Source organism: Microcaecilia unicolor, chromosome 6, assembly GCF_901765095.1.
Source record: "Microcaecilia unicolor chromosome 6, aMicUni1.1, whole genome shotgun sequence".
Lineage (NCBI taxonomy): Eukaryota > Metazoa > Chordata > Amphibia > Gymnophiona > Siphonopidae > Microcaecilia > Microcaecilia unicolor.
In genome coordinates this window covers 326,237,085-326,381,263 of record NC_044036.1, presented here as the reverse complement: position 1 = coordinate 326,381,263, position 144,179 = coordinate 326,237,085, and the positions used below count along the sequence as shown (strand labels likewise).

General features: G+C 46.1%; 1 long non-coding RNA gene and 1 other non-coding gene across 2 annotated transcripts; both read right to left on the bottom strand.

Annotated features, from left to right (window-relative positions):
* Positions 1-39,474: 39,474 nt before the first annotated feature.
* LOC115472258 lies at positions 39,475-112,423 on the bottom strand. Its single transcript, XR_003942493.1, has 2 exons — positions 111,547-112,423; positions 39,475-39,652 (listed from the first exon to the last, which is right to left on the bottom strand). It is a non-coding gene; the product is annotated as an uncharacterized LOC115472258 (long non-coding RNA).
* Positions 112,424-126,717: 14,294 nt separating this feature from the next.
* On the bottom strand, positions 126,718-126,789 carry TRNAT-CGU. Its single transcript has one exon. It is a non-coding gene; the product is annotated as a tRNA-Thr (tRNA).
* Positions 126,790-144,179: the final 17,390 nt, after the last annotated feature.

Below are 144,179 nucleotides of genomic sequence, written 5' to 3'. Positions count from 1 at the left end.
TTTACAGAATAGCGCCTAGACGTCGTGCTAGCACTTTCACGGGTCAGTGTGAACTTATGTGTGTAAATACTAGTACATTAACGGGTGCATAAGGTGTATAACTAAGGGCACCCAGGTGCACAACTGCCCTTTATTATTTCATGTGCTTGTCTGACTTTAGATAAGACAGGTAAACAGTCAGAACAATTAAGGGTAAGGGAATAAAGAGGTGAGGATAAAAGGACAGGGCAAGTGAGTTAGGAGTCAAAAGCAGTGGTAAAGAGATGGGCTTTAAGTTTGGACTTGAAAACGGCCAAAGAGGGGGCTAGACGTACAGGCTCGGGAAGTCTATTCCAGGCTTGAGGTGCAGCAAGATAAAAGGAACAGAGTCTGGAATTAGCAGTAGAGGAGAAGGGGACAGAACGGAGTACCCGAGGGGGGGCGTAGGGAGAGACGAGAGGTACTGGGGAGCGGCAGAGTGAATGCACTTATAGGTCAGTAAGAGAAGCTTGAATTGAATGCGGAAACGGATAGGGAGCCAGTGAAGTGACTCAAGGAGGGGACCAATGTGAGCATAGCGACTTTGGCGGAAAATGAGTCGCGCAACAGAGTTTTGGACTGATTGAAGAGGAGAGAGATGGCTAAGAGGGAGGCCGGTGAGAAGCAGGTTACAATAATCAAGATGAGAGGTGATAAGAGTGTGGATAAGGGTTCTGGTAGAGTGCTCAGAGATGAAGGGACGCAACCAGTCCAAACTGGCCTCAAGTTTCCCAATTCATTGTATTCGTCATTTGTTTGACTACATTTCACAAAAAGACATAGAAACTGAGAGCTGGCCAGTGCATCACAATTATCTGCAATTAAAAGAAAAGAAGGAACTGAGAAGGTGGAGAGAAGAACGCAAAAAGAAAATCACATTGGACCAAATTTAGCAACAGTCCCAGGCTGCTTTTTGCACATTTTTTAGTTAACATAATTTGAAGCTAATCTTCATTCAATGGAGTTGTTGAAGGTTTTATCTCTTAAGGCCCGATGCTCAAAAGTAAACGAGGGCACTAGAGGGCATTAGCGCCAGACAAGCACACGCATTTACCTGCGCAGGAGGGGCGGACTGACCATTTGGGCAGCTGGGCAGTACCCGAGGGCCTAGAGGCTCTAGGCAGGGCTGCCGAGAGGGGGGGGCGGGGGAAATTCCCTGGGCCCGGAACTCCAAGGAGGGCCCGGCGCCAGGGTCTCTTGCCTGCTCCTGTTTCCAGGCTGCCAGGGCCGCAGTCCCCAGTCTCCACCTACCTACCATCAGCTCCCTTCTGCCTGCCACATCCGACCACCTTCATTTTAAAAAAAAAATCTCGAAATCGGCAGCACAGCGCCTTGTGTGTGAGAAGCGGCAGATCGCATCGCCTCGGGTGGGCCTTCCCTCACTGTGTCCCGCCCTCCTCTGATGTAACTTCCTATTTCTGCGAGGGCGGGACACAGTGAGGGAAGGCCCACCCGAGGCGATGCGATCTGCCGCTTCTCACACACAAGGTGCTGCGCTGCTGATTTCGAGAGTTTTTTGTTTTTTTTTTAAATGAAGGTGGTCGGATGTGGCAGACAGAAGGGAGCTAAGTGGAGACTGGGGACTGCGGTGCCGGCGGCCTGGGACCAGTAGAGATAGGCGACAGAAGTAGCGATTGGGGGGAGGTGGAGGCGGGGGTGGGGAGGCGGAGCGGCGGCGACGATACTTGAGGGGAGGCTAGGGGCGGCCTTGCCCCGGGCCCGGCTCAGTCTCTCAACGGCCCTGGCTCTAGGGGGCCCAGAGGCTCTGCCCAGATGCTCGGTGCATTACTGGTGATCCAGTGGCCTCAGCAGGGGAGAACATGTTCTTTCCTGTCCGGCCCGCTGGGCTGCCACTATTCCCCCCCCCCCCCCCCCCCCGCCTGGCACTACCATATTTTAAAAATAGCAGCTGAGACTGCCAAGATCCACGAGACTACTGTGGGAAGTCTTGGCCGCCATTTTGAAAACATGGTGGCGCCGGCAGGCAGGGGAATAGCGGCAGCCCAGCAGGCAGGAAAGAACATGCCCCCCCCCATAGAGTTCACCAGATTACGAGGACCCATCAGGTATGACTGGGGCAGCGGGGGTGTCGGCTGTGGCAGCAGGGGCAGTGTCGGGCAGCGGTTGGGTGGGGGGCCCAGACCACCCTCACTGCCCACAGGCTGAGACCACCCTCAGTCCACCCCTCCTGCGTATAATGTTCAGAGGTTTGGAGCATGGGAATAAAGGAGCGCACAGGCGATCAGCGCAATTACTACTACTACTACTTAACATTTCTAAAGCGCTACTAGGGTTACGCAGCGCTGTACAATTTAACATAAAAGGACAGTCCCTGCTCGAAGAACTTACAATCTAAAGGACAAGTGAGTAGTCAATTCGATAGGGGCAGTCAAATTGGGGCAGTCTGGATATCCTGAAGGTAAGAGTTAGGTGCCGAAGGCAGCATTGAAGAGGTGGGCTTTAAGCAGAGACTTGAAGATGGGCAGGGAGGGGGCTTGACGTAAGGGCTCAGGAAGGTTGTTCCAGGCATAGGGTGAGGCGAGGCAGAATGGGCGGAGCCTGGAGTTGGCAGTGGTGGAGAAGGGTACTGAGAGGAGGGATTTGTCCTGTGAACGGAGGTTTCGGGTGGGAACATAAGGGGAGATGAGGGTAGAGAGGTAGTGAGGGGCAGCAGACTGAGTACATTTGTAGGTAAGAAGGAGAAGCTTGAACTGAATGCGGTATCTGATTGGAAGCCAGTGAAGTGACCTGAGGAGAGGGGTGATATGAGTATATCGGTTCTGGCGGAATATAAGACGTGCAGCAGAGTTCTGAACAGATTGAAGGAGGGATAGATGGCTAAGTGGGAGGCCGGTGAGGAGTAAGTTGCAGTAGTCAAGGCGAGAGGTAATGAGAGCGTGGACGAGAGTTCGGGTGGTGTGTTCAGAGAGGAAAGGGCAAATTTTGCTGATGTTAAAGAGGAAGAAGCGACAGGTCTTGGCTATCTGCTGGATGTGTGCCGAGAAGGAGAGGGAGGAGTCGAAGATGACTCCGAGGTTGCGGGCAGATGAAACGGGGAGGATGAGGGTGTTATCAACAGATAGCGGGATGGGGGTGGAGGAAGATCCATGAGAGTGAACTCTGAAGGTGCTAATTAGTATGCTAATGTAGTTAAGCTCATGAAAATGAGTTCATTTTGTATTCCTCCCCAAAGCTCAGAAAAGAGCACCCAAAACAAAACTGCCTTACTGCTGTAAAACATAATACCAGGTCGGAGCAGGCGTTAGAGTGTTGGAAGAGAGGATTTCTCATAATTCTTTCTTCAAAATCTGCCAGTTTTAATTGAAAGCAGAAGGAAGCCCATGCTAGCCCTTAAGCGCTGGTCATGAGAAACAAATATGCGCAAATCACAGCAAACCCAAAAGTGAAAGCACACATGGCGCCTGTTTCTTGCGTTTATAAGCGTCCAAGTTGAAAAAAAAATTTAAACACTTATATTTTGGCCACAGAAAACACCAATGTATGCTTCACGTTTGGGTTTTGTCAAGCGCATGTGCACAGGAGTCGAGATTACAGCGAAACTCCTCTGCACGTGCACCGAGCACAATCCTCCGGCCGAACTCCTTAATGCTCAACGCTGTGAGCGTGCCTATATTTGCATCTCATTAGCCTTGAGCATTAAGGACTTGTTTTTCTGCACTGCTCCGGTGATATTTTTACAGTGCTGTTCAGAACAGGGCCAGAGTTTTGAGCATCTGGGCTTCAGATCCAGATTAGTGCTGGGCAGACTTATACGGTCTGTGCCAGGGCTGGTGGTTGGGAGGCGGGACTAGTGCTGGGCAGACTTATACGGTCTGTGCCGGGGCTGGTGGTTGGGCGGCGGGGATAGTGCTGGGCAGACTTATACGGTCTGTGCCAGAGCCGGTGGTGGGAGGCGGGACTAGTAGTTGGGAGGCGGGGATAGTGCTGGGCAGACTTATAGGGTCTGTGCCAGAGCTGGTGGTGGGAGGTGGGACTAGTAGTTGGGAGGCGGAGATAGTGCTGGGCAGACTTATATGGTCTGTGCCAGAGCTGGTGGTTGGGAGGCGGAGATAGTGCTGGCCAGACTTATACGGTCTGTGCCAGAGCTGGTGGTGGGAGGCGGGACTGGTAGTTGGGAGGCGAGGATAGTGCTGGGCAGACTTATAGAGTCTGTGCCAGAACTAGTGGTGGGAGGCGGGACTGGTAGTTGGGAGGCGGGGATAGTGCTGTGCAGACTTATAGGGTCTGTGCCAGAGCTGGTGGTTGGGAGGCGGGGTTGGTGGTTGGGAGGCGGGGATAGGGCTGGCCAGACTTATACGGTCTGTGCACTGAAGAGGACAGTACAAATAAAAAAGTTGCACATATGAATTTATCTTCTTGGGCAGACTGGATGGACCGTGCAGGTCTTTTTCTGCCGTCATCTACTATGTTTACTATAACACCAAAAAAAGGAACTTAGTCCTCCTCTCACGTTCCCAAATTATCAAAGCCACTACAACAGCCGGAGATAAACAGAAGCAAACATCAGCTCATCTTGGTAAACATCAGCTCATCTTTCCAGAAGGCTAAATTTAGGAAATGAGTTCCTCTAATTGTGCAGAAGTGCAACGCGAGAAACGAAACAAGAAAAGATGCTTCTCTGCTGGGCTGACAGGAGAAACGATGTTCCCTCCACTTTACAGTATGTCACCCGGGTTGACAGAGGAACAAACTGTTTTCTGTTAGTGGTACACGATGCACCATCAAGATCACATATGGTATCGTAGATCTTGACCTTGCTAAGAGAGACACGATAGAGAGATAAGAACTAAATCAGAAAAGGTTAGCAATCAGGACATCTAAATTTGTTTAAAAAGGTGCACTAATCTTTCAAATCAACCTTCAGTCGTTGTGGCCAGCTTGGCGGCTGAGAGGCAGTGTTGTACACTACTGTTCCAGAAGTCTCTGATTTGTTCACCATTTTGAGTGTTCAGCACCCTAGGTTAGCTGGAATTGGGGATACTGTGTAGAGCCCCTGGATTTGGGGGGAGAGGGGGTAAGGAAGAGGAAGTCGTGCTCATTATAAAGGATGACACCTGGTGGCTGGATTTGGAGCCCATGATGCACAGTTCCAGAGAGTGATTGTGAATCAAGTTGACCTCTACTACTACTGCATAAAATGTTTATAAAAAGGACAATTCTATAACTGAGCACCTAATTTAGGTGCCAAGGGTTGGATTCTATATATGGTGCCTGAAAAATCTGTGTGGAAAAAAAAATACGCCTAGCTGTATTCTGTAAAGTACGCCTAAATTGTATAGAATGTACCAAACGTTCTGCACGGTTTATAGAATATGACCAGCGACCATCCGCATGACTAAGTTTAGTCGTGGCCTGTTACACCAAGTAAAATGTGGTGTAAATGCAGACACTTAAATTACGCATAGATCGGATGTATTCTACAACAATGCACATAGATTTTAGAAACACCCGTGACACATCCATGGCCATGCCCCCTTTCCAACTATGTGACTTAGAATTTAGGCGCATCACGTTAGAGGATACGCTTCGACAGTTGTGTGCATAAATTATATTTGATGCCAATTAGTATCAGTAATTGCTTAAGTGGCAACGATCGGTGCCGATTGGCTTGTTACCTAATTAAGTTGCACACGCAAATCCAGAATACAACCAGATTTGCGTGCGCAATTTAAGTTGCACTATACCAGGGGCGTAGCCAGACTTCGGCAGGAGGGGGGTCCAGAGCACGAGGTGACGGGGCACATTTTAGCCCCCCCCCGGCGCCGCCGAAACCCCGCCCCGCCATTGCCGATTTTGCCCCCCCTGCCGCTGACCCTGTTGACCCCCCTCCTGCCGCCAACCCGCCATCGCCTACCTTTGCTAGTGGGGGACCCCAACCCCCACCAGCCAAGGTCCTCTTCTGCTTGCAAAAGGCTTCCTTCTGTTTCTGACATCCTGCATGGCTTTGTTGTATGTGCAGGATGTCAGAAACAGAAGGAAGCCTTTTGCGAGCAGAAGAGGACAAAGGCAGGCGACGGCGGGTTGGCAGTGGGGGGGGAGTCGGGCGGGTCGTCGGCAGGGGGGGTCGAGGGCCAAATCTACGGGGGCCCTGGCCCCCCCTGGCCCCACGTAGCTACGCCACTGCACTATACAGAATCCGGGAGCAAGTGCACGCGCATGTTAAAGAATAAAAGCACTTTTTTGAGCATCAGATGCGCCAATCTTGGCAGTTATATACATAAGTACTAGGTGCTATACTATAACATATGTGCCAAATGGGTACCTGCGAGGGAGCGTACACGTGGGTGGGCCACGGGCATATCAGTGGCACACATTGTATGGCGCATTGAGGCATGCCAACTTACACCAACTGCTCACCTGTCATAAGTGGGGGCACCTATATTTCATTATGCTAATGTGTAGAAATCCGGAATGCCATAGGGTTTTGAGCAGGGCTTTATTTCACTCTTGACTCTCTTCATTCCTTTACCAGTTTGGGAGTAAATTAATTTCACTCTCACTCAAAGAAAAGACTCCAGTCCATCGAGTTATACAAAATAACTGAACTTTACTGAAGATTCTGTACTTGAAACAAACAGTTTGTAATTGAACTTGATATCCGATAACAATAAATCCAGAAGCAAACTCAGGGATATGGTGTATCTTCTCCAAATGTAATTCATAATTTATTTATTTATTTGTTACATTTATCTCCCACATTTTCCCACCTATTTGCAGGCTCAATGTGGCTTACATAGTACCGTAAAGGCGTTACAGACTCCGGTGTAAACAAATACAAAGTGATGTTGTGGGAAGATAAAGTTCATGTGGCAGAGCCACACTAAGGAATCGTACAACGGAAGAGTTGTGTTATGTCCATTACGTTCTTTAGTTTTGTTGTGTATGTACGTATTTACATCTCCTCCTGTCCTTACCCATCCCTTCTGGGTGAAACAATCTGAGGCTGTGCCTGCAGCACTTTTGCAAAAAGCAGATCTTCACTTTGGATCAGACCTACCTGTTTGTCCACACTCCTTTAAAACAGGGGCGTGGCCAGACTTCCATGGGAGGGGGGTCCAAAGCCCGAGGGGAGGGGGCACATTTTAGCCCTCCCCCTGGTGCCGTCCCCCCCCCCCCCCACCGCCATTGCCGCCCCTCCCTCACGTCTTTTCCGACCCCCCTCCCGCCGCGAACCCTCCCCGGCCGCCGCCTACCTTCACTTTTGCTGGCGGGGGACCCCACTCCCCGCCAGCCGACGTCCTCTCCATCCTGCTCCTGCTCTTGTTGCATGAATTGCTGACGTCCTGCACGTTGTACGTGCAGGACGTCAGACTCAGAGAACAGAGTTCTGTTCTCTGAGTCTGACGTCGCACTTACAACGTGCAGGACGTCAGCAATGCATGCAATAGCAGGAGCAGGACGGAGAGGACGTCGACTGGTGGGGAGTGGGGTCCCCCGCCGGCAAAAGTGAAGGTAGGCGGCGGCGGGGGTGGGTTCGCCAGGAGGGGGGTCCAGGCTGGAATCTACGGGGGCCCAGGCCCCGTCAGGCCCCACGTAGCTATGCCACTGCTTTAAAAGGGTGTACGTCTCTGGACCTACTACCTTTTCTCCAAACAGGCTCTTTCCTGTTCCTGCTCCCAGGCTGGGATCTCCTATTCCCCGCCCCGTCGCACTCCTCCTCCTCATGGTTAAATGCTGGAATTTGCAGAAACCAACTCTTTGGTCAGCCTCAGTTTCTTGAACCCATCCAGGACTCTCTCCCTGTCCTCCAAGGGACCCAGTGGAGGTACGGGCAACCAAAGACCTTGTGAGCTCCCCTACAACAATATTTATTAACTCCTAACTCATCCTCTACTGTCGTTCAACAACCCGAAACATTTCCCTCTGCAATTTACCCAGGAACCCACCCCCTTGGGCTGGATCCTTTACCACCCACAACTTCAGAACCTTCTCGTCAAAAGCTCTGGAGACTTCTCTCATGATCTCTAGTAATCCCATTATAATGGGGGATTTCATTGGCATGCATTTTAGCTGTCATTCCAATATTCTATAAAGGAAAATATATTTTTACTCTTTGCTATAGACCACAGACTCTAGAAAACGAGGAGAACAAACTTAAAGCCTAAAAAGGTTTTTTTTAATCAAAGACTCGACACGGTGACGTGTTTCGTCCCAAGGCCTGCTTCAGGAGTCTTGAAATATTATGTTGATCATGAATGTCCAATATTATGCCTTATCAATCTTGTAACATAACATAACTTGGTTTTTTCAAGTTGTATGATTTGAAGACACATACGTCTTCCATTTCCTGCGTCGTTACTCTAAAGGTCTTTTTCAAGACCCATCTGTTATGTTACAAGATTCTGCCTGGCAGTGGCGTCGCAAGGGCAGCTGACACCCGGGGCGAGTCGCCGCTGCGCACCCCCCCCCCCCGGGTGCAGCACGGCGCACCCTCCCCCCACTGGAGCGCAACCCCCCCCCCCCGAGAACATACCTGGAAGGCGGTGAGGGGCGGGCGGGAGAGCCAATCCTGTTCTGGGGCAGAGAGAGCAAGGAACCAGCGAGGCGCCGACACCCCCCAGCGACATGCACCCGGGGCGGACCGCCCCACCTTCCTACGCCACTGCTGCCTGGTACTTGTGACCTGGATTGACCACTGTTGGAAGCAGGATACTGGGCTAGATGGACCACTGGTCTGACCCAGTATGGCTATTCCTATGTTCTTATGTTCTGACTAAGCGCCACCTGAACGAATAAAAGCTACAATGTGATGCACCGATTTTCCTACCCTTTAGTTTTCTGAAGCAGCTTTTTCTGAAATAAAAGAATAAATCTTGCTAGATTCAGAAGGTCACCCAGTATTAAAAATAATTTATTAATAGCTGCATTGTTTGACTAGTAGAAATTGGTGTCTTACTTTAATGGAGCTTTGGAAGTCGACAGCATGTTCACCTTCTGCAATCTTGTTCAATGTTGGGGGGTGTCGGGGGGGGGGGGGGGAGGGGAGACACTGTGCTCATTTCTGAATCATACAGGATGAAAAGGCACAAACAAAAGGCGTTTTATTCCCTTTACCTTTATTTTCCATACTGAATTTAAAAGCTGGGAAAATGTCTGAATGAGAAGACTCCTAAACTACATTCTGCCAGTTTTATTTTATTACATTTGTACCCCGTGCTTTCCCACTCATAGCATGGCAGGCTCAATGTGGCTTACATGGGGCAATGGAGGGTTAAGTGACTTGCCCAGAGTCACAAGGAGCTGCCTGTGCTTGAAGTGGGAATCGAACTCAGTTCCTCAGGACCAAAGTCCACCACCCTAACCACTAGGCCACTCCTCCACTGTTGCTACTATTTGAGATTCTACATGGAATGTTGCTATTCCACTAGCAACATTCCATGTAGAAGTCAGCCCTTGCAGATCACCAATGTGGCCGCACAGGCTTCTACATGGAATGTTGCTAGTGGAATAGCAACATTCCATGTAGAATCTCCAATAGTATCTATTTTATATTTGTTACATTTGTACCCTGCGCTTTCCCACTCATGGCAGGCTCAATGCGGCTTACATGGGGCAATGGAGGGTTAAGTGACTTGCCCAGTGTCACAAGGAGCTGCCTGTGCCTGAAGTGGGAATCCAACTCAGTTCCTCAGGACCAAGGCCCACCACCCTAACCACTAGGCCACTCCTCCACTCTTGTTAATTGCAGAACATATTATACCTGTGCATTTGAAACACAAGCTTTTTTTCAAGCTATAGGAAGAGCTTTAATTCAAAAAAGTGAATAAAAATAAGAGAAAAAGGAAACCGGCATGGTTTCCCCAAAGAGAGGCTGAAAAAGTAAGGGTAAAAAATGACAAAGGATCTCAAAGAACAAAAATGCAAGGAACATTATCTGGCAAAGCTAAAAGAGGCAGGGAAAGAAGTCAGGATGACGTAAAGGCACAGGAAAGAAACATTAGCTAAAGATGGAAAAGCAAAGTGATAGATTTTTTTTCAGGTGTGTCAGTGAAAGCAGAAAGACATAAGGTAGAACGGTAAGAATGAAAGTGGAAGCGGAAAAACGTGCAGAAGCATAAGGAAATAGGAGAAATGTTAAACAAATCCTTCGGTTTGGTGTTTATTTATTTATTTATTTATTTATTTGTTACATTTGTATTGGAGCTGTGGCCAAGTGGTTACATCATGGCTCTTGTAATGCAGAGGTGGCTGGTTCAAATCCCACTGTTAGTACTAAAAAAAACTATGAGCAAAAACTGTTTTAGAGAGTGGAGGAGTGGCCTAGTGGTTAGGGTGGTGGACTTTGGTCCTGGGGAACTGCCATGAGTGGGAAAGTGCAGGGTACAAATGTAACAAAAATAAAATAGATACTATTGGAGATTCTACATGGAATGTTGCTACTATTGGAGATTCTACATGGAATGTTGCTATTCCACTAGCAACATTCCATGTAGAAGGCTGCGCAGGCTTCTGTTTCTGTGAGTCTGACGTCCTGCAGGACGTCAGACTCACAGAAGCAGAAGCCTGCGCAGTCACATTGGTGATCTGCAAGGGCCGACTTCTACATGGAATGTTACTAGTGGAATAGCAACATTCCATGTAGAATCTCAAATAGTAGCAACAGTGGAGGAGTGGCCCAGTGGTTAGGGTGGTGGACTTTGGTCCTGGGGAACTGAGTTCGATTCCTGGCACAGGCAGCTCCTTGTGACTCTGGGCAAGTCACTTAACCCTCCATTGCCCCATGTAAGCCGCATTGAGCCTGCCATGAGTGGGAAAGTGCAGGGTACAAATGTAACAAAAATAAATAAATCCCACCTTTTCCCACTTATTAGTAGGCTCAAAGTGGCTTACATAGTTCTGGAGAGGTGGTTACAGACTCCGGTGTGAACAAATACAGTATAGGGGTACTATTACACTGACAAGTACAGTAAAGAAGTATCGGTAAATAGGTTGGGGTGATTCAGACAAAATGTTAGGGTGTGATCATGCGTCGGGGTTGAAAAGCGTCCGTTTCCTGATTAAAATGCCATATTTCATTATTCGGTGTTTATGTCAGATACTGTGGGGGTATGCCTTCTTGAACAGGTGAGTTTTTAGGTTTTTTCGCAATTCTAGATGATTATTCCGTAGATTTCAGGCGTTTTGGTAGAGAATTCCAGAGCTGTGTGCATATGTAAGAGAAACTTGACGCGTATGTTGATTTACACTTCAGGCTTTTACAACTTGGGAAGTGAAGAGTTAAGTACGTTCTGGCTGATTCAATTGTGTTTCTAATTGGTAAGTCGATTAGTTCAGACATATAGCTCGGAGCTAGACCATGCATTATTCTGTGAACAAAAGTACAAATCTTGAAAGCGATACGTTCCTTGATTGGTAGGGAGTGGAAAAGGAACATTGTCAGTTGGCAAATATACACATGGGACCAGGGCCACTGAGAGACACAGCCGGGCCTGGGGCAGGACTGCATGCAGGACCACCTGCCCCCCTCGGATGCCGCGCAGTGCCCCCCCCCCCCCCACATTTGGGCTGCCGTCCCCGCCTGCCTCCTTACCTTCCTGTGTCTGATTTCTCCTCCCTCAGTCTGTTGTCTCCTGCCCCTTTGTGCCGGGATCCTGGTTATCATGTTAATACAATCATCTGGATCCTGACACACAGAAGCAGGAGAGAGACAGACCCGGAAGCAGGCAGCAGTCAGGCAGGAAGAAGCTTACCGGCACTGGGCTTCCCCTTGGAGGCCAGACCCAGGACTTGGAGCTGGTTCTGTTCAATGACTTTGGAAGAGTTGGAAAAAATGGTTGGAGCTGCTTTCTTTGCTAGATTCTTTCCTGAAAGCATGTGGTCTTTCATATCTCCATATGCTTCAGGGGTATGATATGGGTATTAAGATATTGGATATGATCCTATTTCATATCAGAAGTCTGGTGAGTTCTCTTCATTCAGTACTCCACAGGTGTCATTCCTTTTCAACACGGGCTGTGGCATTTGAACTTTTTGATTGATATTCAGCACAGGTAGAATTTTGATTATCAGTGCTGAGTATCTTGGTTTTACACAGACTGCTAACGTTATCTGGATGAATAACAGTGATTTCAGGTGTCCTACGTTTTCTGGGTACTTATCTAGATAATGGAACTGAATATCGCTGGTCTCCGCATAATTCCTAGCTCTGCCCAGGCTGCGCTCTAGTAATTTTCAGTGGCATTACCTCACTGAAAACTACTGACTGGACCCAGCCAGTGTTATTTACCTGGGTAGCAGCACCTGTTACCCGACCAGGGGCTTGGAATATCAGGCCCATAATTTTAAAAGCTTATAAATAAATAATTTTCAAAAAGGAGGAAGGGTCCTGTGTCGGGGGAAGGTGGGATGTGCTGAAAGTCTCCGTGCAGGTGCTGAACCACCTTGTAACTTCAGCCAGAGAAGAGGTAGGGCCCTGGTGGCAGCAGGGGGGGGGGGGTAGGGAAGAGGAGAGAGATGCTGGACATAGGACTGGGGTAGAGGAGATGCGAAGCGGCTCTCCTGACATGCCGCCACCCTCCATATGTTGCCACCTTACGTAGACACCTATATTGTCTGCTCAGAAGCATAGCCAGGTTGAAGGCGAAGGGGGAGGGGAAAGCGGACCGTCGATGGTGCAGGCACGTGTTTTAAATGCGACGGATCGTGTTAAAAATAGGTGGTGGCACCAGCAGAAGTCCGTTTAGGGGAGCAGCTGCTCCCCTGGCGTCCTCTAACTACGTCCCTGTGTTTATTGGCAGGGCTGGGCAGTGGTTCAGAAAAATCAACTAAAGTCTGTACCAAAACCAGCACTGAAGGATCTAAATATGTATATTTTATTTATTTATTGCATTTGTACCCCACATTATCCCACCTTTTTGCAGGCTCAATGTGGCTTATAGAGTGTTGTTATGATGCAGTCATTACATGATCTTAAATACAGTCGACAATAAGCTGAAGGTAGGTGATTTAGATGCAAGGTGCTAGGTAAGGTATTGTGAGAGGTGTTTTTTGATGCACCTGAGTAGTTTGAGGAATGATTTATTAAGGATGTCTCTTGTAGGCTTTGTTGAAGAGATGTGTCTTCAAAGATTTGCGAAAGCTGGTAAGATTGTATATCCTAGAGAACAGAAGACAATAGACACATTTCAGCACCTGAAAGGAATTAATGCACAGAAGGAAATTTGTAGAACTTGAGATGAAAGTGCAAAACTTAAAGAGAGAATATTCAGAATGCAAGTTTTATGACAGAAAGGGTGGGAGATACCTGGAACGCCCTTCCAGAGGAGGTAGTGGAGAAAACAAAACCAGTGGCATAGTTCAAAAAAAGCATAGGATAAAGACGTAGCAAGGGATGGGACTGAAGCACAAAGGTGGACTAGATTGGAAGACGGGCAGAGATGGAGCTTGACTACCGGCTCAGGAAGTCTATTCCAGGCATATGGTGCAGCAAGATAAAAGGAACGGAGTCTGGAGTTGGCAGTGGAGGAGAAGGGGGCAGATAAGAGAGATTTAGCTGATGAATGGAGTTCTCAGGGAGGAATGTAGGGAGAGATAAGAGTGGAGAGGTACTGAGGAGCTGCAGAGTGAAGGCACTTGCAAGTCAACAAGAGGAGTTTGAACTGTATGCGGAAACGGATAGGGAGCCAATGAATTGACTTGAGGAGAAGGCTAATATGAGCATAGCGACACTAGTGGAATATAATCATGCAGCAAAATTTTGAACAGATTGAAGGGGAGAGAGATGGCTTAGTGCAGGGGTTCCCAAATTTTTTGGTTCGCGGCACCCTCCCCAGCTGTATGGGTCTCTGTGGCACCCCCGCCCCGCCACATAGATCTCCCTTTCCCTGCAGCTCCCTCCTCTCATACCAGCACACCTTTCCCAAATCCAGCATCGCTCTTACCTTCCTTCCTGCAGGCCCAGGATCTCCCCCCCCCCCACACCACAGAGGTCTCCCTTTCCCTTCACTCCCTCCTCTCATACCAGCACACCTTCCCCAAATCCAGCATCGCTCCTACCTTCCTTCCTGCAGGTCCAGGATCCCCCCCACCACATAGGTCTCCCTTTCCCTTTCCCTGCAGCTCCCTCCTCTCATACCAGCACATCTTCCCCAAATCCAGCATCACTCCTACCTTCCTTCCTGCAGGTCCAGGATCCCCCCCACCACATAGGTCTCCCTTTCCCTGCAGCTCCCTCCTCTCATACCAGCACACCTTCCCCAAATACAGCATCGCTCCTATCTTCCTTCCTGCAGGTCCAGGATCGCTGTCGCTTCCTTCGCCTTCCCACGCCACCGCTGCAGTGCTTGCAGCTTACATTTTTGGATGTCTGCGATTCACACAGGCACTCCGGTGCCTTTCCAGTCTGCTGCGTCCGGCCCTCTCTGATGCAACTTCCTGTTGCGAGGGCCGGAAGCAGCAGAGGGAAGTCCCCAACTATCAGAGCTGAGGAAGTCTATAAGGAAAGATCCCTCAGCGTCTCAACATATTATACTGTCAGACGAAGGGGAATTTTCTAGCAAATGCAACATTGTCTAGTCACAGTCCTTGCATTTTTCCCATTAATTACTCGGGTTTAACTGAGCTGTATCTTGGCACCATGTAGACACAAGGCATACAGTTAAATTGATCTAAAATGATAATAATAATGACATTGGTTAAGGCGATGGGGGGTCCTTATTCTCTGAAGGCTTTTCTCTCATTCTCTGACAGGGAAAAAATCTGGAAGAATCAGTTCTTAAGTATTTCTGTCATTTGGAATAGTTCTGGCATGATCCACTAGACCTTGCATTTGCCACTCATCTGTGCGAACAAGAGGCTTGGCGTTTCACTTGCTTATGTAGAATTTTTACACTCCCTCTACTAACAGTGACCAGACACCACAAGCCAAGCTAAACAGACTCTGCTGAAAAAGCCAAACATTTCAGTTTTGGTCAGCAGGATGGATGCTTCTTGCCCTGCTGGAGTTTTGTTTTGAATCAGGTCATCACAGAAGGATCAACACCCTCCACCTCTGGATTCTGAGCGACAGCCAGCTGTGGTTGCTTTTTCTGGACTCCTGGTGCAGACTGTCAAGAGGTATTATTCCTGCCCGCTGCAGCTACTGGCTTGAGATGCTAAAGGGAGATTTTATTTATTTATTTGTTACATTTGTATCCCACGTTTTCCCACCTATTTGTAGGCTCAATGTGGCTTACATAGTACCGGAGAGGCGTGTGCAGACAAATACAAGGTGATATTGTGGTAAGATAAAGTTCATATGGCACAGACACATTAGGGAATTGTACAACGCAGGGGCGTAGCCAGACAGCAGATTTTGGGTGGGCCTAGGCAAGAAGTAGGTGGGCACCAAACGTTCTCTCCCCCACCCCCACATCAAAAACATATCTCAGCTGGTGGGAAAATGCTTCTCTCCAGTCTCCACCTTGGTAGTCTGCAGCAGGCATGCGCTGAAAACTGAGCATGCGAAGGTGCCAGTATTGTGGAGAGCAGCATTTTCATTACCATGTGCTACTGTTGGATGGGCCTCAGCCCTAAGTGGTGGGCCCCGGCCCACCTGGGCCCACCTGTGGCTATGCCACTGGTACAACGGAAGAGTTGTGTTATGTCCGTTACGTACTTTAGTTTTGTTGTGTTGCAGAGATCTGGCATTTATGTTGGGTTGGAAGATAAAACACAGGGCCCAGAGCCTTGCTTTCAGAATGGATGGTTACCTGTAGAAAATGCCAAAGGTTTGCCTCACTGGGGATCTAGGCGATCTTTTTATTTCTGGTAACCCGGTTGAGCTGACAGCAATAAATCCGATGCGTTATGTAATCTGTCATCCTTCCCTGGCGATTTCAAGTTCGGAACTCGTACAAGTCTGAAATTCATTAAGTGCCGTAGCAGAGACGCCACAGGGTGTGAACGAATATTGTTTTGGGCATTTCTTTTCGTATTCTTGATAGGTACCCTTCATGTTTTCACTTGGTAAGTAGCTGACCTCACCGCTCCCCGCTCTTCTCCGGAAGCTATCAAGCATCACGTTGGCACCGCCACCGTGCAGAAAATATCAATCTTATCTTACCCTGTTTCCTGTGCTGCTGATTAAACATGACAGCTCTTGTACAATCTGCTGCTAATTGGTTCTGCCACTATCTCCCTGTCACAACTGGGAATTGGCACAGGAACCAATTAGCAGTGAATGCATCACAGAAGCCGTTTCGAAGAAGCCTATGCATGCAGACTCTTCTTTGTATGAAAGCAACAATACCGCAGGGGTTTGCTGCAGTAATATCCACCTGGTCCTTTCCATCATTCCGGCTTTGCCTTCTTGTGCGGTGCTGTTTTTAATGGTCATTCAGAAACTAGGGAGCTGAGCAAGACACCGATTACAGTGGTGAAAATTCTAGAACAGTGACCCCTGCTGCATCTGTTATGAATGTGCACAGAAAAGAGCAATTTTTTTTTTAATTGAGTTTTTCAAAAATACTGCAAACAAAAGAAAAAAAAAACAACTTATACTATATAAGACAATGTTATACATTAAGCTGAGATCAAACATTAGGCAATACAGTTAGACTGCTGATAAAAGAAAGTAAGCCACGAAGTCTTTTGAGGATCTGGAGGTGCTGGAGGATTACTTGGATCAGCAAGGTTTTTTACCTATGGATTTTTATTTTTTGTTACATTTGTACCCTGCGCTTTCCCACTCATGGCAGGCTCAATGTGGCTTACATGGGGCAATGGAGGGTTAAGTGACTTGCCCAGAGTCACCAGGAGCTGCCTGTGCCTGAAGTGGGAATCAAACTCAGTTCCTCAGGACCAAGGTCCACCACCCTAGCACTAGGCCACTCCTCCACTGTTGCTACTATTTGAGATTCTACATGGAATGTTGCTATTCCACTAGAAGTCGGCCGTTGCAGATCACCAATGTGGGCGCGCAGGCTTCTGCTTCTGTAAGTCTGACGTGCAGGACGTCAGACTCACAGAAACAGAAGCCTGCGCAGCCTTGTACATGGAATAGTGGAATAGCAACATTCCATGTAGAATCTCCAATAGTATCTATTTTATTTTTGTTACATTTGTACCCTGCGCTTTCCCACTCATGGCAGGCTCAATGCGGCTTACATGGGGCAATGGAGGGTTAAGTGACTTGCCCAGAGTCACAAGGAGCTGCCTGTGCCTGAAGTGGGAATCAAACTCAGTTCCTCAGTTCCCCAGGACCAAAGTCCACCACCCTAACCACTAGGCCACTCCTCCACTGTTAGGAGGCATACACCTGCCTCTTAGACTGTTCCCCGCTCTTTAGTCATTAATGTTATGTGGTTCTGATGTTAGTCTCACAGAAAAGAACAATTTGATTCGTTTTCATTTTTTTCACAATTTGTCAGGTGTTTTCCAGTTAGTTTCAGTTGTTAATTTTAGTAGGGAATTTTTAGTTGTGCTAAATTCATCTAGCATGCACTAACTTACAAATTAAAGTGCACTGTTAATTAGTGTGCATGAAATCAATTTAACGTAAGTACATAAGTATTGCCATACTGGGACAGACCGAAGGTCCATCAAGCCCAGCATCCTGTTTCCAACAATGGCCAATCCAGGTCACAAGTACCTGGCAAGATTCCAAAACAGTACAATACATTTTATGCTACTTATCCTAGAAATAAGCAGTGGATTTTCCCCAAGTCCATTTTAATAATGGTCTATGGATGTTTCCTTTAGGAAGCCATCCAAACCTTTTTTTTAAACCCCGCTATGCTAACTGTTTTACTTCATTCTCTGGCAATGAATTCCAGAGTTTAATTACACATTGAGTGAAGATATATTTTAATTTACTACTTTGTAGCTTCATTGAGTGCCCCCTAATCCTAGTATTTTTGGAAAGAGAAACAAGCCATTCATGTCTACGTGTTCCACTCCATTCATTATTTTATAGACCTCTATCATATCTCCCCTCAGCCACCTGTTCTCCAAGCTGAAGAGCCCTAGCCGCTTTAGCCTTTCCTCATAGGGAAGTCGTCCCATCCCCTTTATCATTTTCATCACCCTTCTCTGTACCTTTTCCAATTCTACTATATCTTTTTTGAGATGCGGCGACCAGAATTGAACTCAATATTCCAGGTGCGGTCGCACCATGGAGCGATACAAAGGCATTATAACATCCTCATTTTTGTTTTGCATTCCTTTCCTAATAATACCTAACATTGTTTGCTTTCTTAGCTGCCACCACACACTGAGGAGAGGGTTTCAACGTATCATCAACGATGACACCTAGATCCCTTTGTTGGTCAGTGAATCCTAATGTGAAACTTTGCATTACGTAGCTATAATTCGGGTTCCTCTTTCCCACATGCATCACTTTGCACTTGCTCATATTAGACATCATCTGCCATTTGGATGTCCAGTCTCCCAGTATCGTAAGGTCCTCTTGTAATTTTTCACAATCCTCTTGCGATTTAACAACTTTGAATAACTTTGTGTCATCAGCAAATGTAATTACCTCACTAGTTAGTCCCTTCTCTAGATCATTTATAAATATTGTTAAAAAGCATGGAGTAAAAATTTTAAGGTACACTACTGAACCCAATTTGCACTAACAGTCTCTATAAAACCTATGGGGGTACATTTGTATACAACGTTTTAGTGGGGTGCTAGGTTATTCTCATAAGTAATTTTAAAATAGTAAACAAAGGCGGTGCAGTTTACTACATATTTCCTGAGTAGAGACATGTGGTAGCCGTGTTAGTCCACTTTTAAAGGTAATCAATAGAAATAAAACAAAATAAAATATGGAAAAGAAAATAAGATGATACCTTTTTTTATTGGACATAACTTAATACATTTCTTGATTAGCTTTCGAAGGTTGCCCTTCTTCCTCAGATCGGAAATAAGCAAATGTTGGTAGATGACAGTATATATAAGTGAAACATCAAAGCATTTCAGTGACAGTCTAACAGGTGGATGGGTGAGAGACAGGAAGAGCGGGGTGGATGAGGGACAGGGAGATATGCATGGAGACAGGAGGGTGGCAAAGCAGTACAATTTTATGGTTTATATTGGGCTAGAAAACCCAGATCTTTGTTAAGTCCTGTCTGGTGGGTGTCAAAATAGTTAATCATTCTGACTTCAAAGGTCTTACGTTCCTCTATTGATTTATTTATTGCATTTGTATCCCACATTTTCCCACCTTTTTGCGGGCTCAGTGTGGCTTACAATATGATATGAATGATGGAAGTACAATTTGTTACAACTTGGTTATGGATTACATTGTGAAGAGCTATGCGAGACAATCAAAGTATTGTTGAAGAATATAACAATGTATCAAAGCCTTGAAACATTGGAAGGATACAGCGGGTAGCTAGAAGGGCATTATGTGTGGTATACATATTTCTGTGGGTAAAGGTATGAGTGAGGTTTGATTATGGGGGTGAGAGTTCAGAAATGGATGTATTGATGCATTAGTGAACAGTGAGTGTGGACTTTATGTGTTTTGGTTCTTTCCGTAAATTTTGTCAAAAAGATGGGTTTTCAATAATTTGCGGTAGGAGGTTTGCTCGTAGATCGTTCTCAGGTTGCGCGGCAGTGTGTTCCAGAACTGCGTGCTCGTGTGAGAAAAGGTTGATGCGTGTAAAGTTCCCTTTCAGGACTCTTACCATGAAATCACTGGTACGGTGTTCTGGTTTTGGAAATAAGCTAATACATATTTCCTGGAAAGCAGAAATGCCATAACTGCTAACAAGGAAACCAAGTGGAAGCACAATACCCACCACGTAGGCACAAACATTTCAAAATGATTGGGGGTGCCAAACGCAATACAAATTATCCTTCCCAGGATACAATACAGGGGGTGCTCAGCACCCACTTGCACCTACAGAGCAAGCTCCTGGGACACACTCTGCAAATGGCAGTATATGATTTTAGAACAGACTTTTATGATTTACCAACTTGAACCCAGTTATGGAAATGCAGAAACCTCAGAGATACCAGATGATTTTATCCTTTGCTCTTACGGTATTTGTTTCAGGATAGAAGAGGAGGATGTGGTCTGTGAACCAACCTCATGGTCGCAGCATAGATTCCTACTGGTAAAAAGCCTGCACAGTTTAGCTTGCCTTGAATATGATGTTGAGAATTCAGTCCAGGCCTGGTCTAGTGGCCTCACCGCAGGTTCCATTCCTAACTAAGCTCAGCCTCTGGTTCTCAGCATTCCCAACCAGGGCCCAGTGATGTGTTTCTTTACCTGTAACAGTTCCCTTCAGGCCGAGACCTTTGCCAGAACTTCAGGAACAGGCCCAAGGTGTTCCTAGCCAGGAGGAGTAGACACCGGATGTTCAGTAGAAGGAGAAAGCAGAAGTACCGGGCATGGAACCAAATTCAAATCAGCAGGCAGAGGCGAAGTCCTGGAACTGATGAGACTATGAGCAGGAAGAGAAGGTTTGTTACCTGGACACAAGCAGTGATCAAACAGCAAGAAGCTGCAAACAATGAGCTACTCGGGAGACTCACAGAAGATCTACATGAGGACAAGGTGAATAGGGGTTCCAGAGTTTATATTGGTTCAGGAAGCCAATCAGTAAAAAGATGCACGCTACAGGAACCAATCAGAGCAGGGGCATTCGTAGTGGACCAATCAGGGTGTGCTAGACCATCAGTCTGAGACTAATCACAGTGTAAAGGACAGGAAGAGACCTATGTAGATCCAGCTTCTGGGAGGTAAGTGCGTGACACAAGGGAAGTGATTCCCAGTCAGGGCACAACAGTGACACCTGCTGATTGACTCAGATTTAAAGCCAGAGGACTGTCATTATGCTGACTGTGCTAGGTGAGCAGAGGTTAAAATATGAGGAAAGACCCTCTTCCCCTACTGGGATAACTGCAAGTGAAGGCTCTAGCTGGCAAATCCAGACTGTCTGGAAACCTAAAGAAAGAGATGAAAATAGATAACCCATGCCCACATAAAACCTGATCGTGACTGAATAGATAGGGATGGGCTGGAGCGTAAATTTTAAGGGGCTTCCATTTTAGCTTCAGAACTTTTAGTACAAGAACAGTGCTGGGCAGACTTCAATGGTCTGTGCCCTGAGAATGGCAGGGACAAATCAAACTTGGGTATAAAGTATCACATACCATGTAAAATGAGTTTATCTTGTTGGGCAGACTGGATGGACCCTACAGATCTTTATCTGCAGTCATTTACTATGTAACTTTGTTACTCTTTGGGGTTCTACATGGAATGTTGCTACCAATTGGGATTCCAGAATCTTGTAACTCTTTAGGATTCCAGAATCTTCAGAGCTTTTAGTACAAGAACAGTGCTGGGCAGACTTCTACGGTCTGTGCCCTGAGAAAGGCAGGGACAAATCAAACTCGGGTATAAAGTATCACATACCATGTAAAATGAGTTTATCTTGTTGGGCAGACAGGATGGACCATACAGGCCTTTATCTGCCATCATTTACTGTGTTACTGTATGTTACTATCAGGCTTATTTTCGAAAGTGTTCGCCGGCCATCTTCCGACATAAATCAGGAGATGGCCGGCGATTTCGCAAAAGCGGCGAAATCAATATAATCAAAAGCGGCATTTTTTACACTATCACTGCTTTCCCATCGCTGCACCGGCGAAAGTTCAAGGGGGTGTGTTGGCGGCGAAGCGAAGGCGGGACATGGGCGGGCATGGGCATGGCTACCAGATGGCTGGCTTTTGCGGATAATGGAAAACAAAAAAGCGGCGTTCATCAGTATTTCGCCGGGTTTACTTGGTCCTTTAATTTTCACAACCAAGCCCCAATTGACCAGATGACCACCGGAGGGAATGGGGGATGACCTCCCCATACTCCCCTAGTGGCCACCAACCCCCTCCCACACTAAAAAAATTAAATAAAACACTTTTTTGAGAGCCTCTATGCCTGCCTCAAATGTCATACCCAGCTCCCTGACAGCAGTATGCAAGTCCCTGGAGCAGTTTTTAATGGGTGCAGTGCACTTCAGGCAGGCAGACCCAGGTCCATCCCCCTCTACCTGTTACACTTGTGGTGGTAAGTGTTGAGCCCTCCAAACCCCCCCAAAACCCACTGAACCCACATGTAGGTGCCCCCCTTCACCCATAAGGACTATGGTAATGGTGTAGAGTTGTGGGGAGTGGGTTTTGGGGGGATTTGGGGGGCTCAGCATCCAAGGTAAGGGAGCTATGCACCTGGGAGCTATTTGTATATTTTTAAAACATTTTTAGAAGTGCCTCCTAGGGTGCCTGGTTGGTGTCCTGGCATGTGAGGGGGACCAGTGCACTACAAATGCTGGCTCCTCCCATGACCAAATGCCTTGGATTTCGCCGGGTTTGAGATGGCCGGCATTTTTTTCCATTATCGCTGAAAAACAAAACCGGCAATCTCAAACCCGGCGAACTCTGGCATTTGGCTGGGCTAAACCGTATTATTGAAGAAAAAGATGGCCGGCCATCTTTTTCGAAAATACGGGTCCGGCCAGCTGTTGCGCCGCCGCCAAATAGATTGCTGGCGACATTCGATTATGCCCCTCAAAGTTACTCTTTGGGGTTCTACATGGAATGTTGCTACTAATTAGGATTCCGGAATCTTGTAACTCTTTAGGATTTCAGAATCCTCAGAACTTTTAGTGCAAGAACAGTGCTGGGCAGACTTCTACGGTCTGTGCCCTGAGAAAGGCAAGGACAAATCAAACTCAGGTATACATATAAAGTATCACATACCATGTAAAATGAGTTTATCTTGTTGGGCAGACTGGATGGACCGTACAGGTCTTTATCTGCCGTCATTTACTATGTTACTATGGTCCGTAGAGCTGGTTCTCAGTGCTATGTGCTGTAGTCTTTGGCCCAGCCGTCAGCCAGATGCTTTCTGCATGACACTAACAGTATGTCTATACTGTACTATGGAAAACATTCAGATTATATGAACTAAAAGAATCATTAAAAAAAAACCAATTGGTGTCTACTGGGATAATGAACTAAAATGGGATGAAATATATCAGTTCATTTTCTCTGTGAGCAAGACACAGATCCAACCAAGCCAAACCCTCAGTGATATCAGCTTAGCTAAACTTGTGGTTATCTTCCCTATAAATAGATAAAATGAGTTTTCACATGTCCCAGTGAGTAATTATGATCCTCACAGGGCTGAGTCACAGGCATTTCACGTTCCTGTCGCTCAATTACTTACGTGGTCTCAAAGGAAACTTTAATGCATCCAGTGAATCACAGGGGGATTGGGTCATGTTTAAAGTTATTCCTCTGGCATTTCCCTTCCATTGTGGCTTGTCTGTCAACACCGAAAATATGTGAACTCAAAAGCACATAGAGGAAATGGGGTGGTGATGCATCACACAGCCAATGGGAAAGCGCCTTTCAAATCACCTTCCATAAACAAACAACTCATAAATGATCCAGCTAATTTAGGGCAGTTGACTTCCTCATTTTGTTGTTGCTGGAAGTATTTTTAGGGATAAACTTAAATTAAAGCTTGAACTGCTAGAGGTGAAGATGGACTGTTGTTTTTTTTTTGAGAAGGGAAAAACCAACCACTGAAACTGGGGCTTCTAAGTCCAGAAAGAAGTGTAGATCAAGTTGGGGGGGGGGGGGGTAGGGGATAGGGGATCAGTGGAGTCCAGCCCTGTGAAACTTGCCATCGTTTCAGAATTCACGTGTATGCACTGACTGCCATTCATAACAGACATATTTATGGTGCTGCATTAACCGGAAACCTCATCATTTTTATGGCGTTAGCGACACACATAAAAAAAACAGTCATCGCATTACATTAGTCTTGCAAGAAGTCAGACTGAGATCTGACAAACTAGTTCTCAAGAGCTGCAACCCAGTTTGGTTTGCAGAATTTTCACAATGAATGCAAATAGAGATTTATTGCATGCAAAGAAGTCTCGTGCGTGATGATTGTGGCAATCCTGAAACCCTAACTGGGTTTCGGCCTTAGAGGACTAAATGTGCTCTCCCTGTTCTAGAGGATGGTACACTGGAGAGATAACAGTTGAAAAAGATCAATTATGTGACGATTCCCGTTCCAGTAGGGCATTATTTATCTGGAATGGTTGAGACTGAGGGGGTCTCTTACTAAAGCTTAGCCCGAGTTATCGTTTTATTCCTATGGGCCCTGCTGCAGATAACTCCGGCTAAGCTTTAGTAAAAGAGCCTCTGAGTTCATTCTGGATAACTCACCTTGAGCCACTACTGAAAAAGCGTGAGCTAAATCCAAATAAAAATAAATCATGAATTGTTCTGGCTAATGAAAGTTCCAAACCATGGGAGATTTTTCTGAATAACAGATCCCATGAAGCTAGGGTTACCATTTTTTGTCCCCGAAAAAGGAGGACACATGCCCGCCCCATCACACACCCAACCCCGCCCATTTCACGCCATCACTCCGCCCCCTGTTACACCCTTGCTCTGCCCCTGTCACATTTTCCCCTCCCCCCTGTCACATACCCCGTCGCCCCCCCTCCCCGTCACCCCCTCCCCTTACCGTACTACTGCCCTGGCGGTCTAGTGACCTCTTCCGCCTTCGGGGCAGGAAAAAGCCCCCTCTTTCCTGCCTGGAGCGCTGCCCTGCATGAATTCTTCCTGTTGGTGATCCTCGGCGCCGATTCAAAATGGCCGCCGAGAGTTGAAGTCTCACGAGGTCACTTCAACTCTCGGAGGCCATTTTGAATCGGCGCCGAGGATCACCAACAGGAAGGATGCATACAGGGCAGCCCTCCGGGCAGGAAAGAGGGGGCTCTTTCCTGCCCCAAAGGCAGAAGAGGTCACTAGACCACCAGGGCACTAGTAAGTAAGGGGAGGGGAGGCTAGCAATCTGCGCGTTTGTCCGGATTTCTGGACAAACGGGCAGGCTGGCGGGTGGGCCATGCTAACCAGCCTGCCCGTTTATCCAGAAATCCGGACAAACGGGCAGATTGGCAAAACCCGCCCGGTTGCCCGGACATACCCTCAAAAAGAGGACACGTCCGGGTAAATCCGGACATATGGTAACCCTATACGAAGCCATCCGATTTTCCAATAATAGAATTTATTTTTTCAGGAATTGGATCAGAGGCTGGGAACTGTGACTTATTCTGGGTAATGAGTGTTTTCCGGATGAACAGTGATTTAGCAGGGAGCTTTGCCATTCTGCAGGATAAAGCGTGCCTTCCACTCCTATCAAGAAATGCTGAAGTTTCAGGATACCCTGCGGCTTAACAACTGGTGGTCTGCATTGCTGGTTTCGATACTAGACTTGTTTGTCATAGCGTTCCTCATATCCTAAGGTCTGAAAAAGCTTTAGAAATATGTCGAACATTTCCTATAATCAGCACTTTTTTTATGGGCTGTGAAATGGATGAATGGCTGCTTTGACCCCGGACCGAACCTGTGAAGCTGGTTTGCAAGTCTGTGCATAACCAAATAAAAGGCAACATTTCAGGTATCCACATCAGAGTGACAACCGTCTTGAGTTGAAGGAACCATGAAGAAGGGCCTTAAAAACACCAATTAAAAAAATGAAAGGGCGGGGCATTTCTCATCTGCTCCTTTTCCCACTATGGGTTTCCTGAATAATGAAAGGATAATGTGTTGAAGCATTCTCAGCCCCAGACAAAGGACTCCATTCACTCAAAATCTCATTTGGCCTCTGGAACAGAAATAATGTGGGGGGGGGGGGGGGGGGGGGGGAACCTAAACAGTTGTGCTGCAAATGCAGATACTCATCAAGAGGGGGCCTGGCCTGACTGGCTCAGCGGCAGCGCTGTGTGCTGCTATGCAGAGAGGACTGGTGTTCAACACCTAGGCTAGGTGATCCCCAGCTCCCAGGATTGAGGACACCCCCAAGGAAGGAAGTCATAGCCACCCCAAGGTGGCAAAGACCTGGTAGCCAGCATCAGGGCATCCTGAGCTCCAAGAGAAGGCCCGTGGCTGAGAACTGGCACCAAAATGACTGGGCTGTGAGCTGGGTGAGAGTTATAAAACAGAGGGAAAAGTCCACTGGAAGGGAAATGGGACTTGATATGCTGCCTTTCAGAGGTTTTTGCAACTACATTCAAAGCAGTTTACATACATTCAGGTACTTATTTTGTACCAGGAGCAATGGAGGGTTAAGTGACTTGCCCAGAGTCACAAGGAGCTGCAGTGGGAATCGAACTCAGGCCAAGATGCACTAAAAAATCGTTAAGGCCCTTCCCTTACCGATTGCCTTAGCGAATCGATAAGGAACGGGCATGCATCAAGGAACAGAAATGCAAATGAGCTGCTCGTTGTAGCTCACTTGCATTCTCTATTCCATCGTTAAACAGTCGGCCAGTCGGCCGGTCGAGCATGTGCAGAGCAGCCAAGCGTTATGCTGGCTGCTCTGCGAATGCCAAGGACGTCCTTTATGGATGTCCTTCACTATATAAAAAAAACCGAGCTGTGCCTATGGACGTCCTTTATGTACGTCCTTCGCCCCCCCCCCCCCCCGAGATCACTGCCGGGGGAGAACGGTGGCGGCGGCGACCTCGGGGGGGGGGGGGGGGGCTGAGCTAAACACGCTGTGAGAGACTTCCAGGTCTCTCAGCTGAGTGAAGCACGTCCATAAAGGACGTCTCTGACGAGCACTTTTTTCCCCGATTTTGTTTTGTAACATTTATGGACATTTTTCAATCCCGCGCAGCCCCAACGACAGGTAAAGACCTCTCGTTAGATTTTCCAGCGTTAAGGCAATCGGAAAAGCTTAGTGCATCTCATTACAATGGGGTTTCTACACAATTTGCTCATCTGCATTCCATTTTCGTTAGCTGCTACCCTCGTGGGAAAATGACTCGGAGAAGTCTTTAGTGCACGCCAGGGTTTACTACTTGCTCGTTAATGGCTCGTTAAGTTTAGTGCATCTGGCCCTCAGTTCCCCAGGATCAAAGTTCACTGCACTAACCACTAGGCTACTCCTCCACTCTGCGCTTAGACTATGGCATGGAGGAATAGCATTGTGGTTAGAGCACCAGGCTGACAACCAGGCAGACCAGGGTTCAAATCCCCTGAGCCTGGTCAAGACACCCTAACCCTCCATTGCCTCAGGCACAATAAGCCTTCCATGGACAGGGAAATACCCACTGTAACTCATCTTGAGCTCCCCCTGAAAAAGGCATGCACTAAATCTAAGACAAACTGTATATGTTCCAGTTCAGATGAAAGCCCAAAGACACAGGAAGAAAGGTGCCAGTATACAGAAGAAGCCACCAGAAGTGTCCCATTAACAGTACCTGCTCTGAACACATGTCTTTTATTCAACCCCTTCAGTCCTCAGACCTGAATGTGTTTCCGCACACTCAAGGCTGCAGCACATCCTGGCTGTTGCACTCAGCAGCTGTTCAATTGCTCCTTAGGGAGTGGGTTTGGCACACTTAAAAGATTTTAATGTTCAGGACAAAACTGGAAAGCTAACTGTAGCAAACTCTTTTCTTTTGCTCTTTTAAGTAAAAGGTCCCTAAAATGTTCACTTCTATTTTTAAATACTGATTAAAGCTTGCCAGGCAAAAGCCAGTTTTAAAGGGCCAGGGATAGCAATGCCTTTTAAAAACTAACCTATATAACCTATGAAACCATCTCTCTTTTACCTTTTCAGAGCCTTGCTGAACCTGCATTCAGTGGCGTTCGTAGGGGGGCTGGCACCCGGGGCGGATCACCGATGCACCCCGCCCCCCGGGTGCAGCGCCCCCCCCCGATGCAGCGCGGACCCCCCCCGGTGAAAGGACCCCCCGCGAAGGAACCCCCCCGCCGGGTGCACGCCGCTGGGGGGGGGTGCCGTGCGTGCCTGTCCTCCGTTGTTCCATGCTTCTTCTCTGCCCCGGAACATGAAGTAACCTGTTCCGGGACAGAGAAGAAGCATGGAACAACGGAGGACAGGCGCGCGCGGCACCCGCCCCCCGGCGGCGTGCACCCAGGGTGGACCGCACCCACCGCTCCCCCTAGGAACGCCACTGCCTGCATTCACAATTTTATTACCTCCGTCTCCCCTACAGTTATTCAAGCACGTGGAGAGAAATTCTATATGGTGCCCCGCCTATTCTATATGAGCAAATTCAAAAATCAGGAAGAGGAGCCTCCACGAAAAATCAAAACAGCAAAAGTAAAGGCTGACAAATGTACAAACCAATAGGCAGTGGCGATCCTAGCCAGCGTGACACCCGGGGCGGATCGCCGATGCGCCCCCCCCCCCCCGGCAAAATTCCCCCCCCCCCCCGGTGAAATGACACCCCCCCGGGTGCACGCCGCTGGGGGGGGGGGGTGCCGCGGCGCGCGCCTGTCAGCTGAGTTTGCTAACTTCGCTGCAGCTCCCTCTGCCCCGGCCGGAACAGGAAGTAACCTGTTCTGGAGCAGAGGGAGCTGCAGCGAAGTTAGAGAACTCAGCTGACAGGCGCGCGCCGCGGCACCCCCCAGCGGCGTGCACCCGGGGCGGACCGCCCCCCCTTGGTAAGTCACTGCCAATAGGGAGATAATATCAAAGAGCAGTTTATTCAGAATATTCATACCAAGGACCCGACACGGTCCGTGTTTTGGCGCCAAAGCGCCTGCTTCAGGGGTCACAAACAACTTTCTCTGAAAAGAAGCTGATTGGCTTGGATAAATCCTTTTTCTGTGCACGTGGTTATATAACAGTTAAATCCACGGAGAGAACAAAAACAAAACGAAAAAAAACAGCAAACCGATCAGCAAACAACACCTTGTGTCCTTGATATGAATATTCTGAATCAGTGGCGTAGCCATGGGTGGGCCAGGGTGGGCCAGGGCCCATCCTATTTGGACTCAGGCCCACCCAAAATTTTGGCACTCTTGCTATGGCTGGCAGTGATCCTCAAACCCCACCAGCTGAAGATTTCCTCCTCTTCAGGAAGCCGGTGCTCTTTCAACCCGCAGCTGGCAGAACTTGCCTGGAGCTGACACCAACATCAGCCCCTCTGCACGTGCTTACTTTTTATGCATGCGCAGCCTGCTGGCCGTGGCATCAGCTCAAGGAAAGTGCTGCTGTTAGGAAAAGCGCTGACTGCCTGAGCAGGAGGAAATCTTCAGCTGGCGGGGTTTTTTAGATCCCTTCTTGCTCAGGTATTTAATATTTTGGGCTTGCAGGTGGAGGGAGAGACAAAGAGCAGAGAGCGGAGCAAATCAGAGCAGAGGGGGGCTAGGGACGGGGGAGCATGAATTCCGTGCCCACCCACCTTGGACTCAGGCCCACCCAAAATTGGCTGTCTGGCTACGCCCCTGTTCTGAATAAACTGCTCTTTGATATTATCTCCCTATTGGTTTGTACATTTGTCAGCCTCTATTCTATATGAGAACATAAGCACCTACTTTCCTGTTATAGGTTATATACATGCATATAATTTAGGCGTGAACAATTGCGTCAGCCATAGAGCTGGTGTAAATATATGTGTCAAGGTTCTGGTGACATGCATGCAACTTACAGAATTCTGCACATTATGCCAGAGGCGTAGCATGCCCTCTGAATTTGGGGGGGGGGGAAGGTGGATTGAGGGGGCAACATATTCTATCCACTACTATTACTACTACTACTACTACTACTTAACATTTCTAAAGTGCTACTAGGGTTACGCAGCGCTGTACAATTTAACATAGAGGGACAGTCCCTGCTCAAAGAGCTTACAATCCCCCCCCCAGTGTGTTAAAAATAATACCTTTGTAGGCGGGAAATACTGAAACCCCAGCAGCCAAAGAAATTACCTGCTGAGCCGCTCCCCTCCTCCTCATGCTGCTGCGCTAACCCGGAAGTCAGTGGAGTGTCTCCAGCCACCGACTCCGAGACTTCTTGTACACGTCCTTTATAGAATCGCACTTCGCTCCAATCTTTTTCCGGCACCCATTTCTGAGCGTGATTTATGGACTCTGGCTCTTAGTGTGTACTCATTTTATTTGCTAAGGGTTGCATTTACTGATGTGCATTACTGTGTTAACACACGCTATTGTTGTTAATGCACTTAGGGGCTCATTTTCAAAAGAGAAAAACACCTAAAAAGTAGCATAAAAAAAAGCATTTGGATGTTTTCCTGACAAAAGTGTCCAAATCAGTATTTTCAAAACCTGTTTTTAGACATTTTTCTATGCAGTTCATCTGCAGTGGAGGGGGGGGGGGCGTATTAAGGGCGGGATTTGGGCATTCTTAAGACTTGGACATTTTTCAGCCATAATGGAACAAAACAAAAACATCCAGGACTAAAACTAAGATGTTTTGAGCTACACCTGTTTTTAGAATGAATAAGCCACAAGAAAGTGCCCTAAATGTCCAGATGACCACTGGAAGAATAAAGGAATGATCCCCCCCCCTTACTCACCTAGTGCTCACTGACCCCTTCCCACGCTCCCAAAATGTAAAACAAACAGCCTCTATGACAGCCTCAGATGTTATAGCCAGTCCTATTAGAGCAGCAATCAGGTCCCTGGCAGGGCCACCGAGAGGGGGGGGGGGCCTGGGGGGACAAAAATTCCCTGGGCCTCCATGGGGGGGCCCGGCGCCGGGATCTCTCTCCTTCTCCAAGGGCCCGAAGGGAGGCGATCTGCCGCCTTCACACGGAGGTGAGGCGCTGCCGATTTGAATGCAGGGGGCTTGGTCACGGTGGCGGACGGAGGGGGGCTATCAACAGAGCCGAGGGTGGGCAGGTGAGACCGGGGACTGCAGTGCCGGCGACCTGGGAGGAGGAGAGGGAGGCGACAGTGATGGGATTGGGGGGGGGCAGTGGCGGTGGCCCCGGGGGCTGCCTTGTCTCGGGCCCTGCTCAGTCTCTCGGCGTCTCTGGAGTAGCCTAGTGGTCAGTGCAGTGCACTGTAGAGAAGGGGACCCAGGTCCATATCCCACTCTAACTGGTACACTTGTGGTGGAATGTGTCAGCCCTCCAAAATTTACCAAAAATGTACTCTACCCACATGTAGTGGCCTAGTGGTTAGAGCACCAGTCTTGACATCCAGAGGTGGCCAGTTCAAATCCCACTGCTGCTTCTTGTGTTCTTGGGCAAGTCACTTAACCCTCCATTGCCTCAGGTACAAAATTAAATTGTGAGCCCGACAGGGAAATACCCAGTGTACCTGAATGTAACTCACCTTGAACTACTACTGAAAATGTGTGAGCAAAATATAAACAAATATAGGTGATACCTGTAGCCATAAGGGCTATTGTAGTAGTGTACAGTAGATTTTTGTTGGGTTTTGGAGAGCTCACTATACAGCATAAGGAAGCAACGATGACATGTGTACTTGGGAGCATTTATGTGAAGTCCATTGCAGCGCCCCCTAGGGTTCCCCACTGCTCTGCTGGGATGTTTGTGTGGCCAGTCTACTAAGCATGCTGGCCCCTCCTACATCCCAATGGCTTGATTTTTTGCATTTTTCACTTGGACTTTTTTTTTTTTCGAAAAAGGACCAAAAAGATAAATGCACAGAGCACAAAGACATCTAGCAAATAGCTGTTTTTGAATGGAATGAAAATGATCATTTTCACTACTCGATTTTTGGATGTTTTGAGCAAAACATCCACAGTCGGATTTTGACATCGTATCGAAAATGCCCCTCTTAGGGGGCCTTTTTACTAAGTCGCGCTAAAAAGTGGCCGGTGCTTCCGTCAGCACGTGGATTTCCTGTGCGCTGTGGCCACTTGTAGTGCAGCTATAAAATGGCCACTGTTTTGTTTATGCCGCGAATGGCCACGCGCTAATTTCCCAATTAGCGCGTGGCCATTACCGTGAGAGCCCTTAGTAGGCACTAAGGACTCCCACACTAACCCCAGGCTCATCAGACAGCATGCGGCAATTTGTTTGCGCTACCTGATTAGCGCAGGGCACGCCTACTCTCCACCTCCATATGTAGTGGTAGTGCCTGCAGTAAACACGCATTAGTAAAAGGGCCCCTTCTTTAGTAAATAGATGCACTTGCAGAAAATTGAACCTGTGGGCAGAGCCGCAGCGAGGGGAGCTGACACCCGGGGCAGGTCGCCGCTGCGCACCCTCCTCCCGCTGGAGCGCACCCCCCCTGGAGCGCATACCTCCCCCACGAAGCGCATACCTGCGGCGAAGGACGGGCGGGAGGGCCGATCCGCCCCGACTGCACGTTGCTGGGGGGTGTCGGCTCCGCGCTGGTTCACTGCTCTCTCTGTAGGAAGTAACCTGTTCTGGGGCAGAGAGGGCAGTGCACCAGCGCGGAGCCAACACCCCCCAGCGGCGTGCACCCGGGGCGGACCGCCCCCCGCCCCCCCTTCCTACGCCACTGCTTGTGGGAACATAGTAGCATCTTTATTTATTTATTTATTTGTTACATTTGTATCCCACATTTTCCCGCCTATTTGCAGGCTCAATGTGGCTTACATAGAGGGGCATAATCCAACGGGGGCACCCATCTCTAAGGACAGCCCTGTAAAGCGGCGTCCCCAACCGTATTATCGAAACAAGATGGGCGGCCATCTTTCGTTTCGATAATATGGTCGGGAACGGCCAAACCTCAACATTTGGGCCGCCCTTAGAGATGGCCGCCATTGCTTTTCGACGATAATGGAAACTAAGGACGGCCATCTCAAAACCGGCCAAATCCAAGCCATTTGGTCGTGGGAGGAGCCAGCATTTGTAGTGCACTGGTCCACCTCACATGCCAGGACACCAACTGGGCACCACAGGGGGCATAAATTGCTCCCAGGTGCATAGCTCCCTTGCCTTGGGTGCTGAGCCCCGCAACCCCCCCCCCCCCCCCAAACCCACTACCCACAACTGTACACCACTACCATAGCCCTAAGGGGTGAAGGGGGGCACCTACATGTGGGTACAGTGGGTTTGTGGTGGGTTTTGAAGGTCTCCCATTTACCACCACAAGTGTAACAGGTGGGGGGGGGGGGTGGCCTGGGTCCGCCTGCCTGAAGTGCACTGCAGTACCCACTAAAAACTGCTCCAGGGACCTGCATAGTGCTGTGATGGAGCTGGGTATGACATTTGAGGCTGGCATAGAGGCTGGCAAAAAAATATTTAAAAAAATTTTTTTTGGGTGGGAGGGGGTTGGTGACCACTGGGGTAGTAAGGGGAGGTGATCCCCGATTCCCTCCGGTGGTCATCTGGTCAGTTCGGGCACCTTTTCAAGGCTTGGTCATGAACAAAAAGGGGCCAAGTAAAGCCGGCCAAATGCTCGTCAGGGACGCCCTTCTTTTTTCCATTATCGACCGAGGACGGCCATCTGTTAACCACACCCCTGTCCTGCCTTCGGTACACTGCCGACACGCCCCCTTGAACTTTGGCCATCCCTGCAACGGAAAGCAGTTGAGGCCAGCCAAAATCGGCTTTCAATTATGCCGATTTGGCCGGCCCTGAGAGAAGGCCGCCCATCTCCCGATTTGTGCTGGAAGATGGGCGCCCTTCTCTTTCGAAAATGACTGGATAATACCGTAAAGGCGTTTGCCAAGTCCGGTAGAGAAACAAATACATGGTAACGTTGTGGTCAATTAAGGTTCAGGCACAATGAGGATCGAAGAGAGAAGAGGTTATATGGTGTCCATTACGAGCTTTGGTTTTGTTGTGTTGCAGAGTGTAGGCATTTATGTTGGGTCGGTAGGGTATGCCTTTTTGAACAGGTTGGTTGTTAGTGATTTCCTGAAGTTTAGATGGTCGTAGGTTGTTTTCACAGCTTTTGGCAGTGAGTTCCAATTTAGTTAATCTAGCCCTAAGTGTGAACAATTTTTAAATTTCCGTTAACCATTGACCCCTTAATTCTATAAACTTGTGTGCTCAAATTTCGGACTAGCATGTAAACTTGCATGCGGAAGTTATAGGATAAGGTTAGTTGCGTGCATAACTTAATTCAATAATTGGCATGGACTTGGGAGGGGCATGAACGGGTCGGGGACATGTCAGGTAGTGAGGCACGCAGGCTATAGAATATTATCCTTTACGAGCCTTGTGTTTGATGTTTATTGCCTTGGATATCACAGCAGTTCGGTGAATCATAAATTGAACAAATAAAACAATAGTAAATAAATAAATAAGGGGCCCTTTTACTAAGCCGCAGCAAAAAGTGGTGTAGGTGCATGTTTTGGCTGAGCGCAGGGCCAGTTTTTACTGCGTCTGCAAAAAAGGGCTTTTTTAAAAAAGGGACGGGAAAAGGGCATGTGGTAAAGCTGAAACCAGTGTGCAACTAAAACTGGCCTGAGTCCTTAATGCTACTACTACTTATCATTTCTATAGCGCTACTAGACGTACGCAGCGCTGTACACTTGAACATGAAGAGACAGTCCCTGCTCGACAGAGCTTACAATCTAATTAGGACACACAAACAGGACAAATAAGAGATAAGGATAAAGAGTAGCAAGATTCCGGAATCACAAAGAGTAGCAAGATTCTGTGCGGAATCCTAAAGTGTAGCAACATTCTGGAACCCAAAGAATAGCAAGATTCCGGAATCCTAAAGACTACTACTACTACTACGTATCATTTCTATAGCGCTACTAGACGTACGCAGTGCTGTACACTTGAACACGAAGAGTCAGTCCCTGCTCGACAGAGCTTACAATCTAATTAGGACAGACAAACAGGACAAACAAGAGATAAGGGAATATTAAAGTGAGGATGATAAAATAAGGGTTCTGAACAAGTGAATAAGGGTTAGGAGTTAAAAGCAGCATCAAAAAGGTGGGTTTTTAGCTTAGATTTGAAGATGGAGCTTGACGTACCGGCTCAGGAAGTCTATTCCAGGCGTATGTTGCAGCAAGATAAAAGGAACGGAGTCTGGAGTTAGCAGTGGAGGAGAAGGGTGCAGATAAGAGAGATTTACCCAGTGAACAGAGTTCCCGGGGAGGAATGTAGGGAGAGATGAGAGTGGAGAGGTCCTGAGGAGCTGCAGAGTGAATGCACTTATAGGTCTAGTGGTAAGGGCTCACGAGCTACACGCAAGGTGACTGGTTGGCGCACACCAACTTCCGATTACCGCTGGAAAGGCCGCGCGTTGGAGGAAATCAATCAATAAATCATCCAGGCGTTATGGGCGTACAGCAAATCTGAAATTACTGCCAAGGGGAGTGCGGTAGCCTGGTGGTAATCTCATTTTGGCCCGTGCTGCACGCGCCTACCACGCCTTTGTAAAGGGGCACCTTACTAACTAACAAACTAACTATAATTAACAAGAGAATGCATTTTAATATTCCTGCAGTTGAGAAAGGAGGAAACAGACAAGCCAGCTGCAGCCAAAGGCTCTTCCTTGAGAATGAAATAGGTGTTAAAGAGAGAAAATGAAGGGAGAATCGAGACAGAAAGAAAGAAGACATGTAATTACTACTTTTATTGGTCTACATTTACAGCAAGAACAAATACACTTTCCACCCATAATCTTTACACTAAATACAGTCCTTGCTAAATAGTTCTGGAGTTTTTTTTTTATGTGTGTGGGGGGGGGGGGGGGGGGAGAAAGTTGATCAGCTTGCAAGCACCAGCGGTGTATATCCCACCATTAGTATAATGCACAGGAAGTTGGGATGGATTCACAACCACCACTAGTTACAAAAGAAAGTGAATAGAGATTTGTAATCAAAAGGAAATTAAAATAATTTATGCATTCTAAACCCATCATTAACTAAGAAGATTTAGATCTGATAGAAGATGCTGTGAGACCATCGTCTTTTGGTGTAATTGCAATAAATCTTTGCGTACAAGTGCTTTGGCGTCTCCCATGTGGTTTTTTTTTTTTTTTTTTTGCAAGAGCCCGCCCACCCTACTCTTTGCTTCGTGAAACCATAGATGAAATTAAGGGGGAACTTATCAATGTGAGTTACCTTTAAGATGGGTTACTTCAAGGACTGCTAAGTGCTTTTAAAGCATTGCAATGGATTTGGCCCGGATCATGTACAGAATCTTTTCTCCTTTCACACTCCTTCTGCGGCTTTACCGTGAACAAATGACAGCGGCCTGGTTATCCCTCCCAAATCTCATCTCGCCAGGAGCTTAACTGAGATTGGATAGCAGAGCCGGTAGTGGGAGGCGGGGCTGGAGGTTGGGAGGCGGGGATAGTGCTGGGCAGACTTATACGGACTGTGCCAGAGCCAGTGGTGGGAGGCGGGACTGGAGGTTGGGAGGCAGGGATAGTGCTGGGCAGACTTATACAGTCTGTGCCAGAGCCGGTGGTGGGAGGCGGGGCTGGTGGTTGGGAGGCGGGGATAGTGCTGGGCAGACTTATACGGTCTGTGCCAGAGCCGGTGGTGGGAGGCGGGGCTGGTGGTTGGGAGGTGGGGATAGTGCTGGGCAGACTTATACGGTCTGTGCCCTAAACAGCACAGGTACAAATCTAAGTAGGGTATACACAAAAAGTAGCACACATGAGTTGTCTTGTTGGGCAGACTGGATGGACCGTGCAGGTCTTTTTCTGTCGTCATCTACTATGTTACTATGTCACACTCCTTCTGCGGCTTTACCTTGAACAAATGACAGCGGCCTGGTTATCCCTCCCAAATCTCATCTCGCCAAAAGAAGGAGCTACAATATCATCTTTACACAACTTGTTTCCGTGGACTTCATTAGAAAAGGAAGGCAGATGAGGGACTATTTAGCTCTCAGCAAATCATTGTTTTTCCAGAAATAACTTAGGGATCCTTCTACTAAGCTGCGGTTAAAAGTGGGCTTAGCTCAACCCTTACGCAGGTCTTTCCCATGTGCTAAGGCCCTTTTTACCACGGCCGTAAAAAAACCCCGATTTTCTATTTTTTTCATTGATGGTCGTGCATGATGTTTGCCATTAATGAACGAACAACCAAACAGCAGCAGCAGCGATTCAAGGAAGGACAAACACAGCAAGAGTTAATCCAAATGCCAAGTTTAATGGAAACAGGACTCAACCCGGCCAAGTTTCGGAAAAACCTTCGTCAGGGGTCACACAGGTTTCCACAATACAGTCACAGACTCAATGCATGCACTGCAATACCTGCACAGGAAAAGCTCTGGTCCAATTCCAAACGTCAGTAACCATCAAGTCTGTTCTGCTTCTGCAGTAGACTGTCTCCTGTTTGTTTCTATCATTAGTGAACAGCCATTTTAAAAAATGATTGCGGGAGCACTTATCACCCATCTATTTTGTAGGTTCTAAGGGCTCCTGAATTATCCGTGTGCTAACCAGTTATCATGCAATAATATAGATGTGCTAACTGGAATGCCTACTCTCCACCCAGGGGTGGCCCAAGGCAAGATGCCACCTGAGGCAGGGCTGAGATGCCGCCACTCCAGGCTGAGAGTTCTGGCATATCTCCCCTTCCTTCCTCCACCCCATTGCCAGAGTTTACCTTCTTTCTTCATGTTTCTTAAACTCGTGGCGGCGATTACCATATGCTGCCCTGCCGCCGGCATTGGCCTCTTCTCTACAGAGGCAACCTCTGAAGAAACAGGAAGTTACATCAGAGAGGCGGTGCATGCCGGCAGCAGGGCAGCATATGGGAATTGCGCCTGCCGCCGCCAGCTTTCTGAACATGGAGAAGATAAACTTGGGGAACAGGGTGGAAGAAGGCAAGGGGAGACGCCGCTCCCGAAAGAGTGCTGCCTGAGGCCCCTGCCTCAGGTGGCTAATGCTCAGCCTGCCCCTGTCTCCACCCCGACACATCCCTTCAAAAAATTCTAAAAATATATTTACTGCATGTGCATCCCAAAACCAGGGGCGTAGCTAGGTGGGGCCACGGGGGCATGGGCTCCCACAGTTTTAGCCCTGGTCCCCTCTACTTTCAACCCCCCCCCCCCCGCCACTTTTGACCCGCCTCCCACCGTTGCCACCCCTCCCCTGCCGCCGCCAGGTACCTTTGCTGGCGGGGGTCCCCGACCCCTGCCAGCCAAAGTCTTCTTCAGCGCCGGTCTCCGGCTCCTTCGCTGATCTGTTTCTGTGAATCCTGACTCCTGATGTCCTGCGTGCACATAACGTGCAGGACGTACATACAGGACGTCAGGAGTCAGGACTGACAGAAACAGGTCAGCGAATGCGCTGGAGACTGGCGCTGAAGAAGACTTCAGCTGGCGGGGGTTGGGGACCCCACCAGCAAAGGTACCTGGCGGCGACGGGGGAGAGTCGACGGCGGGGGCGGGAGGGGGTCAAAAGTGGCGGGGGAGGGTTGGCGGTGGGGGGAGGCAAAAGTGGCAGCTGGGGGAGGCAGGCTAAAATGTGCCCCCCACCTCTGGCTCCGGACCCCCCTCCCGCCGAAGTCTGGTTATGCCCCTGCCCAAAGCTAACACTTGGCACTTTAGCACATCCCATGTTAGGCCATTTGTTTCACTTTAGACACACATTAGCGTCTAATGCACGGAGGCGTAGCTAGGTGGGGTGCCAGGGGAGCGACCGCTCCCCCAGATGGACTTCTGACGGGCACCAACACCTGTTTTTCAGCAGTCCATCACGCCTATGTAGTGCACGCATGCGCCTATGCAGTCCGCTGTCCGCCCTCCTTGGTGTCACAACCTGGCTACACTTCTGCTAACACAGTTTAGTAAAGACACCCCTTAAGGATTCATTGATCCACTAGTTTTGCTGGCTTTTCCTTCGATATTGGTTTACGTGTTCCCCTTGTATTACTCACTATTGTTTGTCTTTTTTCGGATTTATGAATATTACAAATACTTTTCGTTTTGTGTTGATGGATATATGTGAGCTGTGATTTTCTGCTTTGGTTCCCGGCCTTGAGCTATTCAGAAAGGCCAGTAATAAACTGCAGTAATAAAAAGAATTAACCCATTACCTTTACATTTTTGAGAACTGACCCCTTACTACACTGAGATCGAGATGAGAAAAAAAAGCTTTAGCAAGCAACTGCAGCTCATCCTGCTATACTGTATGTGAGGTGCCTCTGGCTAATGCTTAATCCAGGTTCTTGCCATTTATTGGCTCATAAATACTCACTAGTGAAACATAGTGAGTGGAGAGGAGGAGTGGCCTAGTGGTTAGGGTGGTGGACTTTGGTCCTGGGGAACTGAGTTCGATTCCCGGCACAGGCAGCTCCTTGTGACTGTGGGCAAGTCACTTAACCCTCCATTGCCCCTTGTAAGCCGCATTGAGCCTGCCATGAGTGGGAAAGCGCAGGGAAGAAATGTAACAAAAATAAAATAGATACTATTGGAGATTCTACATGGAATGTTGCTATTCCACTAGCAACATTCCATGTAGAAGGCTGCACAGGCTTCTGTTTCTGTGAGTCTGACGTCCTGCACATACGTGCAGGACGTCAGACTCACAGAAGCAGAAGCCCACATTGGTGATCTGCAAGGGCCGACTTCTACATGGAATGTTGCTAGTGGAATAGCTCAAATAGTAGCAACAGTGGAGGAGTGGCCTAGTGGTTAGGGTGGTGGACTTTGGTCCTGAGGAACTGAGTTCAATTCCCGGCACAGGCAGCTCCTTGTGACTCTGGGCAAGTCACTTAACCCTCCATTGCCTGCTGCATTGAGCCCGCCATGAGTGGGAAAGCGCAAGGTACAAATGTAACAAAAGAAACAAACATGATTCTTTAATTTACTTCCATAAATCAGGCAGTTTGAAGACACTATCTACCTAGAAAATCTGTGTAAAGTCTGATGGCCCCAACCCACTTGGGTTTCCACTGGACACAGTAAATTTCTCTTGTGCTTTCCGAAGAGCAAAGGATGCCCCTGGACCTCATGGTACTGGAGACCTGTAAATTAGAAAAGGAGATAGGTTAAAAAAAAAAAGCAGTTTTGATTCAATAAACGTATCAGCAGGAGAATATGGAACATTTGATGATAGACTTTTACCTAACAACATAGATGGCTTATATCAGAGAAAATGTCTTGTTTTTTCCTTCCTGAGATATACCATAATATGATAACATGGGGCGTTAATGTGCATTACTTTGATATGCAAATCAGTTTGTAGATAAATGTATTGCATTAATACTGACATTAATGCAGAAAAGTTAGCTATAGCTCTCTGAGTAATGGCTTTCCATGAATATTTACATGTTTTACACATGCCGTTCTACTCTGCATTCATAGATAATGAGCAGATTTGCAATAATTATGCATCCTGTTATCTATTTACTTACCGTTTTTCAAACTCGAGCACAAGACAAGTTGCATATTCAGTTATATGAGTGTTGTCCCTGTCCAAACTGGCTTGCAGTGTAGTTATAACAGAGGTAATTAAGGGTGAAATGACCTGCCTAATGTCACAGACAGTGCCAGTAAGAGACCCGGAGGGGCGTAATCGAACGGGGCGCCCAAGTTTTCCTGAGGGCGTTCTCGCAGGACGTCCTCGCGAAGGGGCGGGGAAACCCATATTATCGAAACAAGATGGGCGTCCATCTTTCGCTTTGATAATACGGTCGGGGACACCCAAATCTCAACATTTAGGTCGACCTTAGAGATGGTCATCCTTAGAGATGGTCGTCCCCGGTTTTCAGCGATAATGGAAACCGAGGACGCCCATCTCAGAAACGACCAAATCCATGCCATTTGGTTGTGGGAGGTGCCAGCATTCGTGGTGCACTGGTCCCCCTCACATGCCAGGACACCAACCGGGCACCCTACGGGGCACTGCAGTGGACTTCACAAATTGCTCCCAGGTGCATAGCTCCCTTACCTTCGGTGCTGAGCCCCCCAACCCCCCCCCCCAAAACCCACTCCCCACAACTGTACACCACTACATAGCCCTTAGGGATGAAGGGGGGCACCTACATGTGGGTACAGTGGGTTTGTGGTGGGTTTTGAAGGGTTCACATTTACCACCACAAGTGTAACAGGTAGGGGGGGGGATGGGCCTGGGTCCGCCTGCCTGAAGTGCACTGCACCCACTAAAACTGCTCCAGGGACCTCCATACTGCTGTCAGTGAGCTGGGTATGACATTTGAGGCTGGCATAGAGGCTAGCAAAAAATATTTTAAAGTTTTTTTTGAGGGTGGGAGGGGGTTAGTGACCACTGGGGGAGTAAGGGGAGGTCATCCCCGATTCCCTCCAGTGGTCATCTGGTCAGTTTGGGCACCTTTTTGAGGCTTGGTCGCAAGAAAAAATGGACCAAGTAAAGTTACCCAAGTGCTCGTCAGGGACACCCTTCTTTTTCCATTATCGGCCGAGGACACCCATGTGTTAAGCATGCCCCAGTCCCGCCTTCGCTACGTTTCCAACACGTCCCCGTGAACTTTGGTCATCCCTGCGACGGAAAGCAGTTGAGGATGCCCAAAATCGGCTTTCGATTATGCTGATTTGGGCGACCCTGGGAGAAGGACGCCCATCTTGCGATTTGTGTCGAAAGATGGGCGCCCTTCTCGTTCGAAAATAAGCCTGCTGGAGATCAAAGCAATGGCTTGCACTAAGCTACTCTGTTCCATGCTCATGCCAGCTACATAATGGGCATTAGAAGTGCTGAAAACACACAGTCAACACAGTGCTACAGCAAACAGTACAGTTTAGAGGATCTGTTTCTACAGATTACCATATAGACACAAAATAGGCAGAACCTATGTGGTACCTTTGACCCTTAGGAGATAATTCTATAAACTGGATGCTAACCTCTAGGTCAGGCTTATCCAACCTTTTTCTATCGGGGGATCACATTTTATATTTTGTAACATCTGGAGGGCCAAAACATGAACCATCATATTTTGCCACGTTTTGTCAAATACTGATAAAATGTGACAGTGCATCGTCCCCTCCCCAGCTTTTACGCACTCTTGCTCTTGTTCATGTAGCCCCCCCAGCCTTCACCCAGTCTCTCTTGCTCACGTATCTCCCAGCCCTTCACCATTTCTTTTCCCTCACATATCTTCGGCTGCAGAAGAAACAGTGGGATTCGTGATTCCCCACCATGACTTGGCTCTCTGCAAGCTTGAGCCATGCCATGCCGGAAGTTCACAGGACTTGAAACTATGAGATCAACACAAACTTCGGGCACTGCGCAGTTTATGCTTACAGAGACCTGAGCTGTGGTGGGGAAGCAAGAATCTCTCTCTAAGCACTGCAAAGCTTCCAAGAGCCAGAAAAAAGCACTTGATGGACCAGGTTCTAGCCCATGGACCGTAGGTTGGACAAGCCTGCTCTAGGTGCTGGTTATGCAAGGCAGTGATTAGAATAATGGCACGTACGCATGCAAACGTCAAAATCTGTCTAAGCGTTAGTCTGTAAATACAGTGATACCTCGGTTTTCGTCGATAATCCGTCCGAAAACAATCGACGAAATCCGAAAACCGAGGCAATTATTTCACAACGAGAAACAACGCCACACTGAGCAGGAGAACGCGTGGGTCGCCCTTTGTTTTTGCAAAATTAGCAGCGAGTTCACGTGGGCACGCCGACGAAATCCGAGACAAATTTTTCGAGGAATAAACTGAAGAAAACCGAAACTGACGAAGTCAACGAAAACCGAGGTATTACTGTATACACATATTGGGGGAGACTCTATACAGTGGGGGAAATAAGTATTTGATCCCTTGCTGATTTTGTAAGTTTGCCCACTGACAAAGACATGAGCAGCCCATAATTGAAGGGTAGGTTATTGGTAACAGTGAGAGATAGCACATCACAAATTAAATCCGGAAAATCACATTGTGGAAAGTATATGAATTTATTTGCATTCTGCAGAGGGAAATAAGTATTTAATCCCTCTGGCAAACAAGACCTAATACTTGGTGGCAAAACCCTTGTTGGCAAGCACAGCGGTCAGACGTCTTCTGTAGTTGATGATGAGGTTTGCACACATGTCAGGAGGAATTTTGGTCCACTCCTCTTTGCAGATCATCTCTAAATCATTAAGAGTTCTGGGCTGTCGCTTGGCAACTCGCAGCTTCAGCTCCCTCCATAAGTTTTCAATGGGATTAAGGTCTGGTGACTGGCTAGGCCACTCCATGACCCTAATGTGCTTCTTCCTGAGCCACTCCTTTGTTGCCTTGGCTGTATGTTTTGGGTCATTGTCGTGCTGGAAGACCCAGCCACGACCCATTTTTAAGGCCCTGGCGGAGGGAAGGAGGTTGTCACTCAGAATTGTACGGTACATGGCCCCATCCATTCTCCCATTGATGCGGTGAAGTAGTCCTGTGCCCTTAGCAGAGAAACACCCCCAAAACATAACATTTCCACCTCCATGCTTGACAGTGGGGACGGTGTTCTTTGGGTCATAGGCAGCATTTCTCTTCCTCCAAACACGGCGAGTTGAGTTCATGCCAAAGAGCTCAATTTTTGTCTCATCTGACCACAGCACCTTCTCCCAATCACTCTCGGCATCATCCAGGTGTTCACTGGCAAACTTCAGACGGGCCGTCACATGTGCCTTCCGGAGCAGGGGGACCTTGCGGGCACTGCAGGATTGCAATCCGTTATGTCGTAATGTGTTACCAATGGTTTTCGTGGTGACAGTGGTCCCAGCTGCCTTGAGATCATTGACAAGTTCCCCCCTTGTAGTTGTAGGCTGATTTCTAACCTTCCTCATGATCAAGGATACCCCACGAGGTGAGATTTTGCGTGGAGCCCCAGATCTTTGTCGATTGACAGTCATTTTGTACTTCTTCCATTTTCTTACTATGGCACCAACAGTTGTCTCCTTCTCGCCCAGCGTCTTACTGATGGTTTTGTAGCCCATTCCAGCCTTGTGCAGGTGTATGATCTTGTCCCTGACATTCTTAGACAGCTCCTTGCTCTTGGCCATTTTGTAGAGGTTAGAGTCTGACTGATTCACTGAGTCTGTGGACAGGTGTCTTTCATACAGGTGACCATTGCCGACAGCTGTCTGTCATGCAGGTAACGAGTTGATTTGGAGCATCTACCTGGTCTGTAGGGGCCAGATCTCTTACTGGTTGGTGGGGGATCAAATACTTATTTCCCTCTGCAGAATGCAAATAAATTCATATACTTTCCACAATGTGATTTTCCGGATTTAATTTGTGATGTGCTATCTCTCACTGTTACCAATAACCTACCCTTCAATTATGGGCTGCTCATGTCTTTGTCAGTGGGCAAACTTACAAAATCAGCAAGGGATCAAATACTTATTTCCCCCACTGTATATGGTGCCTAAAAACTTGGCGCTGTAATTAGTGCTGACTAAGCACATTCTATGATCATTGCCTAGATTTAGGCACCGATTATAGAATAGGCTTAGTTGATATATCAGCGCCTAAACCTACGTGCATCCATTTACACCAAGAAAAACATGGCGTAAACCCCAGCGCGCAGATTTAGGCACACTGGACCATGTTCTATAACTAGGCAAGTAAATTTCAGAACGCCCGTGAAACGTGATGTGCATTGTTAAAAGGATCTCTAGGCACACAATATAGAATCAGGGGCTTTGGTCCTTATTTTATAAAGGTGATGCTCCTAAATTTACGCTTCTCAAATTTATGCTTCTAAATTTATGCTCCTAAATTTACGCCCCTAATTTACGAGCTTAATCTGTTTTGGAGCATAGATTATGCTCGTAATTTTAGGAGTAAAACCTTTATAGAATAAGGCCCATTGTAAACATAGACGGAGTCTGGGCAAGGTTCACGTTATGCGCACACTTCTAGGTGCAAATTACCTACACGTGTTCTATGTCTGTACATGCGTGTGCCTACCGGTATAGGTGCAGATATTCCCGGTTATATTAGTCTTCTGTTAAGGAAAGTAGGCAAGGCTTTTCTTATAGAATAAGCTTCATACAGATGCTTTTGTGACACCGAAAAATAAGCATCCAGTTAATGAAATATCACAGCACATACCCACTGGACTTACTCACAATTTACATTGGTTAGTAAACTGATAGTAGATATTCTTTCAAATTAATGGCTTTGCAAATAATGCTAATATTATAGTAACACTGCCATCTGCCCATGTACAAACAATTAGAAGTTGATCAGTCAAGAGTTCTCATGCAGTTTAGCAGTAAAATCTCCCAATGTCTTACTGGATTGGCTAAAGAAATCCAGGCACAAGGCCTACATGTGAGCTTCATCACCACAAACAGAGAAAGGGAAAACATACCCAGTAATAGTGATGGACAGATTTCTCTTTTTTAAGGGAAAGGGGATGGGGTTTGACATACCACTTTTCTGTGGTTCCAATCAAAGTGGCTTATATATTACATACGGATACTTCTTTCGTAGAGGGGATTGAACCCAGTTCCAGGTTCTCAGGCTGCTGCCTTAGCCATCAGGCTACTCCTCCACTCAGCTCATAGCTTACAGCTTAGAATTATGTATTCTAAGACAAGCTTATCATTAAATGGGACAATAAAACAGTTGCATTATTTCTTAGACAAAACTGAGAGTGGTGGAGATTCTCCACTTCAGGGGCGCACAAAAACTGATTAGCAGTTAAGCATGATTTTTATCGTAGATTGTCCTGGTTTTCTGGTATATCACGGGAAGAAGCTGATGACTCTGAAATGTAAATATACATGAACTGAAGCTTAAGCTGTATTGGTACACGGTAAACACACTGTCCTCGAAAATTACCCTTGTTTCTCAGTAATTCAGAGAACTCCCATGGTGCACCCATTTGAAGTCATGTGACCGGATCCCTTCCTAAGCAGCACCTTGCCAGGGGTCTGTTGGTACACTTTGATACATGCTGCCAGCAACGCAGGTGACTTTGGATTTTCAATATCAAAAAGAAAGACAGTTAACAATTTTTGAATTTATCAAAAAAAAAAAATCCACCTTTACTTCTGAAAAAATGAATTAATAATGAGGGACCAGAAGGACTTGTGTTCCACGATATGGACCCCGATTTCTCATCATTCATAGCGTCCAGTACCCATGTTGTGCATATCGTTTTACGATATTTGCACTTTGGCTTTCCAGCACGATACATGTAGAAATCATTTATAGTACAATATACTTTCTTCTCATGCACAATGGTTTTGTTTTCAAGATTTCAGCCCCTGTGCTCCTGCTTCCTTCTCCGTCAGTAAGAGAAGATAAGGACCGGCTTTCTCGCCTTCATGATAGGAAAGATGTAGGGATTCTGTTTCCCTTCCTCCCCCTTTGCCGGGAGGTGTTGCATAGACAGAAAAAGGACAGATATGCATGTGATATTAAACATACAGTATGTCTTATCGCTCTTACATGCCTCTACACTAATTACTTCCATTTTAAATGGGTTCATTCATGAATGCTATGGTCGAACATTGCAAGAACAATAAGGATTTTTAGGGGCATTATGACTGGGTTAGTAAAACACAGCTGCCCCTGAAAGTCCCTCATTTTTCTTGCTGCCTCTTTGATTTTTGTCCAAGCGCTTCTCAGATGAAAAGGTCGCTAAAACGTCTTTCTGTCCAGGATACATATAACAGAGAGATTGCACACCTTATTTTGTAAGCTGCCAAGAATTGGTTATAAACGGTTAAAACAACAGCATCACCACATAAGTACATAAGTATTGCCATACTGGGAAAGACCAAATTGGGTCCATCGAGCCCAGCATCCTGTTTCCAACAGTGGACAATCCAGGTCACAAATACCCAGCAAGATCCCAAAAATGTACAAAACATTTTATACTGCTTATCCCAGAAATAGTGGATTTTCCCCAAGTCCATTTAATAACGGTCTATGGACTTTTCCTTTAGGAAGCCGTGCAAACCTTTTTTAAACTCCGCTAAGCTAACTGCCTTTACCACATTCTCTGGCAACGAATTCCAGAGTTTAATTACACATTGAGTGAAGAAAACATTTTCTCCGATTTGTTTTAAACTTACTACATTGTAGCTTCATCGCATGCCCCCTAGTCCTAGTATTTTTGGAAAGTGTGAACAGACGCATCTACCCGTTGAACTCCTCTCATTATTTTATAGACCTCTATCATATCTCCCCTCAGCCGCCTTTTCTCCAAGCTGAAGATCCCTAGCCGCTTTAGCCTTTCCTCATAGGGAAGTTGTCCCATCCCCTTTATCATTTTCGTTGCCCTTCTCTGCACAATAGAACCATTGTACCATGATTGTTTCTTTCTGTGTTTTTACAGTGTCTTAAGCCAGGGCATTATATAGAAACATTATGGGGTTGATATAACACTAGTTAATCAGGTAGGAGAGGCTCTTAACTGGTTAACTAATGCTGATCAGGGTCAGGTGCTGATATTCAGCTGCTCTTAACCAGACTATGCCACTGAATATCAGGTGTAACTGGCAGTGCCAGGAATTAGAAAAACCAGTGAGGAAAAACCTAGGAGGATGAGTAATTTATGAAGTCCACTGCAGTGCCCCCTAGGGTGCTCGGTTGGTGTCCTGGCATGTCAGGGGGACCAGTGCACTGCGAGTGCTGGCTCCTCCCATGACCAAATGGCTTGGATTTGGTCATTTCTGAGATGGGCGTCCTCGGTTTCCATTATCTCTGAAAATCAGAAACGACCAAGTCCTGGGGACGACCATCTCTAAGGTCGACCTAAATTTGCTGATTTGGGCATCCCCGACCGTATTATCGAAACAAAATATGGGCGCCCATCTTGTTTCGATAATACGGGTTTCCCCACCCCTTGCTGGAGCCGTCCTGCGAGGACGTCCCCAGGAAAACTTGGTCGTCCCTTTCGATTATGCCCCTCCACGATACTCATTGGGGTTCTACATGGAATGTTGCTAATAATAGGGATTCTGGAATCTTGTAACTTTAGGATTCCAGAATCTTCAGAACGTTTAGTACAGGAACAATGCTGGGCAGACTTCTACGATCTGTGCCCTGAGAATGGCAAGGACAAATCAAACTGGGGTATACATATAAAGTATCACATACCATGTAAATGAGTTTATCTTGTTGGGCAGACTGGATGGACCGTACAGGTCTTTATCTGCCATCATTTACTATGTTACTATGTTACTATGATATTGAGGATATTAAAAACGACTCGACACGGCCATGTTTCGGCCCGAAGGCCTGCCTCGGGGGTCTTGGTAAATCTGATATTGTAGTATACACCGAAGAAATTTAATGCACGATCTGGCAAAAGAAGTCCTTCGTTGATCCTCTACTTTGTTGAATCGCCAAGTAACAACTGACAGACTGTCGGTTGACGTAATTAATGCCGTGTCAGGTCGTTTTTAATATCCTCAATAAGGACTTTTCTGTGATCCTCCTTGGTTTTTCCTCACTGGTTTTTCTTTTTCACGTCTCAAGGCATCGGGAGGTTTTTTTCCCTCCTTTTTGGTTGGTAGTGCCAGGAATTACGCATACCAATACAGCACCGTGCTGCAAAACTGTTGGAACTAACCAAAGCACGCCAGTGGTAGAGAGGAAAAAGGGAACCTCAGCAACTGCACCGTGGAAATATTTTTTAAATTACTAAGCGGTTCAATTGTCTTTCATTGGTCCTTCTAAAAACCCCTCGTTTTTTACTGTGTTGCTGTCAATAATTAAAAACACACGACTATTGATCCAGTCTTCAATATTCCTCAACAAATTCAATTCAATTAAAAATTAAGGCACCAATTGGTGGGTCAGAGCATTGGGGCCCGTTTCACTCAGCTGAGCTGGCTTCCTTGGGGGGTTCAGTCTTTAAACAATTAGGGCTCTGCTTTTAGCCTCTTGCTCCTTCAGCGATCTCAAAAATTACCCAGAAACTGCCAATATTCATAGTAACATAGTAGATGACGGCAAAAAAAGACCTGCACGGTCCATCCAGTCTGCCCAACAAGATAAACTCACATGTGCCATTTTTTGTGTATACCTTACCTTGAATTGTACCTGTCTTTTAAAGGGCACAGACCGTATAAGTCTGCCCAGCACTATCCCCGCCCCCCCAACCACCCGCCCCGCCTCCCACCACCGGCTCTGGCACAGACCGTATAAGTCTGCCCAGCACTATCCCCGCCTCCCACCACTGGCTCTGGCACAGACCATATAAGTCTGCCCAGCACTATCCCTGCCTCCCACCACCGGCTCTGGCACAGACAGTATAAGTCTGCCCAGCACTATCCCCACCTCCCAACCACCAGCTCTGCCTCCCACCACCGGCTCTGGCACAGACCGTGTAAGTCTGCCCAGCCCTATCCCCACCTCCCAACCACCAGTCTCGCTTCCCACCACCGGCTCTGGCACAGACCGTATAAGTCTGCCCAGCACTATCCCCGCCTCCCAACCACCAGCCCCGCCTCCCACCACCGGCTCTGGCACAGACCGTATAAGTCTGCCCAGCACTGTCCCCGCCTCCCAACCACCCGCCCCGCCTCCCACCACCGGCTCTGGCACAGACCGTATAAGTCTGCCCAGCACTATCCCCGCCTCCCACCACTGGCTCTGGCATAGACCGTATAAGTCTGCCCAGCACTATCCCTGCCTCCCACCACCAGCTCTGGCACAGACCGTATAAATCTGCCCAGCACTATCCCCGCCTCCCACCACCGGCTCTGGCACAGACCATATAAGTCTGCCCAGCACTATCCCTGCCTCCCAACCACCAGCCCTGCCTCCCACCACCGGCTAGCATTTTCACAGCAGCAGTTTCTTCTTTGGTGAGACTATAAAAATGTTTCTTAATCTTAGTTTCTAAAATGAAAATATCCCAAAGGACACATTTCTAAATGTGTAAATTAATGGGTCTGTAACCTCATGAGGAATCCATAACTAGCTGGTTAACCAAGGACAGTCAAGGCTACTAGTTCACCAGGGCCCCGGGATGGCCTTCGAGTGGTTAGATGGGGCCAGCTTGGCAGAATCCGCTTTCTTCTGGTGGGGCAGGGTGAGGTGGGGTGAGTGGCTGGCCTGGGGACCTGGTCTCTGCGGGGGCGGTGACACCCATTTTCTGGAGAGGGGTTAGTGGTGGTGGTCTGGGAGGAACTGCTCTCTGGGGGGGGGGGGGGTGGGGGGGTGGAGGGGGTGCTAGTTTTGGTTTCAGTCAAAACCGATCAGCAAATATCGGCTGCAGATTTGGGTTTGGTTCGTCTCTGGTGTAAATCCTGGTGCTCAACTGATGGTAGTTGAGCACAGAAATCCAAGTACTCTATAATAACATGCTGAATTTCTGGGAATGCCCCTGAACTGCCCATGCCCCTCACATGGCCACGCCCCTTTTGAATTGCACAGGATTAAATTTAGGTGTGCAGTGTTATAGAATAGTACTTAGGCAGATTCACAAATAAGTCCTAATTATTTTTTTGTTGCATTTGTATCCCACATTTTTCCACCTTTTTGCAGGCTCAATGTGGCTTACAGTAAGCCGTAGTGGCGATCGCCATTTCCGGAATGAGAAATACAATGTGGAATTTCGTTAAGTTCTTAAATGATAGAGTAACTTATAGAGTAAGTTAGATAATCAGTTCTTTTCTGGCGTGAGAGATTAGGTAATAAAGCGTTAAACGTTCATTATTGACAGAGTGGTTTAAGCAGTCAGGTATAGAGAGTTCGGTTTTGTCTGGTTCTGGAAGAGTTTCCATTAACACCAATAATTAGCACCAATGATTAACACCAATTAGTATCAATTAACACCAATAATTGATTGTTAACTGCTTATTAAGGGGCCCTTTTATAAAGGCATGCTGAAAAATGGCCTGCGGTAGTGTAGATGCGTGTTTTGGGCGCACGCAGAATCATTTTTCAGCACACCTGTAAAAAAATGCCTTAAAAATTTTTTTTTTCTGAAAACGGACGTGTGGCAAAATGAAAATTGCTGTGTGTCCATTTTGGGTCTGAGACCTTACTGCCAGCCATTGACCTAGCGGTAAAGAATCTGGGTGTTAATGACCTACATGCATCAAATGCCACTTGGAATGCGTCCAATATGCGTGTCCAAAAATATTTTTCGGATGCATGCCAAAAATGAAATTACTGCAAGAGCCACTGCAAGAGTAACTCCATTTTGGCATGCATTGGGCGCATGTACACGGTTTAGTAAAAGAGCCCCTAACGAATCAGTTTGCTTGCAGATCGGGGATCTGTACCCTAATTTGGGCAACCTTTATAGAATACAGGGGATACTGCGCACTATTAGCAGAAACTGACAAAACAACAAAATGGCCAGAAAAACCTGAATAAAACAAAAATTCCCAGGAACGGCTCCGAAAACAACACAAGACAAAAACGTTCTGGAGCTCAGGAACATTTCTCTTCCTACCTCTCCCTCCGCACCTTTAGTGTTCACTCTGGTGGATCCTCTTCTACTTCTATCCCTGTGCCTGTCGGCGTACCTCAGGGTTCTGTTCTTGGTCCCCTCCTCTTTTCTATCTACACTTCTTCCCTTGGTTCATTAATCTCATCCCATGGCTTTTCCTACCATCTCTATGCTGATGACTCCCAAATCTACCTTTCTACCCCTGATATCTCGCCTTGCATCGAAACCAAAGTTTCAGCATGCTTGTCTGACATTGCTGCCTGGATGTCTCAACGCCACCTGAAATTAAATATGACGAAAACCGAGCTTCTCATTTTCCCCCCAAAACCCACCTCCCCACTCCCCCCCCCCCCCCCCCCCGTTTTCTATTTCTGTTGATGGCTCTCTCATTCTCCCTGTCTCCTCGGCTCGAAACCTTGGGGTCATCTTTGACTCTTCTCTCTCCTTCTCTGCTCATATCCAGCAGATTGCCAAGACCTGTCGTTTCTTTCTTTACAACATCGGTAAAATCCGCCCCTTTCTTTCCGAGCACTCTACCAAAACCCTCATCCACACCCTTGTCACCTCTCGTTTAGACTACTGCAATCTGCTTCTTGCTGGCCTCCCACTTAGTCACCTCTCCCCTCTCCAGTCAGTTCAAAACTCTGCTGCCCGTCTCATCTTCCGCCAGGGTCGCTTTACTCATACTACCCCTCTCCTCAAGACCCTTCATTGGCTCCCTATCCGTTTTCGCATCCTGTTCAAACTTCTTCTACTAACCTATAAATGTACTCATTCTGCTGCTCCCCAGTATCTCTCCACACTTGTCCTTCCCTACACCCCTTCCCGTGCACTCCGCTCCATGGATAAATCCTTCTTATCTGTTCCCTTCTCCACTACTGCCAACTCCAGACTTCGCGCCTTCTGTCTCGCTGCACCCTACGCCTGGAATAAACTTCTTGAGCCCCTACGTCTTGCCCCATCCTTGGCCACCTTTAAATCTAGACTGAAAGCCCACCTCTTTAACATTGCTTTTGACTCGTAACCACTTGTAACCACTCGCCTCCACCTACCCTCCTCTCTTCCTTCCCGTTCACATTAATTGATTTGATTTGCTTACTTTATTTATTTTTTGTCTATTAGATTGTAAGCTCTTTGAGCAGGGACTGTCTTTCTTCTATGTTTGTGCAGCGCTGCGTACGCCTTGTAGCGCTATAGAAATGCTAAATAGTAGTAGTAGTAGCTCATCCCTAAAAATCATATAAAAAGTGTATTGAAATTTCACTGGGCCAAGCCTGCCAACACACACAAGCATCTCTTACCCCCTGATCTGCCTGATGCACAGAACAAATGCATGAGAGCAAAATGAACCAAACAATGTGGGAATAGTTGGATTCTGAGTCAATCTTTTTTTCCAGAGAGTCTTCCCTCAGCTCCGGAAAATATAAATACAGTTTCCTGTGTCGACTACTGCTAATTTCCTATTTAGGAGACCGACCTCCATAACTATAGGTTAGCCATGGTATTCAAGGAATCGGGGAAACAGAAATGCACTTCCTCCTGCCCTGTGCAACCTATGAAGATACCAGAGAGGAACATTTCCCAAAGCTGAGAAAGAAAATCAAAGCCATCCCAGAAAGAGTAAGCAGGAAGAGCAGTAATTACAACAGCAAAATATCTTGTATCCTGCAGGCAGATCAGAAACATAATCAAAGCAGGGACAACAATGAGCTGTACTAAAAGCTGGGAACATTATTGTCTTTTTCAACACTCTTGTCATTTAATTTTTGTTTTAACCACTTTGAGAGAAATTTTATGAAACATTTTCACACTTAAAACACTGATTTACATATGTAAAAGGTCTCTTATCAAATTAAGTCAGGCCTAAAAGTGTAAGCCGGAGCCTAATTGTACAGTAGTCCCCGGATTCTATAAAGTTGCATGCTGAAATTTCTGACTAGCGAGCAAATATGGGCGTGCAAGTTATAGAATAGTTGCCAGTTGTGTGTCTAATTTAGGGGTCCTTTTACTAAGCTGTGGTAAAAAGGGGCCTAGGCTAGCATCAGCTCTTGTTTTTCACATGTGCTGAGACCCCCTTTTTAACGCAGCGAGTACAAGGCTGGCAGGGCCCCTTTTACCAAGCTGCAGCAAAAGGGGCTGGTGCTGGCATTGGTGCGTGTTTTACACATGCGCCGAGCCCCCCTTTTACTGCAGCTGGTAAAAGGGAAGTCTCGCCTTCCTGCAGGAAATGGCCATGCAGCAAGTAAAGCACTTGCCACACGGCCATTTCAGGGGAAGCCCTTACCGCCACCCATTGAGGTGGTGATAAGGGCTCCAGTGTAAACCCAGAGGTAACCGGGCAGTGTGCAGCACTGCCCAATAATCGCCGGGTACACTCCGGTGCTACAAAAATAATGACATTTTTTGTAGCACCGGAAATGATGGCACGCTAGGGGTGGGAACAGGGGCGTAGCTACGTGGGGCCATGGGGGCTTGGACCCCCGTAGATTTGGCCCTGGACCTACCTGCCAACGACCCTCTTGACCCCCCCTCCCACCACCAACCTGCCATCAACCCGCCGTCGCCTACCTGAGTCTGACGTCAGACTCAGAAACAGAATGAAGGAAGAAGAGGACCTCGGCTGGCAGGGGTTGGGATCCCCCACCAGCAAAGGTAGGCGACGGTGGGGGAGGGTTGGCAGTGGGAATAGGCTTAGGAGTAACCTAAAGAAGTATTATATCACAGAAAGGGTGGTGGAGGCGTGGAATGGCCTCCCGGTGGAGGTGGTGGACTGTTCCAGAATGTAAGGCATCGGATAAGCACGTAGGATCGCTTAGGAACAGGAAGAATTAGGGGTTACAGAGGATGGGCAGACTGGATGGGTCATATGGCCTTTATCTGCCGTCATGTTTCTATGTAATTCCATAAAGCTGGTGGAAAGCAAAAGAAATCCAAAGCAAAGAAGCACCAAGGGGCCCTTTTGCTACAGGGTTGGCACGTGCCAATCTGGAGGAGCCCGGCGGTAGTTCCCACCCCCCAGCGAGCGCCATTCCTGGCGCTACAAAAGTATTCCATTCCTGCATTTAACTTTAGGCGACCTGTGGAGAATTACCCCCGATGGTCACAGAAAAAAAAAAGTTTTAAGATTGTAAACAACAGTCACCAAAAGAAGGAGTTAAATGAGATCGTCAACATTCTGGGCTCAATTAGCTCCCCTCTTTTTTTGCCTCTGCAAGTTCAAGTGTTAGAAATATTTCAGTTTTGCTAAGTATTCTTCAAATGGAGAAATTCATGAGATATGTTGGTGAACAATGTAAAGATCTCAGCATTGCCGTAGCAAGGGCGGCTGACACCCGGGGCGGGTCGCCGCTGCGCCCCCCCTCGGCGCCCCCCCCCCCTCCGGTGCGCACCCTCCCCCCCTGGAGCGCATTGTTACTAACTTTAGAAGCGAGGGGAGGGCCGATCCGCCCCCGAGTCCACGTCGCTGGGAGCTGCGTCGGCTCCATTGGTTCCTTGCTCTCTCTGCTCCGGAACAGGAAGTAACCTGTCCCGGGGCAGAGGGAGCAAGGAACCAACGGAGACGACACCCCTCCAGCGGCGTGCACCCGGGGCGGACCGCCCCACCGTCCCCCTTCCTACGCCACTGGATCTCAGGAATGGAAAGAAAGATTAAAGTAGGGAGGGAGGGGATCAGGGGCGTAGCCAGACTACAGGTTTTGGGTGGGCCTAGGCAAGAAGTGGGTGAGCACCAAGTGTTCTCCCCCTCCCAAAAAAAAATATCTCAGCAGGTGGGAAAACGCTTCTTTCCACCTTTTCATTCCGCAGCAGGCATGTGCAGAAAACAGACCATGAGCAGGTGCCGGTATCATGGACAGTACTGTTTTCATTACCGTCAAGGGGAAGTCTTCAGCTGGCCCACCCAGGCCCACCTGTGGCTACGCCACTGGAGGGGATAGGGGTAAGTGGCAGAAGAAATGTTGACGTAAAGAGAGAGAGGTCTCTTAATTTCCCAGTAGAGCAGAATAGTGTGAGGAGCGAAGATTGGTTTGGTTTTGGCCGTGTAAGAGGAAGCCTTTCCTAGAGAGGGGAAGTTGGCAGCGACATCATCCCTCTTTCCTTCCAGCCCCCTCCCCTAGAGAGAAAACTGGCTTAAAGCAGAAGTACAGGCAGCTTGAGGGCAGCCGGAGGCCAGTGCCTGCTAAGCACGGGATGAAGGGACACATTGTATTCTCACACAAAATCCAGCCTCTTCTTCCAAGTAACAACAACTGCGCTTACATAGTATCAATATGAGCAGGAAGTCAGGCAGTAACAAGTGTATGTAAAATATTTGCAAACTTTCAAGACTGGGATCTGAAGCCACGGTTGTGTGGGGGAAGGAAGCTACGCAGGGGCGGACTGACCATACGGGCCCGAGGACCTAGAGGATCTGGGGGGCCCGAGGGGTCCTGGTGGTCTAGTGGCCCCTCTCTTTCCTGCCTGCTGTGCTGCTCCAGCACTGCCGCGTCTTCAAAATGGCTGCCGGGTCGACCTGCAAAACTGCCTCAGGAAGTCTCAGCAGCCATTAAGAAGACGTGACAGCGCTGGGTAGAGCAGCGGCGATGGGAAGGAAAGAGTGGGGTTCTTTCCTGCCCCCGAAGAGGCCACTAGACCACCCAGGGGTTCTTTCCTGCCCACCGAAAAGGCCACTAGACCACCAGGGCTGTTCAAGGTAGACATGGTTGGGGGTGGGAGGCAGTAATGTGCAGGGCGGGGGGGGGGGGGGGGGTGCTGGAAACAAAGGTTGGAGTGGTGGTGGCGGGGCCTGGAGGAGAGGGCCCAATTACTTTTTTTGCCAGGGGGCTCAGATCACTGTCAGTCTGCCCAGTGGCGTACCAAGGGGGGGCCGGTGGGGGCAGTCTGCCCTGGGTGCACGCCGCTGGGGGGTGCCGTGGCGCGCGCCTGGCTCCGAGTTCGCTATCTTCGCTCGTTCGCTGCAGCTCCCTCTGCCCCGGAACAGGATACTTCCTGTTCCGGGGCAGAGAGAGCTGCAGCGAACGAGCGAAGTTAGCGAACTTTTCGGAGCCGACAGGCACGCGCCGTGGCACCCCCCCCCCAGCAGCGTGCACCCGGGGGGTGCTATTTCGCAGGGGGGGGCGCGCATCGGCGATCCGCCCTGGGTGCCATCCAGGCTAGGAACGCCACTGAGTCTGCCCTGGAGCTACGTCCATTTCATAATATTCTTCTGTCTCCTTTCCTTTCTCTCATCACCTGTCCTAATTTTAAGGCGGGTGGGCCTCCTTCAGACTGAAATCCTGGCCTCAGAGGGGATTTCACATAGCACAAGTCCTCCCAGAGTTGGCTAATACAACTGACCAGTTGTTCAGGTTGGGTAAGGTCGCTTTCTCCTCTAGTTAGGGATGGCTATAGTTAGAGTAACAAACTCCAGTGGACCAGTGAATGGCTCACTTGCTCTGAGACTTGGAGGAGACCTGGCATGTAGCCAGCCATGTCAGCCACTTCCTAGCCATTCCTCCTTTGCTAAGTTTCATCCCAGAACGGTTTTACTTTGAGATTGTGATTTATGTGGTTAACTAGCTTTAAATACTGGGAGGAATATGCTTAAATTATTCTTAGAAATTGCATTGTACTAAATTGACAGTACTAAAACTGAAACACATTATCTGCCAACTGACCCATCTGCTGGAGGAAAACTTTAAGCTGCTCATATTTTTTTTTAGTTTACATCCACTTTATTTTGATACCCATAGGGCTGGTTTCCCACGGTCGATGCAAACTTCAGGATTCCACAATACCTGCATTCAGTTATTTGTTTTTGTTTTTAATTTAAATTATAACCCACCTTGCAAATATTTATGCTTGGTGTGGTTTCAAAGTATGTAGCTACATTCATAAACACACAAAACACAGACACACATAAAACTGCCCTTCACTAGTTTCCAGTCTCTGCATGTATTCAATTTAAGTGGACGACCCTTTCACACAAGAAAGGCTGATGAACTAGTAAAGGACAAAAGATCATTCAAAGCGTTAACATTGCCTGGGACATCCCCATCCAGACTGATAAAAAGCTGGATGCCAGAAAACCAGATTAGAACGGCGATGATTATAGAGGTGTCGGTCCCAAGCAATTACTCCGTGGATCACATGGAGAAAGGGAAGATCCTCAAGTATCACGAAATGCAGTCTGAGATATTTTCCGTTCTACTCTATGTGTAGCAGGATATGGATCGAAGCAAAAAGAATGGACAGTGAGATTGGCCGATTGAGGAGGTGTTTACAGAACTCTTTGGTACTACCATCTTTTAAGGCGGGTAAATTGCAGATTACTCATAGATGAATATTTTTGATTTTGCACCATGATTATGGAGAGGCCCGTTTAGAAAGGCGCGAAAGGGCCTACACGCATCCAGTATGCGCCAAATCAGCATTACCACCCAGCTTCTGCGTGCCCCGGGTGGTAATTCTGAATTTGGCAGGCGCCAAAAACACGCGGTAGAGAATGTTTTCTATTTTCTACCGCGTGCTGCTTACCTGGCGGTAAACGGTAGTGTGTGTGCCCTGCATGCCTACTACCCTGGTAGTGTGTGAGACCTTACTGCTAGGTCAATGGGTGGCAGGTCTCCTCAAGTCGAAAATGGACGCACGCTGGTTTTTATTTTGCCGCATGTCCATTTTCCAGCCCCTTAAAAAAAGGCTCTTTTCCCAGGATTCGGCAAAAAATGGCCCAACGCGCGCCCAATAGACGCGCTCGCACTGCCGCAGGCTCGCACTACCGCGGCTTAGGAAAAGGGCCCTAGAATGTGCTGTTTGAGGATCTGAGAGCTATTCAGATAGTCACAGTTTTTGTAGGGGACAAAAATGTTTTGATTTCGACAAGTGTTTTCATTTGTAAGATGGTATGAAGTGATTATTATATACTAGTAAAAAAGCCCCGTTTCTGATGCAAATGAAACGGGGGCTAGCAATGTTTTCTTCTGTGTGCATGTGGGAGTGTGTGTGTCCCTGCCCTCTGGCCTCTCTTCCCTCCCCCCTCTGAGTCCTTCAGTGTTACAGAGCCAGCGATTTGATTTCGTGCTCTGCTGTTTTCCTTCACTGACTGTGTTACAGAGAGGGCGAGGCAGACACTCATAGGGAAACCGGATATCTCGCCCCCTTCACACTTCCGGCTGGAGGCTTCATAGAACGTTGGTGTTGCTTTTTATATAGAGAGATATGTCTTATAACTGTTATCTTTTATGTTATCCCGCCTCTGGCTGTCCAGTTATCATTTGAAGAAACTGCAAGTTCGACAGAGCTTTACCATACTGAATGACAAGATTAGAGCTCAGATTGGACTGAAAAGCATCCTTAGAAGTGATTACTCCAGGTATAATATTGTATTTATTTAAAAATTCTGTTTCCCTCACTATCTAAAATCTTAGGCAAGTAACAATAAAAACGTACATACAATAAAAACATAACATTAAAAAGAAAACATAAAATCTTCAACGACAAACCAAACTAAAAAAGACTGCTCAACAGTATAACTTAAAACCGAAAGGAATCCCACATGGAATGTAATCAGCTAACGACAGTAGGAAGCTGGAGAAGGGTCGAGAAAGATCAAGGATAAGTGTTCATACTGCATCTCTTCAGAAACGCATTGGCAAACAAAGATGTTTTTGAAGACCAGACGCAACATTCACAAAGGTGAATCATCAAGTGTTTTAATGCAAACATCATCTTTCATACAGCAACTCATGACCCCTGAGGCAGGCACTCAGTGCCGAAACACAGTGCCGTGTCGGGCCTTGTATACAACAATAAACTGTTTTCACTTTCGATGATCGTCCCGTGTCCTTGAGCTTTCTCAAGCCTTCTCCAGCTTCCATCAGTATAACTTGCCATAAATATTTATTGAGATTTATTAGATAAACCTAATTGTATAACCATTTTTAATATAATCTAATTTGTGCCGCTCTTACTCACTGCAGAAGGAAATTGGCTCACTTTTTTTTCTTTTTACTGAACTAGATTGGAATTGGGACCTTCAGGAAAGGATCGCTATATGGGAAAATGCACTGGAATGAAATATTCCATTGGCTTGCACATTCACCATTGCTTGGCTCTGAGATGGGATATTTGATTTACAGAAGACATTAATGATCAGAATGAAGGACTAAGACCAGACAGCAGAGTAAATTTAGGAGCGGATATTACAAAACATGCCCCAACAATACATTTCCAACAGAGTTAACGATCTGGGCTTGCCAACCCTCCAGTAGGGCTGACTAGAAAGTTATCATTTACCCAAAATATCCTCCTGAAACTGACTTTAACAGAGTAATACAGTAAATGAGGGCAGAAAAAAGTGTTGGGTTGAGACTTTTCCATTTTGGCTAGATAAGTGAACCACACCCGTATACAACTGTCCCACCCACCCCACTTGCCCCCCCCCCCCCCACCCAGCGTATCTTTTATCTGATTCTTTAACTCTTTTCCAACCATTGCCCTTGAAATCAGTTCCATGCATGCCCAGAATCTAGTCTCTGACTAGGGTTGACCTTAAGCAGGGGCAACAGGGGGGCCTGCACAGGAGCCCCCACTTAACTGAGCCAGCTTTGCAACTGATGGCTGACCAAAAGTTAAGGATTCTTTTCCCTTTCTATGTCCATGTCCCTCTCTCTGTCTCTTTCTCTCTCTCCCTCCCCTCCCCCTCGGTAATCCTGCTCCTTAGCACTGACCACTGTACTCGTACCTCTGCACTGCTGGCCAGCCCTTACACCTCCTCTCTCTCACTCCCCCTCACCCTTTGGCAGGGCCATGCCAACATGGTAAGCGGGGTAAGTGCCGCAGGGGGGCGCCTGCCTTCAAGGGCGCCTCGCCATCGAGTTGTAAAAAAAAAATCTTACCGGGCCCAACCGCTGCCCCCATCCCGCGAGCTGCAGACTTCCCCGCTCCCCAGTCGCCAATCATCTCCCGGCTGCCCGATAGCCCTCGTTCCCTTCCTGCCCTCGCCCTACCTTTAAATATTGTAATTTTCCTCGAGCGGGTGGCGCCGGCATTGCAAGCAGCAGCAGGCTCCAGCCTTCCCTCGCATGGCTCCACCCTCTTCTGACGTATTTCCTGTTTCCGCGAGGGCAGAACCGTGCGAAGGAAGGCTGGAGCCTGCTGCTGCTTGCAATGCCGGCGCCGAGGAAAATTACAATATTTTAAGGTAGGGCGAGGGCAGGAAGGGAACGAGGGCTATCGGGCAGCTGAGGGCAGATATGAGATGAATGACGACGGAGGGAGCGGGGGATTGGGGGCTGGAAGAAGGCAGGAAATGGCTCTTCCACGCGCCTTGGAGCCAGGAAGGTCCGGGGGGAGGCGCATGCCAACTGATAGCCTGCAGGGGGGCGCCAGAGACCCTAGGCACGGCCATGCCCTTTGGTTTCACACCTCTCAGAGGGATAGCACTGTGTTATTATCCTCTTTTCTGTCCAGGGTTTCCCAAGCTTGTAAATCACTAAGGGGTCCTTTTAACCAGCTACTACTACTACTATTTAGCATTTCTATAGCGCTACAAGGCGTACGCAGCGCTGCACAAACATAGAAGAAAGACAGTCCCTGCTCAAAGAGTTTACAATCTAATAGACAAAAAATAAATAAAGTAAGCCAATCAAATCAATTAATGTGAACGGGAAGGAAGAGAGGAGGGTAGGTGGAGGCGAGTGGTTACAAGTGGTTACGAGTCAAAAGCAATGTTAAAGAGGTGGGCTTTCAGTCTAGATTTAAAGGTGGCCAAGGATGGGGCAAGACGTAGGGGCTCAGGAAGTTTATTCCAGGCGTAGGGTGCAGCGAGACAGAAGGCGTGAAGTCTGGAGTTGGCAGTAGTGGAGAAGGGAACAGATAAGAAGGATTTATCCATGGAGCAGAGTGCAAGGGAAGGAGTGTAGGGAAGGACGAGTGTGGAGAGATACTGGGGAGCAGCAGAGTGAGTACATTTATAGGTTAGTAGAAGAAGTTTGAACAGGATGCGAAAATGGATAGGGAGCCAGTGAAGGGTCTTGAGGAGAGGGGTAGTATGAGTAAAGAGACCCTGGCGGAAGACGAGACGGGCAGCAGAGTTTTGAACCGACTGGAGAGGAGAGCTGTGGGAAAAATGGCCCTGAGCTAGTGGCAGGAGCCGTTTCTCCCACGCGCCAGGGTCCTTTTTACTGCAGCGGGTAAAAAGACCCCAGGCACACATGGCCATGCGACAGGTAGCCCTTACCACCACCCACTGAGGTGGCGATAAGGACTCCCACGCTAACCCGCCGGTAACTGGGCAGCGTGAACCGCAGTGATGCCCGATTACCGCCAGGTTACCGCTGCACAAGCCATTTCCAGGGGTTTTCTTTTCCCCCTGGAAATGTCACGCGCTTGGAGAGGGATTACTGCCGGTGTCCGCATTGGGCTGGCAGTAGTCCCGGAAGCTGCAAAAGGGCCCCTTAGATTACAAGAGTCAGTTTAAATAAATAAATAAATTCCTGACACCTCATTTGATGACCTACTCCATAACGGCCTCTGGGCACTGAGATCCCATTACAGAATACTACCACCACTGGTATCAGGCACCTACAATCTAACCCTAGATTCTGTAAGGGTTGCCCAAGTGGAGGAGTGGCCTAGTGGTTAGAGCACTGATCTTGTAATCCAGAGGTGGCCAGCTCAAATCCTGCTGCTGCTCCTCCTTGTGATCTTGGGCAAGTCACTTAACCCTCCATTGCCTCAGGTACAAACTTAGATTGTGAGCCCTCCTGGGACAGAGAAATATCTAGTGTACCTGAATTTAACTCACCTTGAGCTACTACTGAAAAAGGTGTGAGCAAAATCTAAATAAATATATGGAATGTTGCTACTATTGAAGAGTCTACATGGAATGTTGCCACTTTTTGAGGTTCTGGAATGTTGCTACTATTTGAGATTCTACATGGAATGTTGCTAGTGGAGGAGTGGCCTAGTGGTTAGAGCACCAATCCCAATGCTGCTCTTTGTGATCTTGGGCAAGTCACTTAACCCTCCATTGCCTCAGGTACAAACTTAGATTGTGAGCCCTCCTGGGACAGAGAAATATCTAGTGTACCTGAATTTAACTCACCTTGAGCTACTACTGACAAAGGTGTCAACAAAATCTAAATAAATAAAGTTGGGCACAGAAACTAGTTAGTTAATCACAGTTCATTTTTTCTAGCAAAAAAGGTGCCGGTACTCAAATGCTAGGCCACCCTTCAGGGGTGGGGTGATCACTGAGGGACCCACCCCACAATAGCCAGGCCCCCTGCAACCAGTCACAGAATCTATGACAAGGCAGAATTGGTGTGTAGAGCCTGAGCTCTTTCATTAAAACTTGGGGTCCATGGGTCAATTTTAGCAAACAATTGGAAATGGTGCCGGTACTCAGTACCCCCAAGTACCCCCTCAAAAAAAGCCCTGATTAATCAGGTGATAAAAATCAATTATTGGTGTTAACAAGTATTTAATTGGCAGGAATTAGGAGTTACATGCGGATCTGCCCTACGCCCTATTCTAAAACATGCACATCTACATTTCTTAACACGCAACTCCAAAGGAGATGTGGCCATGGGTGGTTCAGGGCATTCCCAGAAATTAGATGCAATGTTATAAAATAAGTTCATTTACGTGCCTAACTGCCCTGACTTGGGCACCAGCTTTTAGAAGGCGCAATTGTTTGTGCCCAAGGTTAGTTTTGAAATGTGGCTACGCTAATAGTCTGTAAAAGTCGTTCCACACACAGCGCTCTTTACAGAATACTAGTTTAGCGTGCATCATTTCGCCACCGATCTTTGGGCTTCATTTACAGAATCATCCCGAAGTACCCACAGTTACAAAAGCCATCGACTTGACATAACTGGAAGGGTGCACCTATCTTACAGTATTCTGGAAATGGTTTGTGTAAGTGCAACACTGCCCATGCTTTAAGTGCTGTGCCCTTACAGAATAGTGCTTAGCTGCTTTTCTGCCACTTCTGTGCATAAGTGCACAGCTACCTGTGAAAGTGACAGCATTCTGCACATTTCCATCCTTAGGTGGTGCGTAAATGCAGACACCCTGTTGCAGCATTGCCCTTCACGGGGTTATTTTGTAAAAGAGGAGCTAACATTTTTGTGCCTGTTATGCATGCAAATGATTAGAATAATGGCATATATGCACAAATGTGCACACATCAGGTTACATTCTAAATATGGTGCCTGAAATTTCTGCGTGGAAAAAAAATACGCCTAGGTGTATTCTCTATAGTTTGCCTAATTTGTATAGAATAGGCTTAAATTTCCACGCGGTATATAAATTTAGTTGCGGCCATTTACACCATGTTTTACTTGACGTAAATCCTGACACCTAGATTAGGCGCAGAGCGGGTGTATTCTATAACAATGTGCATAGATTTTAGAAACGCCCATATTCCACCCATGGTCATGCCCCTTTTTCAACTACCAAAAGCCATAAGCCATAAGGTGAAGTCCCGGGATACATGACAGACTTGATCGACCTAACAACTAGAAACATATCCGAATTAACACAAACGTACCTAAATCTGCACTACCCAAGCTGCAAAGGACATCCAGTTTTTCCTACATTAGCACACAACTGTGGAACGCATTACCAAAAGCCTTGAAAACTACGTACGATCACCTAAACTTCTGGAAAACACTAAAAACTACCTGTTTAAAAAGGCATACCCTACCGATCCAACTTAAATGCCTGACCTCTGCAACACAAGAAAACTAAAGCATGGAATGGACATAACACAACTCTTCCGTTATACGATGCCCTAATGTGGCTGTGCCACATGAACGTTATCTTACCACAACATCACTTTCTATTTGTTCACACCGGAGTCTGCAAACGCCTCTCCGGTACTATGTAAGCCACATTGAGCCTGCAAATAGGTGGGAAAATGTGGGATACAAATGTAACAAACAAACAAACAAGCAAATAAATAAATAAATAAATAAATAAATAAATAAGGAGCATCTATAACGACCTTCAGTTCAGGGAAGAACTCAAAACGCACCTTTTCAAAAAATTCTACAGCTAACCACACAAGCTACACATGTCCTCTTTAAGTGAAACTGTGAAAATACTGTAACCACTGTAAATTGTAAGGCCACTTTGAACCGAAACTTGCTTTTGGATAATAGTGGGATACAAGAATTTATTTATTTATTTATTTGCTGCATTTGTATCCCACATTTTCCCACCTATTTGCAGGCTCTTTGTGGCGATCGCCATTCCGGAGTGAGAGATACAAGTGGTATTACATTAAAGATCCTGATTGACATAGTAGATTAAGCAGTCAAGTATAAAGAGTTCATATTCGGAATAAGAGATAAAGTGGTATTGCGTTAAAGTTCATTCGTGGTAGAGTAGGCTTTGGAAGTCGAGTATAGAGAGTTAGGTTTTATTCAGCTCAGACTTGAATTTCGTTGTCTGGTAATTAGGACGGATCATAAGTACATAAGCAATGCCACACTGGGAAAAGACCAAGGGTCCATCGAGCCCAGCATCCTGTCCACGACAGCGGCCAATCCAGGCCAAGGGCACCTGGCGAGCTTCCCAAACGTACAAACATTCTATACAATCAAGCCATTGTGACATCACTAATGAGGTTGGCTCTTATTGGTGGAATGAGCCACTATGACATCACAATAGGTTAAATCACTGCTCTATGTAATAAAAGTGAGCCAAGTAGAGGACATAAGTACATAAGTAATGCCACACTGGGAAAAGACCAAGGGTCCATCGAGCCCTGCATCCTGTCCACGACAGCGGCCAATCCAGGCCAAGGGCACCTGGTGAGCTTCCCAAACGTACAAACATTCTATACAATCAAGCCATTGTGACATCACTAATGAGGTTGGCTGTTATTGGTGGAATGAGCCACTATGACATCACAATAGGTTAAATCACTGCTCTGTAATAAAAGTGAGCCAAGTAGAGGACATAAGTACATAAGTAATGCCATACTGGGAAAAGACCAAGGGTCCATCGAGCCCAGCATCCTGTCCACGACAGCGGCCAATCCAGGCCAAGGGCACCTGGCAAGCTTCCCAAACGTACAAACATTCTATACATGTTATTCCTGGAACTGTGGATCGTTGCGGTATGCCTTGTTGAACAGGCAGGTCTTCAGTGCATAAATAAATAAATGTGACTTAGAATTTATGCGCATCATGTTACAGAATACGCTTAGCGAGTTGTGTACGTCAATCTTAATGCCAATTAGTGCTGATAATTGCTTGTTAACCTCCAATTAACAGTGCTGATTAGCTAGTTAAACAAATAAGTTACACGCGTTGTTTTAGAATAAGCTTCGATTTCCCTGCGGAAATTAAGGCGCGATGGGCAGGACTGACACTTAAGCATGTAAATTACAGAATGCTGTGTTATGTGCATATCTCCAGCACTTAGGCGCAAGCGTTTACACCAGGTCTACGGCTGGCGTAAGCGGTCACACCTAACTGCATATGTGCATAGGTACCCAGTTATGTTAATCAAACATATAAATGGCAAGTGACCGACTCACCTGCAAATGCGCAGTAGAGACTTCCCTCTCTGTCCCGCCCTCGCATCAAGACGTGATGATGTCAGAGGGCGGACCAGAGAGGGAAACGGAGTCGGAGTCACTGTCGGACACTGCCGCCTGGAAACGAACATCGCGCGCACCAACCTCCACCCTCCCCCCCATCCCTGTCGCCGCTCCTGCCCTCCTCCGTATCGGGCCCCCTGCACTGACCTGACAGCGCCTCTTACCTCCGTGTGAAAGCGCTGCAGGCAGGAGATCTGCTGCTGCCTGCAGCGCTTTCACACGGAGGTGAGAGGCGCTGTCAGGTCAGTGCAGGGGGCCCGGCACGGAGGGGGCAGGGAGCGGCGGCGAGGAGGGTAGCTGGAAATCTCGCCCGTTTTAACGGGCTTAATAGCTAGTATTCTATAAAGGATGGGGGCTCCGATTATAGAAATACCCTTAAATGGGAAAATAGAGCAATAACTTCAAGTGAGGATCCTGCATCACGAACACAACCAAAAAATGATTTGTAAAGACCAAAACCAAAATCACAAATCAAGAAGGATTTATCCAGAAAAGAAAGGCATGAAGTTACTCACTCTCAAAATAACTTATTTGCTTAGCAATCATCTTTACAAATGGAGGGAAAAAACCTCAGAGACCACGCCTGTGAACCAATAATGTTCACAGTGTCAATCGTGGTTGCAATCTCAATCATGGGTCTAAATTAAACCTCCACAATCACATTACATTAAACATTCCTCATTAATTTTTTTTAACTAATTTGTTAGTTTTTTCTTCAATTTTTTAAATCCTGTTTTTGTGATTCTATCAATTTATACCAAACACTCAGGTTTCAAAATAAAGCTTCTATTGTCTTAGCAGAAAAATGCGCCACTTAGCTTTAGCGCCTGACAGAACCCATTTCACCATCTACCCTGGCTTCTTCAGGGGTCATTTACCGTGTGGGTTACATTTCCAATTTCTGAACAACACAATGACGCCTTCAGCTCTCTACGATTCAACATGGCGCTGCACTCTCTAGGAGTGGTCTCTGAGGGCTTTTCTCTCCATTTCTAATAATGATTGCTAAGCAAATAAGGGCGTCTTTTACTACGGCGCGCTCACGTTTTTAGCGCACGTTAAAATTGTGGGCACACTAAATGTCAGAGATACCCATAGGAATGCATGGGCATCTACTACTACTACTTATCATTTCTATAGTGCTACTAGACGCACGCAGTGCTGTACACTGGAACATGAAGAAACAGTCCCTGCTCGAAAGAGCTTACAATCTAATCAAGGCACAAACAGGACAAAGGGTAGCAAGATTCCGGAATCCCAAAGAGAAGCAACATTCCATGCAGAATCTCAGAGTAACAAGATTCTGGAATCCCAAAGAGTAGCAAGATTCCAGAATCCCAATCAGTACTACTGCTTATCATTTCTATAGTGATACTAGATGTACACAGCGCTGTACACTGAACATGAAGAGACAGTCCCTGCTCAACAGAGCTTACAATCTAACGTTTAGCACGTCTACAATTTTAGCATGTACCAAAAACGTGAGCGTGCCGTAGTAAAAGACGTCCTTAGTTATTTTGAGAGTAACTTTACGCCTTTCTTTTTTAAATAAGATGTTCATGATTTGTGATCCCATAAATATATATATTTTAAAAAGGCTAAAGATTAAAATTTCCAGAATGTCATTATTCAAAGAGTGAAGGACTTTCCTTTCAGAAATGGCGTCGTCTGTTTAACACGTCAACAACATTTCTGCAATTAAATCAAGAGAAAGAAAATACAGACAGTGTATGGTGCCACGAAAGTTTTCTTCATGGCGTCAGAAGCCTCTAACTATAATTCAGAATCCACTTCTCTGTCGTTTAGCAAGGTTAGATTTGTCAGGGGAGGGGTATTTGACTGTTTAGAAATCTTGAGAGAGTCTTGACACCTACTGAGGGGAGCAGCCTTATGACCACTTCCCTGCAATCTCCTTCCCAGAGGTTTGACATGTATGTGATTTACATGCATTTTCCTCTGCACACATATTTAACTTGTACTGGTGCATCTGATCAGGGCGTTAACTCTTGCCTTGTTTTCAACTTGTTAATTATAGTGGTTGATCTGATAAGCCCAAAATGCATTAAAAAATCCCTAGATTAGGGGCAGGATATACTAGCATGACCTGCCAATACATATATTTATGATACATGCATCTGTATCTATAATATACGATATCCTCTGGACTCTGTATAGGTCACCCAAATTTGGGCATGGAACCCAGATCTGTGTCTACACCAAATAGTCAATTAGGTACTAACAATTATTGGAGTTCACACACACTTAATTGGCAGCAATTAGGAATTAATTAGAAATAAATAAATAAATAAATTACACATGGATCTACCCTACAACCCTATTCTATAATATGTGTGCCTTAATTTCATAGCACGTAACTCCAAAGGGGGCGTGGCAATGGGAGGAGCATGGGAGGGGTCAGGGGAGCTCCCAGAATGTAGGTGCGATGTAATAGAATACCTGCATTTGCACACCTAACTGCCATGAGTTGGGCGCCAACATTTACACCAGCTTTTGTCAGGCGTAAATGTTCGCACCCAAACTTAGGTATGAAATGTGCGCTAAGGCGCCCTTTACAGAATACTATCTTAGTGCGGGTCATCCCAGCGCCTAATGTTGGGTGCCATTTATGGAATCCAGCAATATGTAGGTAATATATATTCCATTCACTGTTCCCTCTAAGCTGAGTAGGAGTCCTCCAACTGCATTGCTGCCAGTGGGGGGCGGTGTTTCAATATTGTGTTTTCAATGGCTAGAACCAGGCAGGTTCCCTGGAGTCCTGCAGAGCTTACCTATCCCTCGTTATTAAAAATGTGATAGTTAAACAGCACCACCCACTGGCAGGACTATAGATGGAGGACTCCGGCTCCCGCTCAGCTTAGAGGGAATCAGGGGCGTAGCTATGGGTGGGCCTGGATGGGCCCAGGCCCGCCCAGTTTGGGCTTAGGCCCATCCAGAGAAGACTCCCAACACCTCCGTCACCGATGTGTCTCCTCACACCCTCTCCCACCCCCACCGTAGCGCTTCCCTTTAACGCTATCGGCGCTGCCTCCTCACCTCACAGTCTCCGTTTTCCACCCCCACGGCAGCGCTTTCAAGTTGCTATCGTCGGCGCGCTGCCACAGCTGACAGACGCAGCGTGACGTCCTACTCCGGGACCTTCCCTCTGCCACGTGCGTTCCACCCTGCGTAAACAGGAGGTTGACTTAGCGCGGCAGAGGGAAGGCACTGGAGCAGGACGTCGTGCCGCGTCTCTCAACAGTGTCAGGCAGCACCGACGATAGCAAATTGCAAGCGCTGCAGCGGGGGTAGGACACGGAGACTGTGAGGTGAGGAGGCACTGGACTTGCAGGGGGGAGGTTGCATGGAAGGGGAGACGGAGAGGTGCTGGATTTGCAGGGGGAAGGGGAGAGGAGCTGCATATGCGGGCGGGGGGTTGGCAGGAAAGGGGAGCTGAGGTGCTGGACATGTAGAAGGGGGGCTGGGATAGGTGCTGGATATGCAGGGGATTGGGGATGGCTGAAGGGAAAGGCGAGAGATGTGGACCATGTGGGGAGTAAGGTAGAGGTCCAGCATGGAATGGGGTAGGGACAGAGCATGGGCGCCCACCCATCCAACCTGCTGGCCCACCCAAAAATTGCTTTCTGGCTACGCCACTGGAGGGAACAGCAAATACATCTATAGATCTTGATCTATAAATAGCATTGCACAGCATGATTTTACATTCAGCTCCCTATTATAACACCAATCCCCATCGCAAGTGCTTTAATAAGGAGCAAAGACATGGATAGACTGAAAGCAGTGGTCTGGATCAGCGGAATCAGTCATCCGGTATGTTCACACAGTAAGAACTGGCTTATTGAAATACTTTCTCCCATTTCCACCTGATCAGTCACCTGGTCTTTGTAGTGACATTCAGCCAAAAGTTTCCTGATGAAGCCGTGTGTTTTCCCACTGTCATTTGGGGGGGGGGGGGGGGGGTAAACCTAAGTGGAGCTACCTTGTTTTCGGTGGCAGAAAGGTATTCTTGTCATTTTACAGGACAAGTGGAACAGGACACGTCATGATTTGAGGGCATGCCTATTGCTGGTGGGTGTCTGCATGGGCGGAGTTTGGGCAGAGCGCATAAATAATGGAATTTTTATTTCATTTATTTGGATGTATGAAGAGATTCACCCAAGGCGGTGTAAAGTAGGTCCAGTTTTACACCAAACCTTTGTTAACGGCATAACAATAGTAAAATGAAGTATAAACACAACTACAATGAAAGGAGTGGAGGAGTGGCCTACTGGTTAGGGTGGTGGACTTTGGTCCTGGGGAACTGAGGAACTGAGTTCGATTCCCACTTCAGGCACAGGCAGCTCCTTGTGACTCTGGGCAAGTCACTTAACCCTCCATTGCCCCATATAAGCCGCATTGAGCCTGCCATGAGTGGGAAAGCGCAGGGTACAAATGTAACAAAAATAAAATAGATACTATTGGAGATTGTACATGGAATGTTGCTATTCCACTAGCAACATTCCATGTAGAAGGCTGCGCAGGCTTCTGTTTCTGTGAGTCTGATGTCAGACAAGCAGAAGCCTGTGCGGCCACATTGGTGATCTGCAAGGGCCGGCTTCTACATGGAATGTTGCTAGTGGAATAGCAACATGTAGAATCTCAAATAGTAGCAACAGTGGAGGAGTGGCCTAGTGGTTAGGATGGTGGACTTTGGTCCTGAGGAACTGAGTTGGATTTCCACTTCAGGCACAGGCAGCTCCTTGTGACTCTGGGCAAGTCACTTAACCCTCCATTGCCCCATGTAAGCCGCATTGAGCCTGCCATAAGTGGGAAAGCGCGGGGTACAAATGTAACAACAAAAAAAAAGAGAAAAACTTGAAAACAGCAAACTGAAACCTAATAATGGGATTACCATGAAACAGAATAAAAAAAAAAAATACACATTTAACAGCACTGAAGTTCAAACAACAGAGATATAATACAATGTAAGCAATAAGCACACAATTAGAATATTCAAATGACATGATATTAATGCTTTTCTACAATTCTATCATTTACCTGCATAAATGCTCAGAGCTAGGCACAGAGAAATCTTCAGGGTTGTTTTGTGTAAATAATCATGCTTATATTTTAGGAGACGCTTGCCAGGTACTTGTGACCTGAATTGGCTGCTGTTGGAAACAGGATCCGGGGCTTGATGGTCTTTCAGTCTGTCCCAATGTTCTTATGTAAATGTTAAAGTTATTTTGGAATACTGAAATATTAAAAAAAAAACAAACCCAAGCAAATCTGATGATGATTTGGCGGAAGAAACATCAGTAGTAGTTTTACTAATCTGATGAGATCTTCTCTGATGGTCCTTAAAATTTTAGTAATATACAAAACTAGGAACAGGCATTTACTACAGCCAAAGGACTGGTGTAAGTGATCACACCTTAATTGACGTGAGGCTGATATTCAGACCGCGGGAGTTACCGCTAAACCCAGATATTCAATGCTGGGTCATTTCCGGTGACCGGCATTCAATATCCGGTTTATTTTTGGCCAGTTAGAAGATAACCGGCTGAGTCGATATTCAGACATAGCCAGTTATCATTTAACCAGTCAAAGATATCCCATGAGACCAAATATAACCGCTAACGTTGGGCTGAATGCTGCCAGATTGCTGGTTATGTCGGCCAATATAACGGGCTATCTGCTAGCCACTAACCGGTGATATTCAATGGGAGATTGCCAGCTACCCCCCACTGAATATTGCCAGATAGACCTTTAAGGGGCACTTAACTAGCCAGGTGACTGGCCTGCGGCAGCGGCAGGAGCTGCTCGTGAAGGCGCTGCTCTGCCCTGGCACCCGTCTGCCACCCGCTGATGCCCTGTCGTGGATGGGGTACACCCAGCAAAGCCTGGAGGAGGAGTCCCTGGAGGACAACATCTGAAGGCTGTCCCAGGAAACAGGACTGAAGTTATCTCCCCACCAGTCCCGCCTCTTCCGTGTTGTGACCGTGAAGACTCGCCAGTCTCCCTGCAGGTCCCGCACGAAGTTCACCCTCCAGACACTTCACACTTGACAGCTACTCTCAACTTCTTCCCCCAGCTCTTAAATCTTCTTTCCCCCAAGACATCCAAGCTACTACAGACAGCTCCTGACCTCCCGTTAAAATGACCTCGTACAAGATAAGCGCTCCTTTCTGTGCATCTCTCGCAAATGGCTGTGCGTCCCTCGGAATGCACATTTACATAGTAATCAGCGTTAATAATAAATGTGCATATCATTATCGTAGTCTGCTACTGCGAATGGAAAAGAGCCTGCAGATACCTTGTGTGCATTTCTCATTGAACACCATGATTGCAAAACCAGCTGGAGCCGGTCAAAAACGTATGTTGCTGGTCCGTAAATTTTGTGCATTGGGCCTTGAGTTTCAAACTGTGGTGGGGTGTCATGATTCCCTTTGCATCAATCTGTGAGCCTACCAGCACACAAGTGCAAAAGGAAGGGGGAGGGGGCACCAATTTTGTCCAGAGACTGCTTGGCGTCGTACCACAACAGAGCCACCAGCCCCATCACTCATGAAGGTTTGAGTACAGCTCTTTGCTTTACTGTCTGGCAACGCTGAGCTTTCTGGACTTTCTGCACAACATTTATAATTGTGAACTCATAACTCTATCTGCATTGGCACCTTCCTAGTACATAAGTATTGCCATACTGGGAAAGACCAAAGGTCCATCGAGCCCAGCATCCTGTTTCCAACAGTGGCCAATCCAGGTCACAGATACCCGCAAGGTCCCAAAAATGTACATTTTATACTGCTTATCCCAGAAATAGTGGATTTTTCTCAAGTCCATTTAATAACGGTCTATGGACTTTTCCTTTAGGAAGCCGCCCAAACCTTTTTTAAACTCCGCTAAGCTAACCGCCTTTACCACATTCTCTGGCAACGAATTCCAGAGTTTAATTACACGTTGAGTGAAGAAATATTTTCTCCGATTTGTTTTAAATATACTACATTGTAGCTTCATCGCATGCCCCCTAGTCCTAGTATTTTTGGAAAGTGTGAACAGACGCTTCACATCAACTCCACTCATTAATTTATAGACCTCTATCATATCTCCCCTCACCTGCCTTTTCTCCAAGCTGAAGCTGGTGTCTATGCAATACCTGCAAGGGTAGGTCCCAAATGACATTTGTGCAGTGCAGGCCTTTTCCGGGATTAAGTAAGAAATCATAAAGCCTGTCCAGAAACTCCAGATCAGCTCATCCAGGCCTGAAGCAAGTACATTCTGTTTATACTCTCTGGCCTGGAATTTATTGCTATCGGCAGGTACATTTGGAAACACTCTTGCAGAACTGAGAGCCCGTGTTCTCATGTACAGAATGTGTTGTGTTGTGTTTCCCAGCCCCTTCCTGGAGGGATAACCTAAGCGGTCAGCTTTTCTAGAAAGCAGGGCCGGCGTTAGAGGGTGGCAAACAGGGCAATTGCCCTGGGCCCCCGTACCATAGGGGGCCCCAAACCTGCCTCGTGCTAAAGGAGGCACAGGCTGAAGGCCAGCTTTTGGGTCCCCTCTCTGGTTTCTGCCCTGGGCCCCTGAATGTCTAACACCAATCTGGGTGAGAGGTTTGCATGCATTGATGGTTGGTTTGGTGAGACGTACATTGCCCAAAATTAGGCATCGAGATGATGCCACTAAGGGTGAATTATATAATAAAAAAAGATATAAAGGAATTAGAAAAGGTGCAGAGAAGGGCGACGAAAATGATAAAGGGAATGGAACGACTTCCCTATGAGGAAAGGCTGAGAAGGTTAGGGCTCTTCAGCTTGGAGAAAAAGCGGCTGAGGGGTGATATGATAGAAGTCTACAAGATAATGAGCGGAGTAGAGCGGACAGATATGAAGCATTTGTTTACACTTTCAAACGACAATAGAACCAGGGGACACAAGATGAAGCTAGAATATGGTAGATTTAAAACAAATAGGAGAAAGTTTTTCTTTACTCAGCGTGTAGTTAGACTCTGGAACTCGTTGCCGGAAAATGTACTGACAGCAGCTGGCCTTAAGGAATTTAAAGGGGGTTTGGAGTGGACAGATTCCTGAGGGAAAAGTCCATTGAACATTATTCATTTTTTTTTTGTGGGGGGGGGGGGGGGGAGGGGGGTTGCCGGGTTCTTGAAGCCTGGATTGGCCGCTGTCGGAGACAGGATGCTGGGCTTGATGGACCCTTGGTCTTTTCCCAGTATGGCGGTGCTTATGTACTTATGATTATAAACATAATTCCCGTTATAGGCTACTAACACGAGTCCACAGTTACATACCGATCGATAGGCTTGAGAACTTCTGCTAGCTCCATAGCACGTAGGCGCATAATTGATAGCATTCTATAATCTTAGCGTGTAAGTGCTGGGCACACTGCAACCCACCCATACCCCTCCCAGGTCCACCTCCCATGCACTATGGATTTTGGGTGCTTTTGGGCCCTTTTACTAAAGCTTAGCACATGTTGACAGGATTAGTGTGCGCTAAATTCTAAGAAGCCCATAGGTATATACCCTCCAATTCTATAAAAACGTCACCAGAAATTGCGCACGCAAATTGCAAGTGGAATTTAATTGAATGAGCTAATTGGTACCAATAATTTTTTGTTGTTGTTTTTTACATTTGTACCCCACGCTTTCCCACTCATGGCAGGCTCAATGCAGCAGGCAATGGAGAGTTAAGTGACTTGCCCAGAGTCACAAGGAGCTGCCTGTGCCAGGAATTGAACTCAGTTCCTCAGGACCAAAGTCGACCACCCTAACCACTCCTCCACGGTTGCTACTATTTGAGATTCTACATGGAATTTGCTATTCCACTAGCAACATTCCATGTAGAAGTCGGCCCTTGCAGATCACCAATGTGGCCACGCAGGCTTCTGCGAGTCTGACATCCTGCACATACAGTGGGGGAAATAAGTATTTGATCCCTTGCTGATTTTGTAAGTTTGCCCACTGACAAAGACATGAGCAGCCCATAATTGAAGGGTAGGTTATTGGTAACAGTGAGAGATAGCACATCACAAATTAAATCCGGAAAATCACATTGTGGAAAGTATATGAATTTATTTGCATTCTGCAGAGGGAAATAAGTATTTAATCCCTCTGGCAAACAAGACCTAATACTTGGTGGCAAAACCCTTGTTGGCAAGCACAGCGGTCAGACGTCTTCTGTAGTTGATGATGAGGTTTGCACACATGTCAGGAGGAATTTTGGTCCACTCCTCTTTGCAGATCATCTCTAAATCATTAAGAGTTCTGGGCTGTCGCTTGGCAACTCGCAGCTTCAGCTCCCTCCATAAGTTTTCAATGGGATTAAGGTCTGGTGACTGGCTAGGCCACTCCATGACCCTAATGTGCTTCTTCCTGAGCCACTCCTTTGTTGCCTTGGCTGTATGTTTTGGGTCATTGTCGTGCTGGAAGACCCAGCCACGACCCATTTTTAAGGCCCTGGCGGAGGGAAGGAGGTTGTCACTCAGAATTGTACGGTACATGGCCCCATCCATTCTCCCATTGATGCGGTGAAGTAGTCCTGTGCCCTTAGCAGAGAAACACCCCCAAAACATAACATTTCCACCTCCATGCTTGACAGTGGGGACGGTGTTCTTTGGGTCATAGGCAGCATTTCTCTTCCTCCAAACACGGCGAGTTGAGTTCATGCCAAAGAGCTCAATTTTTGTCTCATCTGACCACAGCACCTTCTCCCAATCACTCTCGGCATCATCCAGGTGTTCACTGGCAAACTTCAGACGGGCCGTCACATGTGCCTTCCGGAGCAGGGGGACCTTGCGGGCACTGCAGGATTGCAATCCGTTATGTCGTAATGTGTTACCAATGGTTTTCGTGGTGACAGTGGTCCCAGCTGCCTTGAGATCATTGACAAGTTCCCCCCTTGTAGTTGTAGGCTGATTTCTAACCTTCCTCATGATCAAGGATACCCCACGAGGTGAGATTTTGCGTGGAGCCCCAGATCTTTGTCAATTGACAGTCATTTTGTACTTCTTCCATTTTCTTACTATGGCACCAACAGTTGTCTCCTTCTCGCCCAGCGTCTTACTGATGGTTTTGTAGCCCATTCCAGCCTTGTGCAGGTGTATGATCTTGTCCCTGACATTCTTAGACAGCTCCTTGCTCTTGGCCATTTTGTAGAGGTTAGAGTCTGACTGATTCACTGAGTCTGTGGACAGGTGTCTTTCATACAGGTGACCATTGCCGACAGCTGTCTGTCATGCAGGTAACGAGTTGATTTGGAGCATCTACCTGGTCTGTAGGGGCCAGATCTCTTACTGGTTGGTGGGGGATCAAATACTTATTTCCCTCTGCAGAATGCAAATAAATTCATATACTTTCCACAATGTGATTTTCCGGATTTAATTTGTGATGTGCTATCTCTCACTGTTACCAATAACCTACCCTTCAATTATGGGCTGCTCATGTCTTTGTCAGTGGGCAAACTTACAAAATCAGCAAGGGATCAAATACTTATTTCCCCCACTGTACGTGCAGGACGTCAGACTCACAGAAACAGAAGCCTGCGCAGCCTTCTACATGGAATTGCTAGTGGAATAGCAATATTCCATGTAGAATCTCAAATAGCAGCAACAGAATCTCCAATAGTAGCAACATAGAATCTCCAATAGTATCTATTTTATTTTTGTTACATTTGTACCCCGCGCTTTCTCACTCATGGCAGGCTCAATGCGGCTTACATGGGGCAATGGAGGGTTAAGTGACTTGCCCAGAGTCACAAGGAGCTGCCTGTGCCTGAAGTGGGAATCAAACTCAGTTCCTCAGGACCAAAGTCCACCACCCTAACCACTAGGCCACTCCTCCACTGTTGCCACTGTTTGAGATTCTACATGGAATGTTGCTATTCCACTAGCAACATTCCATGTAGAAGTCGGCCCTTGCAGATCACCAATGTGGCCGCGCAGGCTTCTGCTTCTGTGAGTCTGACGTCCTGCACGTACGTGCAGGATGTCTGACTCACAGAAACAGAAGCCTGCGCAGCCTTCTACATGAAATGTTGCTAGTGGAATAGCAACATTCCATGTAGAATCTCCAATAGTAGCAACAGAATCTCCAATATTAGCAACATTCCATGCAGAATCTCCAATAGTATCTATTTTATTTTTGTTACATTTGTACCCTGCGCTTTCCCACTCATGGCAGGCTCAATGCGGCTTACATGGGGCAATGGAGGGTTAAGTGACTTGCCCAGAGTCACAAGGAGCTGCCTTTGCCTGAAGTGGGAATCCAACTCAGTTCCTCAGGACCAGAGTCCACCACCCTAACCACTAGGCCACTCCTCCACTCCATAATTGACTTTTTAACAAGCAATTATTGGCACTAATCAGATTAAATTAGTATTTATGCAGATCAATTTAAGCTTTTGTAGCAGACTACTCACTGGTGATTTGGAAACACTACAGGACATGCTGTTTGTGCTGGTTTTTTATTTTTTCTTTTTCCTTGTCCTGATATGTAATTTGTAATTGTTCTTATTCATAAAGATACAGACTATCCCCTGACGCAGCCCTTCTTTGGGCGAAACACGGCCTGTGTCGGGCAACTGTCTAGCATAAGGCATCTTTAATAAAATATTTTGCATATTATACTGATCTGCTGGATTTTGCAGATCGTTTGCCTTGCTGTTTTCTGGCACCCGCAAAATCAGGATTTGGACATTTTTAGGAGGTGGACACTCTAGAGTAGCTAGGGTGGGGTGGTGGGGGCGGTCCACCCTAACTGCTGGCAGCAAGGGGGTGCACGGAGCAGGCACGTAGCTGTCAGCTCTGCTGGTTCCCTGCCCCAGAAGAGGAAGTTGGCATCAGAGAGGGCAGGGGACCGGCAGAGCTGACAGCCCATGCCTGCTCTGTGCACCCCCTTGCTTGGAGAGAGTGTGTGCACGCTCCACCCTGGGGGGGGGGGGGGGAGGGGGGTGTGCTCTATCCCAGGTGCCATATAAGGTAGGTACACTCCTGGATGGATATTGTTTTAGGTATTTTAAGATGTCCAGCTACTTTGAAAATGAGCATCATAGGCTCTTATCTGTCTTTATAAAATATCTTAGTGCGGATCTCGCACCTAATTTAGGTTGCGCCACTTATGCCTGCTGAAATCTGGTGTAAAAGATGGCATGCAACTAATGGTAGTTGGGTGCGTAAATGACCCTATTTTATAACATCACACCTCATTTTTAGAACACCCCTGACACACCTATGCCCCTCCCATGGCCACGCCCCTTTTGATTTGCGCACTATAGAATGGGGCACAGGGTAAATCCACGCTTAAACCCAAATGAGTTCCAATTAACACCAATTACTATTAAAAGCTCATTAACTAATTAGATTACGTGTGGCTCTGGGATTACGCACCAAAATGTGTGCGGTCAGCTTTGGGCAGCCTATACAGAATCCAAGGAAAAGCGAGTTTCCGTCAGTCACACAGAGGTTCAGCGGTGGGGATTATCTGAGCTTCTGTCTCAAGAGTTCTCCTGCCTGGCAGCTCTCAAGGGCTGCAGTTTGACACTTCCAACCATATCTCTGGAGTCCTGATAAACTATGGAGTGTGCATGATTTAGACTCTGAACTGTAAAATCACAGTGGAGCGATGTGATGAGAATTATATGAAAAGAGTACAGTTTGCACAGCTAAGCGCAGTTCTGCCAACAGAGAGTTGCTTTGTTCCCAGCATTACCCTCTGTTCTCAAATAATTACAAAATATGCAGCAGAAAGTCCCAGGACTGTAAATCCTTCAAGAATAACTCCCACCAGATGTCTTGAAATTAACTACAGAGGGTTTTTTTTTTTTCTACAGTAGTACACTAATGTTAAAAAAATCTCAGATAAAGCACATTTCTTTTCGAACATTAGCTTTTACCATTTGGCATTTTGACATCCTAAACATGAAGTTATGAAATTACAGCTTTAGTCTTTGCAAAGATCACAGGAAAATTCACTGGGTTTGAGAAGAACGGGGCTCAGAGTTGAGCAGAGCTTCATGACGACAAGCGGCGGAGAACGATTAAGACGGCAGAAATGCTGCGGATCATTTAGATTTTGACACACTGATGACATCAAAGCCCTGAAGCGCAAACAGCTTTAAACTAAGGGGCTGTTTTACTAAACTGTGGTAAACTTTGCAGTTGCTTAACGTGGGACTTTACTGCACCTTAGCTGCAAATGTAAGATGGCCACCGTTGAGGACATTATTATTATTATTATTTGTTGCATTTATACCCCACATTTTCCCACCTATTTGCAGGCTCAATGTGGCTTACATAGTACCCGTAAGGCGTTTGCCAAGACCGGTAGGGAAAAGTACAAGGTGATATTGTGGTCGACTAAAAGTACATTTGATTCAGTCACAATGGGGGTCGAAGGGGGGGGGGGGAAGGTTATATAATGTCCAGTACGATCATTGGGTTTGCTGTGTTGCAGAATGTAGACATCTATGTACAGTGGTGGAAATAAGTATTTGATCCCTTGCTGATTTTGTAAGTTTGCCCACTGACAAAGACATGAGCAGCCCATAATTGAAGGGTAGGTTATTGGTAACAGTGAGAGATAGCACATCACAAATTAAATCCGGAAAATCACATTGTGGAAAGTATATGAATTTATTTGCATTCTGCAGAGGGAAATAAGTATTTGATCCCCCACCAACCAGTAAGAGATCTGGCCCCTACAGACCAGGTAGATGCTCCAAATCAACTCGTTACCTGCATGACAGACAGCTGTCGGCAATGGTCACCTGTATGAAAGACACCTGTCCACAGACTCAGTGAATCAGTCAGACTCTAACCTCTACAAAATGGCCAAGAGCAAGGAGCTGTCTAAGGATGTCAGGGACAAGATCATACACCTGCACAAGGCTGGAATGGGCTACAAAACCATCAGTAAGACGCTGGGCGAGAAGGAGACAACTGTTGGTGCCATAGTAAGAAAATGGAAGAAGTACAAAATGACTGTCAATCGACAAAGATCTGGGGCTCCACGCAAAATCTCACCTCGTGGGGTATCCTTGATCATGAGGAAGGTTAGAAATCAGCCTACAACTACAAGGGGGGAACTTGTCAATGATCTCAAGGCAGCTGGGACCACTGTCACCACGAAAACCATTGGTAACACATTACGACATAACGGATTGCAATCCTGCAGTGCCCGCAAGGTCCCCCTGCTCCGGAAGGCACATGTGACGGCCCGTCTGAAGTTTGCCAGTGAACACCTGGATGATGCCGAGAGTGATTGGGAGAAGGTGCTGTGGTCAGATGAGACAAAAATTGAGCTCTTTGGCATGAACTCAACTCGCCGTGTTTGGAGGAAGAGAAATGCTGCCTATGACCCAAAGAACACCGTCCCCACTGTCAAGCATGGAGGTGGAAATGTTATGTTTTGGGGGTGTTTCTCTGCTAAGGGCACAGGACTACTTCACCGCATCAATGGGAGAATGGATGGGGCCATGTACCGTACAATTCTGAGTGACAACCTCCTTCCCTCCGCCAGGGCCTTAAAAATGGGTCGTGGCTGGGTCTTCCAGCACGACAATGACCCAAAACATACAGCCAAGGCAACAAAGGAGTGGCTCAGGAAGAAGCACATTAGGGTCATGGAGTGGCCTAGCCAGTCACCAGACCTTAATCCCATTGAAAACTTATGGAGGGAGCTGAAGCTGCGAGTTGCCAAGCGACAGCCCAGAACTCTTAATGATTTAGAGATGATCTGCAAAGAGGAGTGGACCAAAATTCCTCCTGACATGTGTGCAAACCTCATCATCAACTACAGAAGACGTCTGACCGCTGTGCTTGCCAACAAGGGTTTTGCCACCAAGTATTAGGTCTTGTTTGCCAGAGGGATTAAATACTTATTTCCCTCTGCAGAATGCAAATAAATTCATATACTTTCCACAATGTGATTTTCCAGATTTAATTTGTGATGTGCTATCTCTCACTGTTACCAATAACCTACCCTTCAATTATGGGCTGCTCATGTCTTTGTCAGTGGGCAAACTTACAAAATCAGCAAGGGATCAAATACTTATTTCCCCCACTGTATTTTCTGACGCACATATTGTATGTGCATCAAAAATGAAATTACCACCCAGGCCACATGGTAGCTGGGAGGTAACTCAGAATTGGCGCACGTTGGGTGCGCATAGGTGCTTATCCTGCTTATTTTCGAAGGAGAAGGCCGGCCATCTTCCGACACAAATCGGGAGATGGGCGGCCTTCTCCCAGGGCCGGCCAAATCGGCATAATCGAAAGCCAATTTTGGCCGGCCTCAACTGCTTTCCATCGCAGAGACGGCCAAACTTCAAGGGGGTGTGTCGGCAGTGTACCGAAGGCGGGACGGGGGCATGGTTAACAGCTGGCCATCCTTGGCCGATAATGGAAAAAAGAAGGGCGTCCCTGATGAGCATTTGGCCGACTTTACTTGGTCCCTTTTTGTTCACGACCAAGCCTCGAAAATGTGCCCAAACTGACCAGATGACCACCAGAGGGAATCGGGGATGACCTTCCCTTACTGCCCCAGTGGTCACCAACCTCCTCCCACCCAAAAAAAACTAATTAAAAAACAATTTTTTCCAGCCTCTATGCCAGCCTCAAATATTATACCCAGCTCCATCACAGCAGTATGCAGGTCCCTGGAGCAGTTTTTAGTGGGTACTGCAGTGCACTTCAGGCAGGCGGATCCAGGCCCATCCCCCCCCCCCCACCTGTTATGCTTGTGGTGGTAAATGGGAGCCCTCCAAAACCCACCCGAAACCCACTGTACCCACATCTAGGTGCCCCCCTTCACCCTTTAAGGGCTATGGTAGTGTTGTACAGTTGTGGATAGTGGGTTTTTTTTTGGGGGGGGGTTGAGGGGCTCAGCACCCAAGGTAAGGGAGCTATGTACCTGGGATCAATTTGTGAAGTCCACTGCAGTGCCCCCTAGGGTGCTGGGTTGGTGTCCTGGCATGTGAGAGGGGACCAGTGCACTACTAATGCTGGCTCCTCCCATGACCAAATGGCTTGGATTTGGTCGTTTCTGAGATGGCCGTCCTCGGTTTCCATTATAGGCAAAAACCGAGGCCGGCCATCTCTAAGGTCGACCTAAATGTTGAGATTTGGCCGTCCCCGACCGTATTATCAAAACAAAAGATGGCCGCCCATCTTGTTTCGATAATGCGGGTTGCCCCGCCCTTTCGCGACGCTGTCCTTAGAAATGGGCGCCCTTATAGATGGGCGCCCCCGTTCATGTGTCTTAGTAAAAGGACCCCTAATTGTGCGTGTAACACACTTATACCCTTAGGGCCAGATTCTGTATTTGGAACTGAAAAAATCAGCGCAGATGGAAAACGTGCCTACAGGGCCGTGCCGATGCGGTAAGCGAGGTAAGCATGGCAGGAGGGCGCCATCCTCTGGGGGGCGCCCCGCCGCACCATGCTTACCTCGCTCTCTTCTCCCCAGATCCTTTTTTTCGTTTTTGTTTAAATTTACCTCTCCGGCGCGCGGCAGCGTAAGTGAGAAGGAGGCGGCGCTCCCCCGGCCGCCCCGACGTGTCTTTCCTTCGCTCGGTTCCGCCTTCTTCTGACGTCATTTCTGACGTCAGAAGAAGGCGGGACACAGCGAAGTCAAGACACGTCGGGGCGGGGGAGCGCCGCCTCCTTCTCAGTAACGCTGCCACGCGCCGGAGAGGTAAATTTAAACAAAAAAAAAAGGATCTGGGGAGAAGAGCGCGGGTAGTGTAGCGCTCGTTTTCGGGGGGGGGCGCCGGAGAGGCCAACTGCAGGGGGGCGCCGGAGACCCTAGGCACGGCCCTGCGTGCCTACGTGTGTTCTATGAACTGTGCCATTTAGGTGCAGTTTATAGAATACATGTAGTGCCAACCACATGACTAAAAGTGGCTGCAAATGCCCACACCTAACTTTAGGCACAGAGGGGGAGATTCTATATATGGCGCCTAAAAAATTGGCGCGGCAATCAATGCCAACTAAGCGTACTCTATAAGCGCCTCCTTGTACACCAATGAAAATGTTGTATAAATCCTGGCGCGCAGATTTAGCTGCTCTGAGCCATATTCTATAACAACACGCGTAAATTTCAGATCGCCATTTTCACACCCATATAACCATGCTCCTTTTTGCCTGCATACATTATAAGTTAAGCACACTACATTACAGAATGCGCTTAGCGAACTGTGCGCGTACAGTCTAATTATCGCCAATTAGTGCTCGTTACTGCTTGCTAAGAGATGTTAGCAACGCTGATTAGCTTGTTAAGCCAATTCATGGATTTTGGCGCAGATCTCTAGGTGCAGTATATAGAATCCGGGGGAGAACAGAAACATAAACATAGAATGTACAGTGTTATAGAATGGGTTATTCTATAACAGTGCGCGTAAATTTTAGGAATGCCCATGACCTGCCCATGATCCTCCCATGGCCATGCCCACTTTTGACATCCGTGCAGTAGAATTTATGCAGACTATGTTATAGAATACGCTTAGCAAGTAGTGCGCAAATCAGAATACACAGATTTGTGCGTGCAACTCTAGTTGCACTATGTAGAATTTGCAGATTATTCCATAAATAGTGCACCTAAATTCTCTCTTACATTAATGCAAATGGGGTGTTAACATGGGAGGGACATGGGTTGTTCTACTACTACTACTTATCATTTCTATAGCGCTACTAGACGTACGCAGCGCTGTACATTGGACATGAAGAGACAGTCCCTGCTCGACAGAGCTTACAATCTAATTAGGACAGACAAACAGGACAAATAAGGGAAAAGGACAAAGAGTAGCAAGATTCTGGAATCCCAAGGAGTAGCAAGATTCTGGAATCCCAAAGAGTAGCAAGATTCCGGAATCCCAAAGACTACTACTACTACTTATCATTTCTATAGCGCTACTAGACGTACGCAGCGCTGTACACTTGAACATGAAGAGACAGTCCCTGCTCGACAGAGCTTACAATCTAATTAGGACAGACAAACAGGACAAACAAGAGATAAGGGAATATTTTTGTGCACACTTTATAAAATAATTGCATTTACGTGCCCAACTGCTGCATTTAGGCACCATGATTTATGCCAGCCATAGGCATGGAGTAAGTGGCCATGCCTAATGTCTGACAAGTAACTGCGGACATACACTGGTATTGTAAAATAGATTTTGCGCACAACTTTGCCGTTACAGAATACACGCTTTTTGGTGCAAACGTTTAGTGACGTATAATGAATTTACTTCTCAGTACCTCCTGTTTAGGAGGCAGTAAGTGGTCCTGTGTTATCTGCGTGTTAGTTGATTAGCACATGGTACCTGCAGCATGCTAACCACAAACCACCTTCCATGACATGCCCACTCACACAAAATGCACTTAACGTGCGATTTACCGGATGCTAACTGCAAAAAATCCTGCAAAGTCCCTTAACATGGTTCTGCACTAGCATGTTAACCCTGAAATTCTATAAATTGTGCATTCAATTTAAATGAATAATGAGTCCATTAGCACCGATAATTGGGTGTTAATAATCAATTATCAGCACTAATTGGCATTAATTGAAAATGTATGCATGAATTTTTTAGTCGCAGGGATCCATGCGTAAATTTTACACATGGCTCCTAAAAGGAGGCGTGGCCATGGGAGGGTCACAGGCAGATCAGGGCATTCCTTCAATTTACATGCGCTGTTATAGAATAAGAGAATCCACGCCTAATTTAGATATGAGGATTTACACTAGAGTTTACTTGGTGTAAATTCTCACATCTAAAGTTAGGCTTCAATCTTAGTAGCGCTAAGCAGGGCCGCCGAGAGGGAGGGGCAAGGGTGGCAAAATTTCCTGGGCCCGGCGTCGGAAAGCTTCTTCCTGCCTGCTTCTGGGTCTGTCCTCTCCTGCGTGTTGCCCAGGACCCGGATGACTACATTAATGCAATATCACGTTAATGCAATCATCCAGGTCTCGACTCCCGGCGCACAGGCGCCCTGGAGCAGGAGAGGACAGAGCGAGGGAGCAGCGCAGCAGTGACAAGGTGCGGGGGGCGGACCGGGGAGGGGGCGCGGTGGTCCAGTCCTGCCCTGGGCCCGGCCGTGTCTCTCAGTGGCCCTGGCGCTAAGCATATTCTATAAACTACACCTAACTTTCAGTGTCATTTATAGAATAGGAATGAGCATTTTTTTTTCATCGTCAATTTTTCAGCGCTATTTATAGAATTTGGTCCTAAGTACTTAATGTGAGTTAGTAAAAGGGCACCTAAATATCTATCGTTACATCCAGACAGAAACGAGGACAACATTTCATCTGCTGAGCACTTTCAACGGCATATAGCAACATGTGATGGGAAGACGGTAGAACGAGAGGACATGAAATGAGATTGAAGGGGGGCAGACTCAAAAAAGATGTCAGGAAGTATTTTTTCACGGAGAGGGTGGTGGATGCTTGGAATGCCCTCCCGCGGGAGGTGGTGGACATGAAAACAGTAACGGAATTCAAACATGCGTGGGATATGCATAAAGGAATCCTGTGCAGCAGGAATGAATCCTCAGAAGCTTAGCTGAAATTGGGTGGCAGAGCAGGTGGGGGGAAGAGGGGTTGGTGGTTGGGAGGCGAGGATAGGGGAGGGCAGACTTATACGGTCTGTGCCAGAGCCAGTGATGGGAGGCGGGACTGGTGGTTGGGAGGCGGGAAATACTGCTGGGCAGACTTATATGGTCTGTGCCCTGAAAAAGACAGGTACAAATCAAGGTAAGGTATACACATATGAGTTTATCTTGTTGGGCAGACTGGATGGACCGTGCAGGTCTTTTTCTGCCGTCATCTACTATGTTACTATGTTACTATGTGAGACTGTCTCCATTGACTCAGTAATTTGCTCCCTAAGGTGGTGATAAATGAACCCAACCAGGCTCTCAGCTTCCTTTAATGAAATGAGGGCAGCATGCAGGCTCCTTATCTATAAATAGCACAATATAACACCAATCCCCAGCACAAGAACTTCAATAAAAAAGCACAGAAGTGTCCAAGATTGGGGAAATGGATCAAACTCTATTTACAAAGTCAAGCAAAGCACTAGACATGCCATTTCTCATGTCAGGCCTTTGTTTTCCCCAGATCAAGTTACTATTCAGGATGTGAAGTGGCTTATTCACTAAAACCTCATTAAATTGACTTTCACTTGATCATCGGCCGTCTACTGAATGCAGCTGACACTTTCCTCTACAAAAGTTCATTTTCTACTTTTATCAGTCCAGTACACCACTGGAACTGTGGACTGTGCCTTCCTCACCTCTCTTACGGGTCCTTTTACTAAGCTGCGGTAAAATGTGGCCTGCGGTAGAGCGAGTGTGTCTTTAGGGCGCGTGCTGGGCCATTTTTTTTTTACCATGTCATAAGTACATAAGTATTGCCACACTGGGACAGACCAAAGGTCCATCAAGCCCAGCATCCTGTTTCCAACAGTGACCAATCCAGGTCACAAATACCCGGCAAGATCCCAGAAAAGCTCAATACATTTTATGCTGCTTATCCCAGAAATAAGCAGTGGATTTTCCCCAAGTCAATTTAATAATGGTCTATGCACTTTTCCTTTAGGAAGCCGTCCAGACCCTTTTTAAACCCCGCTAAGCTAACCGCCTTTACCACATTCTCTGGCAACGAATTCCAGAGTTTAATTACATGTTGAGTGAAGAAACATTTTCTCCGATTCGTATTAAATTTACTACTTTGTAGCTTCATCGCATGCCCCCTAGTCAGTATTTTTGGAAAGAGTAAACAAATGATTCATGTCTACCCGTTCCACTCCACTCCACTAGGAAAAAGGACCTTTTTTTAATGGGCCGGAAAATGGATGCGCGCTAAAATTGAAATCAGTGCGCGTCTACTTTTGGCCTGAGACCACACCGACACACATTGACCAAGCGGTAAGGTCTCATGCACTACCTGCACGGTAAGCATGCAGCGTGCGCCAACTGCAGTTTACCGCCGGGTAAGCGGCTGGTGGTAGAAAATAGAAAATTATTTTCTACCATGGGATTCGGCGTGCACCAAATTCGGAATTACCATCCAGCTCACGTGCAAGCCAGGTGATAGTGCCAATTTGGCACCTGCTGTACACACGCAGGCCCTCCCGCACCTATCCAAAAGATCGATGCAGAAAGCCGCATGCCAATGACCAAAACATGGCTTCTACTGCAAGATTAGCAAGAAAATATTCCATGGAATGCCCTCCCGCAGGAGGGGGTGGAGATGAGAATGGTAACGGAATTCAAAAATGTGTGGGATAAACATACAGGAATTCTGTTCAGAAGGAATGAATCCTCTGAAGCTTAGCGGAGATTGGGTGGCAGCACCGGTGGTGGAAGGCGGGGCTAGTGGTTGGGAGGCGGGGTTAGTGCTGGGCAGACTTCTACTGTCTGTGCCCTGAAAATGGCAGATACAAATCAAGGTCAGGTATACACATAAAGTAGCACATATGAGTTTATCTTGTTGGGCAGACTGGATGGATTGTACAGGTCTTTCTCTGCCGTCATCTACTATGTTACTATGTAATGAAATGCAAAGTCAAATTGCGCAGAACTTGGGCGCCAATCAAAGAAAGCCTGCTTGACACATGCGCAGAAAAGGGTCTGTGGAAAGTACGGCTTCACTGTACGCGCAGTCGAAGAAAACGAAAGCGCCTGCACATCTGTGCCCCGTTATTCTGTGCTTACATATCAGCCTTGCAAAAATTTCTTGCCCATTTTTCGTGAGCTAATAATTATGCGCTGAACAACATGAGCTGATGTCACCCGCGCAATGAAGGCGCTGTTACCTCCCTGCGCAGCTGTTCTGTCGTTTAAAGTTGCAGGTTCTTGTTATGGTCACAGAAAAAGAACAAAAAAAAAAATCAGCAGTAAATGCTAAAAGCTGACATAAAAACCTCTTGGCTAACCCTTCCATGCTGCCTCATTCTTGGCGATGAATTTCTTGCATTTTGTGCATGTTAAAATCCCCTTTTTACTTCTGTTCATTTTGGTGGGAACCGTGTATTTGAATATACTGAGTGCTCATGTGTCTCATACTGCGTGAGTTAACTCATACACTGAGCCACAGTAGACCCTACGGCGTAGAGTCTACGCGCATGCAGCCCGTACCCAAATGAGACTATCACCAGGCCAGCGTGCCCTCCTGGCAGTAATTTCAGATTTGGCGCGCACCCATAACGCCTGGATGATTTATTTATTTATTTCCACCTACTCGTTCCGGTTCCAGCGGTAATCGACACTTGGCACACGCCGACCGGTCACAGCGCATGCAGCGCGTGAGCCTTTACTGCTAGATCAATAGGTGGCATTAAGGGCTCAGGACGGTTTGGGGTATGTGCTGGTTTCATTTTTACCGCAGGACCTTTTTCCGTCCCATTAAAAAAAAAAAGCCCTTTTTTGTAGATGCGGTAAAAACTGGCCCGGCGCATGTCCAATACACGCGCCTATAACACCGCTGGCCGCTTTTTACCGCAGCTTAGTAAAAGGGCCCCTGAATTCCTGTCTGCATTCTGCGCTCATTAACGTGTGCCTACACCACGCAGTAATCACGCTGTTCTGCCCTTTAAGTCTTCAAGTATTTCACATCCGTCCGACTGTAGGCTTGTTTACACTTAGCACAGTCTATCATGCATCTGTACTTAGTCATGTGAAAATTAGATTTAAAGATCTTTTTTTTTTGTCAGTTCACAGTTCATTATCAGCATGGAAGGCGTGGAAGCTTGGGAGAAGGCCTTCAAAGGCTTAGTTTCCTCCAGAGATGGGACAGACATTTTCAAGCAATAATTACAAATGACACCCACTGTCTAAGCATTTGTCCCCTTGTGGGGTTTATCATTCCAATACCACTAACCAGGATAATTTGAACCAAGGTTCAATATATTTGATATTATGCTTATATAAGTAAAAGTCTAAGGGGCCATTTTACAAATCACATCAAGGGTTAATGCACGCTTGCGGCAGGAAAAAAGGCTTATCACAAAATACAATAAAGTGTTTTATGGTAAATTGCCTGTCAGTGCACGCTAATCACAATTTTTTTTGTGGGGGAGGGGAAGGGGAGGAAATGCCACACATTAGTGCCTCCAAAACTGGAGATGGTAAATGCTCTCGCTTTATTTTTTTGCAAGTCCCTCAGGCTAATGAAATAATTAGTGCAGGACCTGAAAAAAAAACCCCCAACAAAAATAAAACAAACAAAAAAAACCCCCAAAAGAAAACGTACTTTACTGTTGCATAAAATATGGATTTAGCACATGGGAAAATCCCATGTTACCATGTGCTAAGCCCATATTTTAGTGTGTTTTAGGGAAAGGGAAATGGGACTTGATATACCATCTTTTAGTGGTTTTTGCAACTATATACAGTGTATACTATCTGCTACCACATTTGCTTACTTCCGATCTGACGAAGAAGGGCAACCTTCGAAAGCTAATCAAGAAATGTATTATGTCCAATAAAAAAGGTATCATCTTATTTTCTTGTCCATGTTTTATTTGGTTTGATTTCTATTGATAACCTTAAGAGTGGACTAACACGGCTACCACACTCCTCTGCAACTACATTCAAAGCGGTTTACATAGAATATACAGGCACTTATTTATACCTGGGGCAATGGAGGGTTAAGTGATTTGCCCCTAAGTGGTTTACAATAATACAAGGAATGGAGGAATAGTCTAGTGGTTAATGCAGTGGACTTTGATCCTGAGGAACTGGATTTGATTCTCACTGCAGCTCCTTGTGATTCTGGGCACCCAAATATGTACCTGTATATACTATCTAACCCGCTTTCAATGTAGTTGCAAAAATCACAGAAAGGCTGTATATCAAGGCCCATTTCCCTTACAAGGAAAGGAATGGATGATCTTTCAATGTGCTCCTCACCACTGGGGACTTTCTCAACTTCAGTTGCCACAAAAATGTTTGCATCTCTAGATTCTGGCATGTGCCCTCTATAGAATTGCATTTAGAACCTATTCCTTCCAGTGCTGAATTCTGAGCCCATTTATAGAATTTTCCCCTGTATGAGATAGGCACATATTCACAGAATAGCAATAACATGGAATTTTGTTATATATGTGCTAATATTCTAAACATTTACATGTGTCTGCTTTATACAATCACCCTCTTAGTGTCCAATAAAGATCAGGGCCGCCGAGAGACTGGGCCGGGCCCGGGGCAAGGCCGCACCCAGGGCCCCGCCCCGCCGCTCCCCCTCCATCCCCCCGAGGTCACCGCCACCGCTCCCCCTCCACCCCCCCCCCCTTGGTCCGCCACAGGGCCGGGCATCCTGCATTGAAATCACAGCGCCTCTCACTTCCGTGTGAAAGCGCTGCAGGCAGCAGGGCAGCAGATCACCTCCCTTCGGCCCTCCTTCCCTCCTTGTGTCCCGCCCTCGTGGAAGTTACATCAGATGAGGGCGGGACACAGGGAGGGAAGGAGGCCCGAAGGGAGGCGATCTGCTGCCCTGCTGCCTGCAGCACTTTCACACGGAGGTGAGAGGCATTGTGATTTCAATGCAGGGGGCCTGGCCCGGTGGCAGTCGACGACGGAGGGCGGGTGGGACTGCGGCGCCGGGCCCCCCTTTTGTCCCCCCTGCCCCCCCCCTCTCGGCAGCTATGATAAAGATCCATAGGCATATATCATGTCCCCTGTGAACTTACCACAGTGATGCATATTTAAAGGAAAAGGGGAAAGAAATACGTGTTTAAGCTAAACTGATGGAAAGTCTAGTGCCAGTGCAATTATTAAATTATCTGGATCATTTTAATATCCTGGATTAAATCCCACTCAGGTTTTAGAAAAAATTTGAGCACAGAAATAAGTACAAGTGTCAATGGCAAGATCTTATAATAGCACTGTGACACCTAGTGGCAAGATCTTGCATTAGCACTACTGACACCTACTGGCAAGATCTTATATTAGCACAAGCGACACCTAGTGGCAAGATCTCATATTAGCACCTAGTGGCCAGACTTAGGGTCCATGATAACTAGGTTAGAAGATGCCAGAGTCTCTGTCTTCTGGTTAAGGCCAGTCACTGCGATAATTGGGCTGAACAGAAATTTTTTAAAACCCTGCTCTGAATACAGGGTTCGTAACACTGGATTCCAGCCCTAGTTCTGACAGAACTGAAAGAATAAAGGACTGGGAGGAAATGGCATGGGGGTCGGGCCGAGCAAAAAGAATTCCAAAATTAATTCATGTGGAAACTCAACAGCTTGTAAATATTCACTTTAAAGAATATAGGAGAAATATTTAATAATATGATTGTAGGTTAAAATGGCAAATCACATTTCAGCTTTCTTTCGAAGAAAGTGGTTAGTAGCGGGTACTAAGGCAAAATTGCCCAACACAATCTACATGAGCAGGGATTTCTGGTTGCTTAATGATGTGCCTTCGTGTGTCTTTAAAAACAGTATCAGGTGTGCTCCAGTCCCCTCAAACACAGCTGCGAGAGAATGCAGTAAAGATGGTTAGCTTAGTGAGGTTTAAAAAAAGGTTTGGCTGGCTTCCTAAAGGAAAAGTCCATAGACTGTTATTAAATGGACTTGGGGAAAATCCACTGCTTATTTCTGGGATAAGCAGCATAAAATGTTTTGTACATTTTGGGGATCTTGCCGGGTATTTGTGACCTGGATTGGCCACTGTTGGAAACAGGATGCTGGGCTCGATGGACCTTTGGTCTGTCCCAGTATGGCAATACTACGTTTTTTCCCTGTCTTTTTTTTTTAATTCTTTATTTATAATTTCAAAATTTTACATCACAAGAAAAACTTGTTACAGAAAAAACAGACCCAAAATAAACATTAGGATAAAATATCCAAAGAAAACTTTTATAATCATATATTGTATGTCTTCTTTAAATCACAAATAAGCAGATAAAGGGGGGCATGAAACAGAAATGGGGAATCAAAACAAGTATAATTTAAGGAAGAAGCTTAACACGCATTTTCTCACCTATTACAAATACTTCTAATCAGTTGTTAGCTTCCTTGAGTCCAGAAACACTCTTAATTGCTCTGGCTGAAAAAATATGTATTTTAATCCTTGATATTTCAAAACACACTTACTAGGGTAATTCAAATGGTACGAAGCACCTATATCTAAAGTTTCCTTTCTCATACTCAGAAACAATTTCCTAAGTTCTTGTGTCTGCTTTGTCACATCTTGATATATTCTTACTGTTTTACCATAAAACAATTCGTTCATTTTTCGAAAGTATATTTTTTTTAACGCTTCAATATCCTGTTGGAAAACTAATTGAACAAATAATGTCATTCTTTCAGACTGTTCGGATAAAGAAACTTCCAACAGTTCAGATATATTCAAATTTCCTTCCAAGATTTCTTTTTCTGAGGAATTTTTGTTTTGAATGTAGTAAACTTTATTCACCGGAGGTAAAGTTTCAGGGGAATATCTCAAAACGTATTTTCCCTGTCTTGACTTGAAAGCAATCAACGAAACAACTATCTTTCAAAAATCTCTGAAAACATTCTTCTTCAACAGGGCTACAATGAACACCTATAATCTCACTAAGTCGCCTCACCAACCCACTCAATTATGAAAGCTCACCTTATACAACTATCCTAATCACTCCCTCCTTCTTCCCTCCTCCCTACCTGATTGCTACACATTACGAATTGCATCTGATATCTTGCTATGATTATGTCAACAAATCTATGCAAGCCACATTGAGCCTGCAAATAGGTGGGGGAATGTGGGATACAAATGCAATAAATAAATAAAAAATTTCCCTGTCTTCACAAGCAGCTTTATAAATGACCAAACTTCATTCCCAAAGGGTGAATAATGGAACCCACCAGTGCAATGATATAAATTTGGGTCGTGAGATTTCTAAAACTGATACACGCTGCATGTTTGGTTGGGAAGGCCCCTAAGCTTACAGTTTGATTTCTCCTGCCATCTATCCTTACCCTGGTTTCGTTTTTCCCCTGGGCATTTGCTCACAGACACAACATTTATCATGCTCCATCATGTTTGCATTGCTGCACTGAGATGGAAAGAATCGGATTCTTTTTTTTTCATTGTTAGGAAATTCTGCCTCCTTTTCTTTTACGTGCCCATATGAGAGCTGTGACAGTCTTCTTTCAAATCCTGAAACAGCTATGTCCATCCTCAAAGTAGCCCTTGTATATGAAAGTAATAAAAACTGCCAAAAACATAAAAACTTCAGCATGTTATGTGGAAGCTTTGGAAACCATCACACTGACAGCGTAATAAACCTGGCGTGGACAACTGCAGATTTATCAGTCAAGAGCTTGCCACTGTGGTCAGACAGTTGCTGAAACTGAATTCTGTTCTTGTATCAGAGAGAGAATACAATTGGGGGATCTTTCCGACACTAAGAAAACTGCCATAGATGTGACACATGGGCAACAACAAAAAAAGCAATAATAATTATTTCAAAGTACCACGAGGCTGCTGCTAGAGGTCACAGTAGCCATTTTCTCCAAGGAGCCGTACTGGGCAGAAGTGAGTGGGCATCATTTTGCCCATAAGACCCCATTACACTACCAATGATTGAAAAGGTAGGCCTGGGAGGTGGGGTGGGGCCTACCTTGGGGGGGGGGGGGGGGGGTTGTGATGTGCTTAGGAGGAAAGAATGGGAGGGGGGGTCGGTAGGGAGGGAGGAGGATGGAGATCAGAGATCTGGATTGGGATCGGCGGGGTGGGGTGGGCAGGGAAGAGAAGTACTTTCTACTTATGTGGTTCCCGGCTGAATATCAGCCAGGACCCATAAGGTCCAGTGGCTTTTGCAGTTTCACTTAGCATCGGATATTCAATGCCAGTGCCTGGGCATGGCTCAGTATTGAGTATCCGGGGCTAATTTAGCAGAACACTGGCCGGTAGGTTTTTTAGATTGCACACAATTGGAGAAGTTTCTGCTAGAGCATTCAGTATGAGAAATTTGATATTACAGCTTGAGGAAGTTTAAAGGAGGTTATAAGAAATACTATTTGCTTGCTGGAGTGCTTTTTGATTTCTTCTGATACCAGTGTCTTTTTCTAGTCTGATGATACGGACTTTAGCTTATAGGGGCTCATTTTCAAAGCACTCAGACTTGCAAAGTTCCATAGCAACCTACGAAACTTTGTAATCTGAGGACCCTGTTTACTAAGGTGCGCTAGTGTTTTTAGCGAGCGTACACTTAGCGTGCGCACTAACCATGCAGGCGCCTATAGGAATATTGTAGGCACGTACATGGTTAACGTGCATTAAAAACATTAACACGCCTATAACGCTGCTCAGTAAACAGGGAGGGAAGGCCAGAAGACAGGAGATCTGCGACTGCCGATTCGAATGCAGGGGGCCCGGAGCCAAGGAGGCAGGCAGGTGAGACCAGGGACTGCAGAGCCGCCCGGGGAATTTTGTCCCCCCTGCCCTCCCCCCTCTCGGCGGCCCTGGAAGACAGGAGAGCTAGACTGAATCCTGAGATTGTTGATGACTTCTTATTCGTCCACAGATTAAAAAATCTCCCCCCTAGGGCATACAGAACGGGTTGTATTTTGTACCCCTGGACAATTTAACAGGGTGGTTTATGATTCCTTGGGTAGTAGAAGTCAGCTATTGTTGGGGTGGAAGGGTAGAGGGTGGTGGGCAGAAGGAGGGTTATTATAGCTGCCAGTTGTTATTATTGTTTTCTGTTTGTAATTTATACACAACAGTTGCACAGCATATTGTTCCTTTTCATACTTTAATAAAAAGATTTAAATATAAAATCTTAAGCGTTTGAGGCTTCTGCAGATGAGAACAGAGCCCACGGGAATGGGGTGGGGACGGGGACAGAACCTGGGGGGACGGGACAGGGATGGAGACAGAACCCACGGAGACGGGGTGGGAATGGGGACAAATTTTGTCCCCGTGTAATATATATATGTAAAATGTGTGTTGGAACTTTCCTAAGTAGACCTGGCAGTTGCAGTCAAAGCATAATGATGGTTCTGAGAGCAACAGAAACCCAAGGAATTACCCTACTTACCCCTGGTAGGCAGCTTTTGAAAATTGCTCTCGAAACAAAGTTTAACACTTTATGATGTCCAATTATGTGTTGGTAGAGAATTGTTCTGGAAAGGGCAGTATTGGGGTGATCATAATTACTAAGCTTAATTACAAGAATCTTGGGACGGGGTTTGGCTTCTGAAAGTTAATTTGGATAGGGAAGGGCAGTCATTAACAATGATAGAAGAAATCTCAATGACACTTTGTTGTTTCTTGACATTGGCAAACCAAAATGGCAGGGTTTTGTTTGCCAATAACAGGTTTGAGAACAACAAGAGACTGACCTTTTATCCAAGCCCCCTCCATCTAAGGTCCTCCCTGTGGCCCCACTGCCCCTCTCCCACCCAGGCCTACCTGAATTCCTGGGAGTCTAGTGGGGATCCGTTGCGGCACGGTTGATGACTATTAGCTCCTGTCTGTGGCCACAGCCACATTTAATATGGCAGCTGTGATCTTTCACTGTAGTCTCACAGTATCATTAGGGGTTGTGGTAGTACCGTGAGAATATGGCAAAAGGCCATGGCTAAAGAACACAGAAAAAAAGTTTGCTAAATTTAGTAGATGATGCAAGGTGTGTGCGGTTAATAAAATAGAACTAAACAAACATGGCCTCCGAGCTCACAGCGCATTCGTTGGACTGCTCAAATGACAGCCAAGCTTAACATTTTTGGGACTGTTTTTTTAGGGTGAATGATGCAATTTGGGTGAATTTGGCTGCACTTATCTCCGTGTTTTTAGGGAGCAAATTTTGTGTCCAGGAGTGGAGTTTTTTTATTGCTCTGTTTTTTTCAGAGTTATTGTTATTTGTAGCATTTGTATCCCACATTTTCCCACCAATTTGCAGGCTCAATGTGGCTTACATTTGCCGAAATGGCGGTTGCCATTTCCGGGTAACAGAATTACAACTGGTAATGCATACGTGGAACAGATAATGGTATACCTACATACATGGCAACATACAAATAGCATAGCATGCTTGGAACAGAGAGGTAATCAGTCAAGTGGTAAGATTCTATTTGTGTCTATGTCATGTGAAGTCTTGTTATTTAGCATTTAAGATGGATGTTCTTGAACAGATCTGATGGCCAATGATAATATTTGCTGACTCGAATAACAGTTAAGGCTGGCTGTCGTTTGAGCAGTCCCACGAGTGCTCCATGAGCGCTGAGGCCACGTTTGTTTCATTTTATTTTATTAGCCCCACACAACTTGCATCATGTACAAAATTTAGCAAACTTTTTTTGTGTGTTATTTGGAGATTTCAACAGTTTGCTATTTTTTTTTTTTTGTATTGTATTGTGACAGAAAGGCCACGGCTGCCATATTGGATATGGACGTGGCCGTGGGCAGGAGCGAATAGGTATCATTCCTGTCCCAATGGACCCCCGCTGGACCACAAGGGATTCGGTATGCCCAAAGGTCCTATGGGAAGGTCAACAAGGAAGGGGTGTGTGTGTAGAGGAGGAGGGGGGGTTATTTATTTATTTATTAGGATTTATTTACCGCCTTTTTGAAAGAATTCACTCAAGGCGGTGTACAGTAAGAATAGATGTAGGAGGGTTGTCTGCTCTTGGTGGAGGGAGAGGGGCTGCAGGAATGGGGCCTTGAAATTTCTCATTTTTTGTCAACTTCCATGATGTCAAAAAAAGGGAGGTGGGAGAGAGGAATCCCTGAACAAAACAAACATTCCCAAAACCAACATGGGAAAGAACACGAAACGAAAATGTTCTGGCTGTACTTTCCTAATTAGGGGAGGGGGGTCAGAGGGTGGGCACAAAGCTGAAGCTCTACCTATGGCACTTAACACTTTTGCACCAGCCCTGAAGTACCCACTTAGACTATAAGCTCTTTGGAACTGATACTTATTATTCCTGAATGACTAAAAATGCAGTGAGTCACCTTTTATTATTTCGAAAAGCAGGTTGAAAATTTGAAGCATTCTTACAGACAATATAGTACTTCCCAAGTATATCTGTGGGCTGTTATTTTGCATTATGCACAAAGGGAGAGGTATACATGCAGATCTGGGATCCGCGCTCAAATCTGGGCAGACTCTGGGCAGATCTGGGATCCGCGCTCAAATCTGGGCAGACTCTACAGAATCTGGGGGTTAGAGTTAGATTGACTAAAAGACACTAGCACGTATTAGCGTATGTCATTTACCACAGGTCCCATTTTATTCACCGGGACCTATTTACTAATAGGGTTATTAATAGTATTAACACACTCTATTAAATCTGGCTCATAATTTGGATGTGAAAATTGACTTTCGTTAGATTTGTCACTTAAGTGCATTATATCAAGGAAGGAACTCAATCCAGACAAACCTCTGTGCCTGAATGTCCTGCCATGGGAGATGACCTTCCCCCAAACGTCCACTTCATATATCAATCATTTTCTCCCATCCTAGGCGGGTAGAAGATCACATTCACCAGCTATGCCTTCAAACAGTGAAATTAATCAACTTATCCAACGTAAGAAAGACGCCAAATTAAAGCTTAAGGTGACAAATCTAACTAAAGTCAATTTTCACATCCAAATTATGAGCCAGATTTAATAGAGTGTGTTAATACTATTAATAACCCTATTAGTAAATAGGTCCCGGTGAATAAAATGGGACCTGTGGTAAATGGCATACGCTAATACATGCTAGTGTCTTTTAGTAAATCTAACTCTAACCCCCAGATTCTGTAGAGTCTGTCCAGATTTGGGCGCGGATCCCAGATCTGCATGTAAACTAGCCAATTAGGTGTTAACAATCAATTACTGGAGTTAAGAAGTATTTAATAGACAGGAATTAGGAGTCACACATAGATCTGCCCCACACCCTATTCTATAACATGCGCACCTAAATTTCATAGTGCATAATTCAAAAGGGGGTGTGGCCAGGGGTGGCCCAAGGCAATCTTCCGCCGGAGACGGGGATGAGATGCCGTCCCTACCACTACTCATACCCAGTCTAGCATCTCCCCCCTTCCCTCCTCAACCCTCTGCCCCACGTTTACCTCATTTTTTTCCAAATGGCAGCGATGCCAGTAGGCTGCCATGCCGCTGGTGCCAGCCTCTTTGCTCTACTGCATCCCGCCTCTGAGGAACCGGGAAGTTATGTCAAGAGGTGGGCCACAGTGGGAGAAGAGGCTGGTGCCGGCGGCAGAGCAGCCTATGGGAGTTGCTGCCACTGTCACCTTTTAGGGATAAAATAAGGTACATGTGAGGAAGAGGGTTGAGAAGGGAAGGGGAGAGTGCGGCCTAATGGTTGGGCCACCACTGGGTGTGGCCATAGGAAGGGCAAGGAAGGTCAGAGGCATTGGCGAACCTAACGGCCTTCAGTTGGGCATGAGCATTTACTCCAGCTTTTGGCAGGCATAAGTGCTCACCCTTAAAGTTAGGCATGAGAGCTCTTTACAGAATACCATTTTAGCACGGATCATAATGGCGCCTTACTTTGGGTGTCACTTACTGACAGGGCCGCCAAGAGACTGGGTCAGGCCCAGGGCAAGGCCGCCCCCTGAGGTCGCCGCCGCTGCTCCTCCCCTCCACCCGCTCCCCTTCGTTGAAATCACAGCGCCTCTCACCTCCGTGTGAAAGCGCTGCAGGCAGCAGATCGCCTCCCTTCAGCCTTCCTTCCCTCCTTGTGTCCCGCCCTCGCGGAAGTTATGTCAGAGGAGGGCAGGACACAGGGAGGGAAGGAGGTCCGAAGGGAGGCGATCTGCTGCCCTGCAGCGCTTTCACACGGAGGTGAGAGGCGCTGTGATTTCATGCACCTTGCATGAAATGTAAAGAACATTTCAAAATGCAGAATCTAGCAGGTACCTTTGCATATCACAGCCAACTGGTTCTTTCAAACCACCATGTTTAAAACTGGACATGTAGCCTGGCTTTTGCTCTTCATCCGATCAGTTCTAAACTAATGCACAGCAGCAGCAGTAAATCACTGGGAATTACAGCAAATGGTACGATTGCCAGAACCAGGAATAGCGCAGTCCAATTAAAATATGTTTTTCAGAATACCATACTTTTAATAGTTCTCAAGGCAATCCATTTCTAAAGCAGTAAATGTCAGATGTGTCCTTTCAATGTTGATCCACTGAAGGGTGCATTAACTCTCAAAAGCCAACCGAGAAAGGAACTGATAAAAGGTATTGCCTTTATTTCCTAGGAGAAAGGAGTACACTTTACCTAGCACAATGCCTAATGAGCTCATGCAAAATCTGTAGGTCTATCAATTGTTTTGATGAACCTCTTAGAATGAAAGTAATAACACTGAAAGTCATGACAATGCAAAGCTGATCTGTGGAAATTTCTTGGGTTCATCTTGCTATGGATTTCTACAGAGATCCGTGGGGGAAATAATCTGTTAGTTTTCTAGCAGGGGACAATCCAAACCTCTTGTCAGACTCAGCCAGGCTTTGACCCCACTGGTTGATTTTTGAATTATTCACACCTCCCTATTTAGACGATTTTGATGGACACTTTAACATTTAATCTAATCCGAGACTTGTAGACCCGAACTAGTCCCAGCAGGAGGTTCAAGGTGGTTAACATAAAAGAGAACTCTTAACATCATGAGGAGATACAAAAAAAAAAAACAATTAAAAAAACTATCAGAATTTTTCAAATAAAAAAGTTTTTAATTTTTTACGCAGTGACATGTGGCCAGCCTCAGACTGAATTCCAAATTGTAGCTTGGAAGAAAACATTGCAGCAAAATGACATTTCAATCGAACACCATTAAATGCGGGACGTTCTACCTGGTTTATGGACTTTTCCTCCAGGAATCTGTCCAAACCGCTTTTAACCCCAATTACATTAATTGCTTTTACCACTTGCTCTGGCGATGAGTTCCAGAGCTTAACTATACGTTGAGTGTTTAAAATATTTTCTCCTATTTGTTTATAATGTACCTACTACGTAACGCCATGGAGTATTACCTAGTCCTTATACTTTTTGAAAGAGTAAACAATCAATTCATGTTTATCTGTTCCACTTCATTCAGGATTTTGCAGACTTCTGTTACATCCCCCCTTCGCTGCCTCTTCTCCAAGCTGAAGAGACCCTAATCTCTTTAGCCTTTCCTCCTATGAGAGTCATTCTGTCCCCTTAATCATCTTGCTCACCCTTGTCTTTACTTTTTCCAGTTCCACTACATCTTTTTTTTGAGATGTGTGCCCTTAAAAACCTGGTTGCTGCAAATATATTTGCTTACTTAGCTATGTTATTTTACGTATGATCTTTTACTTAATTATAACCGTATAATGATATTATCGTGTCATTGTTACGTAATGTTCTTATTTGATATCCGCCTTGAACCACGCGGTAAGGTGGAATTAAAATGCTCATATTAAATTAACTATTTTAAAAGTAGAACTGGAAAACATCAATCTTGAATACCAAGAAATGGATTCTGTGATATTTTCATTTACTTATAAACCTGGGGCAGACAATAAAAACAATGAACAGCTTGCTGTACAAGATAGTTGAACACGGAACCGCGGTGGTTGCCAATTGCCTGACAGGGTTGATCCAGTCCTGGGTTTACCCCACTGCATGCAGGGACTTGTAGTCTTGCTTTTCTTAATGCACCGGAGGAAATCAGAACTACATGTCCCTGCATGCAATGGGGAAAACCCAGCCCTGGATCAACCCTGTCAGGCGACTCTGGATCCAGCTGGCAGCCCTAGACCGCAGTCAGCCAGAGAACAAACTCTATTAAGCCAGGAGCAGAGCAGAGCTGCCAGGAAGACACCCGGGCCAAGGGTTTTGTCCTAGTCAGTGCCTGTGAGAACAGTTCTTTAATGACTCAGCCCCTCGCAGCAGTGAAAAGCTTGGATGATGTTCCAGCAGAATAAGGTAACAGTGATCTGTCTGCAAACAGCAAACTTTCCCACCCTAGTTCACGAAGCTTGAGGCTTTGCTCTTTTCCCTTATACAGTACAACCTCCTTTCATGCCACAGGAGCAAGGTCTCTGCTCCTCTCCTTACTGGGCTAGTTGAAAAATGTGCCAAGTCTTGTACCACCGGTTCCGCTGGACTATCCCATACCCATGTCAAGGTCTTCTACAAATTAGCACATTCTTGGTAACAATTTGAAGCCTCCCAGAGCTAACTATTTATTCGCTTGAGGATGAAATCACACATTTTAAGATACTCAGTTTCTTGCTCCTATAAATGTATGTTAGTTTCAAACATTTGTAAGTTTTGCATCGTTGAGGTAAGAGAGAGTAATGTACTGTAAATGGTGGTGTCCAGTTAAAAAAAATTGCCCCATCGCAGGTTTTTTTTAAAAAACACAAAAGTACTCATGCATTCAGTCCCAGTGCTAAACGCATCAGTCCTTTTGAACATCGATCTCCAGAACATCAGAACTGTTTCAGAGAGTACTTTGACTTCAACACTGTATAGTCAAAGCAAGATGAATTCCAGTGGACTACAGAGAACCAGAACAGCAAAATGTTCAGCCAGGCTTCCTAAATCAACTGCTCAAGCCACGAAGGCGACAACGTCTGTCCTTTGGCTAGGTGTTCGGACGCTGCCGGCTCTATTTTCCAAAGAGGTCAAAGGAGGCACAGAAGAAACTAAGGATCCCTTTCACTAAGTTGTTTTAGGTGCTAACGCTCGTCCAACGCAGCTTAAAATGGCGTAGCGTGAGCCGCATGCAGGCATCCTGCAGTGTCATTTTAGTACTTACTAAAAGTTTTTCAATTTTGTTTGGGAGGGGGCATGTCAGGGGGCATTCCTGCACTAGTCAGTTAGCCAGGGCCAGTATTAGGCAGGGGCAACAGGGGCAGCCACACAGGTCCTCAATCTCCCAGGGGCCCCGCAGCCCTCCCCAAACCCACCTTAATGTAACACACACTGGTGGTCTAGTGGCCTCTTCAGGGCAGGAAGGAACTGCACTCTTTCCTGCCTGCTGCCGCTGTCACATTTTTCAAAATGGCTTCTGAGACTTCAACGGAAGTCTCACGAGGACGCTGCTTGAAGTCTTGGCATCCATTTTGAAGAATGCGGCAAAGGGCAGGAAGAGTGCGGGCACATTAAGGTAGGTTCAGGAAGGGCATCCTGGGGCTCAGTGGAGTGGGGAGGGGAGGAGAGGAGAGGAGAGGGCACGGCCCAGCATGGCACCCTAAGGTTCGAGGTGAGTTACATTCAGGTACACTGGATATTTCTCTGTCCCTAGAGGACTCACAATCTAAGTTATGTTGCTTATCCTAGAAATAAGCAGTGTATTTCCCCAAGTCCATCTTAAAAATGTCTTATGGACCTTTTTTAAACCCTACTAAGCTAACTGCTTTTATCGCATTCTCTGGCAATGAATTTCAGAGTTCAATTACATGTTGAGTGAAGAAATATTTTCTCTGGTTTGTTTTAAATTTACTACTTAGTAGCTTCATTGCGTACACCCTAGTCCTAATATTTTTGGAAAGGGTAAACAAGTGATTCACGTCTACTCATGCCACTCCCCTTGGCATTTTATAGACCTCTATCATATCTCCCCTCAGCCATCTCTTCTCCGAGTTGAAGAGCCCTAGCCATTTCAGCCTTTCCTCATAGGAAAGTAGTCCCAACCCCTTTATCATTTTCGTCGCCCTTCTCTGTACCTTTTCTAATTCCACTATATCTTTTTTCAGGTGCGGTGACCAGAATTGCACACAGTATTCGAGGTGCCGTTACACCAAAGAGTGATATTATAACATCCTCATATTTGTTTTCTATTCCTTTCCTAATAACTCCTAACATTCTATTTGCTTCCTTAGCTGCACACTGAGCAACGATAACACCTAGATCCTTTTCCTGGACGGTGACTCCTAATGTGGAACCTTGCATCATGCAGCTATAATTTGGGTTCCTCTTTCCCACATGCATCACATTGCAGTTGCTCACATTAAACATCATCTGCCATTTGGATGCCCAGTCTCCCAGTCTTGTAAGGTCGTCTTGCAGTTATTCCCATCTCTAGATTATTTATAAATATGTTAAAAAGCAACAGTCCCAGCACAGACCCCTGCAGAACCCTACTATCAACTCTTCTCCATTGAGAACACTGTCCATTTAATCCTACTCTCTTGTTTTCTATCTTTTAATCAGTTTTTAATCCACAATAGGACACCGCTTCCCCTATCCCATGACTCTCTAATTTCCTTAGGATTCTTTCATGAGGTACTTTGTCAAATGCCTTCTGAAAATCCAGATACACAGTATCGACAGGCTCACCTTTATCCATGTGCTTATTCAGCCCTTCAAAAAAATGTAGTAGATTGGTGAGACAAGATTTCCCCTGACTAAATCCACGTTGGTTTTGTCTCATTAATCCAGCCTTTGTATATGATCTAAATTTTTTAAAAAAGGAGTAATGTGGTCAACATGGCAGTTCCAAAGAGGACAGGAGAATGATGTAGATGTAAAATAAGGATTTATTTTTACATCTACATCATTCCCTGTCGTGTTGACTACTCCTTTTGTTTTGGTTTGTGCTCACAGTGTTTTGCGTTCCTCCACTTCTGTGGACTTCTTGTTTGTATATGCTCTGCAATTTTGTTCGTTATAATAGTCTCTACCATTTTGCTTGGCATGGACATCAAGCTCACTGGTCTATATTTGGCTATCCTCCAATTTTCTGGTACCGTGCTTGATTTTAAAGATAAATTACATATTACTAACAATAGCTCTTCAAATTCATGTTTCAGCTCTATCAGTACTTTGGGATGTATACCATCCAGTCCAGGTGATTTGCTACTCTTTAATTTGTTAAATTGCTCCATAACATCTTCCTGGTTTACAGAGATTTGTTTCAGTTTCTCTGACTCATCAGTATTGGTGTCTCCCCTACATCTTCCTTGGTGAGGACCGAAGCAAAGAAGCCATTTGATCTCTTCGCTATGACCTTGTTTTACTTGAGTGCCTCTTCATCTAATGGTCCAACTGATTCTTTTACTGGCTTCTTGCTTCTAATATTCCTTAAAAAAGTTTTTATTATATGTTTTTTTGCCTCTAAATCAATCTTCTTTTCAAAGTCTCTCTTTGCCATCATTATCAGTGCTTTGCATTTGACTTGCCATTCCTTATGCTGTTTCCTATTATTTTCATTATAACAACAAAAAAATTGGGTGTGGATTAACTAAATAATACAAAATAATCTCACTCAAAAGTCCACTCAATGAAAAATAACTTATAAAGAATAATTCAAAAAAGGAAGGAAAAGCCACAAAAAGCTCAAGATCTAAACAGATTTAAAGAGCCATAAGGATCCAATCGATCTCTTATTCGTTCATCATTGGCAAAAAACCTTCCAACGTTTTTTTAAATATATTGCCTCTCTTTTTATTGTTCTCTGTCTACTTTTGTCCATATATTACTAATTAATTATTCAACTTTGGTGATGCAGAAACCAAGGGCGTAGCCAGTCAGCAGATTTTGGGTGGGCCTAGGCAAGAAGTGGGTGGGCACCAAATGTTCTCCACCCCCCCCCCCCATGCCAAAAAAATATCTCAGCTGGTGGGAAAATGCTTCTCTCCACCTTGGTAGTCTGCAGCAGGCATGCGCTGAAAACTGAGCATGCGCAGGCACCGGTATCTTGGAGAGTAGCGTTTTCATTATTATCAGGGGGAAGTCTTCAGCTGGCAGAGCTTGGGATCCCTACCAGCTAACACTAAACATGTGCTACTGTTGGGTGGGCCTGAACCCTAAGTGGGTGGGCCGGGCCCACCTGTGGCTACGCCACTGGCAGAAACAAAAAAGGACTTATCTTAAAAAAGCTTATATGATGTGCAGGATCAGAGCCAAACCGTGGCTCAACAGGCAGTCCACATGCACCAGGGCCAATGATGGCCAGCGTTTTGCTTTGCTGCTTCAGGGTTCCGGACGCCAGGGTATCTTAGTCATAGTTAACGTGCTTTTTTGTTTGTGCATCACCAAAGTTGAATAATTAATTAGTAATATATGGACAAAAATACTGTAGATAGAGAACAATGTAAAGAGAAGCAATATATAAAATAATTTTTTGAAGTTTTTTGCCAATGATGAACCAATAAGAGATCGACTGGATCCTTATGGCTCTTTAAATCTGTTTAGATCTTGAGCTTTTTGAGGCTTTTCCTTCCCTTTTTGAATTAGTCTTTGTAAATTATTTTTCATCGAGTGGATTTTTGAGTGAGGTTATTTTGTCCTATTATTTTCAGTCCGATCCTTCTTCCATTTTCTGAAGGATTTTCTTTTAGCTCTAATAGCTTCCTTCACCTCACTTTTTAACCACGCCGGCTGTTGTTTGGCCTTCCTTCCTCCTTTTTTTATTACATGGAATATATCTGGTCTGGGCTTCCAGAATGTTATTTTTGAATAGCATCCATGCCTGATGTAAATTTTTGCCCTTTGTAGCTGCTCTTCCAAGTTTTTATTTATTTATTTATTTATTTTTAACCATTCTCCTCATGTTACTGTGGTCTCCTTTTTGACAGTTAAATGCTAAAGTATTGGATTCCCTGTGTGTACTTACCACACAGCTTACATCAAATCTGATCTTGTTATGTTGTCAAGTGACCCCAGCACCATTACCTTTTGCACTAGATCGTGTGTCCACTAAGGACCAGTTCTAGAATTGTTCCCCCTCTTGTTGGTTCCTGAACCAGCTGATCCATAAAACATCAAGAAGCTTTACCTCCCTAGCAGTCCCTGATGTTACATTTACCCAGTCAATATTGGGGTAATTGAAATCATCCATTATTATTGTGCTCCCCAGTTTCTTAGCCTCCCTAATTTCTGATAACATTTCAACATCTGTCTGTTCATAATGTCCAGGCGCAGTGGCGTAACAAGGGGGGGGGCGGTCCGCCCTGGGTGCATGCCACTGGGGGGGGGGGGTGCCACGCGCCGGTCAGCTTCGTTCGTTTCCATGCTCCCTCTGCCTCGGAACAGGAAGTAACCTGTTCTGGGGCAGAGGGAGCATGGAAACGAATGAAGCTGACCGGCGCGCGGCACTCCCCCTGTGGCGTGCACCCAGGGGGGGTTCTTTCGCCGGGGTGAGGGTGTCCTTTCACCGGGGGGGGGGTCGCGCTGCACCGGGGGTGGTGCTGCACCCGGGGTGCGGGGCTTATCGGCGATCCACCCCAGGTGTCAGCCCCCCAAGGAACGCCATTGACCAGGCAGACGGTAGTACATCGCTATCACTATTGGGGCCCTTTTACTAAGCCACGTAAGCCTCTACGCACGCCCAATGTGTGCCAAAATGGAGTTACCGCCAGATTACTGTGTGACTCTTGCAGTAATTTCATTTTTGGTGCACGGCCAATACGCGCAGCTGAACATTTACTTTCAGACGCGTGTATCGGACGTGCGCCAAGTGGCATTTGTTGTGATAGGTCATTACCGCGTGAGACTTTAACGCTAAGTTGATTGCTGGTGGTAAGGTCGCAGACCCAAAATGGAAGTGTGGCAATTTTGTTTTTGCTGCATGTACATTTTCGGCAAAAACTTTTAAAAAGGCCTTTTTTACAGGCGCGCTGAAAAATGGATCGGTGCACACCCAAAACCCACGCCTACACTACCGCAAGCCATTTTTCCGTGCACCTTAGTAAAAGGACCCCAATCTTTTTCCCCAATACACATGGAATTTCTATCCATAAGGATTCCAAGATGTGTTTTGTACCCTGCAGAATTTTTAGTCTATTCGATTCAAGGCCCTCTTTAACATATAATGTTACCCTTCCACCAATTTGTTCTACCCTATCACTGCAATATAATTTGTAACCTGCTATGACAGCGTCCCATTGGTTATCTTCCTTCCACCAGGTCTCAGAGATGCCTATTATATCAAATTTTTCATTTAATGCAATATATTCTAACTCTGCCATCTTATTTCTTAAGTTTCTGCATTTGCATACAAACATTTCAAACAATGCTTGTTATTCCTATTTACAACTTGCTCAGCAGTTGAGAGTGCTAATTTGTAATCTTTAAAACCTGTCTGCTCTCTGTTTAAAGACATTAGCTAGGGACTCATTATCAAAGCAGTTAGACTTACAAAGTTCTAACTTTGTAACTCTAACAGGCAGATGATCAAAAGCCTCGCGCTGTTCCAAACAGCGCTCTAAAATAGCGCTGGAACAGCGAGGGGCATTATTAGACCTATGATCAGAGATAATGCATGCAAATTTAAGCAGCGCAATTATCTCTAATCATGGGGTAGAAGTGCGGGCGAATTGTGCCTGAGCATGTGCTCAGCACAATCCTCCCGCACTTGTTTGGCAGGTCTGGGCTGTCAAAAGCCCAAACCTGTCAAACACAGGGGCTGGAGGTCATCCGGTTCCCCGATGATTCCCCCCCCCCCCCAGGTTCAGGGAGTGCTGGAGATCCGGTGGGTCTCCAGCCCCCTCAAACCCCCAGAAAATGGTCCCGGGTGGCCCAGTGGCAGCTGGCCAACCCCCCCTCCCAGCGAGTGATGGGGGGGGCTGGAGGTCCGGTGGACCTCCGGCCAACCCCAACTCCCCCCTTCCAGCATTGTCTGCCGAATCCTTGGTGGTCCAGTGGCAAAAAGAACCTCCTCCTGGCCCCCCTACCTTAGTTGGAGGAGGGAGGTAGCCTGCCTCCCTCCTCTCTTGAGTTGACGCCGCCGCAAAATGGCAGCACCCAGCCCCGCCCAGTGCATCCTGGGATGCGCTGGGTGGGGCTACAGACCATATAAGGGAATTGCTCACTGGGAGGGGGGGGGTTTAGCCGGCGGCCACTGGACCACCAAGGATTCAGCAGACAATGCTGGAGGGGGGAAGTTGGGGTAGGCTGGAGGTCCCCGTCACTCACTGGATCTCCAGCCCTCCCTGAACCTGGGGGGGGGGGTCATCAGGGGGGACCGGAGGTCTGCCGGACCTCCAGCCCCCTGTTGGCAGGTTTGCTTTGGGGGGGGGGCCTGCCAGCATGCAACTACATGCTGGACAGGGCTCACCATTCCTCCCCAATGATCTGCAAACCCTAACGCCAGCTCAGAGCTGGCATAGGGTTTGCCACGGCCAGCGACCCAAATTTTGGCACGCTGACCACTGATCATTGGCGATGAATGCGCTAAGCCCTGTTTAGCATGCATTAGCATGCTACTTGCGCAAAGAGCCCTCGAGCACGTTGTTTCATGCGCTCGAGGACTCTGATCATGGGGCGGTAGCAAACGCCGGTGCTAGTATGGCGCTAACAGCCTCTAGCGCCGGCGTTTGCTTTTGATCATCTGCCCCTAAGTGCTTTGAAAATACACCTGGTGAACTAAGAAATCTGGTCTACTATGGTCTTTATTGAAACTTCTTCCCTGTTTTGGTGATACCTTGTTCTAAACCATGCACTTTTGAGCGACTGCTGGCCTTCCCCCAGTTTCAAGTTTATTTCCTTTTCAAATGTTGATGCCAGCAGCCTGGTTCCACTGTGGATAAAGCTAAGCCAGTCTTTCCAGACTAGGCTCACCCTTTCCCAGAATGTTGCCCGGTTCTTAACAAATCTAAAACCCTTCTCCCTGCACCATCATCTCATCCACGCATTGAGAGTTCGGAGTTCTGCCTGTCTCTAGTGCCTTGTGCGTGGAATGGAAGCACTTCTGAAAATGCTACCCTGGGAGTTCGGGATTTCAGCTTTCTACCTGAGCCTAAATTTGGCTTCTAAAACCTCCCTCCCACATTTTCCTAAGTCATTGTTACTCACATGTAGCAAAACAGCAGACTCCTCCCCAGCATTGTCTAAAATCTCATCTAGGTGATGGGTGAGGTTCCACCACCTTCACACCGGGCAGGCGTGACCAAGCAATCCTCACATCCACTAGTCACCCAGGCCATCCACAAGCCTAATGACTGAATCTCCAACTACAATGGTCATTCTAACCCTTCCATCCTGGAAAGAAGCCCCTGGAGACATATCTACTACTACTACTTATCATTTCTATAGTGCTACTAGACGTACGCAGCACTGTACACTTGAACATGAAGAGACAGTCCCTGCTCGACAGAGCTTACAATCTAATCAAGACAGACAAACAAGATAAATAAGGGATAAGGACAAAGAGTAACAAGATTCCACAATCCCAGAGTAGCAAGATTCTGGAATCCCAGAGTAGCCAGATTCCGGAATCCCAAAGACCACTACTACTTATCATTTCTATAGCGCTACTAGATGTATGCAGTGCTGTAAACTTGAACATGAAGAGACAGTCCCTGCTCGACAGAGCTTACAATCTAATCAAGACAGACAAACAAGATAAATAAGGGATAAGGACAAAGAGTAGCAAGTGTAGACAAGATTCCAGAATCCCAGAGTAGCAAGATTCCGGAATCCCAAAGACCACTACTACTTATCATTTCTATAGCGCTACTAAACGTATGCAGTGCTGTATACTGGACATGAAGAGACAGTCCCTGCTCGACAGAGCTTACAATCTAATCAGGACAGAAACACAGAACAAATAACGGATAAGGGAATACTTAAGGTGGGAATGATAAAACAGTCAAGGGTACTGAACAAGTGAATAGGGGTTAGGAGTTAAAAACTGTCTCAAAAAGGTGGGCTTTAAGCCTAGATTTGAAAACGGCCAGAGATGGAGCTTGATGTACTGGCTCAGGAAGTCTATTCCAGGCAGTGGAGAAGGGTACACATAAAAGAGATTTACTCATTGAACGGAGTTTCTGGGGAGGAGTGTAGGGAGAGAGGATATTGCATCTCCTGGAGTGCAGGTCCTGTCTACAGGATCACTTCCTGCCTCTTCATGGTGATATTTTCCCTTCAGGTGACTTTCCTCCTCCATGGCAGCACAGAGGTTGTCAGACTGAAGGTGGGACTTCTCTTCTATGTCCCTGTAGGCCTCCTCTATAAACCTCTCTGTCTGCCTCAGCTCCTTCAAAGCTATTCTAGACTCCAGAGATTGGACACATTCCCTGAGTGCCAGGAGCTCTTTGCACCGAGTACACACATATGACTTCTCACCAACTGGGAGATAATCAAACATGTGACACTCAAGGCAAAAGGCTGGATAGCCCCCTTCTTGCTGCTGGACTGCTGCCTGCATCTTATTATTGGTGATTTCTTAATTAAGTTGCTAATGGAAAGAGAATATGTAAACTAAAGTTCCCTAAGATTGCTAGTTATATGCTAGGCTATGCTAATATTTAGTTATTACTAATATTATTATTTTTAAAATTGTTATTAGTAGGTTCCCCTCTATGGATCTAAGTAGACTGTATTTCTAAGAACTAATTACTGGCTGAATAGAGATGCCCTAATTAACTGTGTAGCCTCCTAATTGGTTAAAGGGCCTATAAATCAGATATCAGGCCAGGGGTGGATGGGAGAGAATTGCTAAACTGTGACTATTAGCTGTGCTTTATACTGATACTAGGGCAACTTTAAAATAGTCCCTCTAAATGCTAGTCAAGTGTTCTTTTGGAATGCCTCTGACACAAATACCCTTAAACTTCTCTTTCCAGTTAATCTGCCTTCAGAAAATAAAACTGAGTCTGCCTGATGACCTAGGGGCAGTGTTGCCATGCTAATCTGAAGAGGATGTGGGTTCTGTACACAGGTCAGATCCTCTTCTTCGCAGGGTGGTCCAGAGCTAGGAATATTCCAGACGTAGCCATCACTCGACAGTGACACCTACTGACCACACTTAAGACTTAAAGTTGGGCTCTGGAGAATGCCATGGTCTGTGGCCTTGGGTTGGACCAAGTGAGGAGAGAATAGGAGTTATAAAACTAGGGGAAAGCCTGTCATGCCGATCCCCCAAACAGACCCATTCCGACCGCTAGAAACCCAGAGTAGCCAGAGGAAACTATGGGCTAAAAATGATATATGTATATTTGTGATCCACCGAAAGTGGGGTATATGATTTATGTATATTACAAGACAGAGGGATATCAACTGCCTAATCCTGCCAAATTTCAGCCTCAGGTATGGACTAATTAGCTGTTTAAAAAATGAGAAAAGTTTATCAATAAAGAAGTAATTAACCCCAGAAATCGCATACCCCACTTTAGGAACGTGAAGTTTTTAGGCTGTAGAACATGGAAAATTGCAGAGTCCCATTACTCACCCTATAGTACACAAAACTTTCAAAAATGACAGTTGCTCAAATTTAAGTAACTCTAATCAATATGTTATTGATTACAAGGTTCCCCAGTTCATTTCTGAAGTAAAATGCATTACAGCTTCTAGCTTTACAGTTCAACCAACCAAGGCAACCGAACAAAAAAGTGGGTAAACTGAAAAAAGTGGGTAAACTCTTTGTGAAAGGAAAATGACCCCAATGCGCTTTTTCCATGTAATATCCCCGGTAAACAATAACACAACTGGGTCATCCCCCAATATCCTCTTGATAGATCCTCTTGAAGATCCCGTGAGCTGAGAACTGGGACTTTGTAGGCCAGTTGGAAATAAGACCCTCATCTCGCCCGCAAAGACCCAACTCCAAACTCACACAGTCACCGCCACTCGTTCAAGAAATACTTAAGCTTTTAGACTAATGACGCCAAGGAACCAGAGCACAGCACTGAAACTCGTCTTAAGTCCTGACGCTACACCATTGTAATCTGGCAGACTTTTTTTTTCTCCCCAACTTGATTTTAAAAACAGCATCTGTCAATTCACTCAAGATTCAGGGTCATCCCCGACATAGTTAAAAGTAGGGTGCGTTCCCTAGGAAATGACAAGAGCCTGTTAGTCTAGCCTAAAATGCTAATCTGAGGGCTATCAACGTGTACAGACCAACTGGAGTCCTAGAATTAACATTGTGGAAAAGCCCCAGTGATAAGCCAGCTGTAGCCCTTTGGGCTTCTGCACGAGTGGTTTCGCTACTCAACTGCACTGTCCATTCCCTGAACCTGACACAAAATACCCCCCCACACACCCCCACCAAATCAAATCATATTCCATCTCTGCTTGGAGTTACCTTCTGCTGTGTGTTGTTCCATGACACGGGCTTTTTTTTGACAGATGCGAAACAGAGAAACGAGCTCTTTCCTCTCCCCATGACCGAGGTGCTTTTCAGTTAGACGGGCAGAACAAAAGTCGAGAAAGCGGTGAGACGATTTGGAACAACAGCAACAACAAAAAAAAGACTGTGGATAATTTTTCCTCCTCTTTGCCCTTGCAAAGTGCCTGCAACAATGAGGCTGCAACATTTTCGCCGCCTCCTTGTCCACTGAAGAAACTCTGTAACACTTGCCCACACCGATAAAGAAAAGGGAGAGGAGAGGGCGAGACAAGCGACCACTGTAGCGCAAGTCTGAATTCAGCTTCCGCGGGGTGCCCGCGCAATGGGAAGCCAAAAGATCGCGGAAAGTTTAGCGGGGCGATCCCCACGTGCTACTGACACATCCGGAGGGCGATCTGTGGCGATCCAGCCGGGCTCCTGCAGCGCCGAAATCCGAGCGGACACTCTTCTCCCTGCTGAAGGCTGTCAAAGGGAAAGCCCAGAGCCCACACCCCCCTGAGTTAGAGGCTCCCGATGCAAGTTAGCCAGGCAGGCAGCAGGATCGGCTGCACCGTCCACGTTCTGACCATTTACACAGCCCGTGCATTGGAAAATTGTCAGACTTAAGCCCAAAAAACTGCACGCCTGAAGCCTGCTTTGCTCCTGATTCTTGACCTCCTTTGTTTCCAGTGCGTTTCCTTTCCCACTTCGCTCTGTCTGGATCAGTCTAGGTGGTGGGTTTTCTTTCTTTTTTTTCTCTGGGCGAAGTGACAGGGGTCCCTCTAGTGGACAGATGTTTTCGGCAGCTGGCTGATGCTCTCGGTACAGTGGACGGGGTTCCAATGAGCCCGCAGGGTTGGCGATTTCTCTGTAGATTTTAGGCTTGGGGGTGGGGGAAGGAGGTAACGACGATGGGGTGGGGGAGATGCAGACTCTGAACAGTACCGTGTACACTACTGTAGAAAGGAATGACTGGGGTTTTTTTTCTTAAATAGTGCTGTTGCTCTGTTAATCCACAGTGAAAAGTTAACAAAATCAAAACACACAGACACTAAGGTGATACCTTCTCTTTGGACTAATGCACTACGTTTCTTGATTAGCTTTCGACAATAAGCAAAAGCTGACAGGGAAAAATGCCTGAATGTAACTTTACTCGAGCTCCGACTTGGGAAAGGGGTACATTAAACTTAACATCCCAATATCCAAATCTATGGGAATCATTAGAAAATTTACAATTTACACTATTTGAATGTATATCTCAAAGAAGCCTGATCCTGCCCATTTAAATCAGTGTTGCAAGTCCCATAATGCAGTAGTAGATTGAGGTGGTCAGAAATACAGGACTGGCCCAAAATCTCCAGCCTGGAACTGGGTCGCTTGGCATTTGTGGTGTTGTATGAACCTTCCAATAAATAAATGTCATACAGTTGTACCTTCAGGTGCTACTGTTCAGTATCCAGTGACTGGGGCAAGTGCATGCTGGCAGGGAGAGCTGTATAACCCCCCCCCCCCCCCCCCCCCCACACACACACACACACACTCAACAGTAACATGCAACAGAATTCATGCTTTTCTACAGATTGAGGAATATTTGGGAATCACATCTCTCTGGAGGTCCTTGAAGGAGCTGCAAGTGTGGGACAGCCTCTGGCAGAAATGACCACTGCGAAATGATAAGCATCGATCAAGTACATGCAAGCCTTTTCAAAGTCAAATCCTCTTGCTCAGAACATGCTTGCTGGATCTGGGTTTTATGTAGCACTTTTGATTCTCAAGCAGAAGTCTCTATTCAGCAAAATTTACGAGTTGTGTATATGGCCAAGGATTTGGAGAAGACGCATGCCTGGCGTACTTTTGTCATGTCAAAGGGGGCTGACAGTCTCTGTTTTGCAGTGATTTTAAATGTTGTGCATAAATTTTTGCACACTTCTCAATTTTGCAGAAAAGAGGCCTAAGGGAAGCATACAGTAACTCACAGTACAGATGTGTATTTGTTTTGAAATAAAATGAAAAAAAAAAAGCAGGTTTATTTTATTTTCAAAACAAACAACCCTCCCCCACCCCCACAGAGGATTGAATTTGTTTTATTTTTCTTTTGTTTGCAAATAATTTTATAGCAAGGTGCCTATTTTATTTTGCCTGGATTAATTGGAGTAATGCAGCAAAACACATCAGAAACTGAAGATAGTAACATAGTAGATGACGGCAGAAAAAGACCTGCACGGTCCACCCAGACTGCCCAACAAGATAAACTCACATGTGTCATTTTTTGTGTATACCTTACCTTGATTTGTCCCTCTCTTTTTCAGGGCACAGACCGCATAAGTCTGCCCAGCACTATCCCCGCCCCGCCTCTGGCACAGACTGTATAAGTCTGCCCAGCACTATCCCCACCTCCCAACCACCCGCCCCGCCACCCACCACCGGCTCTGGCACAGACCGTATAAGTCTGCCCAGCACTATCCCCACCTCCCAACCACCCGCCCCGCCTCCCACCACTGGCTCTGGCACAGACCGTATAAGTCTGCCCAGCACTATCCCCACCTCCCAACCACCCGCCCCGCCACCCACCACCGGCTCTGGCACAGACCGTATAAGTCTGCCCAGCACTATCCCCACCTCCCAACCACCAGCCCCGCCTCCCACCACCGGCTCTGGCACAGACCGTATAAGTCTGCCCAGCACTATCCCCACCTCCCAACCTTTTTTGATTATGGAGAGGTTATAGAGTGGATAGCTCGAAACGCGATTGTCTTGGAGGTGTTGACGTTGAAGAGTGGTGATTAAAGGGTCCTTTTACTAGGCGGCACTAAAAAATGGCCAGAGGTATGACTCGTGTGTGGCCATTAGTGCACGAGACCTTACTGTCATCTATTACTAGGCAGCAAGGGCTCATATGCTAACCACATGCTAATCGGTTAGTGCTGGACACACCTACTCTCCACCCCAAACATGCCCCCCAGTGCTGAAAAATATTTTCACTTATCCGAAAACTACCATGGGATGCCTGAGGGCTTCTTAGCATTTAGCATATGCTAATCATTATTGTGCACTAAGGTGTCCTTTTTACAAAGGCGCACTAGCGTTTTTAGAGCGTGCATTAACCCATTAGTGCCCAACGTTCCCATAATAAGCCACATGGAACAAATTGACATGGGAACGTTGGGCACTAATGGGTTAAATATGCATGCGCTACACGATAGAGATGCCCGTATATGGCTCCACCTCCCCCCCCCCATGCCCTCCTATGGCTGCAAAACAAAATGAAATGTGCGTGGGACCGAAGTCCTGCACACACCGCTGCCGACTTCCCTCCTCCCCAGCAATGATGTCACTTCCTGTTTCATCGAGGGAGAAGGAGGGAAGCCGGCAATGGCGTGCACAGGACTACAACCCTCGTGCATGGTTTCATTTTGCAGCTGTGGAGGGGGGGGGGGGGGAGGAGAGTGAGTAACATGCAGAGCAGGGAAGCTGCCACCAGGAGGAGTAGTGGTTGGGTGCCTATCTCCTTACCTCTGCCCAGGTAGGGGTAGCTCATTTGGGGGGGGGGGCAATTCCCACTTGCCCTCCAAACTATGCCCATGAATAGCACGCAGCCGTGCGTGCAAATTTTAATGAGTGCCAATTAACATTAGTAATTGGTGTTTGGCACTCAATTATTGATGGTTAAGAGCCCAAATTTAGATGCCATATATAGAGTTTTGGGGCTCGTGTTCAGTGCACGATGATCACAGAAATACCTCTAGGAGGAAAGAATGAAATAAGAGGCAGATGACAATTTTCACAGCTAGCAGGGAACCAAGAAGCCTTTTGGGACCTTGACGTGGTTACTTAGATTTCATTTTTTCACTCAGTGGGACTCAGGAATGGAGGCCTCTGTTTCAGTGCCCTGTGATCCAATTCCATTCATTGCTTGCATTTCAGCAATTTTTAGCTTGAAATGAACCTACCATATTTCCACACTGATCTCCTGCAAGAGCCGGGTGAAAAGAAATAAACTCGCCTGTATCCGTCAGCAAATAATTTGGGTTTGTTCTTTTAGTTCAAGGCTCCTTTACGCAGAAATACTGTGTCTGTTTAAGAGCAATAAAAGGCGAAGATTTGGCTGTATGGAAGTCAAGTCTCGGCTTGTTTCCAGGAAGCCTGTGTCACACTGACTTTGGATCGATGTGTGTGTCTGCAAAGTCGCCCTTTTGATCTGTAATTTTTCATTTTGACAGATGGAATACCTCACAGTCAAACCTCAATTAGTACATGAAATTCCCAGCATGGTGGAAATGGGCATCCTGTTACAGTATCAAACATGCTGACATTTGCAAAAAAAAAAGGAAAGGAAAGGGGGTGAGTGGGACTTGCCTTAATCCGTCATTGGAATGAATACAAGGCAGTAAAGCTATCTTAAAGAAAAAAGTCAGGAAACACCGTAAACTCTTAAATTTAAAAAAAAAAAGCTCCTTAAAGGTTCCAAGTTTATTTACCACCTTCAGGGCGGTTTACAGTCATAAGTACATAAGTATTGCCATAACTGGGACAAACCGAAGGTCCATCAAGCCCAGCATCCTGTTTCTAACAGTGGCCAATCCAAGTCACATGTACCTGGCAAGATCCCAAAACAGTACAATACATTTTACGCTGGTTATCCTAGAAATAAGCATTGGATTTTCCCCAAGTCCATTTTAATCATGGTCTATGGACTTTTCCTTTACGAAGCCATCCAAAACTTTTTAAAATCCCGCTAAGCTAACTGCTTTTACTACATTCTCTGGCAACGAATTCCAGAGTTTAATTACACGTTGAGTGAAAAAACATTTTCTCTGATTTGTTTTGAAATTTACTACTTTGTAGCTTTACCATGTGCCCCCTAGTCCTAGTATTTTTGGAAAGAGTAAACAAGCGATTCACGTCTACCCGTTCTAATACAGAAAAGTGACTACGGTTCCACGGGGGTTAGGGAGAGGAAAGGGGGTAGAACTACAAAAAGCGGGGTAGAACAAAAAAGGAGGGGGGTGCTCTGCAGGAATCAGTGTCTTCCCTGGACCAGATGACTGAGAGAAATAGAAGTGACCCTAATGGAAAGCATCAGTAAATAAATATGTTTTGAGATCAGCCTTTAACTTGGATAATGCAATCGCAGGGAACCCTGGAGAGCGTTCCATAGCCGAGATCCTTGAATAGAAAAGATCGAATGACTAATGTGTTTGTGAACTATCATACAGTAACTAGGAGGATAAGCTGATTTTGATGAGCAAATCTAAGGGTTCTAGCAGGGCTGTACGGAATCAGGGGACATGAGAGGTAAGATAGTTCACCAGAAGTGGCTAGTTCAGTTTTTGCTACACTGAAGCAGTTCTATAAATTCACGTCTCCATTTAGGTGCACCGATGCCAGTTCTGTAACAGCCAGGGGCGTAGCTAGGTGGGGCCACGGGGGCATGGGCCCCCACAGATTTAGCCCTGGCCCCCTCTACTTTCGACCCCCCCTCCCGCCACCGCCAGGTACCTTTGTTGGTGGGGGTCTTCAACCCCTGCCAGCCATTGTCCTCTTCAGTGCCAGTCTCCGACGCGTTTGCTGATCTGTTTCTGTGAGTCTTGAATCCTGACGTCCTGCATGGAACGTGCAGGACATCAGGACTCACAGAAACAGATTAGTGAACGCGCTGGAGACCGGCTCTGAAGAGGACTTCGGCTGGTGGGGGTTGAAGACCCCCACCAGGAAAGGTACCTGACAGCAGCAGGGGAGGGTCGGCGGCGGCTGAGGTGGGTTCGAAAGTGGCAGGGGAGGGGTGGTGGTGCCGGGGGGGGGGGGGGGGCTAAAATGTGCCCCCTCACCTCGGGCTCTGGACCCCCTCCTGCCGAGGTCTGGCAATACCCCTGGTAGCACCTGTGCACCAATATGCCGGCATAAATTGGTAAGGGCACGCCTGTTTACGCATGACCATTTATGTCATGTCAATGGCACGTGTAAATGAGCGCGTCTACATGCAGCATGTGGTGTGCATAAAGCATTCTACATGTTACCAGTGTCACTCGGAGACACGCCTCCTGGCCTACCCATGCTCCGCCTATGTATATACTCCCCTTTGCAGTAACCAGTGGCGGCCTGACCATTAGTGGAGGAGTGGCCTAGTGGTTAGAGTGGTGGACTCTGGTCCTGGAGAACTGAGTTTGATTCCCACTTCAGGCACAGGCAGCTCCTTGTGACTCTGGGCAAGTCACTTAACCCTCCATTGCCTGCTGTATTGAGCCTGCCATGAGTGGGAAAGCGCAGGGTTCAAATGTAACAAAAATAAATTAGGCCACCTGGGACGGAGGCCTCAGGCAACACTCTTTTGGGAGTGGCATCTCCCCCCTTCCTTCCTCCACCCTGTTCCCCAATTTTATCTTCTTTTTATGGTTTTTTTTAAAGCTGGTGGCAGCAACAGCAGTTCCCATACGCTGCCCTGCTGCCGGCACCCACCTCTTCCCTTTACTGCAGCTGCCTCTCTGATGTAACTTCCTGTTTCCTCAGAGGCGGCCACAGTAGAGAAGAGGCTGGTGCCAGCGGCAGGGCAGTGTATGGGAACCGCTGTTGCCACCGCTAGCTTTAAAAAAAAAACATAAAAAGAAGGTAAAATGGAGAAAGGAAGGGAGGAGATGCCAGAACTTGGCCAGGGGGGGGGGGGGGGGCAGCATCTCAGCCCTGCCTTGGCCAGCATCTTGCCTTGGGCTGCCCCTGGCAGTTACGCATTACAGCCCTGAGGCACTCCCTTATAACCACCTAGCGTACATTCACAAGTAACTAACAATTATTGTCATCTATGATAGATGTGCATAAGTGGCACAGACATATCTAGATACCAATTTGTAGAATTATCTCCTATATGTGTAGACTTTCAAGTATTTAGACTTAGCTCGTGCCTTTTTACATTCAGGATTAGAAGGTAAGAGTTGGAGAAACTATCGAGAAAACAAAGCAGTATGGTAACATCATATGCCCCTAAAGCAGTCGCAAGCCGAAACACGGTCGCAGGAGTTCTGAGCATCGATCCACAGGAAAGCAAGGGATTCACATCTCACCACAGTTGCCTTCTGATGAACAAACCCTTGACTGCCACAGGTATAAACTTATGGGCTGATGCTCAGAACTCCTGCGGCAGCGCAGAACCCATACCGCCAGAAAAGTGCAGAAAACTGGCTCGACAGTGCTCAAAGGAAATGATATTCAAATTATATGCACGTTGTAAATGTGAAAGCAAGGTAGGGAACATGCTTGGTGCATGTGCAGAAGTTTCACAGTAAGCTCAGCTCTTGTGCGCAGGCAACAGGGAAACTTGAAAGTGAAGCACACATTAGTGCCTGTTTACTGTGCCTTTAAATGTAAGCTTTTCAATTTTTTAATTTTTTTTCTACTTGGAAGGCTTATATTTAAATGCAGGAAATAGGTGCAAATGTGTGCTTTCACATTTGGGATTGCTCTGACTCGCACACATGCTTCCAAATTAAATAGAAAACAATAGATTTTAAAGAAAGAATCATGAGCAAACCTGCTCCGAGCTGGTGTTAGGTTTTCAGCGGTAAGGGCGGCTTTGTTTTGTGCGCTTTTCTCTAAGCATTGGGAGGGAATAGAAAATGACCTCACTATTTGACTACATTTGTGCTAATCTTTGGCGCGCACATTGTCTCCCACGCTAGAGACCTCTGAGTATTCTGCGTTCATTAACTCTGGCGCTCATTGCCTCTAGCACTAGGGTTACGTCTTGAATATTAGATGGTAAGCTCTCTTTGGGCTGGGAAAATACTGCACCTGAATACAGCTCCTCACCTTTAGCTACCATTGGAAAAAGGGATGATCAAATCCAAATCTCTCTCACAGAGAAATTTATTTATTTATTTATTATCTCATTTGTACCCCACAATTTCCCAACAACGTCAGGCTCAATGTGGCTTACAATGCACCACAGAGGCAAGTGCCAATGTAGCAAAATGAAACTAATACAGCAAATCTACAAGTGATAATGGGGAAGAATAGGAATGGATGGGGATAGAGGGCAAGCTGGTAGGGAAGGGAATATGTCCAAATGTCTTTAGTTTGGTGTGCATCCAGCAGTGGAGTCGCTGGGAGAGCCAGCAGGGTAGGCATTTCTGAATAACATGGTCTTCAGTGATTTCCGGAATGTAGGATGGTCTGCAATGCTTCGGATGGACCTTGGTAGAGTTCCAAAACTGGACTCCCAAGGAAAGAGAAGGAGGTAGCGTACGCAGTTTTGTACTTGACTCCAGTGCAGTTCGGATAGTGGAGGGTAAGATACAGTGGGGGAAATAAGTATTTGATCCCTTGCTGATTTTGTAAGTTTGCCCACTGACAAAGACATGAGCAGCCCATAATTGAAGGGTAGGTTATTGGTAACAGTGAGAGATAGCACATCACAAATTAAATCCGGAAAATCACATTGTGGAAAGTATATGAATTTATTTGCATTCTGCAGAGGGAAATAAGTATTTGATCCCCCACCAACCAGTAAGAGATCTGGCCCCTACAGACCAGGTAGATGCTCCAAATCAACTCGTTACCTGCATGACAGACAGCTGTCGGCAATGGTCACCTGTATGAAAGACACCTGTCCACAGACTCAGTGAATCAGTCAGACTCTAACCTCTACAAAATGGCCAAGAGCAAGGAGCTGTCTAAGGATGTCAGGGACAAGATCATACACCTGCACAAGGCTGGAATGGGCTACAAAACCATCAGTAAGACGCTGGGCGAGAAGGAGACAACTGTTGGTGCCATAGTAAGAAAATGGAAGAAGTACAAAATGACTGTCAATCGACAAAGATCTGGGGCTCCACGCAAAATCTCACCTCGTGGGGTATCCTTGATCATGAGGAAGGTTAGAAATCAGCCTACAACTACAAGGGGGGAACTTGTCAATGATCTCAAGGCAGCTGGGACCACTGTCACCACGAAAACCATTGGTAACACATTACGACATAACGGATTGCAATCCTGCAGTGCCTGCAAGGTCCCCCTGCTCCGGAAGGCACATGTGACGGCCCGTCTGAAGTTTGCCAGTGAACACCTGGATGATGCCGAGAGTGATTGGGAGAAGGTGCTGTGGTCAGATGAGACAAAAATTGAGCTCTTTGGCATGAACTCAACTCGCCGTGTTTGGAGGAAGAGAAATGCTGCCTATGACCCAAAGAACACCGTTCCCACTGTCAAGCATGGAGGTGGAAATGTTATGTTTTGGGGGTGTTTCTCTGCTAAGGGCACAGGACTACTTCACCGCATCAATGGGAGAATGGATGGGGCCATGTACCGTACAATTCTGAGTGACAACCTCCTTCCCTCCGCCAGGGCCTTAAAAATGGGTCGTGGCTGGGTCTTCCAGCACGACAATGACCCAAAACATACAGCCAAGGCAACAAAGGAGTGGCTCAGGAAGAAGCACATTAGGGTCATGGAGTGGCCTAGCCAGTCACCAGACCTTAATCCCATTGAAAACTTATGGAGGGAGCTGAAGCTGCGAGTTGCCAAGCGACAGCCCAGAACTCTTAATGATTTAGAGATGATCTGCAAAGAGGAGTGGACCAAAATTCCTCCTGACATGTGTGCAAACCTCATCATCAACTACAGAAGACGTCTGACCGCTGTGCTTGCCAACAAGGGTTTTGCCACCAAGTATTAGGTCTTGTTTGCCAGAGGGATCAAATACTTATTTCCCTCTGCAGAATGCAAATAAATTCATATACTTTCCACAATGTGATTTTCCGGATTTAATTTGTGATGTGCTATCTCTCACTGTTACCAATAACCTACCCTTCAATTATGGGCTGCTCATGTCTTTGTCAGTGGGCAAACTTACAAAATCAGCAAGGGATCAAATACTTATTTCCCCCACTGTACGAGCAGGCAAGACGGGACACATGGGGCTGCAAACTCACAGCCTTAAGAGAGGCAGCTCCGTGATGTCTTGTAACTAGGGAATCCAAACTGTGTTCCTGTTTTGAGGATGGATTGCACAGACCGCACCCAGGCAGCAGAGTTCTTTGACTTGCTCTCCTTGCTTGCTCCTGTCACAGTTGCTACTTCTTGCTTGCTTGCTTCCTCCCCAACCCGCCACCCTCACCCCAGTTTTTCAGCGTTCTCCAAAACACAGGATCGATCAGGCTGGCTGTCCTGGCAACAAAGTTTCCAAGTTTTATTCAGAATTTTTTTTTTTTTGGTTACATTTGTACCCCGCGCTTTCCCACTCATGGCAGGCTCAATGCAGCTTACATGGGGCAATGGAGGGTTAAGTGACTTGCCCAGAGTCACAAGGAGCTGCCTGTGCCTGAAGTGGGAATCGAACTCAGTTCCTCAGGACCAAAGTCCACCACCCTAACCACTAGGCCACTCCTACACTGTTGCTACTATTTGAGATTCTACATGGAATGTTGCTATTCCACTAGCAACATTCCATGTAGGCCCTTGCAGATCACCAATGTGGCCGCGCAGGCTTCTGCTTCTGTGAGTCTGACGTCCTGCACAGGACGTCAGACTCACAGAAACAGAAGCCTGCGCACAGCCTTCTACATGGAATGTTGCTAGTGGAATAGCAACATTCCATGTAGAGTCTCCAATAGTAGCAACAGAATCTCAACAGTAGCAACATTCCATGTAGAATCTCCAACAGTAGCAACATTCCATGTAGAATCTCCAATAGTATCTATTTTATTTTTGTTACATTTGTACCTTGTGCTTTCCCACTCATGGCAAGCTCAATGCGGCTTACATGGGGCAATGGAGGGTTAAGTGACTTGCCCAGAGTCACAAGGAGCTGCCTGTGCCTGAAGTGGGAATCAAACTCAGTTCCTCAGGACCAAAGTCCACCACCCCAACCACTAGGCCACTCCTCCACTGTTGCTACTATTTGAGATTCTACATGGAATGTTGCTATTCCACTAGCAACATTCCATGTAGAAGTCGGCCCTTGCAGATCACCAATGTGGCCGCGCAGGCTTCTGCTTCTGTGAGTCTGACGTCCTGCACGTACGTGCAGGACGTCAGACTCACAGAAACAGAAGCCTGCGCAGCCTTCTACATGGAATGTTGCTATTCCACTAGCAACATTCCATGTAGAATCTCCAATAGTAGCAACATTCCACTTAGAATCTCCAATAGAAGCAACAGAATCTCAATAGTAGCAACATTCCATGTAGAATCTCCAATAGTAGCAACAGAATCTCAATAGTAGCAACATTCCATGTAGAATGTCCAATAGTAGCAACATTCCATGTAGAATCTCCAATAGTACCTATTTTCTTTTTGTTACATTTGTACCCTGCGCTTTCCCACTCATGGCAGGCTCAATGCGGCTTACATGGGGCAATGGAGGGTTAAGTGACTTGCCCAGAGTCACAAGGAGCTGCCTGTGCCTGAAGTGGGAATAGAACTCATTTCCCCAGGACCAAAGTCCACCACCCTAACCACTAGGCCACTCCTCCACTGTTGCTACTATTTGAGATTCTACATGGAATGTTGCTATTCCACTAGCAACATTCCATGTAGAAGTCAGCCCTTGCAGATCACCAATGTGGCCACGCAGGCGCCTGCTTCTGTGAGTCTGACTGCAGGACGTCAGACTCACAGAAACAGAAGCCTGCGCAGCCTTCTACATGGAATGTTGCTAGTGGAATAGCAACATTCCATGTAGAATCTCCAATAGTAGCAACATTCCATGTAGAATCTCCAATAGTACCTATTTTCTTTTTGTTACATTTGTACCCTGCGCTTTCCCACTCATGGCAGGCTCAATGCGGCTTACATGGGGCAATGGAGGGTTAAGTGACTTGCCCAGAGTCACAAGGAGCTGCCTGTGCCTGAAGTGGGAATTGAACTCAGTTCCCCAGGACCAAAGTCCACCACCATAACCACTAGGCCACTCCTTATAAGAAAATCTGTCACAATAACTTAAAAAAAACCCCCCAAAACAAAATTTTATGAAAGGAACTACAACAAAGGATAGGAAAGAAGAATAAAGAGAAAGTAGAACAACTTGGAACCAGAGGTTGACACAAAACCTACATATAGTGATGCTCAAAAATCCCATATCAGGTAAGCACAGAAAAGGGAGGGCCACGGCCCATAAGCTTTAAGAAACAAAACAGTCTTGCACTTGGACTTCTATTTATTTATTTTATTTATATCCCGCTTTTGTCCAGAGCAGGTAACAAATAAACATACACAAAAAAATAAAACATGAATACACAATAGACATCATTAAAACAATCACAGACAATCAACAGCAATCGACTTCATTCTTCCAGAAAGGCCCTCACAAAGTAACGAGTCTTCAAAAGACGTTTAAATTGTTGCATGCTTTTACAAGATCTCAAATGTACTGGCAAAGCGTTCCACAAGAATGGACCAGCAATTGAAAGAGCTCGCATCTTTGTCTCTACATAATGATAAGACGTTGGAGAAGGCAAACAAAGTTTCTGGGATGTCTCAGATCTTAATTCACAGCCTGGTACATACATTTTCAACGTAGTACAGAAATAAGCAGGTACAGGAATAGTATATGCTGCATAAGTTTTTATTTTATTGTGACTCCTGCTTTGTCTTGTTTTATTGGTGTTTGTGATGTTTTAGATCATGTCTTTTACGTTTCAACGTTTTTCTTGATGACTCAACAGCAATACAATACAATAGCACTCAAGGCCACAACATATAATGCAACCATTAAATGAATAACGTGCAAGATTACATGAACAATAATCATCACATTTACTTACTCCTATCTATTTAGATCATGTCTTTAATGTTATGCTTTAATATGTACATTATCATGTAACTCGCCTAGAATTGTAGGATAGTGGGGTCAATACATTTTTTTAAATAAGAATCCTATTACAAGTCAAAGAAAAGTGGACCACATGACATGTAGGGACTTGTAGACAAATAAGTTGAGCAGAACGCAGGTCCCTGGTGGGGAGATAGGGTAACAAGAACTGCAATAAGGGGGGGGGGGGGGGGGGGGGTGACCTGAATGATAGATTTTGTGAACCAAGAGAAATATCTTACATGAAATACCATATGAAACTGGGAGCCAGTGTTGACATAACAAGGGAGTCACATGATTGCATTGAGGATAAACAAAGGTTTTAGTGAAGATTCTGGCCAGAATTTGATTTGAACACTACAAACACATGATAATATTATTGCTATAACCTATAACTGAGCAGTCAGCTTGAAAAACTGATCCTTGTTCTACCTCAGGGGTTCTCCACCCAGTCAGCCAGGCTTTTAGGATTGCATGAGACAGATTTGCATATAATGGAGGGAGTGTGTGCAAATTCATCTCATGTGGAGGCCTTGGGTTGAGAACCCCTGTTCTACTTTTGTTTTCACACCCCAAATCTGCATTGTGTGCACTAAAAACAAAGTTAACTTGTACATCTTATACTTTGTGGAATACAGGCACTGGAAATGACTGAATGGCAAATATTTATCCTAACCTATCATGCCCAGTCTGGGTTGAATAGAATTCTGTCCCTCCGTTAGATACTGATGATTCTCGAACAAGGCCATTAAGGGATTTTGAGATTTAGATTTAGCTCACGCCATTAAAAACAAAACAAAGGCCCCAAAGTAAAACGAAGAGCTTACTGATAGAATTACTTTCCTGGTAGGAAACATTTTCTATTTTTGGTTATAAATATTTAGAGATCACAGCAATTCCTAGCAACTGTTTTGGGAAACCCATCTGACATGATCAGGTCCAGCAGAGTTCCCCAAACGTGCTAGGCCATGTATCAGCCTTTGTGTTATATAAATACTTAGTACATAAGTAATGCCACACTGGGAAAAGACCAAGGGTCCATCGAGCCCAGCATCCTCTCCACGACAGCGGCCAATCCAGGCCAAGGGCACCTGGCCAGCTTCCCAAACGTACAAATGTTCTATACATGTTATTTCCGAAATTGAGGATTTTTCCCATTTAGTAGCGGTCTATGGACTTGTCCTTTAGGAAACCGTCCAACCCCTTTTTAAACTCTGCTAAGCTAACCGCCTTCACCACGTTCTCCGGCAACGAATTCCAGAGTTTAATTATGCATTGGGTGAAGAAAGATTTTCTCCGATTTGTTTTAAATTTACTACACTGTAGTTTCATCGCATGCCCCCTAGTCCTAGTATTTTTGGAAAGCGTGAACAGACGTTCCACTCCACTCATTATTTTATAGACCTCTATCATGTCTCCCCTCAGCCGTCTCTTCTCCAAGCTGAAAAGCCCTCGCCTCCTTAGTCTTTCTTTATGTTACTGTGCATTGCTTAGAACTCTGCACAGTGCATTGAGCGAACTACTGAAATTCAGATCTCAGTCAGGTCAGGAGCCCCCTACAACCCTCAGACCTCCTCCTCACAACTTCCGGGTACGGCTACGTCACTCTTTTCTTATTGGAAGAAGGAGACGGGCCCAATCATCCGGCACAGTTCCTGACGTCATCGACTTATTCACTCCTCCCCCCTTTCTTTTTCAGCCGGTGGGTGGGTGTATGTGTCGGCAAAAGGTAAAAAACGGATACAGCGGGATCCTTCCGGATCCTCTTAGAAAACCTTTAAAAGTTCACCTTTTTCGATCCCGGGGATCCCGTAGATCTGTCTTTCCAGTGTCCCGGATCTACATTTTTTTTTTTTAACGATTTGCTTGGGTTCAGGGTTTAAAACACCATTTAATAGCCGGACAGGAGCGAGGGCAGCTCACGATTAAACATAGAGACCTCACTTATATGGAAACGGCGCAATAAAACTGCAAATATTTTACGGCGTGCGTGTCATCTGCTGGTGGCAGCTGATGCATTTATTAAGAGTAAGCGCTGTGGCGGTGGCCGCGGTGTAGTGAAGCCACTGTCATTTCATTGCATGTGGACGAATAATGATAATTGCATTCTTCTAGATCTGTGTTTTCACTGTGGGTCAGAAATTTTAGTTCTTGCAGCAGCTCTTCCCGGGATCCCTCCTTCTCCTCCTCCTTCTTTAGTTTCTCACAACATCAAACAGTTCCCCTGGGATTTTTATGTGCCTTCGGTCTCACTCCGTAAAGAATGAACTTAAGTCTTTAAAAACAAATCAACTAGCACTCATTAAAATTTTGGCCTTTTTTTTTTTTTTCGCAGGCCATTCGAGCGGAGGCACGGACGGGGTTCGAACCCGCGATCTTCGGTTTACGAGACCGACGCCTTACCACTTGGCCACCGCGCCTGCCGGGTAAGCAGAAGGCGAAATGGGGCACAGGAAGCTGCTGCTGGAGAGTTTGGATCATTTCCCTACCTCTATTGGACTGCCCCGAACCGAGCCAGGTGGCTTTTGGACAGAATCGTGTAGATCTCTACCAAGAGGGTGCATAAGCGTCACAGCCCTAGCCCAGGATTCCAGGAACTCTGCAGCACCGCGCAACCTCCCCCCCCCCCCCCCCCCCCTCCAACAACAGTAGCAGCCACCAACCAGGCGCTTTATTGCATGATTATTTTCTTTTCTATTGTAGCGGTGATTAGGCAAAAGCGAATCCGAAGAGCAGCGCTAACCTCCTCCTTCCGGACGAATCTCTTGTGCAACCTTATTATAAAAGGAATGACAATAATCATTTTATAATTATGATGATTATTGTGTAGTGTGCAAGGCGCCGCAGCAGACGCACGCGGCGGACAACGTGCCCGCCTGCCCAGGAGTGCGCTGCCTCTTTTTTTCCACCAGGTGGCGGCCGAGGGTCGGTGCCGGTGGATGGAGGCACCACCTCATTCCACGTCCACCAAGTAGGCTCTCCCAGTCTTTATTTTTGCCACAGGGCGTGCAGTGTGTTATAGTTCCTTATGATTACCTTGGACAACTCAGAGAGTGAGAAGCGGCACTTGAAATCCGTGCAGGGCATGAAGTAAAATGGAACCTAGATCAGCCTGTTTTTGACCTGGAGCAGATGGTAATACCCTGCCGCCTAACACAAATCCATCCTGCTGGGTGATGATGGTGAGCAGATAACTCTGGGTCGCAAGGCTTCAGCTAGGATTGATGGTGCAGGCTACAAAGCGGAGAAATCAGAGTACTACCTGCTGGCACTCAGTGATCTTGGGCAAGTCGTTCACTAACTATCATGTACAAATTTAGGGTTTCATGTGCTAACCTGTATTAATGGGAGTTCGCATTTAATAAATGAGCCCCATAGACAATAATGGGCTTTATGTTACTTAAGCTGCATTAATGCAGACTAGTGAATGCCACTGTCCTCTAGCTTACTAGGAAAAGGTGCTAGCTTAAACAAATAAGCCAGACCTTACTACTTCTTCCTCAGTTTATGAGCAAATATATTTAAAGTGTAAAAGGACATGTGATTCAAACTTTTGGACATTGAAGGATGCAGTTTACACAATGCATTTCCATGTATTTATATCCCTCTACACCTCTTAGATCTGTTTATTCCGTATGTGTACTGCTTGCTGGTATGTGCCTCTCATATTCTATATTCGTGAAATGCTTTTATATTGCTTTGTCCTTAGTATATTTCATTGTGCTAGTTTTTTGGATTGTTTTCATGATTTTATTTTATGGCTTTTCCCCCTCCCTCCCTCCACTTGCTCAGCCGTTTTGTTGTAGTTCTTAAATATCCAGATAATAAGCTCCTGGACTGAAGAATATTATTGTGAATGAAAAATCTTATGTTTCCAACATTCTCTGTGTACAAAAAAATCAGAACTGTGGTTCAGAGAACTCCAGCCCACAAGATGCACAAGCTGAATGCGCATCAAACGTAACTTAAGTCCGCGCACAATGTATACAAAACGTTCCTGCTTAGAGAAAGAGGGACGCTGTGCCCCTGTCGAACAAGCAGGAACATTTTGTATACATTGTGCGCAGACTTAAGTTACGTTTGATGTGCATTCAACTTTTCAGCTGGTTTCTTCGTTCCCAATAATAACAATTAAACGACCCGTGACGCAGGCGCTTTGCACCAAAACACAGCCCATGTTGGGTCAATGGTACACGATTGATGTACAAGACACATGTGTTGCGATTAAAGGATTTGTCCCGCTTGTGAAGGCTCCTAGTACTTTTTTTGCCTTTCGGACTTTGTTTTGTTCTTTGAACCCTCTCTTTGTTGTTTCATAAGAAAAAGGAACACCATTCTGGTTTAAATCAAATTCCTACAGACGAGGGGTGGTCATGGTTCTGTTCTCCTAAACGTTGACGAAACCCAGATTATGCTATTATGCTTGACCACGTCCTCTGCTAACAAATTCAACAGGTTATTGTGCATTCACAGAAAAATACCTTCATAAATGTATTTCATGGAGTGTCTCCTATTCTTAGTATTATTTAGAAGGGTAAATAGCTATTTCTTATTTAGTTGTTCTACTCCACTGGATTTAGCTCAGAACTTTTATGGTAGTAGCTCAAGGTAAGTTATATTCAGGTACAATAAGTATTTCCCTGTCCCCAGAGAATGTACAATTTAAGTTGGTACCTGAGACAGTTGAGGGTTAAGTGGCTTATGCAAGGTCACAAGGAGCATCTGTGGGATCTGAGCCCTGGTCATAAGAACATAAGTGTTGCCAAACTGGGACAGACCAAAGGTCCATCAAGCCCAGTATCCTGTTTCCAACAGTGTCCAATCCAAGTCACAAGTACCTGGCAAGTTCCCAGAACAGCAAAACAAATTTTATGCTGCTTATCCTAGAATATACAATGGATTTTTCCCAAGTCCATCTTAATAATGGCTTATGGACTTTTCCTTTAGGAAATTATCCAAACCTTTTTTAAACCCTGCTAACAAACTGCTTTTACCACATTCTGTGGTAACGAATTCCAGAGTTTAATTACTTGTTGAATGAAGAAATATTTTCTCTGATTAGTTTTAAATTTACTACTTAGTAGCTTCTTTGCGTGCCCCCTAGTCCTAGTATTTTTGGAAAGAGTAAACAAGCAATTCACATCTCCCTTGGTTCTCAGCCTGCTGCTCTGACCATTAGATTACATTTCTGCTCAGTAATGATTTTATAAACCCTCGTCAGGGATCAGGGAAGACAAAGCCGTAGCGGAGAGATTAAATGAATTCTTTGCTTCACTGAGGAAGATTTGGGTGGGATACCGGTGCCGGAAATGGTATTCGAAGCTGACGAGTTGGAGAAACAATGAATTCTCTGTAAACCTGGAGGATGTAATGGGGCGGTTCTACAAACTGAAGAGTAGCAAATCTCCTGGACCGGATGGTATTCATCCCAGAGTACTGATAGAACTGAAAAATGAGCTTGCGGAGCTATTGTTAGTAATATGTCATTTATCCTTAAAATCGAGCGTGGTACTGGAAGATTGGAGGGTGGCAAATGTAACGCCGATTTTTTTTAAAAGGTTCCAGAGGAGATCCGGGAAATTATAGACCAGTGAGTCTGACATCAGTGCTGGGCAAAATGGTAGAGACTATTATTAAGAACAAAATTACAAAGCATATTCAAAATCATGGATTAATGAGACAAAGTCAACATGGATTTAGTGAAGGGAAATCTTGCCTCACCAATCTACTACATTTCTTTGAAGGGGTGAACAAACATGTGGATAAAGGTGAGCTGGCTGATATTTTGTATCTAGATTTCCAGAAGGTGTTTGACAAAGTACCTCATGAAAGACTCCAGAGGAAATTGGAGAGTCATGGGATAGGAGGTAGTGTTCTATTGTGGATTAAAAACTGGTTAAAAGATAGAAAACAGAGAGTATGGTTAAATGGTCAGTATTCTCAATGGAGAAGGGTAGTTAGTGGGGTTCCCCAGGGGTCTGTGCTGGGACCGCTGCTTTTTAACATATTTATAAATGACCTAGAGTTGGGAGTAACTAGTGAGGTAATTAAATTTGCTGATGACACAAAGTTATTCAAAGTCGTTAAATCGCGGCAGGATTGTGAAAAATTACAAGAGAACCTTACGAGACTGGGAGACTGGGCATCTAAATGGCAGATGACATTTAATGTGAGCAGGTGCAAAGTGATGCATGTGGGAAAGAGGAACCCGAATTATAGCTACGTCATGCAAGGTTCCACGTTAGGAGTCACAGACCAAGAAAGGGATCTAGGTGTCGTCATTGATGATATGTTGAAACCTTCTGCTCAGTGTGCTGCTGCGGTTAAGAAAGCAAATAGAATGTTAGGTATTATTAGAAAAGGAATGGAAAACAAAAATGAGGATGTTATAATGCCTTTGTATCGCTCCATGGTGCCACCGCACCTCGAATATTGTGTTCAATTCTGGTCGCCGCATCTCAAAAAAGATATTGTGGAATTAGAAAAGGTGCAGAGAAGGGCGACGAAAATGATAAAGAGGATGGGACGACTTCCCTATGAGGAAAGGCTAAAGCGGCTAAGGCTCTTCAGCTTGGAGAAAAGGCGGCTGAGAGGAGATATGATAGAGGTCTATAAAATAATGAGTGGAGTTGAACGGGTAGATGTGAAGCGTCTGTTTACGCTTTCCAAAAATACTAGGACTAGGGGGCATGTGATGAAGCTACAATGTAGTAAATTTAAAACGAATCAGAGAAATGTTTTCTTCACTCAACGTGTAATTAAAATCTGGAATTCGTTGCTGGAGAATGTGGTAAAGGCGGTTAGCTTAGCGGAGTTTAAAAAAGGTTTGGACGGTTTCTTAAAGGCAAAGTACATAGACCATTATTAAATGGACTTGGGGAAAATCTACTATTTCTGGGATAAGCAGTATAAAATGTTTTGTACATTTTGGGGATCTTGCCGGGTATTTGTGACCTGGATTGGCCACTGTTGGAAACAGGATGCTGGGCTCGATGGACCTTTGGTCTTTCCCAGTATGGCAATACTTAAGTACTTATATCATATTTTAGTTGTCTTTCCTTTACACAGACATTCCTATAAATTGCTGTCTGCAAACCAGCACCATCTCACCTTCCTCCATGTCTTTTTTTCCTGCCACTTAACCCTTTTTCTACCAACATTCTCCACATCTGACCTTGGAATATCCCAAATCTGTTACAGCAACAGCCTCTGCTCCCTCCTTTGGAACTTGGGCAAGTCACTTAACCCTCCACTGACTTTCCTGTGGGCAGCCATTTTAGTTTCTAGGGCTTTCCTGTTGCAAGGGATTGTGGGTGAAAGTGACATCTCAGTGCTGTGCTGAATCCACAATACTGATCTAGAAAAGGAAGGAATGAGTGTGTGTATCTAAATATAATTGTATTTACATTTTTTTCAGACAGGTGAATCTGCCCCGTTTTGGCAGCAGCATTTTTAACTCATCGTTTCCCTCATGGGGTGGAGTGGCGGATCATTAACCTGCCTCAGATTCACAATCTCAAGGCCAAGAAGGGACTGTCCTCATCGTTGAACTCAGACCCACAGTTTTTTCATAATAGAAAAGAGGCAGAAAGGGATTTTCCTGTTTGTTCAGTATTACGAGAAACTAGAACCTACAGTCCTGTACGTATTCTATAGGCAATAGAAATATGAAGGAGAATTTCTGAATCCGGCAGGCATCCCTTGATTAGTAAGTGAGTTCTACACAGTGGCGTTCCTAGGGGGGCTGACACCCGGGGCGGATCGCTGATGTGCCCCGCCCCCCGGGTGCAGCGCCCCCCTGGAACAGCGCGACGCCCCCCCACCGGCGAAACCCCCCCTGATCCCCCAGCGAAAGAACCCCCCCCAGGTGCACGCCGCAGGGGGGGGTGCCGCGCGCCTGCGGGCTCTTCGTTTTCATGCTCCCTCTGCCCCGAAACAGGAAGTAACCTGTTCCAGGGCAAAGGGAGCATGAAAATGAAGAGCCAACAGGCGCACGGCACCCCCCCAGCGGTGTGCACTCAGGGCGGACCGCCCCACTGCCCCCCCCCCCTTGGTACGCCACTGGTTCTACATGCCACAATTTGCATAGAATTTGCATTCTGTAGACATGATTTTAAACTTGAGGCTGTTTCTCATGAACCAATAACTTCATGTTTCCTCATGGCTTCTTTTTCCTACTTACTTGCCACATTATCATAAAGGAGTGACCTAGACATTTGAGCATAGTCTGAAAACCAATGAATGCAGAGATCAGGTACCCACTTACTATACCTCTTTGGGGAAAGGGAACTGATATACCGCCTTTCTGAGGTTTTTGCAACTACATTCAAAGCGGTTTACATATATTCAGGTACTTATTTTGTACCAGGGGCAATGGAGGGTTAAGTGACTTGCCCAGAGTCACAAGGAGCTGCAGTGGGAATTGAACTCAGTTCTCCAGGATCAAAATCCATTGTACTAACCACTAGGCTACTCCTCCACTAGCAACATTCCATGTAGAAGCCTGCCCTTGCAGATCGGCAATGCGGCTGCGCAGGCTTCTGTTTCTGTGAGTCTGACATCCTGCACGTATGTGCAGGACGTCAGACTCACAGAAACAGAAGCCTGCGTGGCCGTGTTGCTGATCTGCAAGGGCAGGCTTCTACATGGAATGTTGCTAGTGGAATAGCAACATTCCATGTAGAATCTACAAATAGTTTCAACATTCCACGTAGAATCTCAAATAGGGAAGGGGAACTGGGACTTGACATACTGCCTTTCTGAGGTTTTTGCAACTACATTCAAAGCGGTTTACATATATTCAGGTACTTATTTTGTACCTGGGGCACTGGAGGGTTAAGTGACTTGGTAGTGACCTTGGCTGTCAATAAAACTGTAAGCTGCCTCAAGTATCCATTGAAAAGGTAGGCTAAAAATTAATTTTACACAAGGATAATTATAGAGTTAGTGGGGACATAGATGTAAGTATGTGGAGGAGTGGTTAGAGCACTGGTCTTGCAATGCGGATGTGGCCGGTTCAAATCCCACTGCTGCTCCTTGTGATCTTGGGCAAGTCACTTAACCCTCCATTGCCTCAGGTACAAACTTAGATTGTGAGCCCTCCTGGGACAGAGAAATACCCGGTTTAACTCACCTTGAGCTACTACTGAAAAAGGTGTAAGCAAAATCTAGATAAATAAACTAGTGTTTCCAGGGTGGGAGGCTTGGAAACAATGTAAGGAAATACTTTTTGACAGAGAGGGTGCTGGATGCCCTCCTGAGAAAAGTTGTGAAGACAGAAACCGTGACGTAATTCAAGAATGAGTGGGATAAACAGAATCACTATCTAGAAAAAGGATGGAATCCAATTAAAGCAACACTTAAATGACCTCATAACTGAAGTGGACTTTGACAGCAGCTTCAGAAGTTGGGAAGTAAGACCAAGGCTGGGCAAGCTTCTGTGGTTCTGGGTCCCATAAATGGCAAAAAAAATACAGATTTATTTTTGTTACATTTGTACCCTGTGCTTTCCCACTCATAGCAGGTTCAATGCGGCTTACATATTATATACAGGCACTTATTTGTACCTGGGGCAATGGAGGGTTAAGGGACTTGCCCAGAGTCATAAGGAGCTGCCCATGCCTGCAGTGGGAATCAAACCCAGTTCCCCAGGACCAAAGTCCACCACGCTAACCACTAGGCCACTAGGATCAAGCTTTGAGTGGGCTTTGATGGCAACTGCAGTAAATGGGAAGTACGACCAGTGCAAAACACGGTTCTGTGGTCTGTGCCCCAAAATTGGCAGGAAGAGAGATGGACCGTGCAGGTCTTTTTCTGCCGTCATCTACTATGTTACTATGTATACAAGCAGGGGGGGCCTCAGCACTCTTCAGGGGCGGCATCTCTTTACAGGAAGTGGCCACCCCATTCATAGCGTTTACCTGTTTCGTCACGTTACAAACCTGGCAGTGATTCCCATACGCTGCCCTGCTGCCATCACCCGCCTCTTCCCTTGCCTGCGTCCGCCTCTCTAACTTCCTGTTTCGTCAGAGGCTTAGGCAGCCGCAGTCAAGGGAAGAGGCGGGTGCCGGCGGCAGGGCAGCGTATGGGTATCACTGCCACTGCTGGGTTTAGAACGTGACGTAACAGGTAAACGCCGTGAGCAGGGAGGGGGGTGAGCAGCATCTTAGCTCTGCCTCAGCCAGCACTTTGTCTTGGGCCAGCACTGTATTCCAGTAAATCATGAAGTGGAACCTATGCAGAGTTCCAGATTCAATCTAGACACTTGATGAGCAGACTGGATGAACCATGCAGCTTTTGTATCTGCCAAGAGTTACTATGTAACTGCCACTCCAGCAGTCTCTGGGAGGCCACTCATGGGGGTCAATTTAGAAAACCACATGGTAGAACATGGCTGAGCACATGGCTTCTACCACAAGCTTAAAATCCAGTGGCGTAGCCAGGGGGGGTTGCTAGGGGAACGGCCACTCCCCCAAACGGCGTTCTGCCAGCTCCGGCGCCTATTTTTTTCTCAATGTGTTGCATTGAAAATGTGCGCCAGCGCAGGCGGAAGTCCGCTTTCGCTCCCCCCGTACCGTCAACCTGGCTCCACTTCTGTTAAAATCATGTCTAGAGAAAGCAAATTCTATGCAAATTGTAGGCATGTAGAACTCACGTACTAATCTGGGGCTGCCTACTGGATACACGCAGAAAGGTTATTTATGTGGACAAGAACCACAGATGTTCTGTCACAAACCCATTATTGCCGTTACGTCCTGTCTGTGATTCAAAGTTGCAGATATGGTTCTGGCTGGCCAAAAAAAACAAAAGCAAGGCATTTTAAATCACAAAAGCTACCACTTACCTTTCCCTCTTCAAATACTCTCTGAATAACCACATAAACTATAGATGCCCTGTCCACAATGCACAACACTATTTTAACTCCATCAAAATGTAAATTATAAGCCACTGTGAACCGAAATTTGTTTTTGGATAATAGTGGGATACAAGAATGAATGAATAAATACAGGCAGTGTAAGATGAATTGTGAACAGGGGTGGAAGGCATTAAAAAGAATGGTAATGAAGCCACTAAGTATTTCCCTGCAATGCACAGAAGGAAACTGTGGCTTCTGCAGTCTGCACACTGTGATACATTTTTTGCCAGGTTCGGGACAGTGCAGAAGGTTTGGTTGAGAAGATTTAAAAAAAAAGGGGGATATTATATCTTCTCAACCAAACCTTCTGCACTGTCCCGAACCTGGCAAAAAATGTATCACAGTGTGCAGACTGCAGAAGCCACAGTTTCCTTCTGTGCATTGCAGGGAAATACTTAGTGGCTTCATTACCATTCTTTTTAATGCCGTATGCAGCCCCTCTCTGCATTGTGCGGCTAGTAACGATGTGTATCCACTGTGGCAACCACAGGGTTAAGCTCGCCGTAGCCTCGTGGCGAACAAATTAGAATTTATCAGTTGGATCATTCTTAGCTGTTTTCACACCGCCTTCCACCCCTGTTCACAATTCATCTTACACTGCCTGTGACACAGCTTTTGCTAATTAACACTAGCTCATTTAACCGGTTGGGCACAAGGCAGCGTTAGAAAAAGGAGAGAAGGGCCAAGGATTTGATATGAAGGATACTGCAGGTGCATGGAGAAAGGTGGATGTGGCAGAGAGCGGGGTAATGTATACTGTTTTCATACTAGACCTGTGTCTATCTCAATAGTCTGGCATAGAGTGTACCAGCAACGTACCCAGGAATTTTTCACAGGGGGGTGCATCTCTCTCCTCCCCCCTTACTTTCAAATGACCTCTGTTTCAGACTTTGCCCAGGCAGCGGCACTTATAGGCTGCCTGCGCTTCCACTGGGACTTTGTCTGAACTGTCCCACCCTTCACAAAACAGGAAGTCACATCAGAAGGGGCGGGACAGCTCAGACAGAAAGTCCCAGTACAGGATGCAGGCAGCCTATGAGTGCCGCTGCCCGGGCGAAGACTGGAGTGGAGGTGATTTGAAGGCATGAGCGGAGGGGACAGGCAGGGAAGGGAAGCAAGAGATGTCAGGAGGGAGAATGCAGATACACTGTCTGACGGGGGAGGGGGGGTGCTTACCAGTGTTGTATAGTAATTAAGTAAATGCTACTGTATTTAAGTAAAAGTTTTGTTACTGTTACCTGTAAAGAAGTACAGGATGACTTTTGTTAACTTTCACTGAGGTAATAATTTCACCGACTTTTACTCAGTTACACCTGATGCTTCCAGTTAAAGGAAAAGGGAAATGTAAATAACGATTCCTCAGTAAACCAAATGAAACAGCAAAACTGGCATCAGGATTTTGCTATTGCAAACTGTTACACAAACAATGGATCATTTCATCTGAAATTTTGCAGTTCAGTGAGTATAACCTATAAGAACAGTGGCATTACCTGTGTTTTTGGACCTGGTTAGTGGCCTCCAGCTAAACAGGTGAGTTGGGTCACTTTAAAGTGGAAATGAAGCTAAGTCTGGTAGCAATTCTTGGCGAACAGACTGCTTGTCATCCCATGGGAACTTTTACATTGGGGTAACTTGCCACTGGATTGATAAGAGTCTTTCGGAAGAAAGTCTGCTTGTCTGACCTTAAGACTGAAGGGTTGCCACACATTTGACGTTCTTGCATCAATTGTCAAAGATATTCAAACGGAATTTGCCATCAGAAGAAAAATTATTAGAACAACAACAGACAATGATTCCAACTTTGTGAAAGCCCTCTTTGTAATTGGAGAGCAGGATGATGACAATGCAAATGATGAATTAGACAACACTATTTTTAATGCAGGTGATAAAGTAGTCTTTGCTATATGGAAGTCCAGTGTTTCAGAGATTCCCTTGATCATACCCTGCAGACCCAATCAGAAGACATCAGTAATATTGCAACCTGGTCTGATTTGAAGGAACTTTTTTTTTTATCAGAGTGAACAATCAAGTTTCTGCTGGGGCAGTTTTTAGCTGTGCTGGATTAATGACTCAGAAGCACATTCATATGAGTGACAGTCATTTTCATAGATTTAGTTTTACTAAAAGCAAAGTGGATTGAATTGTAGAGCAATAAAGTAATTGGGATAAAAACATTAACAATAGTTGCATTCATTGTAGTTGTGGTACTTTTACTTTTTACTCAAAAAGTATTGTATTAGGTGATAACTTTTTTTACTTTCACTTAGGTAAATTTTTTTAACATGTTCTTCACTGTACTTTTTACTTTTATTTAAGTATAAAAATATACATTTACTTTTACTTTTAAGTACTTTGAACAACACTGGTGCATACGCAACACACGTACCTTGAATGGATACACCACTGGAGTATACGCTTATCCCGTTTCGAAGGAATGGATCTATGGAATCTTAGCGGAGATTGGGTGGCAATGCAGGTAACTGGGAAGCAAAACCAGTGCTGGGCAGACTTCTACAGTCTACGCCCTGATTGTGACTGAATAGTGTAAATGTTAAGGGCCTTTGACATTAACTTCAGAAATTTTAGTATAAGAACAGTGCTGGGCAGACGTCTACAGTCTGTGCCCTGAGAATTGCAAGGGCAAATCAAACTGGGGTAAATACCATGTAAAATACCGTATTTTTCGGACTATAAGACGCACTTTTTTCCCCCCAAATTTGGGAGGAAAATGGGGGGTGCGTCTTATAGTCCGAAGGTAGCAATTTCCCTCCCTCCCGCCCTCCCCCCGAGTTCGGGATCGCCCTCCCCCGGCCCTGTCACCACTTCTCCCTACTTACGTCACGCGATCTTCCCTGGTGGTCTAGTGACATCGGGGCAGGAAAGAGCCCCCTCTTTCCTGCCTAGCGCGCTGCTCTCCGTCCTCCTGTATGCAGCCTGACGGTCTCAGCGAGATTCAAAATGGCCGCCGAGACTTCAATTCTGGGCTGCCATTTTAAATCTCGCCGAGACCGTCAGGCAGCAATGCATACAGGAAGTTGGACGCGCTGGGCAGGAAAGAGGGGGCTCTTTCCTGCCCCGATGTCACTAGACCACCAGGGAAGATCGCGTGACGTGAGTAGGGAGAAATGGTGACAGGGCCGGGGGGAGGGCTATCCTGAACTCGGACAAGATGCACCGGAGCACCTAGGTTTTAGAGGAGGGAAAAAGGAAATTTTTTTTTTCCTATTTCCCTCCTCTAAAACCTAGGTGCGTCTTATGGTCCGGTGCGTCTTATAGTCCGAAAAATACGGTAAGTTTATCTTGTTGGGCAGACTGGATGGACCGTACAGTTCTTTAGCTGCTGTCATTTATTATGTTACTATGTTACTCTTTGGGATTCTACATGGAATGTTGCTACTAATTGGAATTCCGGAATCTTGTAATTCTTTAGGATTCCAGAATCTTCAGAACTTTTAGTACAAGAAAAGTGCTAGGTAGACTTCTACGGTCTGTGCTCTGAGAAAGGCAGGGACAAATCAAACTGGGGTATACATCTAAAGTATCACATACCATGTAAAATGAGTTTATCTTGTTGGGCAGACTGGATGGACCGTACAGGTCTTTAGCTGCCGTCATTACTATGTTATCACTCTTGTGAAAACTGGTTTGATGCAGAATTTCTTTTCCTTAGTTATATGAAAGGTGGAAGTCTTAACCTTGCTTTGTTTGCTCTTGACCACGCAGTGTTCAAAGCGCATGTGCAGTCCATCTTGGGCAGAAGCTACTAGCAGTAACGAGCATTCCTTATTCACAAGAAAGATAGCCAAATATTGTATATTCCATATATGCAAAAACAGAACATATGTGCATTATCCTGAGTTGTATTTATGGTTAACAGTAGCATTGTTACACTATATAAATTTCAGCAAGAATCTCTTTTTAATGCCCTGTCTTCAGTGCTGTTATAATTAACCTTCTATAATATTATCTATGTCATTATCTCTGGGCTGGCAGCAATGTCCACAGCTACCTGTATAAATGAATTAGTTTGTAGAAAAAGTTATTACTGAACATTTACAAGAGACAGAACTGTAAAGCCAGTCTGGCTGCAGTCAAATGGGAATCGTGTGCTTACCAGCAGTATGATGGGCAAGATAAAACTTTGTAAATTATTCCCTTCTGTCTTCTGTTCCATTAACTTGTAAATGTATTTCTTTGGAACATGTGTAAAATTGCTGTGCTTTAAAGTTATCTGAATCTGATAAGGACAGCAAATATCCCTGAGCTCTTTATCATTTGCAGTTAAGAATTATAGCGTTTCTTTGACTGGAAATATGAAACCTGAACATATTTTGAGGAAATATTATTTGCTTATTAGGTTCAGGCTGTAAAAAAAAAAAAAAGACTCACTGTTTTTTTTTCCCAGTTCTGGCCTTAGCATAACATAGGGGCCCATTTACTGAACAGTTGTTAAAACCTTAGCACGCTCTTACATGGGTCTTTCCCGCATGCAAAGGCCATTTTTACCATTGCGGTAAAATAGCAAAAATTTCCCATTTTATGTATTAATGGTTATGCTCTAATTTTCAAAAAACAACAGGGGGTAAAAATACTCTTAAGGAAGGGAAATTACAATCATACACACAAACCTATTCCCAACCTTTATCCGTAAAGTTGCAAAAAAAATGTAAGCTTATTCAACATGTAAGCCGCATTGAGCCTGCCATGAGTGGGAAAGCGCGGGGTACAAATGTAACAAAAATAAAATGGATACTACTGGAGATTCTACATGGAATGTTGCTACTATTGGAGATTCTACATGGAATGTTGCTATTCCACTAGCAACATTCCATGTAGAAGGCTGCGCAGGCTTCTGTTTCTGTGAGTCTGACGTCCTGCACAGAAGCAGAAGCCTGCGCGGCCACATTGGTGATCTGTAAGGGCCGACTTCTACATGGAATGCTGCTAGTGGAATAGCAACATTCCATGTAGAATCTCAAATAGTAGCAACAGTGGAGGAGTGGCCTAGTGGTTAGGGTGCTGGACTTTGGTCCTGAGGAACTGAGTTCAATTCCCACTTCAGGCATAGGCAGCTCCTTTTGACTCTGGGCAAGTCACTTAACCCTCCATTGCCCCATGTAAGCAGCATTGAACCTGCCATGAGTGGGAAAGCGCAGGGTACAAATGTAACAAAAATAAAATGGATACTATTGGAGATTCTACATGGAATGTTGCTACTATTGGAGATTCTACATGGAATGTTGCTATTCCACTAGCAACATTCCATGTAGAAGGCTGCGCAGGCTTCTGTTTCTGTGAGTCTGACGTCCTGCACGTACGTGCAGGGCGTTGGACTCACAGAGGCAGAAGCCTGCGCGGCCACATTGGTGATCTGCAAGGGCCGACTTCTACATGGAATGCTGCTATTGGAATAGCAACATTCCATGTAGAATCTCAAATAGTAGCAACAGTGGCCTAGTGGTTAGGGTGGTGGACTTTGGTCCTGAGGAACTGAGTTCCATTCCCACTTCAGGCACAGGCAGCTCCTTGTGACTCTGGGCAAGTCACTTAACCCTCCATTGCCCCATGTAAACCGCATTGAGCCTGCCATGAGTGGGAAAGTGCGGGGTACAAATGTAACAAAAAAAAAAAAAAAAACACAGTACAATTTGTAGATGTGTTCATATGTACAATGGACAACCAGGCTTTTTCTATGTCCGGGCTTATAATTGTATCACGATTCTTCAACCAATAGCCCAAAATGCCAAACTGAAATTGTGATAAAAATGTTGGTGCACTTAACTTGCCAAAACAGAAGCAGTAGATAGGGTCCCGACATGGTCCATGTTTCACCGAAGCTGTCTCAAGGCACGCCAAAAGAAAAATGCTTTTTTTAGTTAAGGAAAGTGTCCCTCACGCTTAAGAGCTACATGACCACCAAAAAACATCCCATCTATCTGTACAGGGGCTCAGTATCCATGCTTAGACCTATATGTAATTGTGATTCCGCCTCCAGAATGCCCAAATCAGGCTCCTTTCACTCTACCTATAACACAATGGGGGGCAGATCCGGAGAGTGACGCCACATTACCTGAATTATATAGTTATAGTCTTTATCAAGACTACCCGATATTACATTCACTTTTCAAGCTTCAAGGATTGAGCGAGACTCCTGAGGCAGGCCTATGGCCGAAACACAGTACTGTGTCGAGTCTGTGAATAAAGTTGTTTCTTTTACCACCGTAGTCCTGTTTCCCTGGAGTCATTGGTCCACTTCCCACTCCCTATCAGATAGTTTTGTTTTTCGTGGGAGTCTGTGTTCATCCACCTAGTGGATTGCCTCCTACTGGCAGATCCATAAGTACGTAAGTATTGCGATACTGGGAAAGACCAAAGGTCCATCAAGCCCAGCATCCTGTTTCCAACAGCGGCCAATCCAGGTCTCAAGTACCTGGCAGAAACCTAAATAGTACCAACATTCCATGTAGAACCCCAAAGAGTAGCAAGATTCTAGAATTCTAAAGAATAACAAGACTCCATGCAGAATTTCCAAGTGTATAGCAACATTCTATGTAGAACCCCAAAGAGTAGCAAGATTCCATTCAGAATCCCAAGTACATAAGTGCTGCCATATTGGGACAGACCGAAGGTCCATCAAGCCCAGCATCCTGTTTCCAACAGTAGCCAATCCAGGTCACAGATACCTGGCAAGATCCCAAGAAAGTACAAAACATTTTATGCTGTTTATCCCAGAAATAGTGGATTTTCCCCAAGTCCATTTAATAATGGTGCCTCATTTAGGTGCCATGGTGGGCGCCTCACATTTATGTACCCACAGTTATACCAGTCACAGACCTTGAATAATTATGGTCATGTTAAGTGCGGCAGGAATGCGTGTAACTTACCGTATTCTATAATTTATCTGTGGAAGTGGGGGTGTCACCTGTCTCCCATCCACGCCCAACTTGCATTTACGTGCTGTGTCACTTTCACATGTCCTTACAGAATAGTGTTTAGGTCCCCTGATGGAACTTTCGCAGGTAAGTGTACACTTCACACGTGTGCTTGTGTTCTGTACATTAATATATGCAAGGGGCATATAAATGATACTCAGTCACAGAACTGCCCTTTATACCTATGAGAAAGGGGATGGGACCTGATATACCACCTTTCTGTGGCAGTTTACATACAGGTACAAGCAGGGGCAGAGTGATCATTCGGTCAACCGGGCAGTACCCGAGGGTCCAGAGGCTATGCCCGGATGCCCAGTGCACCGTTGGTGATCTAGTGGCTTCAGCAGGTGGGGGTGGAGGAACATGTTCTTTCCTGCCTGGTCTGCTGGACTGCCGCTATTCCTCACCCCCCCACTCAGCACCACCGTATTTTAAAATTGGTAGCCGAGACCCCTGCGGAAGTCTCGCAAGAATGTTGACACCCACAAGAGTACCACCGAAAGTCTTGGCCACCATTTTGAAAACACAGCAGCACCAGCAGGCAGGAAATAACATGCCCCTCCTCCCCCCCCCCCCCCCCGCAGAGGCCACCAGACTACTAGGACCCCTCAGGTAGGACTGGGGCAGTGGGGGTGATAGGCAGCAGCTGTGTGTGTGTGTGGGGGGGGCCCATACCACCCTTAGTCCGCCCCTGAGTACAGGGTTAAGTGACTTGCCCAGAGTCACAAGGAGCTGCAGTGGGAATTGAACCCAGGTTCTCAGGCTGTTGCATGAACCACTAGGCTACTCCTCCACTCCTGGGTATTTTTAAAAATCATGGTGTTGATATTCAAAGCGATTTAACAGGCCAGAAATGACTTCTGGTTAAATTGCCTGTTTGGGGCTAAACAGTTAATGCCACTGAAAAGAACTGGCTAGTGACGAACTAAAAACTGGCTATTTTGGGGGTGTTCTGGGGGGGGGGTAGTCGACACTTGGTTGGTTAACTGTTGACATTGAGCACTTAACTGGCCAAGGTAACCACATGAATAGGGCCCACAGAAAAGTCAGTCCTATATGGAGTAACCCATAGCCGGTTAAGTGCTGAAAATCAGATTTAACTGGCTCCGAAAACCCAGAAATTCAATGCCGATGCCAAGACATGGGCCGGCACTGAATATCCAGGAATAACACTAGCGGCAATCAGTAAAACACTGATCCTGACTGGTTAAATATTGGGCCCCATAGTTTAACACAGCACAAAACCTATATTCAAACTGTTGTTTGAATACTTACCTCAATATGTCATCTGAAATCAACTTGAAATAGGCAGCTTTTTCTGACAATCAGATCTTGTGCTGTGACTACACCTGTTTTTACTAACCTGCTACCTTTGCAATGCCTGCTGCGATCCATTCAAAAGATCGAGTGCAGCTCAGAAAAACAGACACACAGCACGGTACATCATCACATCTCTTATAATAAATAATCAGTTACATGAAAACAATCAAGTTAGAGAACTTTCTTTTTCAAATGTGAAGTTGCTAATACAAAAGAGACCACCTTAAGCACACAATGGTTCCAAAGTACAAGATAAAACCACTTCCCTTTTTAATTTGCTAAAACACATTATGACAGGTTGCTAAAATTTCTCCAAACCAAAAAAAAAAAAAAAAAAAAAAAAAAATTTACAACAGCAAGTAAAACGTGTATAAAATGAAACAGCTTTTTACATAGCTTTGTGGCACGTGAAATACAAATCTGATCTATTTTATGTACACATTCATTTACAATTTATGAAAAACGCAGGGACGGGGTTTCCAATGAAAAAAATGCATATAAAAAAGTGCTGAAAAATAGCAGATTAAAGGTGGAAAATCCTGTACAGTCGTAACACACTTCAATAAAGGCACAAAGACCGGGAAAGCTACAATCATGCAAAATATTAAGTACAACCTGTGCAATGAAACAAAAAGTCACATCT